Source organism: Lepisosteus oculatus, chromosome 14, assembly GCF_040954835.1.
Source record: "Lepisosteus oculatus isolate fLepOcu1 chromosome 14, fLepOcu1.hap2, whole genome shotgun sequence".
In the NCBI taxonomy this organism is placed as follows: Eukaryota; Metazoa; Chordata; class Actinopteri; order Semionotiformes; family Lepisosteidae; genus Lepisosteus; species Lepisosteus oculatus.
In genome coordinates, this window is record NC_090709.1 from 58,977,021 (window position 1) to 59,118,768 (window position 141,748).

The 141,748-nt window shown below is 45.6% G+C and overlaps 2 protein-coding genes, 23 non-coding genes and 1 pseudogene across 25 annotated transcripts; 8 read left to right on the forward strand and 18 right to left on the reverse strand.

Annotated features, from left to right (window-relative positions):
- The first annotated feature begins 3,218 nt into the window (after positions 1-3,218).
- On the forward strand, positions 3,219-3,274 carry LOC138243809 (U7 small nuclear RNA). Its single transcript, XR_011192427.1, has one exon. It is a non-coding gene; the product is annotated as a U7 small nuclear RNA (small nuclear RNA).
- Positions 3,275-26,426: 23,152 nt separating this feature from the next.
- On the reverse strand, positions 26,427-26,499 carry trnav-aac (transfer RNA valine (anticodon AAC)). Its single transcript has one exon. It is a non-coding gene; the product is annotated as a tRNA-Val (tRNA).
- A 109-nt stretch (positions 26,500-26,608) lies between these two features.
- Positions 26,609-26,681, reverse strand: trnaf-gaa (transfer RNA phenylalanine (anticodon GAA)). Its single transcript has one exon. It is a non-coding gene; the product is annotated as a tRNA-Phe (tRNA).
- Positions 26,682-28,388: 1,707 nt separating this feature from the next.
- On the reverse strand, positions 28,389-28,461 carry trnav-cac (transfer RNA valine (anticodon CAC)). The gene has a single exon. It is a non-coding gene; the product is annotated as a tRNA-Val (tRNA).
- Positions 28,462-29,950: 1,489 nt separating this feature from the next.
- trnaf-gaa (transfer RNA phenylalanine (anticodon GAA)) lies at positions 29,951-30,023 on the reverse strand. Its single transcript has one exon. It is a non-coding gene; the product is annotated as a tRNA-Phe (tRNA).
- Positions 30,024-37,876: 7,853 nt separating this feature from the next.
- trnah-gug (transfer RNA histidin (anticodon GUG)) lies at positions 37,877-37,948 on the forward strand. The gene has a single exon. It is a non-coding gene; the product is annotated as a tRNA-His (tRNA).
- A 729-nt stretch (positions 37,949-38,677) lies between these two features.
- Positions 38,678-38,750, reverse strand: trnaf-gaa (transfer RNA phenylalanine (anticodon GAA)). The gene has a single exon. It is a non-coding gene; the product is annotated as a tRNA-Phe (tRNA).
- Positions 38,751-44,804: 6,054 nt separating this feature from the next.
- LOC138243672 (U1 spliceosomal RNA) lies at positions 44,805-44,943 on the forward strand (annotated as a pseudogene).
- A 624-nt stretch (positions 44,944-45,567) lies between these two features.
- Positions 45,568-45,686, reverse strand: LOC138216388 (5S ribosomal RNA). Its single transcript, XR_011180100.1, has one exon. It is a non-coding gene; the product is annotated as a 5S ribosomal RNA (ribosomal RNA).
- A 4,991-nt stretch (positions 45,687-50,677) lies between these two features.
- Positions 50,678-50,750, reverse strand: trnav-aac (transfer RNA valine (anticodon AAC)). Its single transcript has one exon. It is a non-coding gene; the product is annotated as a tRNA-Val (tRNA).
- A 109-nt stretch (positions 50,751-50,859) lies between these two features.
- trnaf-gaa (transfer RNA phenylalanine (anticodon GAA)) lies at positions 50,860-50,932 on the reverse strand. Its single transcript has one exon. It is a non-coding gene; the product is annotated as a tRNA-Phe (tRNA).
- Positions 50,933-52,639: 1,707 nt separating this feature from the next.
- Positions 52,640-52,712, reverse strand: trnav-cac (transfer RNA valine (anticodon CAC)). Its single transcript has one exon. It is a non-coding gene; the product is annotated as a tRNA-Val (tRNA).
- Positions 52,713-54,201: 1,489 nt separating this feature from the next.
- Positions 54,202-54,274, reverse strand: trnaf-gaa (transfer RNA phenylalanine (anticodon GAA)). The gene has a single exon. It is a non-coding gene; the product is annotated as a tRNA-Phe (tRNA).
- Positions 54,275-63,279: 9,005 nt separating this feature from the next.
- Positions 63,280-63,351, forward strand: trnaa-ugc (transfer RNA alanine (anticodon UGC)). Its single transcript has one exon. It is a non-coding gene; the product is annotated as a tRNA-Ala (tRNA).
- Positions 63,352-64,670: 1,319 nt separating this feature from the next.
- Positions 64,671-64,743, forward strand: trnak-uuu (transfer RNA lysine (anticodon UUU)). The gene has a single exon. It is a non-coding gene; the product is annotated as a tRNA-Lys (tRNA).
- A 2,370-nt stretch (positions 64,744-67,113) lies between these two features.
- trnat-cgu (transfer RNA threonine (anticodon CGU)) lies at positions 67,114-67,185 on the forward strand. Its single transcript has one exon. It is a non-coding gene; the product is annotated as a tRNA-Thr (tRNA).
- A 1,646-nt stretch (positions 67,186-68,831) lies between these two features.
- trnat-agu (transfer RNA threonine (anticodon AGU)) lies at positions 68,832-68,905 on the forward strand. The gene has a single exon. It is a non-coding gene; the product is annotated as a tRNA-Thr (tRNA).
- Positions 68,906-71,186: 2,281 nt separating this feature from the next.
- Positions 71,187-71,268, reverse strand: trnas-gcu (transfer RNA serine (anticodon GCU)). Its single transcript has one exon. It is a non-coding gene; the product is annotated as a tRNA-Ser (tRNA).
- A 2,594-nt stretch (positions 71,269-73,862) lies between these two features.
- trnal-caa (transfer RNA leucine (anticodon CAA)) lies at positions 73,863-73,973 on the reverse strand. The gene is made up of 2 exons: positions 73,936-73,973; positions 73,863-73,908 (listed from the first exon to the last, which is right to left on the reverse strand). It is a non-coding gene; the product is annotated as a tRNA-Leu (tRNA).
- Positions 73,974-77,555: 3,582 nt separating this feature from the next.
- On the reverse strand, positions 77,556-77,666 carry trnal-caa (transfer RNA leucine (anticodon CAA)). Its single transcript has 2 exons — positions 77,629-77,666; positions 77,556-77,601 (listed from the first exon to the last, which is right to left on the reverse strand). It is a non-coding gene; the product is annotated as a tRNA-Leu (tRNA).
- A 3,582-nt stretch (positions 77,667-81,248) lies between these two features.
- On the reverse strand, positions 81,249-81,359 carry trnal-caa (transfer RNA leucine (anticodon CAA)). Its single transcript has 2 exons — positions 81,322-81,359; positions 81,249-81,294 (listed from the first exon to the last, which is right to left on the reverse strand). It is a non-coding gene; the product is annotated as a tRNA-Leu (tRNA).
- Positions 81,360-84,941: 3,582 nt separating this feature from the next.
- On the reverse strand, positions 84,942-85,052 carry trnal-caa (transfer RNA leucine (anticodon CAA)). Its single transcript has 2 exons — positions 85,015-85,052; positions 84,942-84,987 (listed from the first exon to the last, which is right to left on the reverse strand). It is a non-coding gene; the product is annotated as a tRNA-Leu (tRNA).
- Positions 85,053-88,634: 3,582 nt separating this feature from the next.
- On the reverse strand, positions 88,635-88,745 carry trnal-caa (transfer RNA leucine (anticodon CAA)). Its single transcript has 2 exons — positions 88,708-88,745; positions 88,635-88,680 (listed from the first exon to the last, which is right to left on the reverse strand). It is a non-coding gene; the product is annotated as a tRNA-Leu (tRNA).
- A 3,582-nt stretch (positions 88,746-92,327) lies between these two features.
- Positions 92,328-92,438, reverse strand: trnal-caa (transfer RNA leucine (anticodon CAA)). The gene is made up of 2 exons: positions 92,401-92,438; positions 92,328-92,373 (listed from the first exon to the last, which is right to left on the reverse strand). It is a non-coding gene; the product is annotated as a tRNA-Leu (tRNA).
- Positions 92,439-98,402: 5,964 nt separating this feature from the next.
- Positions 98,403-100,709, reverse strand: LOC138242683 (zona pellucida sperm-binding protein 3-like). Its single transcript, XM_069198239.1, has 8 exons — positions 100,305-100,709; positions 100,088-100,203; positions 99,906-100,012; positions 99,650-99,824; positions 99,455-99,572; positions 99,156-99,256; positions 99,005-99,078; positions 98,403-98,446 (listed from the first exon to the last, which is right to left on the reverse strand). The coding sequence occupies exons 1-8, from the start codon at positions 100,584-100,586 to the stop codon at positions 98,403-98,405; spliced, it is 1,017 nt and encodes a 338-aa protein (XP_069054340.1). The 5' UTR covers positions 100,587-100,709.
- A 28,204-nt stretch (positions 100,710-128,913) lies between these two features.
- LOC138242684 (trichohyalin-like) lies at positions 128,914-137,398 on the forward strand. The gene is made up of 5 exons (XM_069198240.1): positions 128,914-128,947; positions 130,624-131,346; positions 131,739-133,284; positions 133,345-133,457; positions 135,339-137,398. The coding sequence occupies exons 1-5, from the start codon at positions 128,914-128,916 to the stop codon at positions 137,396-137,398; spliced, it is 4,476 nt and encodes a 1,491-aa protein (XP_069054341.1).
- Positions 137,399-141,748: the final 4,350 nt, after the last annotated feature.

The window sequence follows — 141,748 nt, forward strand, 5'->3', positions numbered from 1 at the left end:
AGAGATGACGCTGGTTTCCTCCTTCTCGGTGGTGCAGGGCCGGATCCTGGTCGCAGACATCGACTGGAGGGGGCAGAAGTTGAGAGCAATTAACGTCTATGCTCCGACGGAACCCTCTATCCGGAAGGAAGTGTTTGCTGACCTGGCCAGCTGCTGCACCACCAACAGACAGGTGGTGCTTGGCGGGGACTTCAACGTCGACTGGGAGAAGGGGAGCGACGCTAGCTCGGCAGAGCTGGAGTCGCTACTCAAGCAGTTCTCCCTGGTAGACGGTTTCAGACGGTGCCGCCCTAACGACGCCGGAACGACATGGAAAAACTCCCGGGGAGTGTGCAGCCGCCTGGACTACATCTTTCTGCACACGACCTGCTCCCTGGAGTCGGCTACGGTGTCCCCGGAGTGGTATTCCAGCCACGAGCGCTTGACGGTGGTGGCTAACACCAACCTGCCGGCATTCGGTCGTGGGTACTGGAAGCTGAACCGGGAGATACTGAAGGAAGACGACTTCAAGGCACTGTTCCGTAAAGACTACGCGAGCTGGGTCGATCTGAGAGACGGCTACAGCTCCATGGTGGAATGGTGGGAGTCGGTGAAAGACAGGACCCGAACCCTGGCGCAGACGTACTGTAGATGGAAGGCGGCCTGGGAGAGGAAGGAAGCTGCACGACTCCAGAGACAACTAGAGGAGGAGTACAGCTCGGCTAACGGGGGAGGAGCCTTCAATTCAGCCCGGGCACGGGACCTGAAGGAGAGGCTCCGCAAACTCAATCAGGTCCGAGGAGCTCAGAAAAAGAGGGTGATCCACAGCCTGAGACGGGGAGATGGAGAGGAAGTGCTGGACGAGAGCGACAAGGTAGAAGCGGCCACCGCTTTCTACACAGAGCTCTTTTCAGAAAAGCAGACGGAGGTGGAGGCAGGCGATGCTTTTCTGTAAGAGCTGAAGGCACGAGTACCGGAGGAGGTGAGGGAGGACTTGGAGGGTCCGATCGCGGCCGAGGAGCTGAAGGCGGCGCTCTTGTCCATGGAGAATGGCAAGGTGCCAGGGCCGGACGGACTCCCCAAGGAATTCTACACCTGCTTCTGGGACACCCTGGCGGCAGATCTGGTGGAAGTGGATCTTCCGCCGGGGGAAACTCGGAGACACCATGAGGGAGGGCATCATCTCCTCTTCAAGAGCCCTTAGCAGAGACGGTGAGACGGGACCCTGTCATCGACGGCCTGGAGATACCGGGAGGCGCGGGGGAAACCCTGAAGATCTCCCAGTACGCCGACGACACAACGCTGTTCCTGAGGTCGGACAGGGGGTTGAGGAGGGCCCTGCAGGTCATGGAGCAATACTCCAGAGCCTCGGGGTCGAAACTCAACCGCCGAAAGAGAAAACTGAAGTTCTTCGGGCCCTGGAAGCACAGGACGACAGCGCCGGAGGGTCTCAAGCTCTGCACGGAGCCCCTCAAAATACTGGGGGTTTCCTTCCAGAGCCAGGACAACGAGACCAACAACTGGACCAAGAGGATCGCCAAGGTGAATGCGAAGCTGGGTCTGTGGAAAACACGGTCGCTGTCCTACACAGGGAAAGTGATGGTGTTGAAAGCAGACATCCTGCCGGCTTTGGTTTACCTGGCGGTGGTGTACCCGCTGCCGGCCAGACGAGCGCTGCAAGGGATTATCTTCGGCCTCGTCTGGGGCGGCAAGTACGAGTACATCACTCGAAAACCGGATGTGTCAGCCGGTCGAGGAAGGGGTTCGAGATGTCCCACATTTCCCCCTGAAACTCGACTGCATCTTCTACTGCAACCTCTGTCGGGCGCTGCAGGAGCCCATTGGCCACAAGTACCAGTACTTTGTCAGGCTGTGGCTCTCCGTCCCGATGAGGCACTTGGTCCAGTGGTCAAACACTGGGCCCAAGGCAGAGAGGTGACCGAAGTTCTACACCCACGCTGTCAAGTGGAGCAGGAGGTACGAGGCCACAAGACAGCCAGAGCTCTGCACCAACCACAGAGCCCTGTACAAAGAGGTGAGGGGGCATTTGGTCGCTGACGAAAGGCTGCAGGTTCCCAGACAAGTCTGGGAAAGGACACAGCCCAAAGAACTTGACAACCAACTGAAGGACCTCAACTGGATGGCTGTGCACAAGAGACTGGCTACCAGAGAGGTCCTCTACAGACACTCGCTAACCAGGAATCCGCATTGCCCCCGGGACACGTGTTTTGTCGAGGAGACTCAGGAGCACGTGTTCTGGAGCTGCCTCTTCGCCAAGGTGGTGTGGGGCAGAATGGACAACATTATGCAACTCCTGGGAACGGATGCAGTGCTCAGTTACCAGTACATTCTGCTGGGGGCTGGCACCCACCAGACTGGACAAGGGGACACAGGACCTGTGGGGGCTGCTGCTGTCCCTCACAAAACAAGGACTGTGGAAGGCGAGGAACACTCTCATCCGGCACAACATAAAGTGGGGGGCGAGGGAGCTGGAAGAGAGGATCCTGGCGGACCTCAGGAGGAGGACGAAGCACCACGTCGCCAAATGGGGTTTCCCCACGGCGAGGGAGCGCTGGAAAGGACTTTGGGATATACAGGGATTAAAGGACGATAGCGAGTGGTAGGTTTGGAGGGACTCTCTTAATTGCGCAAATCCGCCCCCACTTGCAAAGATTGATAACGGACAATCAATCTCCGTTCCGCCGTTGTTTTTTATTACATGGAGTGTTAATATGTGTGAGATGTTCCTTTTGAGATGTTTTTTTTTGTGGAATAAAGTATATTTTGTAGAACAAAAAAATCTTATGACAAGGTTTACAAGTTATCTGTTGAACTACATTCTAATAGGTGTGGTCACAGTCCAGGTCATTTGTTTACGTTTTTGTTTCTGGAGCAACTGTTAGATGAAATGTGCTAATATGTAACCTAACTCCAGTGTGAATAACTAGAAGAGGGGAGCAGCTCCATTCCAGACCAAGTGAGCTTTGAGATTGGCTGGGCCAGATCTCTCATTTGCATATCTGATTTGGAAATATAACACTACACCCCCTTCTTGCATGGATTTAACTTGCACCCAAGAGTCCCATACTGTGTATTGCTACTTATTTTTTTTATGATAAGTGGTGATTAGCAGTTGACAGGTTTTATTTGTTGAATTATAAATGGTTTTGTATTATCACCCTGAATGGCCTGTACTCAAGGTTTGGTAGGGTATGTGTTTTCATTTCATTTACCAAATTGAATTTTTGCTCTTTTAGTATTTGTCTAGAAGGCTTTCTGAAGTCAGGAAGCCCATTTATTTTGTGAAAAAAGATTCTGTATTAATATTAATATTTCTCATACAACATAAATAGGGTCTTTTAGGAATAAAAAGATCTTGCACTTGGAAATCTTAATAAAGCTGTGTGCTTCCATACACTCGAGCAGTTTTGATTCCTAATATTTGACCTTAGGTGTGGGAACGGGTCTTTTTTGCCATTTGATTTCCAATTGATCAGCACAGTATAGAAAATAGACCCATAAAGCAACCTCAGCAGTGACAAATGTGCAAAAAGTGATCACTTGTTTTCGCCCGCTTTCAAACTGAAACCCTTTGGTGTGTTAAGAGACAAACAGACAAACGTGGCAAAGCAACCTGATAAGACCAGGTCCTAGAAGTCACTACTCAGTCAGTTACTACTGCCGAAATGCAAGCCCTTCCTCCAGCCTGAAGAAGTTGATCCTACATTACTCATGAAGAAGATGTATCTACCAAACCTCAGAGAGCTGAGCTGGATCACTCCAGTGGAGGGGGAGAGACAGAGAGGCACCAGGCTGCAGGCTGTGGACTTCTGAGTGAGCTGAAAAGGGACAGGTAGAAACATGTTGAATATTTAGTTTTACAACAATACCTTGAGTTTGGACTGCGATCAGCTTCATTTTGTATTTCAGCTGTGAAAATGCAATTTCAAAAATGCACGCCCCAGTCATGTTAGGTTCAAGTTACAGTTGCATCACAACTCAATACATTTGCAATTCACTTCAAATGTTGTTTTTGTTTGATCCAGTCTGTCCTCACCTAAAGGAGATATCGACTCAGTCTTTGGAATTTGTATATATATATATTTCAGTGATCCCTCAGACATTCCTTCTGTTTTGTAATTCAATTTCTCTTTTAAAATTCCTTCCCCACTTCTAGGACCTGCAGTTGCTGAACTCCACAATGGCTTCTATTGGAAAGTCTGTGACTGAGACCAAGTAAGTGTTCACTTTTTTATGAAACCATTATTTATTTTGGAGCAATGAGCAATTCTTATATAAATACAATAAAATCATTATGCTCAAACTATGAGAGAGAAAATTAAGGATAATTTAAGAAATCAGTCTTAGCTTGTTTCTATACACAGATGGTATTATTTATTTTCAAAAGAACCCCACGAGGATTCCCCTGGTGTGCAAGATGTGCCTGAATACTTTTGATCAGCTTCCTGCTCACTTGAAGAGGGCGTGTATGAAGCACGCCACGGCAGAAGAGATCAGGATGGCCTCTCAACAGGCGGGGAAGGACATGATAAATCACCTGAAGAACATCGTGGATTACAACAGAATAGAGATCGTGTCTGGCGAGGCAAACAGGGCAGTGGTTGTAAGACTGCTGGAGTCCTTGGCATTAAGGACTAAATATACTAAACGTATGATGCTAAAATGTTATTTTCACATATATTAATGTAATAAATGATTGCTTATGCTTTATGCACTACTTCACTGCTTCACTGCTCTATGCTGTCTGGAAATAAATCCTCAGACTGCTTACTGCCCTGGGCATGTACCAATAAATCCGAATGCACATCTGAATCCCAAACAGAATCTCTAGTAAAATATGATCATTTGTGAAACAGGCAAATGACTGTCTCAGGGGCCCATTCCTCATTCTCAAGACACATGTATGTAGTACGTACACCATGCATTGAGCAATAGGGACTGAAGACACCACAGGTAAGGTTAGAAGTCATTCTGAGGTGCCACATGTGAGGGATACAGCTAGGCATCTGAAATGCAGGGTTTGAGAGCCCTTTCAGGAGCACTGCATCCTTTGAGACAGACCCGTGCGTGTTAAACAAATGATCATTTCTTTCAGCATTAGGGACTAAATATACTAAACGTATGATGCTAAAATGTTATTTTCACATATATTAATGTAATAAATCATTGCTTATGCTTTAACAACAAATCTAATTAAAATAAAAGCTTAAGTTTTGTATTTATCTTGTACCATAGAACATGATTTTCTTTGTATTTCATGCCCACAAAGTGTCCAAATGTTCTATGATCATTTCTTTCAGCATTAGGGACTAAATATACTAAACATATGATGCTAAAATCCTGAAAAAAGGATGTGCTCCATCTCGTCAGTAGATTGGATTCCAAAACTGATTTGGGTCAATATACATTACCTTTGAAGATAAGGTACAGTCTACTGTAGGGAACCATCAACATAGAAAGCATTGGCCTTCCCTGGGGGGCAGGTAGGTGCAAAAGATAAACCTTTTTCCTATCTTTATCCTAAGATAAGTGGCCAAGCTCATCATGTTGCCATAGTAGACAAAGTTCTATAAAATGTTAAATAACTTTTAAAAAAAGCATTTTGGTCTTTCAGTACTGTACAAGGTTAATTAAACTGTCCCTGGTAATGCAAAGTAATTAGAAGCATCCCAGAAACTTTATCTCTAGAAACATTAGCTGTTTTATATCATGTAATTTAGTGTGATGTTGTCAGAATTCAAGGACATTATCACACACAGAAATTGGTTCAGTTAAATCTAAAAAACACAGCTAAACATGGGTTTAAATGTAAAATAGAAGTCTTACCTCTTGTCAAAAGATTTAATTCAAGAAGTGAACCTCAGATCCTTTTTTAAAAAAAGTAAGTTCAAATGAAAATGATTGTTAAAAACTGGGCTTTCAATAAATGACAAATTTAATCTAATACTGCTCTGATCATGGTAGCAGGAAGGTGTGAAAATTACTCTGTACCTAGGAGTATTTTGATCCCGAGTTCTGAATCCCAAACAGAATCTCTAGTAAAATAGGAGGCACTGGACTATAAATACCCATCCATGTTATAACACACTCACCAAGGGTTTTTTAGTTTAACTCTGAGCTTTGAGAGATTTAATACCTATGGTACCCATATTCATCCTTTATTTAAGGGAAGTACACATCCTAGACACACAGGAAACCCTCTTGCCCCAAGGGAAGACCGGTACTTTGGATGGTAATGATTGAACCTGGCTTACAACAGACATCTTTTGAAATGGTAATTCTTTCAGGTGGCTTGGCAAACTTCCTGCCCCAGCTAAGACAGGTACTTTGGATGTTAATGCTTGAGACTAGACATCTTTGGAAATGGTAATTCTTTCCGAGGGCTTGGGAAACTCTATTTCTTTGAATGCACCTGCACTGTTGAATATACTTTAAACCCATGCTTAGCCATGTTTTTAAAATTAAATTATAACGATTTCTGTGTTTGATAATGGTAGCAAAGGCTTACTGGATACGAGTGTCAAGTGTCGACACGAGTGTGAGCAGCGTCGATTCGAGTGTGAACAGTGTCAACACGAGTCCTGTTGTTCAGTACAGTGTCAATACGAGTGTGAACAGTGAGTCCTGTTGGTCAGTACAGTGTCAATACGAGTGTGAACAGTGTCGACACGAGTGTGAACAGTGAGTCCCGTTGATCAAAAAAGTATCAATATAAGTGTGAACAGTGAGTCCTGTTGTTCAGTATAGTGTCAATACGAGTGTGAACAATGAGTCCTGTTGGTCAGTACAGTGTCAATACGAGTGTGATAAGTGTCGACATGAGTGTGAACACTGAGTCCTGTTGATCAAAAAAGTATTAATAGAAGTGTGAACGGTGAGTCCTGTTGTTCAGTATAGTGTCAATACGAGTGTGAACAGCGAGTCCTGTTGTTCAGTACAGTGTCAATATGAGTGTGAACAGTGAGTCCTGTTGTTCAGTACAGTGTCAATACGAGTGTGAACAGTGAGTCCGGTTCTGTACAGTGTCAATACGAGTGTGAACAGTGAGTCCGGTTCTGTACAGTGTTAACTCATTGAATTCCCTCTTGCTCTGCACAGTGTTACAGGTGAGAACACGTGTTTTATTCTTTGCAGAATTAACACAGACAGATACTGCTGTTGAATACTCCACAGTCAACAAACCCCGAGCCGCACAAAGTGAGGATCTTTTACTTCTATCTATTAAACTAGCAGAAATAAAACATCATGATAACTTCTTGCTGCTCTGTCCAGTTTAAACACAAGTGTGAACATTTGTAATAATAGTGAGTCCTGCTGTTGTGTACAGCGTGAATACAAGCGTGAACAGTGAGTCCTGTCATCTGAACAGTGTCAATACGTGTGTGAACAGTGAGTCCTGTTGTTCAGTACAGTGTCAATACGCGTGTGAACAGTGAGTCCTGTTGTCTGTACAGTGTCAATACAAATGTGTGAACAGTGAGCACTGTTGTTTAGTATGGTGTTAATGTAAGTCTTATCCTGTAAAGTATAAGTAAACATAAGTATTGACCTGTATCCTGTTCTCTACAGACATCACACTACCCAACAGTGATGTGGAGTACGCCACCGTCAACAAACCGAGAGCAGCACAAAGTGAGGACTTTTTTAACTCTTTACCACAGTATAGAACCCACAGGAGTAATGAGAAGGACACTAAAAACAACAACACTGATAGTGAACAAGAGATTTTGAACAATACACATTCTAGTCAGATTTAAATACCCACAGACCTGACCATTGGAAGTAGTAAAAAAATGCAAATTATTTATTTTCTGCGTGCAGGTTTTCTAAGAATTGAAGAAAGGTTAAAAACGAGAGAACGCCATTTGGTTTTTCAAGCCTGTCTGGTAGTTAGTGATTAATTGGACCCATGATTTAATCCACCTGTATCTGGAGAGAAGCCAGGGTATCGGCATCAACAACAAGGCTGGGCAGCTTGTTCCCCACCCGCCTCTGTGTAAAGACGCGTCACCCATTCTTGGTTTTATTTTCACCTTTCACTATACGTGAAGAATTCCAAAAGGTGCACAAATGCTCTGGAGCTATTCTGTGGTTCGGCGATGTCTCTGGAGCCTTTTGTCACAGTGTGCGACTTCCCTGTGTGTCTCCCCGAACACAGGGTCTGACTGAAGGGGCACTGACCTGCAGGAATGGGAGGAGACCGAGCTGGGACGGTTCTGCCATGTCAGCTAAACTCTGGACCCCGACTTCATCTGCCAAAGAAACAGCAGCGTCAATTAACTCAGCCAGCGAGTTCAACTGTCGCCTCCCTTCTCTCCATCTCTGTGTGTCCCATCTCTTCATAACCCGTCTCCTATCAATCCTACTGTGTTTCATTTACTCTTCCTCACTCTGTCTCCTGTCCGGTTGTCTGCACTTAAAACTGAGGTATTTCCTGTGATCTCCTCTCTCTCGCTGTGTCTCCTGTCCTGTGTGTTTGTTACTGAGGGATTCTCTGTGATCTCCTCTCTCTCTCTCACTGTGTCTCCTGTCCTCTGTGTTAGTATGTTTGTTACTGAGGTATTTCCTGTGATCTCCTCTCTCTCACTGTGTCTCCTGTTCTTCATTGTTTTAATTATTTTTAAATTAAAAATAATTTAGCTCATTCCTCTCTCACTCACTGCGACTCCTATCCATTCTGTGTTCAGTTCCTCTGACTTGCCTCTTGCATCAGCGCTAGCAATATCAGGCATCTATTTAATTTAAAATGATTGATCTGTCACCTTGATAGTTCGATCTCGGCTACAGTTAGCATAGATGGCACAATTAAAAGGACGATGAGCTCAACATCTGTGCGCGTCTAATTAACTGAACCGTACAGAACATCCTGCCTCAGCTAGTCTCTCGCTGGCGGGGTCGCCCATCGGCTAGGCCACGTCTCCAGGAAAATCTGCGGACTGGACACTGCGGGAGGGTGGGGCTGTGTTTCCGCACGAACGCCGGAAATCACTCAGGATCTCCAGAGAAACTCCTGTAGCCTTACAGCATCACAGTCACAGGCCTCAGCATTGCAACTGTATAATATCAAACGCCCAGACACCCTGAGGTGAGGCCGACCAGTCTGAAGTATTACCTGTAAACACCAGGCACACTGGAACCTGACTTCATCGTCCACTTAGCGCAGAGGTGGGGCGGACAGTCAGATTTCTGGGGAGAAAAAAAACAACACCAGGAATTTAGCATACTGAAAGGATCATGGAGTGATGATCTGGCTGAACCCGCTTGGCTGAGGGCTCCTGGCCAGAGGACGAGGAGGCTGGGACCCCCCCTGCACAGCGAGGAGGAGTGACCAGGGGGGGCAGCTACACAGGTGGAGACGGGGTGGGAGAGGGACGCGTGGGAGAGAGGGGGATCACGTGCAGTATTGACAGCGTTTCAGGAGAGGAGTCAGGAGTGATTGCTAAAATATCGACAGCCGAGTCTGACCGAACTAGGGTGTGGCCATCCCTCTCGAACTTTCATCACAAACTCCTGTCTTCCTGCGGTGTCTCTGAGGAAGCTACCATTTTTCACTGGCTAATAAGAGGTGGAAGAGGTGTTAGTGGGACAGCAGGGGGGCGCTCACCCTGCGGTCTGATACCCCAGTATAGTGACGGGGGACACTATACTGTAAACAGGCGCCGTCCTTCGGATGAGACGTAAAACCGAGGTCCTGACTCTCTGTGGTCATTAAAAATCCCAGGGCGTCTCTCGAAAAGAGTAGGGGTGTAACCCAGGCGTCCTGGCCAAATTTCCCATTGGTCCTTACCAATCATGGCCTCCTAATAACCCCCCTCTCTGAACTGGCTTCATCTCTCTGCTCTCCACCCCACTGAGAGCTGGTGTGTGGGGAGCGTTCTGGCGCACTATGGCTGCCGTCACATCATCCAGGTGGGGGCTGTACATTGGTGGCGGTAGAGGGATAGCCCATTCCCTGTGCAGCGCATTGAGTGGGGTGTCCAGAAAAGCGCTATATAAGTGTTAGCAATTATATAGCTCAGCCCCTCAGTAGTTGAGATCTCTGTTATACCCATCTAGAAACATGCAATCAGCATGTTATTGCTGAAGCAATAGTCACAACATTATTCCACACCTGGGTGAGAGGCGGGTTATGATGACAGTCATGCTTTCTACACCTTATACTGAGCTCAGAAATGGACCGGGCGGACATCTCACGAGCAGATCCCTCCGCGTATAAGAAAGGCAACTTGTCTCTGCAAAAATACCACGGATTCACATCCAAAATATGATAAAAAGGCAAAAACCCCACACTTGGAATGCCAACGTACCCTACAAAGGAAACACGGTTTTAAAACCAACTTGATTTTCCCCTGGAGAAACCTTTTTATGGACACACATCGCATCTATTACACATGTATAACTAAATATAAAGATAAAACTTAATATAAGAAGTCATGACATATCACACATGACGAAGTCTGGTCCAGAATAAACAGTTTACACTGACCCACCTTTATTTACCCTGGTCACTCACTTCTATTAACTGTTTAATTGGGTAACAAATGAATATTTGTTTCAATTTGGGATCTACACCTGGGAGCCCTGAAATGTTGGCCAGAGGGGAGAACCTGATATTCAGACGTGAGAATATATTATGATGTTGTTTTTCACCTGTCTAATCAAAGCTTGTTCAAAAATTATCTGATTATAGGACACACGAGTTTATAATCATACTCATTCCACCTTTTAACCCCGTATATATGCACAATATGAAACGTATATACACTAAATCTCACGTGTGACTCCCATAATATACATTTCTTTACGAAAATTAGGAACACTTATTACAATTATCAACCCCCCATGACGAGGCAATATTTCATACCTTTGTTTCTTTGTGGGTTCAAAGTTCTGTCCTGTCGTTTCACACGTAATGTTTTGGTACTTATCTCAATTTTCCTTTGCAATTATCTCCAAGATCATCATCAACTTTTTGTAAAACTATGCACAACTGATATTTAAAGAAAGTCCTGTACCAAAACGTCTTCGTAGGGAAAGACAACTTTTTTTTCCTTACGTCAGTCGCTACACGGTTACTCTTAAAATCCATTCATCGCCTTAAAAAAAAAAGTTTCGTTTTTTATTGTGGTTCACTGACATTTCTGTCACAATTCTGAGGGACCCCAAATAAAATTCACTTGCCGGTATAAAGACGCCGGCGAGGTTAAGACAGCTATCGAGCCACCTGCGTATCTAACGGACGTTTAAAATAAAAAAAAATGGCGTGTAATGTTGCGAAGGGCTACTGTTTTTTTATAGTTTGTCGATTGTAGGGGACGTGGGCCGCGACAGAAATACTGGTCGGGTGGGAAAAGGTTTATTGATGGTTTATTGTACCGCAACGGTCACAATTGACTCACCAGCAAAGATGGCGCCGAGGCCACATCGACTCCCTCCCGCCCTGCCTCGCACCGAAGCTCGAGCTGCGGAGCGCGACGCCGAACCGCCAGTCCGCGGGCGCGGGCGCCGGATATAGACCTCATAAACCCTTCCGAGGCGCAGGAATTATAGATCACTGTAGTTTCTTCTGGACCCGGGTTAGGGACAGTGTGCCCTCCGTGAGAGTCTTCTGAGGAAGACAGTGTCTCATGGGTGTCCAGGCTGGGTACCATCTGTCCATCACAGGTCACACAGACATACACACTCACACACCCTGGACAGGACACCAGTCCATCACAGGACACACACACACTCACTCACACACACACACACACACACACACACCCTGGACAGGACACCAGTCCCTCACAGGACACACACACACACAACCTGGATAGGACACCAGTCCCTCACAGGACACACAGACACACACACTCACACACCCTGGACAGGACACCAGTCCATCACAGGACACACACACACCAGGGCCAGTTTTCCCAGAAGCCAATTAGCCCAAAAGCCTGTCTTTGGACCCGGAGAACACAGGGAGAACATGCAGACTCCACACAAACAGTTACAAAAGCCCGAAAAGTGGTTGACGTTTTAATTTGGCAATGCCACGATGGATCCCAGTTTTTTTTTATTTTGGAGGCCAAAGAGGACAAAAAAGGAAACGTCCGGAGTCTTGTAGCGTGAAAAGGGTTAAAATTTTGACTTAAGGAGTTGGCCATCGTTATATTTCGCGAGGTATAATACAGGGGGAAAAAGAACATTTATATTTATCAATCTACTAGTAATACTGGGTGGATGTCACTTTCCCCAAAGTTCAGTGCCTCTCTCTAATAAAGTAGAAACGCGACATTAAACTCCGTTCGAAACGGGAGAAATCACCAGGACACAATACAACTGACGCCCGGAACAGAAAAAAAAAACTCCTATTCCCATTTGTAAATTTGTGTTTTTCCCGGTGTACGCTTCTCTTTCAGAGACAGTTTCTCTCTGGTGTTGTTTTGCTGTTGGAATAAATGCCGAGGTGACCCTTCTGTGTGGAGTCTGCGTGTTCTCTCCAGCGGGTCGTTTCCTCCACCGCAGGGGCTGGTCGAACCGGGGTCTCCCAATCGTCACAGAAGTGTGTGTCGTTTTGGGTGGTGGTGCGGAGGGGTGCATCGGGGATACTGCGCCCCGAGGGGGTGGCCTTTCACCTTGCTCCGGACGATGGGAGAAGACCTGTACCTTCACGAGTCCGGGTTGTGAAAACTTCTTCTGGCAGTTCAAAACTTCCTGGGGGAATCAGGCCAGGACACTGGGGTAACACCCCTACTCTTCTCCAGAGACACCCCGGGATTGTTAATGAGCACAGAGAGTCAGGACCTTGGTTTGACGTCTCATCCGAAGGACGGGGCCTGTTTACAGTCCAGTGTCCCCGTCACTATACTGGGGCATCAGGACCCACACAGACCGCAGGGTGAGAGCGCCCCCTGCTGGCCCCACTCACACCTCTCCCAGCAGCAACTTTGGGGGGGGGGGGGGCAGGGAAAAAACCAAAAGCTAAACAGATTTTTTTTTTTTTTAAATGTATTGATGCTTAACAAAAGGTCATCAGTCCAGTCTGGGGCCCCTCAGCTTCAGTCCAGTGCAGTCTGGGGTCCCTCAGCTTCAGTCCAGACTGGGGTCCCTCAGCATCGGTCCAGCACAGTCTGGGGTCCCTCAGCTTCGGTCCAGCACAGACTGGGGTCCCTCAGCTTCGGTCCAGTCTGGGGTCCCTCAGCTTCGGTCCAGCACAGACTGGGGTCCCTCAGCTTCGGTCCAGCACCGTCTGGGGTCCCTCAGCTTCAGTACAGCACAGCCTGAGGTCCCTCAGCTTTGGTCCAGTCCAGTCTGGGGCCTTTCAGCTCCAGTCTAGTCCAGTCTGGGGCCCCTCAGCTCCAGTCCAGTCCAGTCTGGTGTCCCTCAGCTCCAGTGCAGTCCAGTCTGGGGTCCCTCAGCTTCAGACCAGCACAGTCTGGGGTCTCTCAGCTTCAGTCCAGCACAGACTGGGGTCCCTCAGCTTCGGACCAGCACAGACTGGGGTCCCTCAGCTTCGTTCCAGCACAGTCTGGGGTCCCTCAGCTTCAGTCCAGACTGGGGTCCCTCAGCTTCGGTCCAGCACAGTCTGGTGTCCCTCAGCTCCAGTCCAGTCTAGTGCCTCTCAGCTCCGGTCCAGTCCAGTCTGGTGTCCCTAGGCTCCAGTCCAGTCGTCTGGTGTCCCTCAGCTCCAGTCCAGTCCAGTCCAGATCTTAGCAGGCACAGAACCAGGAAAGGAACCTGGAAAGAATATTGTTATTGCAGGTGTGAGGGACATAGACACAGACGTCACCATGACATCAAACAGCAAGAGGAGACTCCTCCTTGAATCACAGACATGACCGGGCGGCACCCCCCTGTCTGCTCACCTGCCCCTCCTCTTCCTCTTCTTGTCCTTCCCGGCAGCCTGCTCCTCTTCTCCCTCGCTCTTCCTCTCCTGAGCAACGGTCTCCCCCACCTCCATCGGCTCGTCTTGATCTTCTGTCTCCACCGACACGCAGCTCAGGGACATCAAAAAGACGCATCGGCGCTTCTGAAGCAGAGACAGGAGAGTCACGTTAAGAGTCGGACTGGACACTCCAGTACATGAACACTGCACTGAAAGAGAGAGGGGTTCATACAGACACACTGACTGGACACTCCAGGACATGAACACTGCACTGAGAGAGAGAGGGGTTCATACAGACACACTGACTGGACACTCCAGGACATGAACACTGCACTGAGAGAGGGGTTCATACACACACACTGACTGGACACTCCAGTACATGAACACTGCACTGAGAGAGAGAGGGGTTCATACAGACACACTGACTGGACACTGGACAGGAGTAAAGAGAGGATCAGAGCATTACCCACCTTCTTTTTCTTCTGTCTCACAGGAGGTGGTGATTGGACCTCCTCCAGCTGGAGTCCGAGGAGGGAGAGAGGGGGCAGGAGAGGGACAGCACAGGGAGAGAAAGAGAGAGACAGGTGAGTCAAGTGTCCCAAGAGCACAGAGACTCTGCTGAGATCACACTCGCAGTGAGTGAGCCTGGGTGTAGCCCACTAATACTGACCCACTGGACACCACAGGACAGAGAGGAGGAGGAGAGAGACACACTGAGGACAGAGAGGAGGAGGAGAGAGACACTGACAGACAGGGCTGAAAGAGACAGAGACAGAGAGGCAGGGACAGGCAGACAGCAGGCCGAGAGAGACACTGACAGACAGGGCTGAAAGAGACACTGAGACCCAGGGACAGACAAGACGGCAAAACTCCACCACAGACAGGACAGGAGGCAGGGTGGGACCAGCACTGACCTCCTTCCTCTCTCCTGCCGGAAGAGCTGTCTCCACCTTCTCTTCCTCCTGCAAGTCAAGAGACAGGCTGAGAGAGAGACGGGCTGGCGGGACATCGGCGAACAGAGCTGAAGTCAGAGAGCAGAGGAGACAGGCCCAGCTGGGACAACGCAGGACAGACAAAGAGACAGACAGGGAGACACACGGAGAGACACAGGGAGAGAGACCCAGCTGGGACAACGCAGGACAGACAGAGAGCAGGGAGACACACAGAGAGAGAGGAGGGAGGGATACCCAGCTGGGACAATGCAGGACAGACAGAGAGCAGGGAGACACACGGAGAGAGAGAGGAGGGAGGGAGACCTAGCTGGGACAACGCAGGACAGACAGAGAGACAGGCAGGGAGACACACGGAGAGACACAGGGAGAGAGACCCAGCTGGGACAACGCAGGACAGACAGAGAGCAGGGAGACACACGGAGAGACACAGGGAGACAGACCCAGCTGGGACAACGCAGGATAGACAGAGAGCAGGGAGACATGGAAAGACACAGGGAGAGAGACAGGGAGAGAGGGACAGACACAGAGAAAAAGAGAGACTCAGACAGAAGGACAGAAAGACAGAAAGAGAGAAGAACAGATGGACAAAAAGACAGAGAAAAGGACAGAAAGACAGAGAAAAGGACAGAAAGACAGATGGACAGAAGGACAGATGGACAGATGGACAGAAAAAAGGATAGAGTGATGGATAGAAAGACAGAAAAGGACAGAAAGACAGATGGGCACCGCCCGGGGCAGCAGGGGGGGCTCGAGGGGCATGGCGGGGATGAAGGGGGGGCGGCGGGGCGGGGCGGGCAGGGGCCTGAGGGGGCCGGAGGGGGGGGCCGGGGGCGGGGAGCGGAGGGGGCTCTCGGGCGAGGAGGGGGGGGACACCGAGCGGAACGAGTCGGGCGAGCCCGAGCGGGACGAGCCGGGCGACCCCGGGAGCTCCAGCTGCAGCTCGGCCGCCCTCTCCAGCTTCTGGACGAGCTCAGGGACACACGAAGACACCACAGGATTCTGTCCAGCGGGGAGAGGGGGAGACACAACGCAGGGGGGATGAGGAGCAGAGACTACGCCTGGACAGGTGAGTGTGTACACTGTGTCCAGTGAGAGTGTGGACAGGTGAGTGTGTACAGTGTGTCCAGTGAGAGTGTGGACAGGTGAGTATGTACAGTGTGTCCAGTGAGAATGTGGACAGGTGAGTGTGTCCAGTGTGTCCAGTAAGAGTCTGGACAGGTGAGTGTGTACAGTGTGTCCAGTGAGAGTGTGGACAGGTGAGTGTGTCCAGTGTGTCCAGTGAGAGTCTTGGCAGGTGAGTGTGGACAGTGTGTCCAGTGAGAATGTGTCCAGTAAGAGTCTGGACAGGTCAGTGTGGACAGGTGAGTTTGTCCAGTGTGTCCAGTAAGAGTCTGGACAGGTGAGTGTGTCCAGTGTATCCAGTAAGTGTCTGGACAGGCGAGTGTGTCCAGTGTGTCCAGTAAGAGTGTGGACAGGTGTGTCCAACAGTAAGAAGCTGTCTTACCCTGTAACCCAGCTCAGGGGTGTTAGGGGGTGCTCTGTCTCCTCCCCAGATCTCAGCTTCAGGCCTGCTGAAATGCCGGACCACTAGGAGACGCTGGAAACGAGGACACAAGACAGAGGTCAGGTCCACAGAGCTCACTCAATCACTACAGCAAGCAGAGACCTCTCGGCCATCAGGACTGTGGGGGTCAGTGTGGGGAGCTGTAGGGTATCGGGGGTTTAGGGGTCAGTGTGGGGAGCTGTAGGGTATCGGGGGTTTAGGGGTCAGTGTGGAGAGCTGTAGGGTATCGGGAGTTTAGGGGTCAGAGTGGGGAGCTGTAGGGTATCGGGAGTTTAGGGGTCAGTGTGAGGAGCTGTAGGGTATCGGGGGTTTAGGGGTCAGTGTGGGGAGCTGTAGGGTATCGGGAGTTTAGGGGTCAGAGTGGGGAGCTGTAGGGTATCGGGAGTTTAGGGGTCAGAGTGGGGAGCTGTAGGGTATCGGGAGTTTAGGGGTCAGTGGGGGGAGCTGTAGGGTAGATGTGGGGCACCGGGCCCACCACAGGGCGGCCGGTCCAGTTTCGCGGAAGGCGACTGGGTCAGACTTACGGAAAAGCACCGGGACTTGGGCCTGGACCTCTCCCGCTGCCAGTCCGGGTTCGGCCTGACCGGTGTGACCTGTGAAGACGCCAAACAGCCCACCTCCGAGACAGCTCTGACCACATAGCCCAGCCCAGTCGTGTCGAGACTAGGGGCCTTGGGCAGTCTCTACAGTGTGTCCATTGAGAGTGTGGACAGGTGAGTGTGTACAGTGTGTCCAGTGAGAGTCTGGACAGGTGAGTCTCTACAGTGTGTCCAGTAAGAGTCTGGACAGGTGAGTCTGTACAGTGTGTCCAGGAAGAGTCTGGGACGTCCAGAGGCAATCTGTGCTCTCAGAAGGCCATAATGGACCCGCGACCCTGTCTCTTGAGCCGAGGCGTGTCCTCAGTCAAGATCACCACTGGAAGTGTCTCTCCTCGTCTGGAGGTGTTACCGTGAGACCTGGTCTGTCAAGCGCTTTGCGCTGCTATGTGTGTGAAAGGTGCTCTATCAGTGAAGTTTATTATTATTATTATAATACAGCTAGCGCTGCTGGGGGCGGAGAGGCCAGTCGGAGGAGGGCTGGACGCTGGACGCTGGACGGCGGGCGGGAGGGGTGGACTTACGACGCCTCGCCGGGCCCGGGTCCTGCTGCGACCGCGCACGGCCGTGCGGCATCTCTGTCGGTCCATCATCCTGCCGAGACAAGCAGAGTCACAGAGGGGAGGGGAGGGGGCGGAGCCACACAGCTGGGCGGCTTGTTCCCCACCCCCACCACCCTCTGTGTACAGTAGAGCCTCCTGTCCTGACTGGAGGACCTCACCCAGCTGTGTCCTGAGAGAAGCCAGGGTATCAGCTTTGTTCCACACCCCCGCCACTCTCTGTGTACAGTAGACCCTCCTGTCCTGACTGGAGGAGCTCACCCAGCTGAAGAGAAGCCAGGGTATCGGCTTCAACCACAGGGCTGGGCGGCTTGTTCCCCACCCCCACCACCCTCTGTGTACAGTAGAGCCTCCTGTCCTGACTGGAGGAGCTCACCCAGCTGTGTCTGGAGAGAAGCCAGGGTACTGGCTTCAACCACAGGGCTGGGCAGCTTGTTCCCCACCCCCACCACTCTCTGTGTAGAGGTGCACCTCCTCTCAATATCTTTTTACAGCACGATCACACCCATAAGAGTTGAGTAACGGTAAAAAAAACAACTTATTTCTCCACTTATTTTGTTATTTCTCGCCAGCGGCACTTTTGACTGACTTACCGATTTCACGGGGATTCTGAAGAGCGATTCTGAAGCTGAAACTAACGATCTAAGTCGAAGTAACTTTATTGGAAGAAACACGTGTTTAGAAAGGACTATATAGCGCTTTCCTCCTCTTCTCTCTTCACTCCTCTGAGCTCATGGGGCTCCGGCGCCGCCCCCCCCGCTAGAATCCGCCGCTCTGTGACGTCAGGCGGCTCATTGAGACGCCACCGTGACGTCGCCCCCGACGCGCTCACGGCTCGGCCGCGAAACAAAAATGACGTCGCACCCAGCCGGGTGTCCCTGTACGACCCCGGTAGTCGCCACCTCGGACAGGCAGGGGAAACGGGTCCAGCTGTTTCCGGCCCAAGGGTTACAAAAGCTGCACTTGAATTTAAAGACAAAATCACGTCGAGGGCGCATTCAGCACCCCCACGTCCAACACGGGTTTCTGTGGGGTTTGGTTCAGTGAAATTAGACCCCCCCCCCCCCCGGCCCCCAAATCAAAGAAAGACCAACCTCCACCCCCCTCTAGCGCCCAAGGGCGGAAATTTGGGGCCACGCCACGTCCAAAAAACACGGGTACCCCCCCGTCCTGCGGGGAAAAGAAACGCCATATTCTTTTCCGAGCGCTGCGTGGGACCTCACGATCCCCCCCCCCCCCCCCCCAAAAAAAAAAACGGGCTTCGCAGACGAGGAAAACCAGGCACGTCGACCTCTCTACAACACCACCCGGCTGTTTCTGTTTCAAACCGTGGGAAAAAAATAAATAAAATTTCGCCCCTCACCGACCGCCTCGCAAAAAAACACAACTTTACGCTACAGAAACGGCCTGTGTGAGGGGGGGCACGGGAAAAAAAATAAAACCTGCGTGTTTTCGGCAGAGTAAGCTCAGCGGGGAAACTCCCTGAATCTCGGGGTTGCTTCTTGAACCCCGAAAACGACCTTTTTTCTCTCTCTCGTTTTCTTGTTGTCGGGGACGTTCACGAACTCCGCCGCGTCGGTGCGATTCCCAGCGGGACGTGAACATACCCCCCCCCCCAGTGGGGCCACAGCGCCCCCGTGTGGCCGAGAGGACCACCACCCGCAGGGCTGAGCTTTTACTGCCGTGTCCCGCTTTCACTCTGGCGATGAATGAGGGAATCAAGGAGGAGAATTAATATTGTGATCCACCAGTCCATCACAGGACACACACACACCCTGGACAGGATAGCAGTCCTTCACAGGATATAAGTCCATTACAGTACACACACACACCCTGGAAAGGACAGCAGACCATCACAGGACACACACACACACTCACACACCCTGGACAGGACAGCAGTCCATCACAGGACACACACACACTCACACACCATGGACAGGACACCAGCCCATCACAGGACACACACAGACTCATACACCCTGGACAGGACAGCAGTCCATCACAGGATGTTCAGTGCCTCTCTCTAATAAAGTAGAAACGCAACAGTGCAACATTATTATTATAATAATAATTAATAAGTCTGGACTCTCCACTCAGAGCTCTTCCCAGGTCAGGGGGATCCCCTCCAGCCCCCCCAGTGTGCAGCCCCCACCTGGATGATGCTCCAGTACGCTCAGCACACAGCAGCTCTCAGTGGGGAGGAGAGCAGAGGGATGGAGCCAGTTCAGAGAGAGGGGGTGATAAGGAGGCCACGATGGGTCAAGACCAGGGGGGGAAGCAGGCCAGGACACTGGGGTAACACCCCTACTCTTCTCCAGAAACACCCCGGGATTGTAAATGAGCACAGAGAGTCAGGACCTCGGTTTGACGTCTCATCCGAAGGACAGCGCCTGTTTACAGTCCAGTGTCCCCGTCACTATACTGGGGCATCAGGACCCACACAGACCGCAGGGTGAGCGCCCCCTGCTGGCCCTACTAACACCTCTCCCAGCAGCAACCTCAGTTTTTCCCAGGAGTCTCCCCTCCAGGTACTGACCAGGCCCCCACCTGCTGGGCTCCAGTGGGGAGGGGGCTGCCAGCTGGGAGCTGCAGGGTGAGATGGCTGCTGGGCAAACGATGGCTAAATAATAATAATAATAATAATAATAATAATAATAATAATAATAATAATAATAATAATAATAATTGCTTACACTTATATAGCGCTTTTCTGGACACTCCACTCAAAGCGCTTTACAGGTAATGGGGACTCCCCTCCACCACCACCAATGTGCAGCATCCACCTGGATGATGCGACGGCAGCCATAGTGCGCCAGAACGCTCACCACACATCAGCTATCAGTGGGGAGGAGAGCAGAGTAATGTAGCCAATTCATAGAAGGGGATTATTAGGAGGCCATGATTGGTAAGGGCCAATTGGAAATTTGGCCAGGACACCGGGGTTACACCCCTACTCTTTTCGAGAAGCGCCCTGGGATTTTTAATGACCACAGAGAGTCAGGACCTCGGTTTTACGTCTCATCCGAAGGACGGCGCCAGTTTACAGTCCAGTGTCCCCATCACTAGACTGGGGCATTAGGACCCACACAGACCACAGGGTGAGCACCCCCTGCTGGCCCCATTAACACCTCTTCCAGCAGCCACCTTAGTTCTTATTGTCGAGAAGGAAAGAATATTAGGAACATGAAAAGGCTGAATGTCTTAAATGCATTTTTTATACTGAAACAGAGAGGCACACACACGTCATTACAAACGCACACCCGCACAGAGACGTCCTCAAGCGCCTTGTTCACAATTATGGGCTCCAACAGGAACAAAAAACGCCAGCCTGACAACTCGAGCATTCAAACCAAGAACCCAAACGTTGGCAGCCTGTGCAGAAAAGCATAAAGAACCACAAGCCTTCTCTTTTGGGAGGAAAAACACACAGTCCCTCTCTCACACTCCTGATTTCCTTAAATAGCTCATTCTTCATCTCTGGCTCCTACATACAGTATAGCCGCACTCAGTCTGCTTTGAATAAGCCATAAATCCAAGATTTGTTTAATCTGTTCCTCTTGTCTAGGCCTAGAGCTGCTTTTCATAAAAGAGCTGTTTGCATAAATAGCTAGGGTTACAGCTGAAGACACCAGCTTCATCCCCCAGTGTGTTATACGTCGGGAGCAAGAGAAGAGGGCCAGGCCGTGCCTTTTCATAGATTTTTCTTCTGAAAAGTCGGGTTCTCGGAGGCAGATTTAGCCCCTCATGCATTGTAGAGAGATAGACAGGCCCGCGCGCACAGTTAGAGCTGCACCCACAGAGACGTCCTCTTGTTTAAATACACAAACCTGACGGCACTCACAATGATCCAGACACACACACACACACACACACACACACACACACACACACACACACACACACACAAACGACGTCAGCAGTCACTCTCGCACCCTGGACCCCAGCTCAGTCCTCACCTCCAGCTCCTGCGAACCGCTTCGAACAAACTGCATGAAGAAAATTAGGTTGCGTTCCGGTAGCAGGCCATCCTGGGCACCAGTGTGAGTGACACACTCATTTGTAAAAGCCCTTCCGCATCGTCGGGCATGCTTCACAGTGCCGGACCTGGGGTGTGGGTGCTGTCTGTGTGGAGTTTGCATGTTCTCTCCCTGGTCTGTGGGGGTTTCCTCCAGGTGCTCCAGTTTCCACCCACAGTCCAGGGAGAGGCTGCCACTTTCACTGGGCAGTGCACCGTCGCCGTGGCAGCATGGTGGGTCGGATCTGATTTCAGTCTTTATTTCCTTTTTTAGAGATCCTGTAACCAGGACCTGTTCACTGCCACGACGGACAGGGAAGCACGTCATCACTGGACATCCTCTTACCTCCTGTGGCAAAGGGCAGCTGATGAAGCTTTGTGCTCGCCGGATCATGGCAATCGCCACTCCACCCTGATCCTGGCTCAGCACAGGGCACCTGGGTTCACTCCCTTCAGACTAAAGAGACTCAGTTTCTTCAATCTGTCAGTGTGAGACACTCTCTTCAGACTAAAGAGACTCAGTTCCTCTGGCCTGTCAGTGTGAGGCACTCCCTTCAGACTAAAGAGACTCAGTTTCTTCAATCTGTCAGTGTGAGACACTCCCTTCAGACTAAAGAGACTCAGTTCCTCCGGCCTGTCAGTGTGAGACACTCCCTTCAGACTAAAGAGACTCAGTTCCTCCGGCCTGTCAGTGTGAGACACTCCCTTCAGACTAAAGAGACTCAGTTTCTTCAATCTGTCAGTGTGGGACGCCTACACCAGCTTCGAACGCCTGTACACAATACCGCGGACCGCCTGCCAGACCAAATTCTGGGCTTACAGCAAACCACCCATTACATACACCGGTGTCTTCCCCGGGCCAGAGGAATTCAGGAACTCACGTTTACTCCGTCATCTCAGGCGATTCTCGCAGGGAGCAGAGATTTCCCAATCAATCAGAGAGAGTCGGGACTTTTTTTTTAATAAAAGAGGAGTCCATACCTCTTAGTAATGTGAGCGCTGACCGTCTCTCCTACCGATGGGAAGTTCTGCGCCTTCTGGAGCATCCGCCGACTAAGCCAAATTTGTTGTAACAGAAAGAATAAGGTTCTGGATCCCGAGATGAAGTAAAACAGATGAGTGTATTGCATGCAAGGAACAATAAAGCCGAAGTCTTGTTTCCCGCAAGAAACAACAAAACCGAAGTATTGTTCGATGTGCCGGTACAAACTTTTAGGTTATATAGTCGAGACAACAGCACAGAAGGCAGCAGGCTCTGGAGAGCGGGTAAGAGACGGAGCCTTGTGGGCAGGCGAGCAGGCCCAATTTTTGGGAAATTGCTGAAAAATTGCTGAAAAGGCTCCGGTGTTTGTTCGGTGCGTGGCAGGCGCACGACGCGAGCTTGCGTAGCGATTTGCGGGTCTGGTGTTATGCAAATGAGGCCGAATTGCATCCCGGGACATGCTGCGAATGCGCATTGGCGACTGCAGATGTGTAGGAAACGGCGCGCTCGTTTTCTCGTTTTGCCCACCCTTTTGAGTGTTAGTGTGGTGTGTGAGTGTGTGAAAGAGTGGGCCCAGCAGGAGGCAGTGGTGTGCGGGGCGAGGAGTTGGCCTAGGCTGCGCGCTTTGTGCTGTGGGTGCTGGCCGCTTGCAGGGCCTTATACAACTTATACTTACCTGGCAGGGGTGATACCTTGATCATCCTGTAGGTGGAGTAGTTGGATTGTTTTCTTGTTTTGTGGAAGCAGTGTTTGTTTTGCAGTTTACAAAATGGCAACTTTTGGATCCCGCAAGAATTCTGTGCGTTTTGAGCTTTTGGATGACCTCTTCATGGATCGTATGCAGTTTAGCAGAAAAGTGTTGCAGAAGGAACTTGGCTTTGAACCTCAGCACTTTGATTTCATCTTCGCTCTCCCAGGTCAGAAAGCATTTGAGGTTGTATTTGCTACCTATCCTCTGTTTGAACAATGTGTGGATGTGTTTGAGGCAAGAAGAGGGAAAGTTCCTGCCCTTGAGAAGATCAACTTGCAGCCTCTGACACAGAGAGAGAGGAAAATGGTGCATGTTGTTATTTTCTCGGAACTGGCAAAGACTGAGGACATTCACACCTGGCTTAACCAGTACTGCACCGTCCACCATGGAACTGAGGTTAGAGATGTTGACGGTATAAAAACAGGAGCAAGGAAATTCGAGGTTCGCTTGCTACCGGACAATGTAAATGGAGGCTTAAGGCACCTGCCCTCTACAATCCGGCTGTTCTTTATGTGGGACAACCAAAGGTGTGTTGGCGCTGTGGTGCTGTGGGACACCTGGCATCGTCCTGCACTGTGAAATGCTGCAAGACCTGTGGCAAACAGGGACATTTAGCCTCTGACTGTTCAATGCTGCCAAAGTGCAATTTATGTGGCTCGGAAGGACACGTTTTTAAGAACTGCCCTCACGCCTACGCCAATAAACTCAAAATGAGAAAGGATGAGGAAGTGCTTGTTTCAGCCAAACCGGCCCGAAAATCCAAAGCAAACAACAAGTCAAACAAAGAACCCTTGTTGGACAAAGACTCTCAGCCTCCAGCCAGGATCAGTCCTGCTGTGGCTCTGGGGCCGGTGGAAGAGAAATCCACTACGCCCCCACAACTGCAGACTGTACCAGACAAGCACGAGGGTTTGAAAACCCCCGAGAACAGCGAGGACCCCTCCCCCACTCCTGCTCCTCAGAACGAGGGCCAGTGTGGGGCCCCCCGGTGGAGCGGGTCCAGCGAGGATACCCAGGATTCAGCGGAGCTGCTTTTCTCAGACTCTGCAAGTGCTAGAGATGTCCTCCTCTCCTCCATCCAGTCCATCACGGAGGATCTGCAGCAGTTGGTGGGTGAGGGGGAAGAGGAGACTGGTGCATTGGCTGCACCCCTTTCCCCTCAGTGCTCCCAGGAGCTGGACTTGAGGAAAAGGAAAAATGACTCTGTTTTCTCCCCGAGCGAGGAGGAAGGAGAGCATGGTGATGGGGACAGCTGGAACCCCTCCACCCCTCCCTCTACCCCCTTCCTTGAAATGGACTCCATGAACACTTTTACTGCTCTCCGATAAAACTGGATTCCAGCTCACTGGCCCTGCAAAACTTAGTTCAAGACTTTAAACTCTCAGACACATATAGATGTATATATCCCACAACAGCAGGATATACATGGTCAGGGAGGAATCAGAATTGACTATTGCTTTGTCTCAGAGAGAGTGAAAGTTGTTGGGGTCACTCTTCAGCCTGTCTTCTTCTCAGATCATCAGGCTTTAGGGTGTAGAGTGGAACTCCGGGGCGGGACTGTCTTTGGCCCAGGCCTCTGGAAACTCAACACAAAGCTGCTAGAGAACGAGGGGGTAGTATCCCGCTGCAAGGAGAAACTATCACAGTGGCTGTCCTTGCAGTGTCTTTACGGGTCAGTAGGAGAGTGGTGGGAGGAGGTGAAGGTGAGGACAAAGGCCTTTTTCATGGCTGAGGGAAGGAAGGCTGCTGCCAGACGGAGAGGAGTGCTAGCCAGGAAACAGAGGCAGCTGCAGCGTCTCTACACGAGACAGTGGCTTCGATGTGCTCGAGGATATCACCCTTTTAAAAAAGGACATCCGGAGCATAGCCGAAGAAAGTAGTCGAGGAGTGCTGTTAAGAAGCAGAGTGCAGTTCTTGGAAGAAAATGAGAAGTGTACTCGCTTCTTTTTCAGGAAAGTGGTAGGCTCCAAGTCTGTCATGGAAAGTGTAGTTGATGAGGAGGGACGAGAGAGAACAGAGCCGAGTGCTATCCTCTCCTGCATCGAGGCCTTCTTGTCACGGACGTCCAAAGGGACTAACCGTGGAAAGCAGGAGGGCAAAAAAAGACCCATATGCGTAGCGGCGAGACGGGAAAAAGGCCTGAGCTCATTAGTGCAAAGAGTTCAGGAATGCCGTATAGAAACCTGTGCCCTCAGGGAGCGGACGTGGGGCGCCCTGGTGCTAGGCGGGTCTCAGGACATCCGAACGTCTGTGCTGAGCGAGGACAGAGTGCAAGACCCGGAAATATATAGCCCAAGGGAAAGAGAGGGACAGGAAGGACAGCAGACCAGAAACTAGGGACAGGATAGAGAAGGACCGCCCTCTGGCTGCAGAGGGCTTGACACTTCTACTCAAGACTGTACAGCTCTACAGAGGTAAAGGATGAAGAAATTCATTTTTTTACCTCAAAGCTAGAAAACGTTTTGAGTGAAGAAGATAGGGAAGTACTTGAGGGGGATTTGACAGTAGAAGAGCTGAGAGGCTATGGAGAGCTTACAGAAGGGGAAAACTCCGGGTGCTGACAGGCTCCATAAAGGGGCGTCTGCTTTTACTACTTGCACGAATGAAGGCAAAAAAAAGCCAATCGATGTGAACGAACGGTGCTTTACAGAGGAGTACTGCCTGACTGGATCGTTGATGAACGTCAGAGGCCACTCCGACCTCTTCTCGGTTTTCTTTAATGACTTACTAAGGATCTTCTTCACATTCGCCCATGCAGGGGAAGCCAGTTACACCAAAGCAAACGCAGGAAAGTGCGATTCAAGCAGAGGCCAGGAGGGACACCGAGAGTGGTCGGAGAATGGAACAATGCGCCCAGCCCTGTTGCTGGACCCGATTCTTGATGAGATCTTGGGCTCACTAAGAAGCCCCCGCTGGATGCTAATCTTTCTGTTGTTCTTGCAGGTCCTGCGCTGCTTTTGAGCCGACAGAGCTCGTCCTGGTCTGTCGGCACAGCCCAATTGCAAATGATCGGCTCCGCGTACAGAAGGAACGTGCGTTTGGTACAAGAGTGCATGAAGGCACTGGAAATACATTGGGAACAAATGACCGGTCTCTCAAGACCTCTGTGAAGCACAGGAGCGTGCAAAACGAGGCTGTTTCCGCCCGGTTTCGAACCGGGGACCTTTCGCGTGTTAGGCGAACATGATAGCCGCTACACTACGGAAACCTGCAGGGACCGCTGCTGGTGTCTCGCTCGCGTTTCGGGCTGAGAAAGGGACGCGTCACTTTAGGAAGGGGGCGCTGGAGAGAGGAACAAAGGGCGCGATGAAACAAAATGCCGAAACCCGGGATCGAACCAGGGACCTTTAGATCTTCAGTTTAACACTCTCCCAACTGAGCTATTTCGGCAGTGCGCAAAGCCCACAGCCACCTGCTCCAGCCTTCCTGTGTTGTGGCATGAGCGCACCAAGAGTAGCGGGAGAGTGTTGCAGGAATGTCACTCAGAAGGAAAGCCACCCAGCTGCGCCCTCTGAGCTCTGTCCAGCGCATCTTCCTCGCATGGACTCCTGCCTGCAACGGGCAGGAAACAATTAGCAAGAACAGAACGACACCCCATGGGTGTCTCATGATCGCACCTTAGGTTGTGACACGTGCAGGTGTGAGGGGTTGCCGGGCTACTTTGGAGCAGAGCTTGGGCGGAGGGGGGGCGGGAAAGCAGACAAAGAGGTGACACCTCAAGGTCTGCACGATCACAGCTCTCCGCCGCCCCAGGCTTCCGCTCGATGAGCTACTGGACACACCCGCCCCTCCTCACACAGACCGTGGAAAAGCCCCCTGGGAGGGCTCTCTCTTCCTCCCAGGAGCTCTTGGACACGACGCACAGACAGGGCGCGGGGAGCCGCCGCCTGCAAACACGGCTCCAGGCAGGACTCCACTCCGCAGGAGCCGCAGAGCAGAGGAGATTAGGGCAGCTTAGCTACTGTGCAGAGACCTGAGCTGTTGTTGCTGTGGATGCTGTCTTTTCTGCACTCGGGGTAGGAGTGAATGTTGAGTTGCTCTTAGAAATGAAGCAGAGCACTTCAACGGCACGGGTGTGTGTGTGTGCGCCCTGGTGATTCTGGGAGACAGATCGAACCTGGGCTAAAAGAGAGGGGGCTTAGCCCTCTTCCATTTGCTAGTTCAAAGTTGTACAACCCCTTTGTATCTGCTAGGCGGCGCAGTCGTCGTGCACAAAGAACGCTTTGAAAAGCGTCAAAGGCAAGTCATTCCGAGTTGGTCGTTTGTGTTTTCCGTTCAGACGCGAAATGCTGAAATGATCTCTCGGCTCCTCGGTTGTCATTTCTGCTCCGTAAAGGGATCACAGCACGCGTCGGCTTCCAGCATGCTGGGTCGGGACACGATGCCGGGGGTTGGAAAGAGCGATGTCTTCCTCGTGAGTATAGTGGCAAGTATCCCCGCCTGTCACGCGGGAGACCGGGGTTCGATTCCCCGATGGGGAGTAGCTTTTCTTTCACCTCCTTAGAGAAATGACTGCCTTTCACTTCTCTGTTTTCTTTCCCAGCGTCGTGCACCTTTTCATTGCTCTCGCTTTCAGAGCCTCCGCACGGCACACGACTCGACATCAGGAAGCACATTGAAGTGAAAGCAGGAAGCGCTGCGACATGCACTGTGCAGATCCCGCCACACTAAGAGGTGAGTGGGTCTGTTCGATGCACAAAGAACGCTTTGAGAAGCATCACAGGCAAGTCATTCCGAGTTGGTCGTTTGTGTTTTCCGTTCAGACGCGAAATGCTGAAATGATCTCTCGGCTCCTTGGTTGTCATTTCTGCTCCGTAAAGGAATCACAGCACGTGTCGGCTTCCAGCACGGTGGGTCGGGACACGATGCCGGGGGTCGGAGAGACCGATGTCTTCCTCGTTAGTATAGGACCTGTCACCTGTCCCCACCTGTCACGCGGGAGACTGGGGTACATCAGGACGCGCATTGAAGTGAAAGCAGGATGCGCTGTGACATGCACTGTGCAGATCCCGCCACACTAAGAGGTGAGTGGGTCTGTTCAATCACAGCGCTAGGCGAATCCCCAATCCCCTTTTGTGCATGGCGACAAAAGATGTCTGTTTCCACCCGGTTTCGAACCAGGGACCTTTCGCGTGTGAGGCAAACGTGATAACCACTACACTACGGAAACGGTGGTAAGACGTGCCCAGCGGCCCAGCGCTGAGCTTCGCCAATGTGATTCAGCTGCTTCCAGTGCCTTTATTGGAGTGCGCTGATGGACCGTGCTCTCTCTCCAGAGACCAGCACGCCTGTCATGGACGGAGCATTAAAGGCGGCGCCACATTCTACAGCCCTCTCCACGCAATCGACGAAATCGGGCTACTGAAGTGGAGAAAATCGCCTCTCCAGAAAGTGCAAAAAGTCAGCCCTGTCTACCAGAGTAACCCTCCCACAGCGATGATCAGCTCGTCTCACACGCGAGAAGTTTCGGTTGGAAACAAGCGCCCCCTCTTCTCGCACGTTTTGCACGTTCGAGTAGTTTTAATGCGGCTCTTTCGTACACGGTGCTGATCTTTTGGAAAGCAGGAGGCAAAACCGAGTCGAACCGCCTGGGTGAAAACCAGGAACCCTAACCGCTAGACTATATGGCAGCGAACAACCATGCTGTTCCCGGCATCATGCAAGCAAACTACATAAATATGAGAAAACACGCAAGAGAGTTGTCACTCAGAGTGTCGAAGGGTCGATGTATACTGGGGCTCAGTTGAAATGCAACGTCAGGACTTTTCCGAATTATGTCACACGAAGAGAACACAGCCCTTTCCGACCTGCCGCGTGTGTCTCGGTAACTCGCTGTGATCGTATAGTGGTCAGTACTTTGCGTTGTGGCCGCAACAACCCCGGTTTGAATCCGGGTCACGGCAGAATAGGGGCGTCTGCTTTTACTACTCGCACGAATGAAGGCAAAAAAAAGCCAATCGATGTGAACGAACGGCGCTTTACAGAGGAGTACTGCCTGACTGGATCGTTGATGAACGACAGAGGCCACTCCGACCTCTTCTCGGTTTTCTTCAATGACTTACTAAGGATCTTCTTCACATTCGCCCATGCAGGGGAAGCCAGTTACACCAAAGCAAACGCAGGAAAGTGCATTTCAAGCAGAGACCAGGAGGGACTTGTTTACACCGAGAGTGGGCGGAGAATGGAACAATGTGCCCAGCCCTGTTGCTGGAGCCGATTCTTGATGAGCTCTTGGTCTCACTAAGAGGCCCCCGCTGGATGCTAATCTTTCTGTTGTTCTTGCAGGTCCTGCGCTGCATTTCAGCCGACAGAGCTCGTCCTGGTCTGTCGGCACAGCCCAATTGCAAATGATCTGCTCCCCGTACAGAAGGAACGTGCATTTTGTACAAGAGTGCACGAAGGCACCGGAAATACATTGGGAACAAATGACCGGTCGCTCAAGACCTCTGTGAAGTACAGGAGTGTGCAAAACGAGGCTGTTTCTGCCCGGTCTCGAACCGGGGACCTTTCGCGTGTTAGGCGAACGTGATAGCCGCTACACTAAGGAAACCTGCAGGGACTGCTGCTGGTGTCTCGCTTGCGTTTCGGGCTGAGAAAGGGAAGCGACACTTTAAGCAGGGGGCGCTGGAGAGAGGAACAAAGGGCGCGATGAAACAAAATGCCGAAATCCGGGATCGAATGAGGGACCTTTAGATCTTCAGTCTAACGCTCTCCCAACTGAGCTATTTCAGCGGTGCGCAAAGCCTGTAGGAGCTGTAGGGTATCGGGAGTTTAGGGGTCAGTGGGGGGAGCTGTAGGGTAGATGTGGGGCACCGGGCCCACCACAGGGCGGCCGGTCCAGTTTCGCGGAAGGCGACTGGGTCAGACTTACGGAAAAGCACCGGGACTTGGGCCTGGACCTCTCCCGCTGCCAGTCCGGGTTCGGCCTGACCGGTGTGACCTGTGAAGACGCCAAACAGCCCACCTCCGAGACAGCTCTGACCACATAGCCCAGCCCAGTCGTGTCGAGACTAGGGGCCTTGGGCAGTCTCTACAGTGTGTCCATTGAGAGTGTGGACAGGTGAGTGTGTACAGTGTGTCCAGTGAGAGTCTGGACAGGTGAGTCTCTACAGTGTGTCCAGTAAGAGTCTGGACAGGTGAGTCTGTACAGTGTGTCCAGGAAGAGTCTGGGACGTCCAGAGGCAATCTGTGCTCTCAGAAGGCCATAATGGACCCGCGACCCTGTCTCTTGAGCCGAGGCGTGTCCTCAGTCAAGATCACCACTGGAAGTGTCTCTCCTCGTCTGGAGGTGTTACCGTGAGACCTGGTCTGTCAAGCGCTTTGCGCTGCTATGTGTGTGAAAGGTGCTCTATCAGTGAAGTTTATTATTATTATTATAATACAGCTAGCGCTGCTGGGGGCGGAGAGGCCAGTCGGAGGAGGGCTGGACGCTGGACGCTGGACGGCGGGCGGGAGGGGTGGACTTACGACGCCTCGCCGGGCCCGGGTCCTGCTGCGACCGCGCACGGCCGTGCGGCATCTCTGTCGGTCCATCATCCTGCCGAGACAAGCAGAGTCACAGAGGGGAGGGGAGGGGGCGGAGCCACACAGCTGGGCGGCTTGTTCCCCACCCCCACCACCCTCTGTGTACAGTAGAGCCTCCTGTCCTGACTGGAGGACCTCACCCAGCTGTGTCCTGAGAGAAGCCAGGGTATCAGCTTTGTTCCACACCCCCGCCACTCTCTGTGTACAGTAGACCCTCCTGTCCTGACTGGAGGAGCTCACCCAGCTGAAGAGAAGCCAGGGTATCGGCTTCAACCACAGGGCTGGGCGGCTTGTTCCCCACCCCCACCACCCTCTGTGTACAGTAGAGCCTCCTGTCCTGACTGGAGGAGCTCACCCAGCTGTGTCTGGAGAGAAGCCAGGGTACTGGCTTCAACCACAGGGCTGGGCAGCTTGTTCCCCACCCCCACCACTCTCTGTGTAGAGGTGCACCTCCTCTCAATATCTTTTTACAGCACGATCACACCCATAAGAGTTGAGTAACGGTAAAAAAAACAACTTATTTCTCCACTTATTTTGTTATTTCTCGCCAGCGGCACTTTTGACTGACTTACCGATTTCACGGGGATTCTGAAGAGCGATTCTGAAGCTGAAACTAACGATCTAAGTCGAAGTAACTTTATTGGAAGAAACACGTGTTTAGAAAGGACTATATAGCGCTTTCCTCCTCTTCTCTCTTCACTCCTCTGAGCTCATGGGGCTCCGGCGCCGCCCCCCCCGCTAGAATCCGCCGCTCTGTGACGTCAGGCGGCTCATTGAGACGCCACCGTGACGTCGCCCCCGACGCGCTCACGGCTCGGCCGCGAAACAAAAATGACGTCGCACCCAGCCGGGTGTCCCTGTACGACCCCGGTAGTCGCCACCTCGGACAGGCAGGGGAAACGGGTCCAGCTGTTTCCGGCCCAAGGGTGACAAAAGCTGCACTTGAATTTAAAGACAAAATCACGTCGAGGGCGCATTCAGCACCCCCACGTCCAACACGGGTTTCTGTGGGGTTTGGTTCAGTGAAATTAGACCCCCCCGGCCCCCAAATCAAAGAAAGACCAACCTCCACCCCCCTCTAGCGCCCAAGGGCGGAAATTTGGGGCCACGCCACGTCCAAAAAACACGGGTACCCCCCCGTCCTGCGGGGAAAAGAAACGCCATATTCTTTTCCGAGCACTGCGTGGGACCTCACGATCCCCCCCCCCCCCCCCCCCAAAAAAAAAAACGGGCTTCGCAGACGAGGAAAACCAGGCACGTCGACCTCTCTACAACACCACCCGGCTGTTTCTGTTTCAAACCGTGGGAAAAAAATAAATAAAATTTCGCCCCTCACCGACCGCCTCGCAAAAAAACACAACTTTACGCTACAGAAACGGCCTGTGTGAGGGGGGGCACGGGAAAAAAAATAAAACCTGCGTGTTTTCGGCAGAGTAAGCTCAGCGGGGAAACTCCCTGAATCTCGGGGTTGCTTCTTGAACCCCGAAAACGACCTTTTTTCTCTCTCTCGTTTTCTTGTTGTCGGGGACGTTCACGAACTCCGCCGCGTCGGTGCGATTCCCAGCGGGACGTGAACATACCCCCCCCCCCCAGTGGGGCCACAGCGCCCCCGTGTGGCCGAGAGGACCACCACCCGCAGGGCTGAGCTTTTACTGCCGTGTCCCGCTTTCACTCTGGCGATGAATGAGGGAATCAAGGAGGAGAATTAATATTGTGATCCACCAGTCCATCACAGGACACACACACACCCTGGACAGGATAGCAGTCCTTCACAGGATATAAGACCATTACAGTACACACACACACCCTGGAAAGGACAGCAGACCATCACAGGACACACACACACACTCACACACCCTGGACAGGACAGCAGTCCATCACAGGACACACACACACTCACACACCATGGACAGGACACCAGCCCATCACAGGACACACACAGACTCATACACCCTGGACAGGACAGCAGTCCATCACAGGATGTTCAGTGCCTCTCTCTAATAAAGTAGAAACGCAACAGTGCAACATTATTATTATAATAATAATTAATAAGTCTGGACTCTCCACTCAGAGCTCTTCCCAGGTCAGGGGGATCCCCTCCAGCCCCCCCAGTGTGCAGCCCCCACCTGGATGATGCTCCAGTACGCTCAGCACACAGCAGCTCTCAGTGGGGAGGAGAGCAGAGGGATGGAGCCAGTTCAGAGAGAGGGGGTGATAAGGAGGCCACGATGGGTCAAGACCAGGGGGGGAAGCAGGCCAGGACACTGGGGTAACACCCCTACTCTTCTCCAGAAACACCCCGGGATTGTAAATGAGCACAGAGAGTCAGGACCTCGGTTTGACGTCTCATCCGAAGGACAGCGCCTGTTTACAGTCCAGTGTCCCCGTCACTATACTGGGGCATCAGGACCCACACAGACCGCAGGGTGAGCGCCCCCTGCTGGCCCTACTAACACCTCTCCCAGCAGCAACCTCAGTTTTTCCCAGGAGTCTCCCCTCCAGGTACTGACCAGGCCCCCACCTGCTGGGCTCCAGTGGGGAGGGGGCTGCCAGCTGGGAGCTGCAGGGTGAGATGGCTGCTGGGCAAACGATGGCTAATAATAATAATAATAATAATAATAATAATAATAATAATAATAATAATAATAATAATAATAATAATAATAATAATAATAATAATTGCTTACACTTATATAGCGCTTTTCTGGACACTCCACTCAAAGCGCTTTACAGGTAATGGGGACTCCCCTCCACCACCACCAATGTGCAGCATCCACCTGGATGATGCGACGGCAGCCATAGTGCGCCAGAACGCTCACCACACATCAGCTATCAGTGGGGAGGAGAGCAGAGTAATGTAGCCAATTCATAGAAGGGGATTATTAGGAGGCCATGATTGGTAAGGGCCAATTGGAAATTTGGCCAGGACACCGGGGTTACACCCCCTACTCTTTTCGAGAAGCGCCCTGGGATTTTTAATGACCACAGAGAGTCAGGACCTCGGTTTTACGTCTCATCCGAAGGACGGCGCCAGTTTACAGTCCAGTGTCCCCATCACTAGACTGGGGCATTAGGACCCACACAGACCACAGGGTGAGCACCCCCTGCTGGCCCCATTAACACCTCTTCCAGCAGCCACCTTAGTTCTTATTGTCGAGAAGGAAAGAATATTAGGAACATGAAAAGGCTGAATGTCTTAAATGCATTTTTTATACTGAAACAGAGAGGCACACACACGTCATTACAAACGCACACCCGCACAGAGACGTCCTCAAGCGCCTTGTTCACAATTATGGGCTCCAACAGGAACAAAAAACGCCAGCCTGACAACTCGAGCATTCAAACCAAGAACCCAAACGTTGGCAGCCTGTGCAGAAAAGCATAAAGAACCACAAGCCTTCTCTTTTGGGAGGAAAAACACACAGTCCCTCTCTCACACTCCTGATTTCCTTAAATAGCTCATTCTTCATCTCTGGCTCCTACATACAGTATAGCCGCACTCAGTCTGCTTTGAATAAGCCATAAATCCAAGATTTGTTTAATCTGTTCCTCTTGTCTAGGCCTAGAGCTGCTTTTCATAAAAGAGCTGTTTGCATAAATAGCTAGGGTTACAGCTGAAGACACCAGCTTCATCCCCCAGTGTGTTATACGTCGGGAGCAAGAGAAGAGGGCCAGGCCGTGCCTTTTCATAGATTTTTCTTCTGAAAAGTCGGGTTCTCGGAGGCAGATTTAGCCCCTCATGCATTGTAGAGAGATAGACAGGCCCGCGCGCACAGTTAGAGCTGCACCCACAGAGACGTCCTCTTGTTTAAATACACAAACCTGACGGCACTCACAATGATCCAGACACACACACACACACACACACACACACACACACACACACACACACACACACACACAAACGACGTCAGCAGTCACTCTCGCACCCTGGACCCCAGCTCAGTCCTCACCTCCAGCTCCTGCGAACCGCTTCGAACAAACTGCATGAAGAAAATTAGGTTGCGTTCCGGTAGCAGGCCATCCTGGGCACCAGTGTGAGTGACACACTCATTTGTAAAAGCCCTTCCGCATCGTCGGGCATGCTTCACAGTGCCGGACCTGGGGTGTGGGTGCTGTCTGTGTGGAGTTTGCATGTTCTCTCCCTGGTCTGTGGGGGTTTCCTCCAGGTGCTCCAGTTTCCACCCACAGTCCAGGGAGAGGCTGCCACTTTCACTGGGCAGTGCACCGTCGCCGTGGCAGCATGGTGGGTCGGATCTGATTTCAGTCTTTATTTCCTTTTTTAGAGATCCTGTAACCAGGACCTGTTCACTGCCACGACGGAGAGGGAAGCACGTCATCACTGGACATCCTCTTACCTCCTGTGGCAAAGGGCAGCTGATGAAGCTTTGTGCTCGCCGGATCATGGCAATCGCCACTCCACCCTGATCCTGGCTCAGCACAGGGCACCTGGGTTCACTCCCTTCAGACTAAAGAGACTCAGTTTCTTCAATCTGTCAGTGTGAGACACTCTCTTCAGACTAAAGAGACTCAGTTCCTCTGGCCTGTCAGTGTGAGGCACTCCCTTCAGACTAAAGAGACTCAGTTTCTTCAATCTGTCAGTGTGAGACACTCCCTTCAGACTAAAGAGACTCAGTTCCTCCGGCCTGTCAGTGTGAGACACTCCCTTCAGACTAAAGAGACTCAGTTCCTCCGGCCTGTCAGTGTGAGACACTCCCTTCAGACTAAAGAGACTCAGTTTCTTCAATCTGTCAGTGTGGGACGCCTACACCAGCTTCGAACGCCTGTACACAATACCGCGGACCGCCTGCCAGACCAAATTCTGGGCTTACAGCAAACCACCCATTACATACACCGGTGTCTTCCCCGGGCCAGAGGAATTCAGGAACTCACGTTTACTCCGTCATCTCAGGCGATTCTCGCAGGGAGCAGAGATTTCCCAATCAATCAGAAAGAGTCGGGACTTTTTTTTTAATAAAAGAGGAGTCCATACCTCTTAGTAATGTGAGCGCTGACCGTCTCTCCTACCGATGGGAAGTTCTGCGCCTTCTGGAGCATCCGCCGACTAAGCCAAATTTGTTGTAACAGAAAGAATAAGGTTCTGGATCCCGAGATGAAGTAAAACAGATGAGTGTATTGCATGCAAGGAACAATAAAGCCGAAGTCTTGTTTCCCGCAAGAAACAACAAAACCGAAGTATTGTTCGATGTGCCGGTACAAACTTTTAGGTTATATAGTCCTTCCTTGCTGCTTCAGACGTCATTCGGTGTTATGGTAAGGGGGGGGGGGTCATGGTATTTGGCCAGTTAAGAGACCCTGGCCAAATGGCCAGTTTAAGATTATGCCCCCTCACATCTGGAATCCTTATCAGTTAACCCCCTTTCCTGCCATAAACCGCTGTTGCTTAGAAGTCTAATTTTCAGGCAGAACTGACTTAAGTTAACCCTTCTTACATCTTGTCTCTTACTTCAGCCCTCTTCCATTTGCTAGTTCAAAGTTGTACAACCCATTTGTATCTGCTAGGCGGCGCAGTCATCGTGCACAAAGAACGCTTTGAAAAGCGTCAAAGGCAAGTCATTCCGAGTTGGTCGTTTGTGTTTTCCGTTCAGACGCGATATGCTGAAATGATCTCTCGGCTCCTCGGTTGTCATTTCTGCTCCGTAAAGGGATCACAGCACGCGTCAGCTTCCAGCATGCTGGGTCGGGACACGATGCCGGGGGTTGGCGAGAGCGATGTCTTCCTCGTTAGTATAGGACCTGTCACCTGTCCCCACCTGTCACGCGGGAGACTGGGGTACATCAGGACGCGCCTTGAAGTGAAAGCAGGATGCGCTGTGACATGCACTGTGCAGATCCCGCCACACTAAGAGGTGAGTGGGTCTGTTCGATGCACAAAGAACGCTTTGAGAAGCGTCAAAGGCAAGTCATTCCGAGTTGGTCGTTTGTGTTTTCCGTTCAGACGCGAAATGCTGAAATGATCTCTCGGCTCCTCGGTTGTCATTTCTGCTCCGTAAAGGAATCACAGCACGCGTCGGCTTCCAGCATGCTGGGTCGGGACACGATGCCGGGGGTTGGCGAGAGCGATGTCTTCCTCGTTAGTATAGGACCTGTCACCTGTCCCCACCTGTCACGCGGGAGACTGGGGTACATCAGGACGCGCCTTGAAGTGAAAGCAGGATGCGCTGTGACATGCACTGTGCAGATCCCGCCACACTAAGAGGTGAGTGGGTCTGTTCGATCACAGCGCTAGGCGAATCCCCAATCCCCTTTTGTGCCTGGCGACAAAAGATGTCTGTTTCCGCCCAGTTTCGAACCGGGGACTTTTCGCGTGTGAGGCGAACGTGATAACCACTACACTACGGAAACGGTGGTAAGACGTGCCCAGCGGCCCAGTGCTGAGCTTCGCCAATGCGATTCAGATGCTTCCAGTGCCTTTATTGGAGTGCGCTGATGGACCGTGCTCTCTCTCCAGAGACCAGCACGCCTGTCATGGACGGAGCAGGAAAGGCGGCGCCACATTCTACAGCCCTCTCCACGCAATCGACGAAATCGGGCTACTGAAGTGGAGAAAATCGCCTCTCCAGAAAGTGCAAATATCATCTTGGAGATTATAAATCCTATTGCCGAAGGTCAGCCCTGTCTACCAGAGTAACCCTCCCACAGCGATGATCAGCTCGTCTCACACGCGAGAAGTTTCGGTTGGAAACAAAGCGCCCCCTCTTCTCGCACGTTTTGCACGTTCGAGTAGTTTTAATGCGGCTCTTTCGTACACGGTGCTGATCTTTTGGAAAGCAGGAGGCAAAACCGAGTCGAACCGCCTGGGTGAAAACCAGGAACCCTAACCGCTAGACTATATGGCAGCGAACAACCATGCTGTTCCCGGCATCATGCAAGCAAACTACATAAATATGAGAAAACACGCAAGAGAGTTGTCACTCAGAGTGTCGAAGGGTCGATGTATACTGGGGCTCAGTTGAAATGCAACGTCAGGACTTTTCCGAATTATGTCACACGAAGAGAGCACAGCCCTTTCCGCCCTGCCGCGTGTGTCTCGGTAACTCGCTGTGATCGTATAGTGGTCAGTACTTTGCGTTGTGGCCGCAACAACCCCGGTTCGAATCCGGGTCACGGCAGAATAGGGGCGTCTGCTTTTACTACTCGCACGAATGAAGGCAAAAAAAAGCCAATCGATGTGAACGAACGGCGCTTTACAGAGGAGTACTGCCTGACTGGATCGTTCATGAACGACAGAGGCCACTCCGACCTCTTCTCGGTTTTCTTCAATGACTTACTAAGGATCTTCTTCACATTCGCCCATGCAGGGGAAGCCAGTTACACCAAAGCAAACGCAGGAAAGTGCATTTCAAGCAGAGACCAGGAGGGACTTGTTTACACCGAGAGTGGGCGGAGAATGGAACAATGCGCCCAGCCCTGTTGCTGGAGCCGATTCTTGATGAGCTCTTGGGCTCACTAAGAGGCCCCCGCTGGATGCTAATCTTTCTGTTGTTCTTGCAGGTCCTGCGCTGCTTTTGAGCCGACAGAGCTCGTCCTGGTCTGTCGGCACAGCCCAATTGCAAATGATCGGCTCCGCGTACAGAAGGAACGTGCGTTTGGTACAAGAGTGCACGAAGGCACCGGAAATACATTGGGAACAAATGACCGGTCGCTCAAGACCTCTGTGAAGTACAGGAGCGTGCAAAACGAGGCTGTTTCCGCCCGGTCTCGAACCGGGGACCTTTCGCGTGTTAGGCGAACGTGATAGCCGCTGCTGGTGTCTCGCTTGCGTTTCGGGCTGAGAAAGGGACGCGTCACTTTAGGCAGGGGGCGCTGGAGAGAGGAACAAAGGGCGCGATGAAACAAAATGCCGAAACCCGGGATCGAACCAGGGACCTTTAGATCTTCAGTCTAACACTCTCCCAACTGAGCTATTTCGGCGGTGCGCAAAGCCCACAGCCACCTGCTCCAGCCTTCCTGTGTTGTGGCATGAGCGCACCAAGAGTAGCGGGAGAGTGTTGCAGGAACGTCACTCAGAAGGAAAGCCACCCAGCTGCGCCCTCTGAGCTCTGTCCAGCGCATCTTCCTCGCATGGACTCCTGCCTGCGACGGGCAGGAAACAATTAGCAAGAACAGAACGACACCCCATGGGTGTCTCATGACCGCACCTTAGGTTGTGACACGTGCAGGTGTGAGGGGTTGCCGGGCTACTTTGGAGCAGAGCTTGGGCGGAGGGGGGGCGGGAAAGCAGACAAAGAGGTGACACCTCAAGGTCTGCACGATCACAGCAAACTTAATTCTAATCACGACTAATTTCACTAAAAATAATGTAATATAAAACGGATGTTTTTAACTTTATTGTAGTGTTTTAGAAACGAATATGTCTTCAAAAATTGTTATTTTTCACTCCTAGGAATGAAAGCTGTTGTTATATGATGTTTATTTTCAAATTTTGAAAAAAGGATTCTAGCTTTCTCCCCTTGCAGGCATCGGACACAGAGAACCTCATGGTTTTCCTAAAAATCTTTTTTTTTATGTTCCCTGGTGTTCCAAACTTAGTTTTAATCAATTTTAATTTGTGATTATGTTAAAAACAAGGTAATAACTTCTTAATTGGACTATAAATAATGTCATATTGTCTGCTATAAAACTGATGTTTTCAACTCTATAGTAGAGATTCAAGAATCAACTAATAGAGAATTGAAATATAAAAAGGGCATAAGAAGACAACAACGACCACAAGATAGAGATATTGTCCAAAGAGGCAAGAAGGGCAAAGCCGCAATAAGGTAAAATCCTTTTTTGAAAGAGATTGCTGTCAGAATGCACATCCGTATCCCAAACAGAATCTCTAGTAAAATATGATCATTTGTGAAACAGACAAATGAGTGTCTGCTACAATATGATTGCAACATATCTGCATTTGTTGGTTTTTAAGGAGTAAGAGTGCAGGGGGTTTAAACCTGCGATCCAGTGTGTTGAAGAATTTCACAACACTACCTCTAGCACATCTGGAAATAAATCCTCAGGCTGCTTACTGCCCTGGGCATATACCAGGAAATTACAGGAGCACATCTATATATCACTGCGTTGAAGCAGGAGACACACAGTCACTGCAAACACATCCTAAATACAGTGTTTCAGCACTTTTGACCTCATCCAGAACGTATCATTTCTTGAAAGGGATTGCTGTCCGAATGCACATCTGAATCCCAAACAGAATCTCTAGTAAAATACGATCATTTGTGAAACAGACAAATGACTGTTTCAGGGGCCCATTCCTCATTCTCAAGACACATGTATGCAGTACGTACACCATGCATTGAGCAATAGGGACTGAAGACACCACAGGTAAGGTTAGATGTCATGTTCTATGATCATTTCATTCAGCATTAGGGACTAAATATAGTAAACGTATGATGCTAAAATGTTATTTTCACATATATTAATGTAATAACTGATTGCTTATGCTTTATAAACAAATCTAATTAAAATAAAAGCTTATGTTTTGTATTTATCTTGTACCATAGAACATGATTTTCATTGTATTTCAAGCCCACAAAGTGTCCAAATGTTCTATGATTATTTCTTTCAGCATTAGGGACTAAATTTACTAAACGTATGATGCTAAAATCCTGAAAAAAGGATGTGCTCCATCTCGTCAGTAGATTGGATTCCAAAACTGATTTGGGTCAATATACATTACCTTTGAAGATAAGGTACAGTCTACTGTAGGGAACCATCAACTTAGAAAGCATTGGCCTTCCCTGGGGGGCAGGTAGGTGCAAAAGATAAACCTTTATCCTATCTTTATCTTAAGATAAGTGGCCAAGCAGTATTTTTCCAAGTTTCACCAAGCTCATCATGTTGCCATAGTAGACAAAGTTCTATAAAATGTTAAATAACTTTTAAAAAAAGCATCTTGGTCTTTCAGTACTGTACAAGGTGAATTAAACTGTCCCTGGTAATGCAAAGTAATTAGAAGCATCCCAGAAACTTTATCTCTAGAAACATTAGCTGTTTTATATCATGTAATTTAGTGTGATGTTGTCAGAATTCAAGGACATTATCACACACAGAAATTGGTTCAGTTAAATCTAAAAAACACAGCTAAACATGGGTTTAAATGTAAAATAGAAGTCTTACCTATTGTCAAAAGATTTAATTCAAGAAGTGATGTAATAAATGATTGCTTATGCTTTATAAACAAATCTAATTAAAATAAAAGCTTATGTTTTGTATTTATCTTGTAGCATAGAACATGTTTATCTTTGTATTTCAAGCCCACAAAGTGTCCAAATGACGCACTACATGATATAAGGAAGATTATCACATGCATATCGGTATTATCTTTCTTATGAAAATGCATTCCTTTCATTACCGTTTATTATTTAAAATGAACTCAAATTGTGTATAATGTAATAATTTAAGTAGAATAGATTCAGGTAGAAAATATAGAGTCATGATGTTTATGGCTAACATCATTTCACATGGGTGAATTTTAAGCTAAGAAATAAAAACATTTACAATGAAGATACCATTGCTTAATTTTAAATGCCTTTAAAAAATAAATACCTCCTGAGAATAATTTGCCACTACCAGATCCGTGGTAAGGTACTGTTTGAATCCAATCAGGAGAGGAGCATCCATCTATAGAGTCCAGCTTGGGCCGCTCTCTTCTGGAGAGCCTGCTGATACTTTTTAACTACTCGGGGCCTGTAAGGATATAAAACACCGGTTTAAACATTTTATACCTATAAGACAAATTAGAATTTTAGTAAAAAATAGATCTGAAAATTAAAAAGTCTTACTGCTGATAGAGTTCTTCAGATCTCACATCTTCCCCTTCCTTATCCGCTTCTGCTTCAGTTTCTAGAGCAGCCTCTGGCATCTCTTCCTCCTGGACAGTGGCCTCTTGCTCTGGGCCGCTGGAATGCAGGTAGATTCTTTTCAACATGCTTTTACATAATATGTTGTAACAATGTTTTCAAAAAGAAACTACAGAAGCCTTACAGATTAATAATATCTCACCTTGCCAATGTGTCTTCAGGCTTCCCATGTACAAAAAGGCCCAAGGACTCTAGCAGTCTTACAACCGCTATCCTGTTTGCCTCACCAGACACGATCTCTATTCTGTTGTAATCCACGATGACCCGTTCTTCAGGTGATTTATCATGTCCTTCCTCGCCTGTTGAGAGGCCATCCTGATCTCTTCTGCCGTGGCGTGCTTCATACACGCCCTCTTCAAGTGAGCAGGAAGCTGATCAAAAGTATTCAGGCACATCTTGCACACCAGGGGAATCCTCGCGGGTTTCCTTTGAAAATAAATAATACCATCTGTGTATAGAAACAAGCTAAGACTGATTTCTTAAATTATCCTTAATTTTCTCTCTCATAGTTTGAGCATAATGATTTTATTGCATTTATATAAGAAATGCTCATTGCTCCAAAATAAATAATGGTTTCATAAAAAAGTGAACACTTACTTGGTCTCAGTCACAGACTTTCTAATAGGAGCCATTGTGGAGTTCAGCAACTGCAGGTCCTAGAAGTGGGGAAGGAATTTTAAAAGAGAAATTGACTTACAATACAGAAAGAATGGCTGAGGGATCACTAAAATATATATATATACAAATTCCAAAGACTGAGTCCATATAGAAACAACTACCTTTCATATTCAGTATAAGATGGAGAGATGAATTGGCCCTGAAAATCCACTGCAATGAGAAACTGCTCCTGCCATTGTGTAAGAACAAACATACATTCTCATCTATATTAATTTGCAGTTACACTATTGCAATTAATCTGTATCCATTCTGCATTCATATCTACTAGAAAGAGCTCTCAATTAATTAAATGCCCCATTGAACTGGCCCTGATTATACAATGCAAGGAGAAGTCTTCTAAGCCAATACTTGTAACCAGAAAGAGGCTGTATTTCAATTATACAATATATAAAACAATACCATTTAACACAAAGATATATTCCACACCTCAGCATGCACATGATGAGATTCTTGATATTAGATTAGTAAAAACAATATCAATGCACTGAGAGATGCTTAAGAATAAAGATGCATCTGCCTGACTGCATATTAGTTTTAAAAGGTTATCAGCAAATGCATTTAAAAGTAAAAATGTCAAGTCTTACCTCTTGATCGTAGTGGTGATTCAATATCCAGGACCTTAGTCAAGTCTCAGAGTTACTGTACCTCCTGTCTCGATTGCAGGTGAAAAGTGAAAGGTATATTGCACTCAGCAGAAAGTTACCCCGAGCAAAGACTCCACCCCTCCCAGAAAACAGCACTTCCCTTTGGCAAAGCAGTGGGTGGATGAAGCCTTTGCTACCATTATCAAACACAGAAATCGTTATAATATAATTTTAAAAACATGGCTAAGCATGGCTTTAAAGTATATTCAACAGTGCAGGTGCATTCAAAGAAACAGAGTTTCCCAAGCCCTCGGAAAGAATGACCATTTCTAAAGATGTCTAGTTTCAAGCATTAACATCTGAAGTACCTGTCTTAGCTGGGGCAGGAAGTTTGCCAAGCCACCTGAAAGAATTACCATTAAGAGTGAGATTTTTTATCAGAACTGGAGGGAGCCAAAAGAAGGACATGATCTAAGGCTGCAAGAGAAGAGAATTAAGGTCCTGGGGGTGTATTTTGGAGAAGAGGTGGGAACAGTAAATTGGCAGAACAAATTGCCAATCTTAAACAAAAAACTGATGCAATGGAAGGACCGAGACCTCACCATGACAGGGAAGGTGCTGGTCATCAAAGCCGAGCTCTTGCCTGTCTTGAATTTTCTGGCTTCTACCTTCCCAATCCCACACCGTGTTGCGGCGGTGCCAAGGAGATTGATGTTTCAATTTCTATGGGGTGGGAAGCAGGAAAGACTCAGAAGGGAAATAATGTACAGGCCGCTACCCTGAGGGGGGAAGTCTGTCCCAGATATTCTTACGAAGCTGCTGTGCATTTTCCTGGCCTCTGTGCTGAGAGGCATTGCAACAGCACTTGCAGCACGTACCTGGACTTATTTTTCCAGGCTCTGGGTAGATAGGGAGGTGTTCAGAGTGTGGGGTGTCAGACCCAAGCTTGATGTCCCACTCTCTGACACATGCCCTGCAATTTATGGGACAGTTAAAAGTTTTCTAAGATCTCACCCAATTGGCCATATTCCCCTCCGAGATGTCAGCATCCAAAAACTGGAAGATTTCGTTGCAACCCAGAACAATGGGCAGACCCCTGTGGGCATTTTAACATCAGCCCAAACAAGGAAGGTGTGGAAACACACATCCTCTAAGTTTCTGTGCAACATTCACAGAGATTTAGCCTGGAGTGTCGTCCACCAGTGCTTACCGGTACGAACTTTCTTGTACCGTAGGGGCCTCACCCCCAGCCCTCGCTGCGTTAGGGTGGGCTGCGGCGAGGAGGAGACTGTGATCCATCTCCTGTGGTCCTGCTTTTTTGCTAAGGCCTTCTGGGCACAGTTTGAAGATTGGTTGCAAGCTCTCTCGCCCCAATTTACCCTGACCGCTGCTTTTGTCATATACGGCATCTCTCCTGACAAACTTCCTCCTGACGTGTTTGACATCTGGGCCGTGGTGAACAGTGGGAAAGACGCCCTGTGGAGAGTGAGGAACATGGGGCTGTTCAAAGGCATCGAGGTCCCAGTCAAGGCAGCAGGTAGCCTGGCCCTGTTCATCACCCGAGAGAACTATTACCTCAGAGAAGGGAGAGAAGGGAGGGAGGAAGCAGAAAATCTGTGGGAAATAGAGAGCATAAGTCAATATCTCAAGAAACTGTGAAAAACATTATCATGTTTAAGTAAAGAATGTGATTTGCACCAGAAAAAAAGAAAATTGTTGCTATGTAACTGGTACCGTGTCAAAATGTAATGAGATGTGATCATATATACTGTTTTAAGTATGTATATTAATGTAAAGCTTTCTAATTTGTGATGTCCTGTGTTTTTTTGTGAAAAGAAAATAAAGTTCTTAAAAAATCGGTTCACCCAGGGTGAGGCTCGGCCATTGCACTCCGGCTGCGCTGACCCCTGCGAATTCCCCAAATGTGGGAATCTCGACTGCATAATTTCTTGTAGTGGGGGACTGCGTTCACGCTCTCCCCTGATGTGCTTGGTCCAATATCAGATACAGAAGAGTTACGACACCACGAGCTGCGATAGGATCCCAGTTCGAAAGGAGTCGATGCCACTGCTGGTTCCCAGTTTCTTTTAGTTAGGGGTCCGGAGAAGCATTTCAAGCTGGTTACACTACTCCTTCCAGACATTCATTCCCTTTTCAAAGTCAGTCGTTTTGCTGTAGTCTGCATTATTTAGGCTGATTATAGAGGTTAGCCTTTATTTGGTCATGGGGGCCTCAGTACTGTATGCTAATTCTCAAGACAGTTTCACCCGTTTTCTGATTGCTAGGTTCTGTACCAGTGCAGACAAGTCAAACAGTGAATGGCTGTACCTCTATTGTATCCGTGCTCAATGAATGAAATCAGTAATTAATGAATATATGTATAGTTATACGGAAAACAAGTGGTTTATCGACTCATCTTCATTTGCAGATTTAGAGGCAGCTTCGATATTCGTTTTACAAACGGGTTTTTTTTTTATATGGGTCACACACATGCCATAGCAACAAAACATCTCTAGAGATGAGGCTATAGATCACCTTTCCATCCTCCAGGTTTTCCTCCCAAAGCCTACGGCACCAACGGCGACCCCTGCTGGCCGAGAGAGCAAAAGCTTGCAGCACCTGGTATTTCCAGGAAGTCTCCCATCCAAGTACTAACCAGGCCCAACCCTGCTTAGCTTCTGAGATCAGATGAGATTGGGCACATTCAGGGTGGTGTGGCCGCAAGCGAAAGCCATGGCGCTTAACTCGCTACTTGAAGCTGTGTGTGGCTGGGGCTCTGTGCCCCCCGAGCGGGACTGAAGGATCGTTCATTTGCAACTCTTTGGAAAGGAGCCTCTTTCCAAATCGCATTGCGTACCTGGATGTTGGCGAATGTGCTCCCTTGTGTTGGCTTGTCCTGCACTGGAGGAGAACAAACAAACTGCTCGGAGGAGCAAAAGGCAAGTCTTCACAAGACAAAATCCTCCAGTGCACAGCACATAAAGCGCACCAGTCCAACACGTCGGCCGGGCGCGCGGCGCCTCCGCCCTCTTGTGGCCTTGCGGCGTCAGAGCAAGAGGCTCCTTCTCGCTGCATTTCCGCTGTGTTGCAGAGCCCCGAGAGGGAACCTGGAGCGCACACTTTGTGGGGGGCGGGGGACCGCGTTCGCGCTCTGCCCCCGGTCTCTTGCGCGAGTACTAAATCTCATGGTGCCAGCCAGCGGCCAGGAGACAAATACAATATCGCGGGACAGGGGGGCCTCGTCATTGATCATATGAGACGGGGATTAGGAGGAGACCCCGACTGATTGGTAAAGGGGAACACTAACACCAGAGAGACACCCTTCTTAATGGCCAAGAAGGGTCGAGACCTCGGTTTTATGCCTCCCCCGAAGGACGGCGCCTGTTTGTGCAGCAGAGTGTCGCCATCAGGATGCTGGGGCATAAGAAACCCACACAGACCGCAGGGTGAGCGCTCCCTACTGGTCCCAGTCACACCTCTTGTAGGAGCAGCAGAAACCTGAGCTTCTCCGGGGGGAATCTCCCATCCGGGTGCTGGCTAGGCTCACACCTGCTGGGCTGCCGTGGGTGAGCCCAGTCGAGAGTCGCAGGGTGAGATCTAGTCACTGGGGAGAAACGATACAAGCGAAGGATTACTCGACTCCCAGCACTTGAAAAGACAGACAAATGACTCGTTCCCACCGGAGCTGAATGTACCTGCATGTGTCGTGTCGTCTTCTTCCCCCGCCCCGCTGTGTTTGCTGTATTGTCTTTGAAGCCGGCCCCCGAGATGAGACGGGCTATTCCTGTGCCCCAATTAACACTTTACAGGTGGCATTCCCCGGCATTGTGGCCATTGTCGATGGTCACACGCGATAAGATAAGGTGGAGGAGAGCGGGGCATGCCCAGCGCCAGACATTCGAGGAGGGGGCTGTGCGAGGTGAGGTGCGACATGCCGGAGCCCCGACGCTGCTAATGCGGACCACTTGTTGAACTAGCATTGAAAGGACGTGTGCGCTCGGAGCGAGCCTTCCCTGCGGCGGAGCGTGGAAACTTTCTCCCCGCGCTGCAGGAGTTGTGTGCGCTGCAGCGGTGCCGAGACAACAGCACAGAAGGCAGCAGGCTCTGGAGAGCGGGTAAGAGACGGAGCCTTGTGGGCAGGCGAGCAGGCCCAATTTTTGGGAAATTGCTGAAAAATTGCTGAAAAGGCTCCGGTGTTTGTTCGGTGCGTGGCAGGCGCACGACGCGAGCTTGCGTAGCGATTTGCGGGTCTGGTGTTATGCAAATGAGGCCGAATTGCATCCCGGGACATGCTGCGAATGCGCATTGGCGACTGCAGATGTGTAGGAAACGGCGCGCTCGTTTTCTCGTTTTGCCCACCCTTTTGAGTGTTAGTGTGGTGTGTGAGTGTGTGAAAGAGTGGGCCCAGCAGGAGGCAGTGGTGTGCGGGGCGAGGAGTTGGCCTAGGCTGCGCGCTTTGTGCTGTGGGTGCTGGCCGCTTGCAGGGCCTTATACAACTTATACTTACCTGGCAGGGGTGATACCTTGATCATCCTGTAGGTGGAGTAGTTGGATTGTTTTCTTGTTTTGTGGAAGCAGTGTTTGTTTTGCAGTTTACAAAATGGCAACTTTTGGATCCCGCAAGAATTCTGTGCGTTTTGAGCTTTTGGATGACCTCTTCATGGATCGTATGCAGTTTAGCAGAAAAGTGTTGCAGAAGGAACTTGGCTTTGAACCTCAGCACTTTGATTTCATCTTCGCTCTCCCAGGTCAGAAAGCATTTGAGGTTGTATTTGCTACCTATCCTCTGTTTGAACAATGTGTGGATGTGTTTGAGGCAAGAAGAGGGAAAGTTCCTGCCCTTGAGAAGATCAACTTGCAGCCTCTGACACAGAGAGAGAGGAAAATGGTGCATGTTGTTATTTTCTCGGAACTGGCAAAGACTGAGGACATTCACACCTGGCTTAACCAGTACTGCACCGTCCACCATGGAACTGAGGTTAGAGATGTTGACGGTATAAAAACAGGAGCAAGGAAATTCGAGGTTCGCTTGCTACCGGACAATGTAAATGGAGGCTTAAGGCACCTGCCCTCTACAATCCGGCTGTTCTTTATGTGGGACAACCAAAGGTGTGTTGGCGCTGTGGTGCTGTGGGACACCTGGCATCGTCCTGCACTGTGAAATGCTGCAAGACCTGTGGCAAACAGGGACATTTAGCCTCTGACTGTTCAATGCTGCCAAAGTGCAATTTATGTGGCTCGGAAGGACACGTTTTTAAGAACTGCCCTCACGCCTACGCCAATAAACTCAAAATGAGAAAGGATGAGGAAGTGCTTGTTTCAGCCAAACCGGCCCGAAAATCCAAAGCAAACAACAAGTCAAACAAAGAACCCTTGTTGGACAAAGACTCTCAGCCTCCAGCCAGGATCAGTCCTGCTGTGGCTCTGGGGCCGGTGGAAGAGAAATCCACTACGCCCCCACAACTGCAGACTGTACCAGACAAGCACGAGGGTTTGAAAACCCCCGAGAACAGCGAGGACCCCTCCCCCACTCCTGCTCCTCAGAACGAGGGCCAGTGTGGGGCCCCCCGGTGGAGCGGGTCCAGCGAGGATACCCAGGATTCAGCGGAGCTGCTTTTCTCAGACTCTGCAAGTGCTAGAGATGTCCTCCTCTCCTCCATCCAGTCCATCACGGAGGATCTGCAGCAGTTGGTGGGTGAGGGGGAAGAGGAGACTGGTGCATTGGCTGCACCCCTTTCCCCTCAGTGCTCCCAGGAGCTGGACTTGAGGAAAAGGAAAAATGACTCTGTTTTCTCCCCGAGCGAGGAGGAAGGAGAGCATGGTGATGGGGACAGCTGGAACCCCTCCACCCCTCCCTCTACCCCCTTCCTTGAAATGGACTCCATGAACACTTTTACTGCTCTCCGATAAAACTGGATTCCAGCTCACTGGCCCTGCAAAACTTAGTTCAAGACTTTAAACTCTCAGACACATATAGATGTATATATCCCACAACAGCAGGATATACATGGTCAGGGAGGAATCAGAATTGACTATTGCTTTGTCTCAGAGAGAGTGAAAGTTGTTGGGGTCACTCTTCAGCCTGTCTTCTTCTCAGATCATCAGGCTTTAGGGTGTAGAGTGGAACTCCGGGGCGGGACTGTCTTTGGCCCAGGCCTCTGGAAACTCAACACAAAGCTGCTAGAGAACGAGGGGGTAGTATCCCGCTGCAAGGAGAAACTATCACAGTGGCTGTCCTTGCAGTGTCTTTACGGGTCAGTAGGAGAGTGGTGGGAGGAGGTGAAGGTGAGGACAAAGGCCTTTTTCATGGCTGAGGGAAGGAAGGCTGCTGCCAGACGGAGAGGAGTGCTAGCCAGGAAACAGAGGCAGCTGCAGCGTCTCTACACGAGACAGTGGCTTCGATGTGCTCGAGGATATCACCCTTTTAAAAAAGGACATCCGGAGCATAGCCGAAGAAAGTAGTCGAGGAGTGCTGTTAAGAAGCAGAGTGCAGTTCTTGGAAGAAAATGAGAAGTGTACTCGCTTCTTTTTCAGGAAAGTGGTAGGCTCCAAGTCTGTCATGGAAAGTGTAGTTGATGAGGAGGGACGAGAGAGAACAGAGCCGAGTGCTATCCTCTCCTGCATCGAGGCCTTCTTGTCACGGACGTCCAAAGGGACTAACCGTGGAAAGCAGGAGGGCAAAAAAAGACCCATATGCGTAGCGGCGAGACGGGAAAAAGGCCTGAGCTCATTAGTGCAAAGAGTTCAGGAATGCCGTATAGAAACCTGTGCCCTCAGGGAGCGGACGTGGGGCGCCCTGGTGCTAGGCGGGTCTCAGGACATCCGAACGTCTGTGCTGAGCGAGGACAGAGTGCAAGACCCGGAAATATATAGCCCAAGGGAAAGAGAGGGACAGGAAGGACAGCAGACCAGAAACTAGGGACAGGATAGAGAAGGACCGCCCTCTGGCTGCAGAGGGCTTGACACTTCTACTCAAGACTGTACAGCTCTACAGAGGTAAAGGATGAAGAAATTCATTTTTTTACCTCAAAGCTAGAAAACGTTTTGAGTGAAGAAGATAGGGAAGTACTTGAGGGGGATTTGACAGTAGAAGAGCTGAGAGGCTATGGAGAGCTTACAGAAGGGGAAAACTCCGGGTGCTGACAGGCTCCATAAAGGGGCGTCTGCTTTTACTACTTGCACGAATGAAGGCAAAAAAAAGCCAATCGATGTGAACGAACGGTGCTTTACAGAGGAGTACTGCCTGACTGGATCGTTGATGAACGTCAGAGGCCACTCCGACCTCTTCTCGGTTTTCTTTAATGACTTACTAAGGATCTTCTTCACATTCGCCCATGCAGGGGAAGCCAGTTACACCAAAGCAAACGCAGGAAAGTGCGATTCAAGCAGAGGCCAGGAGGGACACCGAGAGTGGTCGGAGAATGGAACAATGCGCCCAGCCCTGTTGCTGGACCCGATTCTTGATGAGATCTTGGGCTCACTAAGAAGCCCCCGCTGGATGCTAATCTTTCTGTTGTTCTTGCAGGTCCTGCGCTGCTTTTGAGCCGACAGAGCTCGTCCTGGTCTGTCGGCACAGCCCAATTGCAAATGATCGGCTCCGCGTACAGAAGGAACGTGCGTTTGGTACAAGAGTGCATGAAGGCACTGGAAATACATTGGGAACAAATGACCGGTCTCTCAAGACCTCTGTGAAGCACAGGAGCGTGCAAAACGAGGCTGTTTCCGCCCGGTTTCGAACCGGGGACCTTTCGCGTGTTAGGCGAACATGATAGCCGCTACACTACGGAAACCTGCAGGGACCGCTGCTGGTGTCTCGCTCGCGTTTCGGGCTGAGAAAGGGACGCGTCACTTTAGGAAGGGGGCGCTGGAGAGAGGAACAAAGGGCGCGATGAAACAAAATGCCGAAACCCGGGATCGAACCAGGGACCTTTAGATCTTCAGTTTAACACTCTCCCAACTGAGCTATTTCGGCAGTGCGCAAAGCCCACAGCCACCTGCTCCAGCCTTCCTGTGTTGTGGCATGAGCGCACCAAGAGTAGCGGGAGAGTGTTGCAGGAACGTCACTCAGAAGGAAAGCCACCCAGCTGCGCCCTCTGAGCTCTGTCCAGCGCATCTTCCTCGCATGGACTCCTGCCTGCAACGGGCAGGAAACAATTAGCAAGAACAGAACGACACCCCATGGGTGTCTCATGATCGCACCTTAGGTTGTGACACGTGCAGGTGTGAGGGGTTGCCGGGCTACTTTGGAGCAGAGCTTGGGCGGAGGGGGGGCGGGAAAGCAGACAAAGAGGTGACACCTCAAGGTCTGCACGATCACAGCTCTCCGCCGCCCCAGGCTTCCGCTCGATGAGCTACTGGACACACCCGCCCCTCCTCACACAGACCGTGGAAAAGCCCCCTGGGAGGGCTCTCTCTTCCTCCCAGGAGCTCTTGGACACGACGCACAGACAGGGCGCGGGGAGCCGCCGCCTGCAAACACGGCTCCAGGCAGGACTCCACTCCGCAGGAGCCGCAGAGCAGAGGAGATTAGGGCAGCTTAGCTACTGTGCAGAGACCTGAGCTGTTGTTGCTGTGGATGCTGTCTTTTCTGCACTCGGGGTAGGAGTGAATGTTGAGTTGCTCTTAGAAATGAAGCAGAGCACTTCAACGGCACGGGTGTGTGTGTGTGCGCCCTGGTGATTCTGGGAGACAGATCGAACCTGGGCTAAAAGAGAGGGGGCTTAGCCCTCTTCCATTTGCTAGTTCAAAGTTGTACAACCCCTTTGTATCTGCTAGGCGGCGCAGTCGTCGTGCACAAAGAACGCTTTGAAAAGCGTCAAAGGCAAGTCATTCCGAGTTGGTCGTTTGTGTTTTCCGTTCAGACGCGAAATGCTGAAATGATCTCTCGGCTCCTCGGTTGTCATTTCTGCTCCGTAAAGGGATCACAGCACGCGTCGGCTTCCAGCATGCTGGGTCGGGACACGATGCCGGGGGTTGGAAAGAGCGATGTCTTCCTCGTGAGTATAGTGGCAAGTATCCCCGCCTGTCACGCGGGAGACCGGGGTTCGATTCCCCGATGGGGAGTAGCTTTTCTTTCACCTCCTTAGAGAAATGACTGCCTTTCACTTCTCTGTTTTCTTTCCCAGCGCCGTGCACCTTTTCATTGCTCTCGCTTTCAGAGCCTCCGCACGGCACACGACTCGACATCAGGAAGCACATTGAAGTGAAAGCAGGAAGCGCTGCGACATGCACTGTGCAGATCCCGCCACACTAAGAGGTGAGTGGGTCTGTTCGATGCACAAAGAACGCTTTGAGAAGCGTCAAAGGCAAGTCATTCCGAGTTGGTCGTTTGTGTTTTCCGTTCAGACGCGAAATGCTGAAATGATCTCTCGGCTCCTTGGTTGTCATTTCTGCTCCGTAAAGGAATCACAGCACGTGTCGGCTTCCAGCACGGTGGGTCGGGACACGATGCCGGGGGTCGGAGAGAGCGATGTCTTCCTCGTTAGTATAGGACCTGTCACCTGTCCCCACCTGTCACGCGGGAGACTGGGGTACATCAGGACGCGCATTGAAGTGAAAGCAGGATGCGCTGTGACATGCACTGTGCAGATCCCGCCACACTAAGAGGTGAGTGGGTCTGTTCAATCACAGCGCTAGGCGAATCCCCAATCCCCTTTTGTGCATGGCGACAAAAGATGTCTGTTTCCACCCGGTTTCGAACCAGGGACCTTTCGCGTGTGAGGCAAACGTGATAACCACTACACTACGGAAACGGTGGTAAGACGTGCCCAGCGGCCCAGCGCTGAGCTTCGCCAATGTGATTCAGCTGCTTCCAGTGCCTTTATTGGAGTGCGCTGATGGACCGTGCTCTCTCTCCAGAGACCAGCACGCCTGTCATGGACGGAGCATTAAAGGCGGCGCCACATTCTACAGCCCTCTCCACGCAATCGACGAAATCGGGCTACTGAAGTGGAGAAAATCGCCTCTCCAGAAAGTGCAAAAAGTCAGCCCTGTCTACCAGAGTAACCCTCCCACAGCGATGATCAGCTCGTCTCACACGCGAGAAGTTTCGGTTGGAAACAAGCGCCCCCTCTTCTCGCACGTTTTGCACGTTCGAGTAGTTTTAATGCGGCTCTTTCGTACACGGTGCTGATCTTTTGGAAAGCAGGAGGCAAAACCGAGTCGAACCGCCTGGGTGAAAACCAGGAACCCTAACCGCTAGACTATATGGCAGCGAACAACCATGCTGTTCCCGGCATCATGCAAGCAAACTACATAAATATGAGAAAACACGCAAGAGAGTTGTCACTCAGAGTGTCGAAGGGTCGATGTATACTGGGGCTCAGTTGAAATGCAACGTCAGGACTTTTCCGAATTATGTCACACGAAGAGAACACAGCCCTTTCCGACCTGCCGCGTGTGTCTCGGTAACTCGCTGTGATCGTATAGTGGTCAGTACTTTGCGTTGTGGCCGCAACAACCCCGGTTTGAATCCGGGTCACGGCAGAATAGGGGCGTCTGCTTTTACTACTCGCACGAATGAAGGCAAAAAAAAGCCAATCGATGTGAACGAACGGCGCTTTACAGAGGAGTACTGCCTGACTGGATCGTTGATGAACGACAGAGGCCACTCCGACCTCTTCTCGGTTTTCTTCAATGACTTACTAAGGATCTTCTTCACATTCGCCCATGCAGGGGAAGCCAGTTACACCAAAGCAAACGCAGGAAAGTGCATTTCAAGCAGAGACCAGGAGGGACTTGTTTACACCGAGAGTGGGCGGAGAATGGAACAATGTGCCCAGCCCTGTTGCTGGAGCCGATTCTTGATGAGCTCTTGGTCTCACTAAGAGGCCCCCGCTGGATGCTAATCTTTCTGTTGTTCTTGCAGGTCCTGCGCTGCATTTCAGCCGACAGAGCTCGTCCTGGTCTGTCGGCACAGCCCAATTGCAAATGATCTGCTCCCCGTACAGAAGGAACGTGCATTTTGTACAAGAGTGCACGAAGGCACCGGAAATACATTGGGAACAAATGACCGGTCGCTCAAGACCTCTGTGAAGTACAGGAGTGTGCAAAACGAGGCTGTTTCTGCCCGGTCTCGAACCGGGGACCTTTCGCGTGTTAGGCGAACGTGATAGCCGCTACACTAAGGAAACCTGCAGGGACTGCTGCTGGTGTCTCGCTTGCGTTTCGGGCTGAGAAAGGGAAGCGACACTTTAAGCAGGGGGCGCTGGAGAGAGGAACAAAGGGCGCGATGAAACAAAATGCCGAAATCCGGGATCGAATGAGGGACCTTTAGATCTTCAGTCTAACGCTCTCCCAACTGAGCTATTTCAGCGGTGCGCAAATCCCACAGCCACCTGCTCCAGCCTTCCTGTGTTGTGGCATGAGCGCACCAAGAGTAGCGGGAGAGTGTTGCAGGAACGTCACTCAGAAGGAAAGTCACCCAGCTGCACCCTCTGAGCTCTGTCCAGCGCATCTTCCTCGCATTGGTTGTTTGTGTTTTCGAAATGCTGAATTGCTGCGAAATTCTGAAATGATCTCACGGCTCCTCGGATGTCATTTCTGCTCTGTAAAGGAATCACAGCAAGCGTCGCCTTCCAGCACGGTGGGTCGGGACACGATGCTGGGTGTCGGAGAGTGCGATGTCTTCCTCATTAGTATAGTGGTGTTGTAACAGAAAGAATAAGGTTCTTGATCCCGAGATGAAGTGAAACAGATGAGTTTATTGCATGCAAGGAACAATAAAGCCGAAGTCTTGTTTCCCGCAAGAAACAACAAAACCGAAGTATTGTTCCCTGTATCGGTACAAACTTTTGGGTTATATAGTATCTTCTTCTCCGTTTCTGACGTCACTCGGTCTGATGGTAAAGAGGGGGGTTCATGGTATTTGGCTTGTTTACGAGGTCCTGGCCAAATGGTCAGTTTAAGATGTAGCGGCGAGGCTTAGTAATAAGGCAGAATTAAGTGTTTCTGAGCTTTCCCAAATTAGGCCTCATCTCTCTGTTCATCTCTGTGGTGCAGCCACAGAGAAACCATTCAGGCTGATTTAGGGTTCCTTTGATAAAAGACAGCTCCCAAAGGGGGATGCACTTAGCTAAGCCTGGCTATCATGATCAATGGTCATCTATTGGCGCCTATCTGTCTAGGGAGTGCCAGTTGGACATCTGGACTGCATTACTAAGTGTCAGGAGTAAGTGACTCATATCTCACCTTGATCAACCAATCAGGGACTGGTAGGGCCGAGTAACCCACATGGGACTCTGATGCCCATGGAACTTTCAGCCAATCAATGAGCTGAAGTTCCTCCAGGTAAAAACAGGCAACACAGAGAGCCTGTGAGATTCAGATTCAGTAAGATTCTGAGGAGAATTCAAAGGAGAATTCCAGGGCAGGACGGCCCAGGAGCAGAAGACTCCCAAGGGCAGGACATTCTCGCAGTGCACCTCCTGACCATCCTGAGACTCAGCCCGGACAACCACGGAACGGCCAGTGTGTCCGAGTGCCAGAACTTTCCTTTGTTCTAAGAGTCTAGAGTGGAGGTTGCCAGAGAGTAACCAGCAGCAGGCCTCGTGAACAGGTCGGAACTGTGGACAGCTGAATCACTATTCAGAACTAGCTCTTCATCAGGAACGAACCGGTCCTCTTCCTGACTTGCTGGGACACACAGTCATCTTTTCTCCTGTGCACAAACTTTGCTAGTTAAAGCCAACACTAACTAGCCGGTCAGTGAGCAACAGCAGCACACCGTCGCAAGCTGCACAGCACAGCCTGGCACCGAGCCAGAGAGCTCGGATTGGACAGCAACAAGCCTGCAACTATTTCTTTGTGCTGCAGGAGATCTGAATCCCCAGAAATTGGATGAGTATTCAACTTCACTGCATTACAGCTCGAGAATTCAATTGTTATCCAAACCAGTTGATATCAATTTAATTCCTAAGAGTTATGTACTTGTTTTGAGTATCTAATGTAGAAGTTGTAACCAAGTTCACTTTACGAAACGGTCTTAATGAATGATATACTGAACGTATGTCCTCTTGATATGTGTAACTCTTTGTAACTGACCGAATATACCTTTTGTATTCTGATAACCCTCTCGATAAGATCTGTTAGGTTTACATGCATATTCTATGTATTAATAAATGTATCCTCGTGTATTAGTACCTGTGTGTGCGCGTTGTTTGAGTTATGTCGCATGGTTGAACTCTAAAGCCATCAAAAGAATCAACTTTGTGATTTACTGCTACAATTAATAATTGTCTCAGTAAATGCCCAAACCCTACAGAACTGGTGCCTTCAGAGAGCCACTACATTACATTTTGGCTATGGCAATGTTACATATTTGGCGTCCCTGTGCCGGTTTTCTTACAATAGTATAATAAAGTCTGTGCATGCATTACCTGTAATACAGCTACTAATACAGATAACATTAAACTTCATTATTAAGATATTACACTTTTATTAATAAAATATGTATTGATAAAATTCCTTGTGAATAATTGTAGTGTCTGGAAAGCAATTGTTCATTACTTAATGACAATATTATTTCCACTACATTCAGGACAGTTCCAATGTAATCTATTGTTCCGCTTAGTCTCCTACTTTAGTAATGTCTAATGGGCAGCAGCTGTTATTTTAGGTTTGTTGCAATTGAGAACAGGTTTGCTACAGAGCTGCTGACAAATTTCAGCAGCCAGTTTGTTGCAACTGACCCGTTGTAGCTACCAATCAGCAGCAAGGAGAAACAAACATTAGTTTTGCCTTTTTTTAAAAAAAAAAGGAAAACAGAGTAGTAGTTTATGTGGTAATTTCAGGTACAATGTATGAACTAAAGTTAACTAGTCCCACAGTAATGCGTGGGATCCTATCAACAGAAAAAAAAATAGTTGTAACCCGAAAAAACAACAAACACAAAACGAGAAGTCTCCCGGGAACCTAGGTAAATCCCTGTAGTAATCTAGCAACTATAAAAAAACAACCAAACGCAACAACTTTAAAAGAAAAAGAACATTAAAAATAAATCTGGGGAACAACAAAAACACAGAGTCTAATGCAAGAGCTTTTTCAAGTCTTCAGTGCTCCTCTCGTCTCAGTAGACCTCTCTCATATATTTGTGTACAGGTCAGCTGGAGGTACACAGCTGATGGTAATTTAAGTAGGGAGCTGGGTCAGCATGCATGGGCTTCAAAGGAAAAAGTCAAGGTTTATTCCATGCTGAAAAGAGAAGGAAACACAATGTTTCAGCTGTGGAGCCTTATTTGATTGTGACTCGAAGTCCTTTACTTCTTCATTTGATGTTAATTTATCTCCATCAGATTCCTGATAGTATCTAAACTTGACAGTTGCTTTCAGTAGCTAAAGACACTGCTCTAGGTGAAGCACAAACTCACAGCCTCGGTATAACTCCGCTGTGCACTGTTGTATAAGTACCGCGTGCTGACCAATTGCACCACTGGAGCTGTGCAAGGTGTGCAGAAACATAGGGTGAAAACGGTTTCGGTTGTGGATCCATCTATACATGGGGAACACTAAAATAGCAAGGAAAATACAAGAAAAGAAACTGAAAGAATTGTGCTAACAGCAAAGGGGAACTGAGGGAGGTGGTCGGATAAGTAAATCAGCCTCGCAGATTATTTGTATCGACATTTTTTGAGTCAATCAGCAAACAGATTTCTCTTCATGTGCCTTAAACTGTGCAGTTTGTATCTTCGTTGTAGATAGGTTTCTTCAGAAGTCCAGTAAACTGACAATAATGGAGAACTAGCTGACGCACCCCGTCGTGAAGACCCTCTGTAAGGTGATTAAGTCGCCTCCTTTACACGCAATTGCAGCCCGGACACTGAGAGAAAGCATGAGAAATGGCTTCAATTTCAATGTGAAAGTGCAGTACGGGCTCGATGGCTTCACATCTCCCATCAATCACATAAAATTGCAGTAAAGCGATCTAAATATGACTCTGAAGTACTTGGAAAGATGATTATTTTGAGCGTGCCTCCCAGGGTCTGCTACGAGGCTGAAGTTACAGTAGCTTCTTATTCGCCAGCTTCTTATGCGTGTTTTTCGTTCCACCTTAAATGGTGCTGCTGTGATGTTATGTCTCCTTTCGCCTGTAGATGGCTCTCTTCGATCAGTACTAATCCGGCTGGAATACTGTAGACATCTTCACTGAACGGGAATATCCAAATAAATAGCGACTGTCCAAATTATATTTTTGTATGGAATATATTTCAGAAAATCGCAAACCAATTTTAAAAACTCACCACAACACGGACTTACACTGGGAAAAGGTGATTGCACTTTCTGCTTATTGCTACGGCCTTCCCCCCGATTATGAAAATGTCTCACAGTTCTGACACCGCCGTGTGAAAGACAATGTAACAGACTATCAAAATCCTGAAGTACAAGAAATTTTAATGCACCAGTTTTTTAAATTTGACCCTCTGATCCTGGCATGTCAGAATACATTTCGAAAAAGTATGGCACCAATCGCACGAATTGCAATGGCACAAATTGTTGAGAATATCACTGACCTTGCCGATATTTGCAGGGGATACGAATGTTTTGCACATGTTGAACTACAACACGTAAAAATTGAGCTTCTTAGTCAATATCATCGGGAATGTCCAATAATGACGAACATCAGTAGCTTCAAGGAAACTTTGACTCGCACATGGAGTTTTATTTTCAAATGGAGGGTGGGAGAATTTATTTGTACTCTCGTTGTTCATTAGCTAAACTATTTTAAAAATATGACACAGATTTGTTCGAGAAACTTGTAATCGCCTTAAAGAGAGTCTTCTTGAAGATGTGCACCAGCTAGCTCTCCACTATCAATTGACAGGACTTTAGGAGAAACTGTTCTCATACAACCAACATACAAATTACACATCTTAAGGAACATGAAGAGAAATCCGTGTACTAAATAACATAAAATTGTCGCTGCAAATTATCACCAAGCTGTTTCATGTGTCTGACCACCTCTTTCCTACTTTGCAGCGAGCACAAATCTTTCTGTTTCTTCATCGCAATTTTACTGTCTCTTTCCCCCATGTGGAGATGGATCCACAGCTGAAACTTTAGGTCAGTTCCTGTTACTCTGTCCGATTGAAAGAGCTGTATTAAAGGCACTCCCATCTCTGCAGGAAAGTTATTGCTGCTCTCAACACAATATACTGCAGCCAAATATAGCGATACTGTCACTGCCTGTGGGCCACGTGTTCCTGCTGGCAGTCTATTATGTCATGTTCATCCACACCCAGAAACATTACTTCATCGCTATTTTACTGTCCCCCATGTGGAGATGGATCCACAGCCGAAACTTTAGGTCAGTTCCTGTTACTCTGTCCGATTGAAAGAGATGTATTAAAGGCACTCCCATCTCTGCAGGAAAGTTATTGCTGCTCTCAACACAATATACTGCAGCCAAATATAGCGATACTGTCACTGCCTGTGGGCCACGTGTTCCTGCTGGCAGTCTATTATGTCATGTTCATCCACACCCAGAAACATTACTTCATCGCTATTTTACTGTCCCCCATGTGGAGATGGATCCACAGCCGAAACTTTAGGTCAGTTCCTGTTACTCTGTCCGATTGAAAGAGCTGTATTAAAGGCACTCCCATCTCTGCAGGAAAGTAAATGCTGCTCTCAACACAATATGTCATGTTCATCCACACCCAGAAACATTACTGCTGGAGCACAAGAGTTATATAGGCGCAGTCCATAGAGCAAGAATCTCTTAATCTCAGAACTGTGGGTTCAGCCCCCACATTGGGTCCCTCTGTGTCAATTTGATCCCCCCAATCCTCCTAGCATGACCTGATGGCGTAACAGTGATACCCAGTACCCAGCGTAATTCAGCTTTCTTTCCACTTGATTCAGATTTTGATCTGAAATCATCGGCCGAACAAGAGTTTGTCTAAATCGAGGAAGATCTGCTCACAAGCAAGTATTAAACACTTCAGCATTTTCTGTTCGAATACCACACTTTGTCAAAACACTGCCGCTTCTTAAGCTAATAAGTAACGGTTTTTGAGCACGCATTGTATTGTTAATGCTTATATTAAAAAAGCATAAATTCACATAGTGGAATTTGGACTGAACAAAGTAGTCCAGCCCCTTTACAACATTACATACCCACTGATTAAAGCTTAAAACTACAGCAGCAAGAGTAACAATAATGACAACAACATGTTTGGAGTTCGGCATTTCATTTATTCTGCGGAAACATCGTATCGGAATGAACTGCCCGAGATAAAAGAGTAATTGTGGCTTCAGATCGTTTTTACAGAGCATTGCGTTGTTCTGTTCATGCTGACTACACGCTTTAAATTTGTCGTTTACTGAAAGCGTTGCTTTTCCAGGTTTTTCTGAAATTCCTCGCATTTGAGCCAGCACTAAAATATTTCATTCCCGTCGCTGAATACATCGTGGAAACGGTATTTGCAACGGAATGCTGTCACACATGAAACCTTTTTGTTATTCGGTTCTGAAGTTTGAAAATGAAAATAAAACGGGGGTCACTTCATAGGCTTGAAAGAAGTCCAAGCAGCATAAATACCCGCGAATTCTCACAAAGGCTGCACCTTTCTTCTGCTGCTTTTATAAATCTGCCTTAAACATTTGAATGCATACCTTACTGCTGCTAATCACATTCACGTGTTTAAGAAGCTTTTTTCTGTCCGTTATGTTTTTGCTAAGCAGTTTCTCCGTTTTCCTCGTACTGTGATTGTCAGCGAGCACAACAAGACTGAAACAGTGTAAAGGCAGGTAAAAAAGACAGGGTAAAACGCCTGATTGTCGGGAGTGGGATTTGAACCCGTGCGTCTATTTGGAGAGTGAAACACAAAGCTTAAAAGACACGAAGCTGTGAATTTGCTGTTTTAAACTGCTCGACTATCCTGAAAAAAATGTGTGCTGATTGCTTCTTTCTTACCAAAAACCCAAACACACATTGAAAATCTACCTCTCCCATACATGTCAAAAGCTCACTCCCCATCATTTCTATCCCTTTATTTCATTCTTTTGATGCGTGTTTTTGCACATAAACTGTTACCTTTTTGTTGTTTTGCACACTGCCTGTTGTTGTTTTGCACATCGGCTGTTGTCTCTGTCTTTCTTTTGTTATACAATTGTATTGTTGTTGTGTTTTTTTCTTTGTACTACTTATGTCCGAGAGCTAGCTAAATAGCATTTCGTTATACCTTTTACCTGTGTATGAGTATAATGACAATAAACTTGAACTTGAACTTGACATAGTCTTGCAGGCAGTATATTATTTTATCGTTTACTCGTTTAAAAAAACACGGTCTTCTCGTTCCTAAGTCAGATTTTTAGTGCTTTCGAATGTTACTTCCAACCTGGACTGACAGCTCACCCGATCTGTTTGTGATCAGACCATGGAGTCGGGGGCTGTATCAAGCGCACGTTCCTTCCCAATGCTGAGGCGATCATTCAGAAGATGGGTGTGAAGAGAGACAAGCTTTGTCGACTAAAAAACAAGGCAGGATATGCACGGATACTAATCACTGGCGATAGTTATGTTCTCTTACTATTGAGACTCCTACATTGCAAGTGTTTTTGAAGACTTCGAAACAGGCACGGGTGGGGTTTGATAAAACGTTGGTCGATTTACGAGACTGACGCATTACCACTTGGCCACCGCACCTTCGAAAAAACGTGGGAATAATGTTGTTCAAATTATTTTTTTTCTGAATCTGGTTTACATCGCCTGGAGGTAGCAACAACAATAAAAGGGATACTTAACAAGGCGATACACTGTAGCAGTGTGACTCCAACAGATGCTCCTGAAGAGGCTGGAGGTTTAAGCCAGCTCCTTAGAGCGCTCGGCCGTGTTACTCTCAACAGCGGCTCTTCAGCTCTTGTTGTTTGACCTAGTGGTTTTATGAGGCGTGGAAATGACCGCAACTTCGTTTTCTGAGATGCCTTCTCTCACGTGGTGAAATCTCGACCTCTTTGGCATCTCTGGCTATAGTTCTTCTGTAGAGCACCTCTGCTTATAGTGCCCTTGAAGTCATTTTATTTTTACAGGAAGACGCATTCCCTAACAATCTCTCCTGTTTTAGAAATGCTTAATAAGGCGTGTTTGATTCAACGGACAAACAGTATACTAATTGTACAATGCAGATCTATGCAGCATTCGTGCTGGATTTGACTGGGATTCTGAAATACTTCTTGAAAAGGTATTCAGATTTGAGAACCTATAATAAAAACACAGACCTGAAACTCCCTAGCTTCCAATCCTTTACTCTTCCTTTACTCTCGTAGTTTTCAAAACGACCTCCGTTGTCGGGCGCAGTTAAAGTGGAACTGGCCTGACTGCACAGGAAAGTACGGAATGCTAAAATGTTTCTACGGCTCAAAATGTCCCCTTAGACCCTCGGCATGTCTCTGCTAGGAACGGGCAGGTAGAGAGGTTTAACAGATGCTCATGATGTTTCACACGGGGTGTTACCTGTTGTAGTGTTTCAAAAGATGTGTTAGCGAACCGCAGATTATCTTGAAAAGATTTGGGTTTGCACTGGCTGGGATTCAAACCTGACTCAATTATTTGGAAGGCGCCTGTACCACCAACGCACTTCCAAGAAGCACCTGCAAATTATCACAATCCTCTCTCTCACCTACAAAGTTATGGAGACACAGACATCCAATGAAAGCTCAAGGCTCCACTCAAGGCTTTATTCACTCAAGGCTCCACTCTTTTGTTGTGATGTCATTTTAATTAATATTAGCTTTGATAAGGTGTCATTTTTACCTCTAAAAAGGTAAAGTCTGCTCCTTTCTTCCTGGTATAGAAAGAACATGTTCCATCTTTGTTTAAAAACACCACTAAAAGTAAATTATTCAGCTCTACCGCCTGTGTGCATTGACAAGACATCTCAAAAGGACATATTAAATAAGAACACGATCCTTCCTGTTACCATTCCTGTTGTTGGGGCGTTGTTTCACCCTTTTACGTTAAATCATCAGTACTGCTGTTTTTCTATGCATAGTTTAATCAAGAGCACTTAAAAGATGCAAATAGCTTTCAAATAAAATAGAATTGAAGGACAGTCGAGTAAGGAGGTAGAAAAAAAAAGCACTCCCCCGTCTGGGAATCAACCACCGTCGCCCATGTAACTGGATGTAAAAATAACAGATTAATTTGTGCACAGTCTCTTGAAGCTTCGATGCGATTATTTTTCCTTCCTTATTTCTTCATTCCTATGAATTTACTCTGTAGTAGAAGAAACGCGAAAGTGGGAAACTGCAGGCATTTTTCGTGAGTGGTGTGATCAGTGAGCATTTGCACATTTCTAAGTCTGTTCCATAGCCTTTTACGTCGGGGGTGTAGCTCAGTGGCAGAGCGCATGCTTTGCATGTATGAAGTCCCGGGTTCAATCCCTGGCATCTCCAGGTGCTTTATATTACAGTACTCACATCGCAGTTTTCTGTTGAGTGAGAACTCTTTGCTCGTGTTCAGAGAGAGCCAGGTTTACACAATTAAATGCAGTTTACACAATTAAACTCGACGTGCTGCAGGGTTGCGCTGCTGTTCTAAATGTACCTCATTTAGTTCTGTTAAATCCTAAATTATTTGAACTAATAATTTAGTTCAAATTCAGGAAATCCAGAGATTGCTTCACACTTGTCGTGGCTGTTGCAGAAAACACCTGTTGAATCTCACCCGGGATTTCCTGAGAGATTATTCAGCGAGCGAATCCTCCTTCTGAACTCCGCACTAAACTGAAAGCTTCACGAACTCCTCACTGCGTGTCCTGTACTGCTCTCGTGTAGATGTGAAGCACAGCCATAAACACACTTTAAACTTTTTCCGTTTGTTAATGAAAATGCAAAAGAGCATGACAAGTATTAATCGTATAAAATATCCATGGCACAACTCGAGAAAGTACTGAAGGACTACACATCGACTTTTGATGATTACAAGAGATTCAAGAAACACAATCGTCCGCAGCTGGGTTTGGATCCTGAACTCTAGAGTTAAAAGAACATAAGCGACGGATATGACCTATAAACTCTCTGAATTGTCTTATAGTTTATTAAATAAAACAATTTCTTAATAAATTCTAACTGTTGATAGACGATTTATTGAATTTTAACAAAATCACAATTACAAACTTTTTCGGTTAAAGTGTTATTCACATACTCTCACGTAAATAAACGTTAGTGTCTTCCTGTGTGTGAGCCAATTTCTCCAAAAAATATTTGTTAGTCTGTCGGGAGGCTGTGGAAGATGTTAAGAAATAGAATTTCGAAAAGACAGGCTCCCTAAGCTAAACATCAAGGCTGTTTTCTCTACAGAAATGCTCTTTAAATTTAAGCACTGTTGCAACTCCCTATATAAAGGGTGTGCACACGTATACAACCAAGGCATTGAAATATTTTTTTTTAATCATTGTTCCAAAAAACATTCCATTTGTTTTATTTTTAATGTTGTTGATTAAAAGATTTTATTAAATGAGAAAAAAAATCTGAATGTGAAAAAAGGTCAAAATGCTATTGAAAAAAATCAGTAATGTGAGGAAAGATGGATTGTGGGAGCCGCTTAACTACCCATGTCATGCTGTATTTCTCACTCATTCTACTGGGAGTGGTGCCGTCGCTTCTGGATAAAGTCTGTCAGTGGTCATTCCAGACGGGTCAGGTATGACTGCTCTTCGGCACAAGAGACACGTAACTTGCGAGGATCCCGACAGTGTCGACTTGCTTTCAGAGCCCGGATAGCTCAGTCGTTAGAGCATCAGACTTTTAATCTGAGGGCCCAGGGTTCAAGTCCCTGTGCGGGCAGTGGTGCTGTTCTTAAGTCTATTGTGAATGTCATTCTAAATAGTCTTTTATCTTTCACTCTTCTAGCTGTACTGTGGTTATTTTAAATGTCCATTACTTGTATTTACAGTAGTGTATTTAGTGTTTCATTTCACAAACCGAAAATGTTCAAGTAGATCTTGTCACTCTACTCCACGTAATCATCTAAATTAAATCACAGTAGAGTACAGAACACGCAGTGAGGAGCTCACACAGTGAGTACTCTTGAATACGACAAGAGGAAAGGCACACTGCACATCTGCAGAACATCACGTCCGAGTTTACAGTGAAAGCAGAGGTTGGAAGCGACGTAGTTTTTTATTACTCGCTCGCTGAACGATCTCTCAAGAAACCTCGGTGGAGATTTAACGGGTGTCTAATAATCACGTTCAAAAAGGTGACGATAAGTTTTTTTTAACTAGGTAGCCTTAATGGCAACACGGTGTGAGTAGATCTTAAAGCAGCTGCAGACAGAGTACCCGTAATGGCAACACAGTGCTTTGAGTTCGGGTTTTCTTATTTCTCTGGTAGAACCAGTGGTATCGGAATATACTGATCCGGATAGGAAGCGCTTTCGGTTTCTGATCATTTTTATTGAGCGCTGCTATGGTCTTAGGCGTTGCATTCAGGTCGCAGTTAACCCTGGAGACGTTTGTTAAAATCTCACTTCTAATAAAGAGGTCTTTCTCGTTAGAGTAGAAACGATAGAAGCCTTAAGCGGGAAAAAAATCACAACATCTCGCATTTCACGTGTTTAATGTTAACTGTCTCAGTGGTTGCCTCGGTGATTGATGGCTCTTCTCCCTCGCAGGGTGACAGCAAACTTCTTCAGAGAGGGAGTCTCCCACGCACGGCTTTTCTTTATCAAGAGCTGAGACAACAGAAACAGACTTCCAACTGACATGAATTACTTCTTGAGCGTTTATGACTGTCTTTAAAAGCTGAGAGCAGGTGAAAAAGTCTTTGGAAATGAGGAAATGACTGCTGACAGTAAACAGAGCTGACGCTCAGCTGCAGACAAGCGCTCCTCTTTAGTATAGTGCTGAGTACCCCCGCTTTTTGCGCGGGAGACTGGGGGTACGTTTCTGTGACAGGGCGCTGGTTTAATTTTTTAACAACCTGACTTCACTTAAAAAAGTATGTACTGTGTACTACGTTTCGGACTAGATAGTGCGGTAGAATATGGAGATCATCTCCAGCTTTGAGCTCAACTGCATCAAGAAGTCATGCTAAATGTAGTATAGTGAGTAAACATCGCCAGACAACAGAACGAGAGAGTAGAAGGCAGGAATATATGGTGTAAGGGCGTGATCTGTGTAGTTAATAAAATAGTTAAAATAATATAAAAACGTCTCTTTATTAAGATACACAACATTGAAGGCGACGAGAGATGGGTGCTTGACGGACTCAAAGCGAGCAGAACACTGCAGATTTTAGTTCCCTTGCTGGTAGAAACGAACTTCTGAATTTTCGGACTTTTCGTTTAGCTTGCGCCATGGAAGATATGGCAGCCACGCCGAGAAGGTTTGCTTATGCCCAGCTTTTTCCACCGCTTCTACTGAACCTCGGAGCCCCGGATTTGTATACGGAATACAAGATATGGATGGAGTCGTACATTTTTTTTTAAATAGCCAGTGGATCTACAGAAGCTCAGGATGCCGTGAGACGTGCTACATTACTGCACTGTATCGGGGCTCCCGTGCAGCGGATTTTCGCCAACCTCCCTGGAGAAAAAGACTGTAGCTGCTTTAGACGCTTCCTTTACACCGCGGAGAAACGGCATAAATTTAGGCAGAGAACTTAGTCTCAGGACGAATCTTTTGATGCTTTTGTGACTGCACTAAGAGAACTGGCTAAATCTTGTGACTTTGGAGTATTGGAAACTGACGTGTTAAGAGATCAACTTGTGGAAAAATGTGCACATAAGAGACTATAAATTGCTGCAGGAGGAAGGGCTGACTTTAGAAAGAGCTCTTACAGTCGCTAGAATTCATGAAGCAGCTCAAGCAGAATCAAGAATGCTTTCTGACCACAGTGACAAAGTGACACTGAACGGGGCGCTCGCTCAAACTTTACAAACAAAACCCGAGCAGCAGGACGCAGTCATGCTAGAGAAATAGAAGAACAGGGGACGGCTGACATGCACAAAGCAGATGAATGCGGAGCGTGAACAGCAAAATGTCTACACTGCAAGAAAACAGGACATTGTGCACATGTCTGCAGAACATCACGTCCGAGTTTAAGGACAAGTATCCCTTTTATTGTTGTTGCTGCCTCCAGTTTACATTTGGCGATGTAAACCTGATTCAGAAAAAAATAATTTGAACAACCTTATTCCCATGCTTGCTCGAAGGCGCGGTGGCCAAGAGGTAAGGCGTCGGTCTCGTAAACCGAAGAGCGTGGGTTCAAGCCCCACCCGTGCCTGTTTCATTTGTCACCGCTTTCCTTCAGTTTCAAAGTCTTAAAAGAACTCGCAATGTAGGGATCTCAATAGTAAGAGAACATAACTGTCGCCAGTGATTAGTATTCTTGCATATCCTGCCTTGATCTTTTAGTCGACAAAGCTTATCTCTCTTCACACCCATCTTCCGAATGATCGTCTCAGCATTGGGAAGGAACGTGCGCTTGGTACAGCCCCCGACTCCATGGTCTGATCACAAACAGATCGGGTGAGCTGTCAGTCCAGGTTGGAAGTAACGTTCGAAAGCACTAAAAATCTGACTTAGGAACGAGAAGACCATGCTTTTTTATACGAGTAAACGATAAAATAATATACTGCCTGCAAGACTATGTCAAGTTCAAGTTTATTGTCATTATACTCATACACAGGTATATGGTATAACGAAAGGCTATTTAGCTAGCTCTCGGACATAAGTAGTACAAAGAAAAAAACACAACAACAATACAATTGTATAACAAAAGAAAGACAGAGACAACAGCCGATGTGCAAAAAACAACAACAGGCAGTGTGCAAAACAATAAAAATGTAACAGGTTATGTGCAAAAACATGCATCAAAAGAATGAAATAAAGGGATAGAAATGATGGGGAGTGAGCTTTTGACATGTATGGTAGAGGTAGATTTTCAATGTGTATTTGGGTCTTTGGTAAGAAAGAAGGCACTGTGAGGTTCAGGTCATAGGTGAGAGGTGAGGAGAGAGTGAGAGAGGCTGGGAGTTTAATAGTTTGATAGTGCGGGGGTAAAAACTGAGTCTGGTGGTCCGGGCCCGAATGCTGCGGTACCGTTTTCCATGTCATGCTAAACGCCACAAATTGTGTTTGTCCAGTCGTATCAATCGTCCTAAAGTTACAGAAAATCGGATGCGACTGGTGCAATCAGCACACATTTTTTTCAGGATAGTCGAGCGGTTTAAAACAGCAAATTCACAGCTTCGTGTCTTCACAGGCGTTTTACCCTGTCTTCTTTACCTGCCTTTACACTGTTTCAGTCTTGTTGTGCTCGCTGACAATCACAGTACGAGGAAAACGGAGAAATTGCTTAGCAAAAACATAACGGACAGAAAAAAGCTTCGTAAACACGTGAATGTGATTAGCAGCAGTAAGGTATGCATTCAAATGTTTAAGGCAGATTTATAACAGCAGCAGGAGAAAGGTGCAGCACAATGCAATTTGTGAGAATTCTCGGGTTTTTATGCTGCTTGGACTTCTTTCAAGCCTATGAGGTGACCCCCGTTTTATTTTCATTTTCAAACTTCAGAACCGAATAACAAAGAGGTTTCATGTGTGACAGCGTTCCGTTGCAAATACCGTTTCCACGATGTATTCAGCGACGGGAATGAAATATTTTAGTGCTGGCTCAAATGCGAGGAATTTCAGAAAAACCTGGAAAAGCAACGCTTGCAGTAAATGACATATCTAAAGCGTGTAGTCAGCATGAACAGAACAACGCAAAGTTCCGGATAAAACCCATTTCTATACGTTTCTCTTAGTGTCGGGGCTCCTATTGAATGTAAAGGAGGCAACGTGCTCAGCCAGCCGACTCAGCGCTTAGTGAACGCAGGTGTCTCAGAGCGGTGTGTCCAAGTCGCAGTTAAAGAGGAGAATTCTGCCGGCGCCGTGGCTTAGTTGGTTAAAGCGCCTGTCTAGTAAACAGGAGATCCTGGGTTCAAATCCTAGCGGTGCCTTTCTTCCTGTCTTCTCGCACCGTTTATTGTTATAGAGAACATGCTTCTGCATTACCTCAGTCAATATCACCGGGAATGTGAATAGAAATGTAAACATCAATATTTCTGCTGTCTCCTGAGAAACACAAGTATAGAGTCAAAACACAATAAATAATGCTAAAAAATTATTCAGTTAACACCCAGATGTGACAAAACACATTTAAGACTTACATCCCCTTTAAATATGTATTTCCTTAATATCAGTTCTCTTCCCTCCCCAGGACACCTGCAAATTCACTAGAGCATATTAAAAGCTGTGTGTAAGTCTTACATGTGTTCTGTCACATCTGGGTGTTAAATTAATAGATGTGTTGTGTCATTTAATATGATTTGACTCCACGCTTGTGTTTCTCGGGAGACAGCAGAAATATTGGGGATTTGCGGCTACAGAAAATAATGTGAACTTTACAGGCAAAAGTAAAGTTAAGTTAAAGAAACAAAAACGTATTGTCACCTTTTTCAACGTGAGTTTTTAAGACATTTGTTCGGAATAGTATATCTTCTCGTGTCTGTGGCTGTTATCCTACAATAACGGTGGTGAAATAGCAGGAATGTGCGGAAAGAATCGGAGATTGAACAGAAGACTCATCCAGTCGATAGTAAGGTTGTGTAGGACCGCACACCCTACGATGTCAGTGTTGAGTAGTGAGGTTTAAAGGCTTCTTCACGAACCAGGAAGGAGTACAAACCTAAAGTCTTCTGATCCGTAATCAGACACGTTATCCATTGCGCCTTTGGCGTTTGTATTGCAGTCAGAGCCGCTACTATTCATGTGTCTTGTATGTGTGTCTAGTTACTACGTCTTTCATTATGTCTGGTTTAAAATAATGTATCTTTAAAACAGACAAAGGGTTTATGAGTCTCCCTAAAATTCACACACGAAGAATATCCCGATCGATAAGTTTGTCGGCGGCTTTTTAATTGTGTTAGGAAGAGCAAACAGTCCACAGTGTACATTTTAAAGGTCTAAGCAAAACAATCAGACGTGAGGATTAGGATTAGGATCCAGAACAGGAGCCTTTACTTCTTTATATACTGAGCTTTCGGGTGAACGTCAAAGTGAAAGAGAAATTCACAATTTTCACTTTTTGATTAAGGAACAAGAAAACACCATCCTTCGAGCTGGATTCAAACCAGGGACATAAGAAATACCCACTGTTTTTGTCTATAGTCTTAAGATCTAGCAATTGAGCTATCGAGAGGTCGGAAAGCAAACGCTTTGTCACACGTGTAGCCCAATGTAGTGTAGTGTTCCTCTATTTAAATCCCAGTTCGACGTCAAAATACTCACTCCCATAGTCTCGTTCAGAAGAAGAAATGGACCAGGCTTCCACTGTATAAACGTCCAGAGTTCTTATAAAACGTTTGAAGGGACATCAGTGCAGGCTGAAATTGACCCTTTTTCTAGTGGGATCAGGATCATATAAAACCTTTCTTTTGGATTAAGAAGAGGATCATGGAGACACTCAAAATATCCCTGTCTTTGCTTCTTTCAAGGATGAATGGAGTATTGAGCTGCAAGCATCGGTTTAAATCAAAACTCTCTGCTACTGCAGTTGCTTGTTTGAGAGTTTCTTCAAATCTTTCAACTGAACGTTGATATCAAGAGATATTGACGGTAATATCATAGGGACTTTGGTTTTCTTTTGATCGAAAATTGTATTAAAATACAAGCCTCTTTCACAGTTGTATAATACTTTCCCTTGCATCCTCAGATAAAATTTCTAAATACCACAAAGTTACAACATATGGAATAGCATTTATTTTAAAATGTATTTTAAAATTTGCATTTATTTAGAGCTATATTTAGAGCTTAGTAAAGATAGCATTGCTAATATTGATGGAGTAGAAATGTAAGATGAATTGATAGCTTTTTCTGAACTAAAAAAGTCCTACAACGCCTCCTGTAACAGGTAAGGACTCATAGCAAGACATTGCTATTGCATTGCGCATTTTGCAGATACGACCAGTTTCTGCTTCTGGTGAGTGCATCTTTTCCAAACTGAAATTAACAAGAACATTTTCAAGATGCGCCATGTCCCTAAATCGTTCATCAGGACTACTATTAATATCAGGTGAAAGCAGTACAAAGCATACATTTAACCTAAATATTAAGAGACTATATCTGTCAGCTACTGCTGTAAGCCATGTTCAGCCAACGCTAGAAATATTACTGCTCTACTACAGTAGCTAAAGAAAGCAAGTCCGACTTAGAAACGGATCACAAGTCGAAAACATAAACCGACGAGGATGGGATTCGAACCCACGCGTGCAAAGCACAATGGATTAGCAGTCCATCGCCTTAACCACTCGGCCACCTCGTCACAATAGCCACCCACCTTGGGCATGATTTTGCTCGGCGACCAGGCTCAGCGCACATCGACCTCAGATGTCTCAGAGCGGTGTGTCCAAGAGGCTGTATAAGAATAGGTAATAGGTTTATTCCATGCTGAAAAAAAGAAGAACGAGAACACAACGTTTCGCCCGTGGAGCCTTCTTCAGGTGTGAGAGAGACAGGGCAGTAGGCAAAGGTAAAATAGCGAGAGAACAAAGGTTTGAGGGTGGGTACCCACCTATATAAGAATAGTATTCTGCCAGTGCTGTGGTAAAGCTGGTTAAAAGACCTGTTTCATAAAGAGGAAATCCTGGGTCCGAATTCCAGCGGTACCTTTTTTTCCTGTCTTGTTTTACAGAACATGTAATTTGGGACACTGAAAGGGGTCTTGATTTGGTTTAATGCGTTTATTCATTTCCTTTGCAGAACAACTTGTTTTTTTTAAATCATACAGCTTGCGAAAGATGAAATGCGAGCGATTTTTTTTGTTCACCAAAAGTATGTAAATGAAAAAAAGCAAGGTGTAAGCATTTCTGTGGTGCAATCGGTTAGCGTTTTCGGCTATTAATCCCCAGGTGGGTTTTTTGATCCCACCCAGGGACGCTCTTCTTCCTATAGTTAACATCATCACCGCAAAAATTTAATTGTTCCGCAAAACCTGAACTATTTTGATATTTGGAGTAGTAAACAATTGAGTACCAGAGTCAACATTACCGGGAATTTCCAATAATTACCGACATTGGCAACTTGCAAGCAGTTAGTATTCACCCATAGAATTATATGTTCCAGTGAGGGAGGGAGAATTCACTTATGCTCCCGTTGCATCTTCAGCTAAAGTAATTTAAAAAACAATGCAAAATTGTTCGAGAACTTGTCAAGCAAAAACAACAGATCGCCGGAGTTCTATTTTAATATTTTCGTATATTTACCTTAATTTGAATATAAATGTTAACATAAACGCTGTTCAATATAATGTAATGTTGTTGTACTTTTAAAATATTTTAGCTGAGGGTGAGAGGGGGGATATTACGCCTTGCCAAACATCTAAAATAACTAAATAAATAAGGGGATAGCATTTTAATAAAACTGGCAATCAAAAGAAAGTTACAATTTGTATGGTATTATGCTCAATATCCCTCGATATTGAAGGTCAGATGAGGAATTTGAAGAAATTATCAAAGAAACAACGGCAATAGCAGAGGGTGTTGATTTTGAACCAGTGTTTGCACCTCAATAATCCATCAGTCTTCGCTTGACAGGCTTCCTCAAGATATTCGGTGTTCTATACAAAAAATCGACAATTAAGCGCAAATGTGAAAAGAGGCAAAGACTGCGGAAGAGGAGGAATAAACTCCACACGATGACTGTATGTATACGTCTGTCTAATATTCGGCCCCTGCAGGGGCATCATATTCGCTGAACTGCCTGCCAGCGTGTGTACGGTCTTATAATTCAAGAATATCAATGGTCAGACGCTTACAACGGGTGTTTGTGTTTGTATTATTTAGAGAATTGAAAAATTATTTTCAAAACTACAGCTCGAATGAAATTAAAAAAAGTTTATTTGTCTCTTTGCTGTAACAACTGTGCCAAAACTATTCAGATACATCAAAATAGCATCAGAATGTAACTAGATTTTATTGGATTTTAGGAAATGTATTTTTGCGCATTTCTCTATACGATCAGAATACCTTCCTGTTTTCACCGTGTTTATTGTTTCTGCCTATGATATCTCGGAAAGAAAGACCCAGTATCTGTTCACCAAAATATTTCAGGAGTTTGCTGTGGTTTGAGAGGAGTGTATGAAGGTAATGAAGGAGGGAGGACACGCGCATTCCGCACGGGGAGCGCAGAGCAATGAGCCGCGCCTGCAGCTCTCCGAGTCTTTTCTTATACAACCTCTGAGTCCGGACACACAGCGTCTCCAGCCAGTGTTGGAGATTTACAGTTCAGAAAACGGCTGTCTCGAGCAGAAACTGATCTTCCTGCTTTAGTTAAGGTTTGGTTATTGTGGGGGTTTAGCGCTTGTATCTCTCTTCTCTTACTAAACACTATCTACTGTAAAGTATATAAATAGAAGCTAAAATGCAGCTAAAATACTTCAGTAAGGCCGAGCACAAAGGAAAGTTTAATAAAAATGTTCTATGATCTATGTTCTAGTTGCCCATATATTTTAAACTCTCTGTTCGAGCTCTGATTTAATCCTCTCGGCTCCTGCCGCTGTCACCGGGAGAGTGGCTGCATTCCGTAGGGCTACAGGCTGATTTCACAATGCCACATTTAATGAAATACAGGGGAAACCGCAAGGAAAACAATATGTTTTAATACATCTTCTTCTGGATTTATATTTCGGTCTTTCACCTTTGAATGCATACCTTGACCGTAAATCTTTACTCGATTACAGGCACCCCAAACAGTTCCTAAGGGAGAAATCGAAGCCTATTTGACTTTCTGCTAATCACATTGAAGTGTTCACGAAGCATTTCCCTGCCCATCATGTGCCCGCAAGCCGGTTTCTCCGTTTTCTTCTTTCTGTCGTTGTCAGCGAGCACAAGACAGGAAAAATGCAAGAGAGGGAAAAGCTGTCAGGAGTGGGATTTGAACCCACGCCTCTATTCAGAGACCAGAACACCCAAGCAATGGAAAGACAGGAGTCCTTGAGCCTGGCGCCTTAGACCACTCAGCCATCCTGACGAGGTATGTAAGTTGGGGTGTTAAAAGCACCAGTAGTTCACAAAACTGAGAAATGCTTTGCTGGAGAAGCACCACGTTGCCTAATGTTGCCTAAACGGATCACGGAAATCAAATATTCGGATCGATTTAGAGTGTGCTTTACAGCCTTTGTGTAATATTTTAAATTGTTTTAAAAAAGTGTGTACTACGTTTAGGACTAGTTAGTGTGGTAGAATATGGAGATCATCTCCAGCTCTGAGCTCAACTGCAACAACAAGTTGTGCTGAACAAAGTCAGAGTTCAGTTGAACCTTTGCTCAGTGTGGTGGTCAGGACTCAGGAGTATTGTTGTGGTTCTAATTAGCACGAACTGCAGGGGCTCTGAATCAGAACATTTCAATTTATCTGTTCAGTAAGTTAAAATGCAGGACACGTTAAAATCGGATTATTACTGTGTCTCTGTCCCGTTTGTATATAACTGAATGTTTAAAAGATACCAGTAAGGACACACAACTACTAATGCGGTACTTATTGGAAATAGTCCCAAAACAAGTACGTCCGGCAGCTGGTAGACCCCTGTAATAATTTTGCAGTGACACTTTGAAGATTTACACTCTATTTAAATATTAATTTACTAAATTTCAGTTCTCTTTTCTCACACTCCCTGGCATAACTGAACTCTCACTCTCGCATACTAAAGGATTTACATGCATTAGCTGTGATACAGATTCTAATAAAGACAGAATGAAACTGTTTGTTTTGTGTCTCATGGTGATCCTCTTCTCGATCCAAATTAAATGTTTAATATGATCCCTCGAGAAAGAAAAAGGAGTCAATTTCCGCCTGGAATGATTGATGCTCCATCAAACATTTTGTAATATCTCCGGAAGTTTATACAGTAGAATCCTGGTTTGTGGCTTAAATTCAAGGTAAACAAGACTAAGGAAACGAGTTGGAAACGATGTCAATCTGGGATTTAAATCATCCGGAACATTTCACTACATTGGGCAGTATGTGCCAGAGAGCAGCTCCTGACATCTGTTGATAACTCAGTTGGTAGAGTGGAGGACTGTAGTTGAAACAAGAGGGAATCCTTAGGTCACCAGTTTGACTCCGGCTTGAAGGAAGGTGCCCTTTGTGTATTTTGTTAAAATAGCTGATCTTTTTTCACTCAGACTTTGATCAAAAGCTCAATAAACGACGAAGCAGAGGCTCTTGTTCCGAATTCAGCTCATGTCTGATTGTCTTGTTTTGGCCAAGATCTGATCTTTGAATTCAGGGACTACTCTGTCTGCTTTGTACAGTAATTCAAAAGTAGATACAAATGTCACATTTTTATTTTAGATATAAAGGTGTTCTCTGTTTTTAAAGGATAGGTACTTAATTGGCTTTATGATTTGGATTTGATTTTGTATCGTTGTATTATTAAGTTTGTGCTTTTTGTGTTTTTAACATATTGTGAACTTATTTTTTAAACAAATGCTTACAAAGGCAGACATCTGTTTATACCAGCGTTGAATTGTATATTTGTATTAAGTATAAGCTACTGCGCACTTCTGGGAGTATAACAGGTTCGATATAAAGTGGCAAAAATATAAAAGGGGAAAATACCCCAGACTGGGTGTAAAGGCCTCGTTGTGACTGTTGTTTTATTGTTGAATACGGCATACTGTGCATGAAATGTTGCAGAAACACAATCTGATAGTTAAATAATTATTATTTTAATAATTTGATAAGTATGAGGCCCCGGATCCAAATATTCAGTTCTGATTTTTTAAAGTGATATCTTCCCTTCTTCTGGAGGAAGTAACACGATGTGAGCAATTGTTTTTTGTTCATTTTTTTTCACGTTGCGATCCAAAAAGCCTCAGATGCACAGTCTGACAGCAACCAAACCAGAATGGATTCTGCTGGGAGCCGGACTGAGCTCATTCTTGCTCCCTGTGCTGAAAACAGAATTAGCGCTTACCCGAGCACCATCTACAGCTGCTGGATGGTACTCTACGTCCTGCTGCTCCAGCAATTATTTTGACGAAAGACAGATCACTTGTACGCTTTTAACCTTCTCGCAGCTACAGGCGAGACTGAAGCTGGCGATATAAAGGCACGCGCTGGTACACCTTCTCTAACTTTCACAATTGCGATAAACATTTTTTTAAGACCTTTGAAAAACTAGATATAGATATAGATATAGATAAAACTAGATAAAAAACATGAGCTTTATCGGTTTTTACATTAATCGATTTTGAATCAAATTTGATCTTTTTACATTGCATTTTACTTTGAAATGTATCATGCATACCTAATCCACCAACGGACAGAGCAATATTTTACGTTGCCTTCCAGAGCTTCCAACGTGTGATGGATTTGTATGGGTGTCTGTATGATACCACTACAGCACTGGCGCAGGTGCAAAATCCACTTTCACAAGACTTTTTCAGTGTCTTCTCTCTCAAATGGACCGAAGCACAGGAGCCAATATTAGAGAAAATGACAGGTGTTTAAACAGAGGATGTCCCAATGTCTGGGACAACGCATTGTGATTTTGTATAAACGCAAATGGTTTCTCATTTAAAAGCCAACAATGTTCTTTTTCTCCCTGGCGCTAATAAGCTACCAGACATGGGAGCTGTTGTGTGAAAGAAAATTCCAATGTCCATAGGAAGGCAGAATAAAATCCAGAACTGTGTTGGTAATATCGATAAACAGGGCTCATGTTCACAACAAAACTTTACTGTATAAAAGGTTAATATTCGTAAATATATATTTTTTTTAATTATGCAAGGTGTCTGTTAAACCATTCATGAAGGATTTTTAGACAAAAAAACACACCATTATATGAGAACATATATTTACTATATCTGCATTTAACTCACTTTTTAACAATATCAATTTCAAGGCCGATATAAATTGCTGCCCTGCTTTTTTGTCATAAATACACAAGCTTGTTATGTCTTGTGTCAGAAATAAACTGCATGAAATTTGCTAAAGCAACAGATCTTCCTGCTTTAGTTAAGGTTTGGTTATTGTGGGGGTTTAGCGCTTGTATCTCTCTTCTCTTACTAAACACTATCTACTGTAAAGTATATAAATAGAAGCTAAAATGCAGCTAAAATACTTCAGTAAGGCCGAGCAGATAGGAAAGTTTAATAAAAATGTTCTATGATCTATGTTCTAGTTGCCCATATTTTTTTAACTCTCTGTTCGAGCTCTGATTTAATCCTCTCGGCTCCTGCCGCTGTCACCGGGAGAGTGGCTGCATTCCGTAGGGCTACAGGCTGATTTCACAATGCCACATTTAATGAAATACAGGGGAAACCGCAAGGAAAACAATATGTTTTAATACATCTTCTTCTGGATTTATATTTCGGTCTTTCACCTTTGAATGCATACCTTGACCGTAAATCTTTACTCGATTACAGGCACCCCAAACAGTTCCTAAGGGAGAAATCGAAGCCTATTTGACTTTCTGCTAATCACATTGAAGTGTTCACGAAGCATTTCCCTGCCCATCATGTGCCCGCAAGCCGGTTTCTCCGTTTTCTTCTTTCTGTCGTTGTCAGCGAGCACAAGAAGACAGGAAAAATGCAAGAGAGGGAAAAGCTGTCAGGAGTGGGATTTGAACCCACGCCTCTATTCAGAGACCAGAACACCCAAGCAATGGAAAGACAGGAGTCCTTGAGTCTGGCGCCTTAGACCACTCAGCCATCCTGACGAGGTATGTAAGTTGGGGTGTTAAAAGCACCAGTAGTTCACAAAACTGAGAAATGCTTTGCTGGAGAAGCACCACGTTGCCTAATGTTGCCTAAACGGATCACGGAAATCAAATATTCGGATTGATTTAGAGTGTGCTTTACAGCCTTTGTGTAATATTTTAAATTGTTTTAAAAAAGTGTGTACTACGTTTAGGACTAGTTAGTGTGGTAGAATATGGAGATCATCTCCAGCTCTGAGCTCAACTGCAACAACAAGTTGTGCTGAACAAAGTCAGAGTTCAGTTGAACCTTTGCTCAGTGTGGTGGTCAGGACTCAGGAGTATTGTTGTGGTTCTAATTAGCACGAACTGCAGGGGCTCTGAATCAGAACATTTCAATTTATCTGTTCAGTAAGTTAAAATGCAGGACACGTTAAAATCGGATTATTACTGTGTCTCTGTCCCGTTTGTATATAACTGAATGTTTAAAAGATACCAGTAAGGACACACAACTACTAATGCGGTACTTATTGGAAATAGTCCCAAAACAAGTACGTCCGGCAGCTGGTAGACCCCTGTAATAATTTTGCAGTGACACTTTGAAGATTTACACTCTATTTAAATATTAATTTACTAAATTTCAGTTCTCTTTTCTCACACTCCCTGGCATAACTGAACTCTCACTCTCGCATACTAAAGGATTTACATGCATTAGCTGTGATACAGATTCTAATAAAGACAGAATGAAACTGTTTGTTTTGTGTCTCATGGTGATCCTCTTCTCGATCCAAATTAAATGTTTAATATGATCCCTCGAGAAAGAAAAAGGAGTCAATTTCCGCCTGGAATGATTGATGCTCCATCAAACATTTTGTAATATCTCCGGAAGTTTATACAGTAGAATCCTGGTTTGTGGCTTAAATTCAAGGTAAACAAGACTAAGGAAACGAGTTGGAAACGATGTCAATCTGGGATTTAAATCATCCGGAACATTTCACTACATTGGGCAGTATGTGCCAGAGAGCAGCTCCTGACATCTGTTGATAACTCAGTTGGTAGAGTGGAGGACTGTAGTTGAAACAAGAGGGAATCCTTAGGTCACCAGTTTGACTCCGGCTTGAAGGAAGGTGCCCTTTGTGTATTTTGTTAAAATAGCTGATCTTTTTTCACTCAGACTTTGATCAAAAGCTCAATAAACGACGAAGCAGAGGCTCTTGTTCCGAATTCAGCTCATGTCTGATTGTCTTGTTTTGGCCAAGATCTGATCTTTGAATTCAGGGACTACTCTGTCTGCTTTGTACAGTAATTCAAAAGTAGATACAAATGTCACATTTTTATTTTAGATATAAAGGTGTTCTCTGTTTTTAAAGGATAGGTACTTAATTGGCTTTATGATTTGGATTTGATTTTGTATCGTTGTATTATTAAGTTTGTGCTTTTTGTGTTTTTAACATATTGTGAACTTATTTTTTAAACAAATGCTTACAAAGGCAGACATCTGTTTATACCAGCGTTGAATTGTATATTTGTATTAAGTATAAGCTACTGCGCACTTCTGGGAGTATAACAGGTTCGATATAAAGTGGCAAAAATATAAAAGGGGAAAATACCCCAGACTGGGTGTAAAGGCCTCGTTGTGACTGTTGTTTTATTGTTGAATACGGCATACTGTGCATGAAATGTTGCAGAAACACAATCTGATAGTTAAATAATTATTATTTTAATAATTTGATAAGTATGAGGCCCCGGATCCAAATATTCAGTTCTGATTTTTTAAAGTGATATCTTCCCTTCTTCTGGAGGAAGTAACACGATGTGAGCAATTGTTTTTTGTTCATTTTTTTTCACGTTGCGATCCAAAAAGCCTCAGATGCACAGTCTGACAGCAACCAAACCAGAATGGATTCTGCTGGGAGCCGGACTGAGCTCATTCTTGCTCCCTGTGCTGAAAACAGAATTAGCGCTTACCCGAGCACCATCTACAGCTGCTGGATGGTACTCTACGTCCTGCTGCTCCAGCAATTATTTTGACGAAAGACAGATCACTTGTACGCTTTTAACCTTCTCGCAGCTACAGGCGAGACTGAAGCTGGCGATATAAAGGCACGCGCTGGTACACCTTCTCTAACTTTCACAATTGCGATAAACATTTTTTTAAGACCTTTGAAAAACTAGATATAGATATAGATATAGATAAAACTAGATAAAAAACATGAGCTTTATCGGTTTTTACATTAATCGATTTTGAATCAAATTTGATCTTTTTACATTGCATTTTACTTTGAAATGTATCATGCATACCTAATCCACCAACGGACAGAGCAATATTTTACGTTGCCTTCCAGAGCTTCCAACGTGTGATGGATTTGTATGGGTGTCTGTATGATACCACTACAGCACTGGCGCAGGTGCAAAATCCACTTTCACAAGACTTTTTCAGTGTCTTCTCTCTCAAATGGACCGAAGCACAGGAGCCAATATTAGAGAAAATGACAGGTGTTTAAACAGAGGATGTCCCAATGTCTGGGACAACGCATTGTGATTTTGTATAAACGCAAATGGTTTCTCATTTAAAAGCCAACAATGTTCTTTTTCTCCCTGGCGCTAATAAGCTACCAGACATGGGAGCTGTTGTGTGAAAGAAAATTCCAATGTCCATAGGAAGGCAGAATAAAATCCAGAACTGTGTTGGTAATATCGATAAACAGGGCTCATGTTCACAACAAAACTTTACTGTATAAAAGGTTAATATTCGTAAATATATATTTTTTTTAATTATGCAAGGTGTCTGTTAAACCATTCATGAAGGATTTTTAGACAAAAAAACACACCATTATATGAGAACATATATTTACTATATCTGCATTTAACTCACTTTTTAACAATATCAATTTCAAGGCCGATATAAATTGCTGCCCTGCTTTTTTGTCATAAATACACAAGCTTGTTATGTCTTGTGTCAGAAATAAACTGCATGAAATTTGCTAAAGCAACAGATCTTCCTGCTTTAGTTAAGGTTTGGTTATTGTGGGGGTTTAGCGCTTGTATCTCTCTTCTCTTACTAAACACTATCTACTGTAAAGTATATAAATAGAAGCTAAAATGCAGCTAAAATACTTCAGTAAGGCCGAGCAGATAGGAAAGTTTAATAAAAATGTTCTATGATCTATGTTCTAGTTGCCCATATTTTTTTAACTCTCTGTTCGAGCTCTGATTTAATCCTCTCGGCTCCTGCCGCTGTCACCGGGAGAGTGGCTGCATTCCGTAGGGCTACAGGCTGATTTCACAATGCCACATTTAATGAAATACAGGGGAAACCGCAAGGAAAACAATATGTTTTAATACATCTTCTTCTGGATTTATATTTCGGTCTTTCACCTTTGAATGCATACCTTGACCGTAAATCTTTACTCGATTACAGGCACCCCAAACAGTTCCTAAGGGAGAAATCGAAGCCTATTTGACTTTCTGCTAATCACATTGAAGTGTTCACGAAGCATTTCCCTGCCCATCATGTGCCCGCAAGCCGGTTTCTCCGTTTTCTTCTTTCTGTCGTTGTCAGCGAGCACAAGAAGACAGGAAAAATGCAAGAGAGGGAAAAGCTGTCAGGAGTGGGATTTGAACCCACGCCTCTATTCAGAGACCAGAACACCCAAGCAATGGAAAGACAGGAGTCCTTGAGTCTGGCGCCTTAGACCACTCGGCCATCCTGACGAGGTATGTAAGTTGGGGTGTTAAAAGCACCAGTAGTTCACAAAACTGAGAAATGCTTTGCTGGAGAAGCACCACGTTGCCTAATGTTGCCTAAACGGATCACGGAAATCAAATATTCGGATTGATTTAGAGTGTGCTTTACAGCCTTTGTGTAATATTTTAAATTGTTTTAAAAAAGTGTGTACTACGTTTAGGACTAGTTAGTGTGGTAGAATATGGAGATCATCTCCAGCTCTGAGCTCAACTGCAACAACAAGTTGTGCTGAACAAAGTCAGAGTTCAGTTGAACCTTTGCTCAGTGTGGTGGTCAGGACTCAGGAGTATTGTTGTGGTTCTAATTAGCACGAACTGCAGGGGCTCTGAATCAGAACATTTCAATTTATCTGTTCAGTAAGTTAAAATGCAGGACACGTTAAAATCGGATTATTACTGTGTCTCTGTCCCGTTTGTATATAACTGAATGTTTAAAAGATACCAGTAAGGACACACAACTACTAATGCGGTACTTATTGGAAATAGTCCCAAAACAAGTACGTCCGGCAGCTGGTAGACCCCTGTAATAATTTTGCAGTGACACTTTGAAGATTTACACTCTATTTAAATATTAATTTACTAAATTTCAGTTCTCTTTTCTCACACTCCCTGGCATAACTGAACTCTCACTCTCGCATACTAAAGGATTTACATGCATTAGCTGTGATACAGATTCTAATAAAGACAGAATGAAACTGTTTGTTTTGTGTCTCATGGTGATCCTCTTCTCGATCCAAATTAAATGTTTAATATGATCCCTCGAGAAAGAAAAAGGAGTCAATTTCCGCCTGGAATGATTGATGCTCCATCAAACATTTTGTAATATCTCCGGAAGTTTATACAGTAGAATCCTGGTTTGTGGCTTAAATTCAAGGTAAACAAGACTAAGGAAACGAGTTGGAAACGATGTCAATCTGGGATTTAAATCATCCGGAACATTTCACTACATTGGGCAGTATGTGCCAGAGAGCAGCTCCTGACATCTGTTGATAACTCAGTTGGTAGAGTGGAGGACTGTAGTTGAAACAAGAGGGAATCCTTAGGTCACCAGTTTGACTCCGGCTTGAAGGAAGGTGCCCTTTGTGTATTTTGTTAAAATAGCTGATCTTTTTTCACTCAGACTTTGATCAAAAGCTCAATAAACGACGAAGCAGAGGCTCTTGTTCCGAATTCAGCTCATGTCTGATTGTCTTGTTTTGGCCAAGATCTGATCTTTGAATTCAGGGACTACTCTGTCTGCTTTGTACAGTAATTCAAAAGTAGATACAAATGTCACATTTTTATTTTAGATATAAAGGTGTTCTCTGTTTTTAAAGGATAGGTACTTAATTGGCTTTATGATTTGGATTTGATTTTGTATCGTTGTATTATTAAGTTTGTGCTTTTTGTGTTTTTAACATATTGTGAACTTATTTTTTAAACAAATGCTTACAAAGGCAGACATCTGTTTATACCAGCGTTGAATTGTATATTTGTATTAAGTATAAGCTACTGCGCACTTCTGGGAGTATAACAGGTTCGATATAAAGTGGCAAAAATATAAAAGGGGAAAATACCCCAGACTGGGTGTAAAGGCCTCGTTGTGACTGTTGTTTTATTGTTGAATACGGCATACTGTGCATGAAATGTTGCAGAAACACAATCTGATAGTTAAATAATTATTATTTTAATAATTTGATAAGTATGAGGCCCCGGATCCAAATATTCAGTTCTGATTTTTTAAAGTGATATCTTCCCTTCTTCTGGAGGAAGTAACACGATGTGAGCAATTGTTTTTTGTTCATTTTTTTTCACGTTGCGATCCAAAAAGCCTCAGATGCACAGTCTGACAGCAACCAAACCAGAATGGATTCTGCTGGGAGCCGGACTGAGCTCATTCTTGCTCCCTGTGCTGAAAACAGAATTAGCGCTTACCCGAGCACCATCTACAGCTGCTGGATGGTACTCTACGTCCTGCTGCTCCAGCAATTATTTTGACGAAAGACAGATCACTTGTACGCTTTTAACCTTCTCGCAGCTACAGGCGAGACTGAAGCTGGCGATATAAAGGCACGCGCTGGTACACCTTCTCTAACTTTCACAATTGCGATAAACATTTTTTTAAGACCTTTGAAAAACTAGATATAGATATAGATATAGATAAAACTAGATAAAAAACATGAGCTTTATCGGTTTTTACATTAATCGATTTTGAATCAAATTTGATCTTTTTACATTGCATTTTACTTTGAAATGTATCATGCATACCTAATCCACCAACGGACAGAGCAATATTTTACGTTGCCTTCCAGAGCTTCCAACGTGTGATGGATTTGTATGGGTGTCTGTATGATACCACTACAGCACTGGCGCAGGTGCAAAATCCACTTTCACAAGACTTTTTCAGTGTCTTCTCTCTCAAATGGACCGAAGCACAGGAGCCAATATTAGAGAAAATGACAGGTGTTTAAACAGAGGATGTCCCAATGTCTGGGACAACGCATTGTGATTTTGTATAAACGCAAATGGTTTCTCATTTAAAAGCCAACAATGTTCTTTTTCTCCCTGGCGCTAATAAGCTACCAGACATGGGAGCTGTTGTGTGAAAGAAAATTCCAATGTCCATAGGAAGGCAGAATAAAATCCAGAACTGTGTTGGTAATATCGATAAACAGGGCTCATGTTCACAACAAAACTTTACTGTATAAAAGGTTAATATTCGTAAATATATATTTTTTTTAATTATGCAAGGTGTCTGTTAAACCATTCATGAAGGATTTTTAGACAAAAAAACACACCATTATATGAGAACATATATTTACTATATCTGCATTTAACTCACTTTTTAACAATATCAATTTCAAGGCCGATATAAATTGCTGCCCTGCTTTTTTGTCATAAATACACAAGCTTGTTATGTCTTGTGTCAGAAATAAACTGCATGAAATTTGCTAAAGCAACAGATCTTCCTGCTTTAGTTAAGGTTTGGTTATTGTGGGGGTTTAGCGCTTGTATCTCTCTTCTCTTACTAAACACTATCTACTGTAAAGTATATAAATAGAAGCTAAAATGCAGCTAAAATACTTCAGTAAGGCCGAGCAGATAGGAAAGTTTAATAAAAATGTTCTATGATCTATGTTCTAGTTGCCCATATTTTTTTAACTCTCTGTTCGAGCTCTGATTTAATCCTCTCGGCTCCTGCCGCTGTCACCGGGAGAGTGGCTGCATTCCGTAGGGCTACAGGCTGATTTCACAATGCCACATTTAATGAAATACAGGGGAAACCGCAAGGAAAACAATATGTTTTAATACATCTTCTTCTGGATTTATATTTCGGTCTTTCACCTTTGAATGCATACCTTGACCGTAAATCTTTACTCGATTACAGGCACCCCAAACAGTTCCTAAGGGAGAAATCGAAGCCTATTTGACTTTCTGCTAATCACATTGAAGTGTTCACGAAGCATTTCCCTGCCCATCATGTGCCCGCAAGCCGGTTTCTCCGTTTTCTTCTTTCTGTCGTTGTCAGCGAGCACAAGAAGACAGGAAAAATGCAAGAGAGGGAAAAGCTGTCAGGAGTGGGATTTGAACCCACGCCTCTATTCAGAGACCAGAACACCCAAGCAATGGAAAGACAGGAGTCCTTGAGTCTGGCGCCTTAGACCACTCGGCCATCCTGACGAGGTATGTAAGTTGGGGTGTTAAAAGCACCAGTAGTTCACAAAACTGAGAAATGCTTTGCTGGAGAAGCACCACGTTGCCTAATGTTGCCTAAACGGATCACGGAAATCAAATATTCGGATTGATTTAGAGTGTGCTTTACAGCCTTTGTGTAATATTTTAAATTGTTTTAAAAAAGTGTGTACTACGTTTAGGACTAGTTAGTGTGGTAGAATATGGAGATCATCTCCAGCTCTGAGCTCAACTGCAACAACAAGTTGTGCTGAACAAAGTCAGAGTTCAGTTGAACCTTTGCTCAGTGTGGTGGTCAGGACTCAGGAGTATTGTTGTGGTTCTAATTAGCACGAACTGCAGGGGCTCTGAATCAGAACATTTCAATTTATCTGTTCAGTAAGTTAAAATGCAGGACACGTTAAAATCGGATTATTACTGTGTCTCTGTCCCGTTTGTATATAACTGAATGTTTAAAAGATACCAGTAAGGACACACAACTACTAATGCGGTACTTATTGGAAATAGTCCCAAAACAAGTACGTCCGGCAGCTGGTAGACCCCTGTAATAATTTTGCAGTGACACTTTGAAGATTTACACTCTATTTAAATATTAATTTACTAAATTTCAGTTCTCTTTTCTCACACTCCCTGGCATAACTGAACTCTCACTCTCGCATACTAAAGGATTTACATGCATTAGCTGTGATACAGATTCTAATAAAGACAGAATGAAACTGTTTGTTTTGTGTCTCATGGTGATCCTCTTCTCGATCCAAATTAAATGTTTAATATGATCCCTCGAGAAAGAAAAAGGAGTCAATTTCCGCCTGGAATGATTGATGCTCCATCAAACATTTTGTAATATCTCCGGAAGTTTATACAGTAGAATCCTGGTTTGTGGCTTAAATTCAAGGTAAACAAGACTAAGGAAACGAGTTGGAAACGATGTCAATCTGGGATTTAAATCATCCGGAACATTTCACTACATTGGGCAGTATGTGCCAGAGAGCAGCTCCTGACATCTGTTGATAACTCAGTTGGTAGAGTGGAGGACTGTAGTTGAAACAAGAGGGAATCCTTAGGTCACCAGTTTGACTCCGGCTTGAAGGAAGGTGCCCTTTGTGTATTTTGTTAAAATAGCTGATCTTTTTTCACTCAGACTTTGATCAAAAGCTCAATAAACGACGAAGCAGAGGCTCTTGTTCCGAATTCAGCTCATGTCTGATTGTCTTGTTTTGGCCAAGATCTGATCTTTGAATTCAGGGACTACTCTGTCTGCTTTGTACAGTAATTCAAAAGTAGATACAAATGTCACATTTTTATTTTAGATATAAAGGTGTTCTCTGTTTTTAAAGGATAGGTACTTAATTGGCTTTATGATTTGGATTTGATTTTGTATCGTTGTATTATTAAGTTTGTGCTTTTTGTGTTTTTAACATATTGTGAACTTATTTTTTAAACAAATGCTTACAAAGGCAGACATCTGTTTATACCAGCGTTGAATTGTATATTTGTATTAAGTATAAGCTACTGCGCACTTCTGGGAGTATAACAGGTTCGATATAAAGTGGCAAAAATATAAAAGGGGAAAATACCCCAGACTGGGTGTAAAGGCCTCGTTGTGACTGTTGTTTTATTGTTGAATACGGCATACTGTGCATGAAATGTTGCAGAAACACAATCTGATAGTTAAATAATTATTATTTTAATAATTTGATAAGTATGAGGCCCCGGATCCAAATATTCAGTTCTGATTTTTTAAAGTGATATCTTCCCTTCTTCTGGAGGAAGTAACACGATGTGAGCAATTGTTTTTTGTTCATTTTTTTTCACGTTGCGATCCAAAAAGCCTCAGATGCACAGTCTGACAGCAACCAAACCAGAATGGATTCTGCTGGGAGCCGGACTGAGCTCATTCTTGCTCCCTGTGCTGAAAACAGAATTAGCGCTTACCCGAGCACCATCTACAGCTGCTGGATGGTACTCTACGTCCTGCTGCTCCAGCAATTATTTTGACGAAAGACAGATCACTTGTACGCTTTTAACCTTCTCGCAGCTACAGGCGAGACTGAAGCTGGCGATATAAAGGCACGCGCTGGTACACCTTCTCTAACTTTCACAATTGCGATAAACATTTTTTTAAGACCTTTGAAAAACTAGATATAGATATAGATATAGATAAAACTAGATAAAAAACATGAGCTTTATCGGTTTTTACATTAATCGATTTTGAATCAAATTTGATCTTTTTACATTGCATTTTACTTTGAAATGTATCATGCATACCTAATCCACCAACGGACAGAGCAATATTTTACGTTGCCTTCCAGAGCTTCCAACGTGTGATGGATTTGTATGGGTGTCTGTATGATACCACTACAGCACTGGCGCAGGTGCAAAATCCACTTTCACAAGACTTTTTCAGTGTCTTCTCTCTCAAATGGACCGAAGCACAGGAGCCAATATTAGAGAAAATGACAGGTGTTTAAACAGAGGATGTCCCAATGTCTGGGACAACGCATTGTGATTTTGTATAAACGCAAATGGTTTCTCATTTAAAAGCCAACAATGTTCTTTTTCTCCCTGGCGCTAATAAGCTACCAGACATGGGAGCTGTTGTGTGAAAGAAAATTCCAATGTCCATAGGAAGGCAGAATAAAATCCAGAACTGTGTTGGTAATATCGATAAACAGGGCTCATGTTCACAACAAAACTTTACTGTATAAAAGGTTAATATTCGTAAATATATATTTTTTTTAATTATGCAAGGTGTCTGTTAAACCATTCATGAAGGATTTTTAGACAAAAAAACACACCATTATATGAGAACATATATTTACTATATCTGCATTTAACTCACTTTTTAACAATATCAATTTCAAGGCCGATATAAATTGCTGCCCTGCTTTTTTGTCATAAATACACAAGCTTGTTATGTCTTGTGTCAGAAATAAACTGCATGAAATTTGCTAAAGCAACAGATCTTCCTGCTTTAGTTAAGGTTTGGTTATTGTGGGGGTTTAGCGCTTGTATCTCTCTTCTCTTACTAAACACTATCTACTGTAAAGTATATAAATAGAAGCTAAAATGCAGCTAAAATACTTCAGTAAGGCCGAGCAGATAGGAAAGTTTAATAAAAATGTTCTATGATCTATGTTCTAGTTGCCCATATTTTTTTAACTCTCTGTTCGAGCTCTGATTTAATCCTCTCGGCTCCTGCCGCTGTCACCGGGAGAGTGGCTGCATTCCGTAGGGCTACAGGCTGATTTCACAATGCCACATTTAATGAAATACAGGGGAAACCGCAAGGAAAACAATATGTTTTAATACATCTTCTTCTGGATTTATATTTCGGTCTTTCACCTTTGAATGCATACCTTGACCGTAAATCTTTACTCGATTACAGGCACCCCAAACAGTTCCTAAGGGAGAAATCGAAGCCTATTTGACTTTCTGCTAATCACATTGAAGTGTTCACGAAGCATTTCCCTGCCCATCATGTGCCCGCAAGCCGGTTTCTCCGTTTTCTTCTTTCTGTCGTTGTCAGCGAGCACAAGAAGACAGGAAAAATGCAAGAGAGGGAAAAGCTGTCAGGAGTGGGATTTGAACCCACGCCTCTATTCAGAGACCAGAACACCCAAGCAATGGAAAGACAGGAGTCCTTGAGTCTGGCGCCTTAGACCACTCGGCCATCCTGACGAGATACGTAAGTCGGTGTGTTAAAAGCACCAGTAGTTCACAAAACTGAGAAATGCTTTGCTGGAGAAACACCACGTTGCCTAATGTTGCCTAAACGGATCACGGAAATCAAATATTCGGATCGATTTAGAGTGTGCTTTACAGCCTTTGTGTAATATTTTAAATTGTTTTTAAAAAGTGTGTACTACGTTTAGGACTAGTTAGTGTGGTAGAATATGGAGATCATCTCCAGCTCTGAGCTCAACTGCAACAACAAGTTGTGCTGAACAAAGTCAGAGTTCAGTTGAACCTTTGCTCAGTGTGGTGGTCAGGACTCAGGAGTATTGTTGTGGTTCTAATTAGCACGAACTGCAGGGGCTCTGAATCAGAACATTTCAATTTATCTGTTCAGTAAGTTAAAATGCAGGACACGTTAAAATCGGATTATTACTGTGTCTCTGTCCCGTTTGTATATAACTGAATGTTTAAAAGATACCAGTAAGGACACACAACTACTAATGCGGTACTTATTGGAAATAGTCCCAAAACAAGTACGTCCGGCAGCTGGTAGACCCCTGTAATAATTTTGCAGTGACACTTTGAAGATTTACACTCTATTTAAATATTAATTTACTAAATTTCAGTTCTCTTTTCTCACACTCCCTGGCATAACTGAACTCTCACTCTCGCATACTAAAGGATTTACATGCATTAGCTGTGATACAGATTCTAATAAAGACAGAATGAAACTGTTTGTTTTGTGTCTCATGGTGATCCTCTTCTCGATCCAAATTAAATGTTTAATATGATCCCTCGAGAAAGAAAAAGGAGTCAATTTCCGCCTGGAATGATTGATGCTCCATCAAACATTTTGTAATATCTCCGGAAGTTTATACAGTAGAATCCTGGTTTGTGGCTTAAATTCAAGGTAAACAAGACTAAGGAAACGAGTTGGAAACGATGTCAATCTGGGATTTAAATCATCCGGAACATTTCACTACATTGGGCAGTATGTGCCAGAGAGCAGCTCCTGACATCTGTTGATAACTCAGTTGGTAGAGTGGAGGACTGTAGTTGAAACAAGAGGGAATCCTTAGGTCACCAGTTTGACTCCGGCTTGAAGGAAGGTGCCCTTTGTGTATTTTGTTAAAATAGCTGATCTTTTTTCACTCAGACTTTGATCAAAAGCTCAATAAACGACGAAGCAGAGGCTCTTGTTCCGAATTCAGCTCATGTCTGATTGTCTTGTTTTGGCCAAGATCTGATCTTTGAATTCAGGGACTACTCTGTCTGCTTTGTACAGTAATTCAAAAGTAGATACAAATGTCACATTTTTATTTTAGATATAAAGGTGTTCTCTGTTTTTAAAGGATAGGTACTTAATTGGCTTTATGATTTGGATTTGATTTTGTATCGTTGTATTATTAAGTTTGTGCTTTTTGTGTTTTTAACATATTGTGAACTTATTTTTTAAACAAATGCTTACAAAGGCAGACATCTGTTTATACCAGCGTTGAATTGTATATTTGTATTAAGTATAAGCTACTGCGCACTTCTGGGAGTATAACAGGTTCGATATAAAGTGGCAAAAATATAAAAGGGGAAAATACCCCAGACTGGGTGTAAAGGCCTCGTTGTGACTGTTGTTTTATTGTTGAATACGGCATACTGTGCATGAAATGTTGCAGAAACACAATCTGATAGTTAAATAATTATTATTTTAATAATTTGATAAGTATGAGGCCCCGGATCCAAATATTCAGTTCTGATTTTTTAAAGTGATATCTTCCCTTCTTCTGGAGGAAGTAACACGATGTGAGCAATTGTTTTTTGTTCATTTTTTTTCACGTTGCGATCCAAAAAGCCTCAGATGCACAGTCTGACAGCAACCAAACCAGAATGGATTCTGCTGGGAGCCGGACTGAGCTCATTCTTGCTCCCTGTGCTGAAAACAGAATTAGCGCTTACCCGAGCACCATCTACAGCTGCTGGATGGTACTCTACGTCCTGCTGCTCCAGCAATTATTTTGACGAAAGACAGATCACTTGTACGCTTTTAACCTTCTCGCAGCTACAGGCGAGACTGAAGCTGGCGATATAAAGGCACGCGCTGGTACACCTTCTCTAACTTTCACAATTGCGATAAACATTTTTTTAAGACCTTTGAAAAACTAGATATAGATATAGATATAGATAAAACTAGATAAAAAACATGAGCTTTATCGGTTTTTACATTAATCGATTTTGAATCAAATTTGATCTTTTTACATTGCATTTTACTTTGAAATGTATCATGCATACCTAATCCACCAACGGACAGAGCAATATTTTACGTTGCCTTCCAGAGCTTCCAACGTGTGATGGATTTGTATGGGTGTCTGTATGATACCACTACAGCACTGGCGCAGGTGCAAAATCCACTTTCACAAGACTTTTTCAGTGTCTTCTCTCTCAAATGGACCGAAGCACAGGAGCCAATATTAGAGAAAATGACAGGTGTTTAAACAGAGGATGTCCCAATGTCTGGGACAACGCATTGTGATTTTGTATAAACGCAAATGGTTTCTCATTTAAAAGCCAACAATGTTCTTTTTCTCCCTGGCGCTAATAAGCTACCAGACATGGGAGCTGTTGTGTGAAAGAAAATTCCAATGTCCATAGGAAGGCAGAATAAAATCCAGAACTGTGTTGGTAATATCGATAAACAGGGCTCATGTTCACAACAAAACTTTACTGTATAAAAGGTTAATATTCGTAAATATATATTTTTTTTAATTATGCAAGGTGTCTGTTAAACCATTCATGAAGGATTTTTAGACAAAAAAACACACCATTATATGAGAACATATATTTACTATATCTGCATTTAACTCACTTTTTAACAATATCAATTTCAAGGCCGATATAAATTGCTGCCCTGCTTTTTTGTCATAAATACACAAGCTTGTTATGTCTTGTGTCAGAAATAAACTGCATGAAATTTGCTAAAGCAACAGATCTTCCTGCTTTAGTTAAGGTTTGGTTATTGTGGGGGTTTAGCGCTTGTATCTCTCTTCTCTTACTAAACACTATCTACTGTAAAGTATATAAATAGAAGCTAAAATGCAGCTAAAATACTTCAGTAAGGCCGAGCAGATAGGAAAGTTTAATAAAAATGTTCTATGATCTATGTTCTAGTTGCCCATATTTTTTTAACTCTCTGTTCGAGCTCTGATTTAATCCTCTCGGCTCCTGCCGCTGTCACCGGGAGAGTGGCTGCATTCCGTAGGGCTACAGGCTGATTTCACAATGCCACATTTAATGAAATACAGGGGAAACCGCAAGGAAAACAATATGTTTTAATACATCTTCTTCTGGATTTATATTTCGGTCTTTCACCTTTGAATGCATACCTTGACCGTAAATCTTTACTCGATTACAGGCACCCCAAACAGTTCCTAAGGGAGAAATCGAAGCCTATTTGACTTTCTGCTAATCACATTGAAGTGTTCACGAAGCATTTCCCTGCCCATCATGTGCCCGCAAGCCGGTTTCTCCGTTTTCTTCTTTCTGTCGTTGTCAGCGAGCACAAGAAGACAGGAAAAATGCAAGAGAGGGAAAAGCTGTCAGGAGTGGGATTTGAACCCACGCCTCTATTCAGAGACCAGAACACCCAAGCAATGGAAAGACAGGAGTCCTTGAGTCTGGCGCCTTAGACCACTCGGCCATCCTGACGAGATACGTAAGTCGGTGTGTTAAAAGCACCAGTAGTTCACAAAACTGAGAAATGCTTTGCTGGAGAAACACCACGTTGCCTAATGTTGCCTAAACGGATCACGGAAATCAAATATTCGGATCGATTTAGAGTGTGCTTTACAGCCTTTGTGTAATATTTTAAATTGTTTTTAAAAAGTGTGTACTACGTTTAGGACTAGTTAGTGTGGTAGAATATGGAGATCATCTCCAGCTCTGAGCTCAACTGCAACAACAAGTTGTGCTGAACAAAGTCAGAGTTCAGTTGAACCTTTGCTCAGTGTGGTGGTCAGGACTCAGGAGTATTGTTGTGGTTCTAATTAGCACGAACTGCAGGGGCTCTGAATCAGAACATTTCAATTTATCTGTTCAGTAAGTTAAAATGCAGGACACGTTAAAATCGGATTATTACTGTGTCTCTGTCCCGTTTGTATATAACTGAATGTTTAAAAGATACCAGTAAGGACACACAACTACTAATGCGGTACTTATTGGAAATAGTCCCAAAACAAGTACGTCCGGCAGCTGGTAGACCCCTGTAATAATTTTGCAGTGACACTTTGAAGATTTACACTCTATTTAAATATTAATTTACTAAATTTCAGTTCTCTTTTCTCACACTCCCTGGCATAACTGAACTCTCACTCTCGCATACTAAAGGATTTACATGCATTAGCTGTGATACAGATTCTAATAAAGACAGAATGAAACTGTTTGTTTTGTGTCTCATGGTGATCCTCTTCTCGATCCAAATTAAATGTTTAATATGATCCCTCGAGAAAGAAAAAGGAGTCAATTTCCGCCTGGAATGATTGATGCTCCATCAAACATTTTGTAATATCTCCGGAAGTTTATACAGTAGAATCCTGGTTTGTGGCTTAAATTCAAGGTAAACAAGACTAAGGAAACGAGTTGGAAACGATGTCAATCTGGGATTTAAATCATCCGGAACATTTCACTACATTGGGCAGTATGTGCCAGAGAGCAGCTCCTGACATCTGTTGATAACTCAGTTGGTAGAGTGGAGGACTGTAGTTGAAACAAGAGGGAATCCTTAGGTCACCAGTTTGACTCCGGCTTGAAGGAAGGTGCCCTTTGTGTATTTTGTTAAAATAGCTGATCTTTTTTCACTCAGACTTTGATCAAAAGCTCAATAAACGACGAAGCAGAGGCTCTTGTTCCGAATTCAGCTCATGTCTGATTGTCTTGTTTTGGCCAAGATCTGATCTTTGAATTCAGGGACTACTCTGTCTGCTTTGTACAGTAATTCAAAAGTAGATACAAATGTCACTTTTTTATTGTAGATATAAAGGTGTTCTCTGTTTTCAAAGGATAGGTACTTAATTGGCTTTATGATTTGGATTTGATTTTGTATCGTTGTATTATTAAGTTTGTGCTTTTTGTGTTTTTAACATATTGTGAACTTATTTTTTAAACAAATGCTTACAAAGGCAGACATGGCACACATCTGTTTATACCAGCGTTGAATTGTATATTTGTATTAAGTATAAGCTACTGCGCACTTCTGGGAGTATAACAGGTTCGATATAAAGTGGCAAAAATATAAAAGGGGAAAATACCCCAGACTGGGTGTAAAGGCCTCGTTGTGACTGTTGTTTTATTGTTGAATACGGCATACTGTGCACGAAATGTTGCAGAAACACAATCTGATAGTTAAATAATTAGTATGAGGCCACGGATCCAAATATTAATTGCTGATTTTTTTAAGTGATATCTTCCTATCCTCTGGTAGAAGTAACACGATGTGAGCAATTGTTTTTTGTTCTTTTTTTTCACGTTGCGATCCAAAAAGCCTCAGATGCACAGTCTGACAGCAACCAAACCAGAATGGATTCTGCTGGGAGCCGGACTGAGCTCATTCTTGTTCCCTGTGCTGAAAACAGAATTAGCTCTTCCTCGAACATCGTCTACAGCTGCTGGATGGTGCTCTACGTCCTGCTGCTCCAGCAATTATTTGGACGAAAGACAGATCACTTGTGCGCTTTTAACCTTCTCGCAGCTACAGGCGAGACTGAAGCTGGCGATATAAAGGCACGCGCTGGTACACCTTCTCGAACTTTCACAATCGCGATAAACATTTTTTTAAGACCTTTGAAAAACTAGATATAGATATAGATAAAACTAGATAAAAAAACATGAGCTTTATCGGTTTTTACATTAATCGATTTTGAATCAAATTTGATCTTTTTACATTGCATTTTACGTTGAAATGTATCATGCATACCTAATCCACCAACGGACAGAGCAATATTTTACGTTGCCTTCCAGAGCTTCCAACGTTTGATGGATTTGTATGGGTGTCTGTATGATACCACTACAGCACTGGCGTAGGTGCAAAATCCACTTTCACAAGACTTTTTCAGTGTCTTCTCTCTCAAATGGACCGAAGCACAGGAGCCAATATAAGAGAAAACGACAGATGTTTAAACAGAGTATGTCCCAATGTCTGCGACAACGCATTGTGATTTTGTATAAACGCAAATGGTTTCTCATTTAAAAGCCAACAATAATCTTTTTCTCCCTGGCGCTAATAAGCTACCACACATGAGAGCTGTTGTGTGAAAGAAAATTCCAATGTCCATAGGAAGGCAGAATAAAATCCAGAACTGTGGTGGTGATATCGATAAACAGGGCTCATGTTCACAACAAAACTTTACTGTATAAAAAGTTAAAATTCGTAAATATATATTTTTTTTATTATGCAAAGTGTCTGTTAAACCATTCATGAAGGATTTTTAGACAAAAAAACACACCATTATATGAGAAAATATATTTACTATATCTGCATTTAACTCACTTTTTAACAATTTCAATTTCAAGGCCAATATAAATTGTTGCCCTGCTTTTTTGTCATAAATACACAAGCTTGTTATGTCTTGTGTCAGAAATAAACTGCATGAAATTTGCTAAAGCAACAAAAAGTAAGCGCCACAAAGAAGACAGTGTCACGATATTAGTTCCCCCTCCTTAAGGGTGCTCCAGCCCTATCACTCAAGACTTTATTCCATGCACCTGCTCCCTATTCCCTGCCCACCTTAAAAGCCAGGCGCTGACGCTCTTCCGGGCTCTGCATCTGATTTCCATATCGTGCGAGTCCGGGACCAGGAAGCGCCTGGTCCCGTTAAGGTTTTAACCTCCGTTCCTGTTCCTGTTCCCCGTCCGCCGGTTCCGACCCGGCCTTCGTGGTTTTATTTCCGAGTTCTGATGGATCTCCTGGTTTTGGACTTACCTTCGTGTTTTGGATACTCTATGGATTACTCTTTGGGATTGTTCGCCTCGGCCACACCTCCCCCGTGCACCAGCGCACCTTGGACACGCCCCCCTGTCTTCAGCCCCGTTTTCCTGCATGACGTTTCCCCAGTGTTCCCCCACTTCGTCGGATTGTGTCGTCCGCATAGGGTCCGGAAAGAACTGTTCGTTACAGACAGACATTTGCGTTTATAGTGCAATGTTATCTCGAGCCTTTAAAATTTCTTTAAATGCAATTTGTTTTTCTCTGTGGCTCTAAGGCTTTGTCATTTACTGTAGTTATTCAGGAGAACATTATGTTAATCATATAGATGAAACGTTTAATATATTCAGGTGGGTAGCTACGTCAGCATGCGTATCTGCAAAGGAACAAGTAATATTGTAGGTTTATTCAATGCTGAAAAGAGAAGAGAGAAAACAAACCTGAAGAAGGTTTCAAAGCTGAAACGTTGTGTTTTCTCTCTTCTCTTTTCAGCATGGAATAAACCTATTACTTGTTCCTTAAATATATTGTTCGGTTTGACTCAAAATGCTTTACTACTACAAGAGAGAATCATAGTATGGAGGATGAGACAAATTTATGATTTCTTGGAAGAAAATGTTTTTTCTTTGCATTCGAAATGAATCGAAACTTTAGCGCGACACACAAACCCTTTGTCATTTTTAAAGATATAATATTTTTAAACAGACAGTATAGAAAACGTTTTTTTTTACTAAGCAATTTTGGCCGGGGGCGATGCATTACTAGTATTGGCGCTGAGGTCACTATGGTGCAGTTGAGCACCGTAAGATTAGGGCCAGTGACGTAATGTATAACGCATCTGACTGTCTGAAGATCAGCTCCTGCTCTGAGCTCAATAGCAATGCAAACCTGTGCGAAACAAAGCTGGCGAGCAGCTGATCTTGTGCTCAGTAGTCAGTACGGTGCTGAGGGTTCAGTACCGGCGTTGTTCTAATTAGCACGAACTGCAATGGCTCTGAATCTGACCATTTCTATGGAAGCCCGTTTCCGCCAGGGAGTAAAAATAAAAACGCGCTATGGTATCTCAGAATTCCGACTTAGTAACTGAGAATTGCGACTAAAAAACTCAGAATTCCGACTTTATATCTCGTAATTACGACTTTATATCTCACATTTGGGACTTCGAAATAACCCATATTTCATTGTCGGTCCTTTTGTTATTGTAACGGATTTGGGTTCCAGGGCTTGTGCCCTCGCCGCTCCCACCCTATTCGTGCCTCACTGCATTGGCTTGAACCCAGGCCTTGCCAGCTGAGCTAAAGAAGAGTTTCTCTTTTAAGTAAAAAACGACATACAATGGAAATATTTAAAAAGTATAAGTTTCAGCTTTTATAATTGTGAATTCTTCTGGATGTGAAGTGTCTATTTTTGTATCTTATTTCATATTCTGTCTTTGTTTTTGTATTTCTGGTGTTTAAATAAAAAAAGAATTTAAAAGCCCACCATCCACTATTCCATCCGTGTACTATGGAAGCCTCACTACCGGAAATGGGATTCCATAAAAATTAGTGGAATTAATTTGATTTTTATCAGGGCACTGTACAAGACAAGTCTTCGGGCTTATAGATCCTATGATCTTGTACGATTCATCAATATAGTGTAATGGAACGGCCAACATAAAATTTGTAGTTCAGGTGGGTAGCTGCGTCAGCATGCGTAGGCTGCAAAGGAACAAGTAATAGGTTTATTCCATGCTGAAAAAAAGAAGAAAGAAAATATGTTTTGGCCGAAACGTACCAGTAAACTTTACATTAACAATACCAGCCAACGATACATTATCATTTCACACCGGTTCTATAGGAATCTACAGCAGAGCCCTGAGTTGACTCCCGGAGTCCCACTGAGCCCATAGAATTCCACATCACCCATCACTCCTGCACACAGTCCGCTGAGAGCGCCTGTCCATAAACTACTGGATTGAGAATGGGATCAAATAATTCCCCATTTTCTTAATTCTTGAGATCACGAGGTGTTTACGATATTATTTCAGTATTAAGCCAGCAGGATTGGTGCAAATTATAGGTAGGCACAAAGGAAGACTAGGATTCACTTGAAATTCATGACATGGGACACTGAAACAGGGGAGAGGCTTTGTGTAGTAAGCGTTCAGTCTCAATCTACACAGACTGTGCTGCTGGTAGAGGTGGTTGTGAACACCTGCCTTCCCAGTCAAGTACTGGGATCTCCAGTCTCAATCCTAATACTTCCCCATGACTGTCCAATACCACTACTGTGAAACCAACACCCATAAGACAAGACCTCAGAGATTCTAACTGCACCATTATTGTTCCTCTGCTAAGGATGGGAAGGCCTACTTTACACCAAGCCCCTGTTGACAATTCCTTCCTTGTGTTTATTTTAGTCAGTTTGTGCAGCCTAGAATAGGACACCAGATCTCACTCTTACTGGGCACTACAGTAGCAACTCACACTTCATAAGCACTACCCATCTTGGAAACAGGAGGATTTCCAGTATATTGAACACCTCCGTCTCTCTCACAGTAAAAAAAAAAAAGTCACAATGCCCTGCCCAAGGAATAGTGCGGCCATCTTCCCCCACTACAACGCTTTATTACTCCAGCCATTTTCAGTCCTCATTGACAGCAATACGGGAAGCATTCTTGAAAGGGGAACCCCGACAAATACTTCCATTGATTAGTGGGTCTCACTTCCCTTGAACTCCTCCACCCCATTCAAACCTATAAACCATAAAGAAACAAGGGCAGGCAGAAGGGTCTTTCACAGCTTTATTGAAATGTTGCCATTACAAGGCAAGTGGAGGCAGGAGAGTCACAAGAGCCAGGCTGGAGCCTTCATTCAGGCACCTGGGGAGGAAGAAGGAGAACAATCCAGCTGAACTGCAGGACACCACCCCTACAGGAGCTCCTCCTGCTAGACCCTACCTGTCCACTGGCCAACATCTCCAAAGTCCTCTGCTCCCTCCACATCCTCACTGGTGCTCTCAGCATCTTCACCGGAGCTCTGAGGGTCTCCCTCCTCATCCTCAGTCCAGTCAGCTCCCACATCCAGAGGAGCTTCTACTGGTGCCACAGCCACCCGACTGCTGGTCACCAGGCTCCTGGTACCTGTGGACAAGCAACACCCAGGAGTGAGGGATCTGCTATACCCAGAGACCCACAGTGATGCTACTCATCTAAACAGTCCCTTTGTCCAGCATGGGATCATTCCTCAGTTGTCCAAGCATGGTTGTCTCTTGAGCAGAGATGCATCCACAAGGGATAGAGAACCAGACCCACCTTCATTCCGACTGCCAGCACACCTGGACTCACAGCAGGCACAGACCTCATGGTCACCATACAGCTCCTCCCACCTGGAGGAGAGGAGGACAGGTGAGGCCTCCACCTGACATGTCCCAGAGCACCCTCAGCAGGCTCCTTGCAGAAGTACCTCTTAGCCTCCCTGTTGTAGGTGCAGGACTTGGTCCCTGGTGTTGCTTTAGCAGGAGCCACAGCCATGACACAGTGCATGTACAGCTCAGTCACTTCATGCTGCAAGAGGGAAGGTCACAGCATTAAGGGATCAAGGCCAATAGAGGGACAGAGAAGGACCTTCTGCCATCAGTGAAGGCAAGCCGGCAGCTCTAGGCACTACAGCTGCCACAGTCTGGTTCACATCTAGATCATGGATGAAAAAGCAGACCATGGATCAGTAGAGCAAGAAGGCGGAGCAGCCTTTGAGAGCACTACCTTCCTGGACAGCTTCTTCTGGAAGAGGAAGGCATCAATCGTGAAGCGGAGCACATCCTTCTGCTTGGAGGGGACAAACCTGGACAGGCAGCCATCTGCCTTGCTGTCCACCATGCACCTGGGGAAAAGGACAAGGATGAACCCCTGCAGGCTCTCAGGGCTCCTGTCCACCTCTCCTCCCAGAAGGGGCCGTACCCCAAGTTGTCGATCACGGGGAAACGGGGCTGGGAGTGCTGGTCCGGTTTCTCCGTTACGTAACACGAGTGGATGTACAGCCTCTGCTCCGCTGTGGCAAAGTAGGCAGTGGCCTGGAAGTACATGGGCTGACCCAGGAAGTACTCATCCTTAGGAGAGAGCCGGACCCAGTGAGCTGGAAAGAGAGAGAGGCAGCATTACACCTGCACACAGCAGCCCCTGCAGGCAGGAGGAGCCACTCGCTCAAGGAGCTTACAGTTGGTGGTGAGCAGCACAAAGATGTGCTTGTTCTTCAGGTCCTTGAAGAAGGTCCTTCTCCTGGCCCACGTGGGGACATAGCCAACCTTGTAGGAGTAGTGGAACCTGCAGGACAGAGGGGATGAGGGGCATCTGGACACTTTCCTAGCGGCTTCTCAGCAGCAGCAGAGCCCTGCCTACCTGTTGTAGGAGCACTTGACTGGCACAGAGAAGGGAATGAAGCGATGCACAGGTGCACTGGAGGAGGGCGGGGCATAGCGGAGAGTATTGGAGTACACCAGGCGGCCCTGGACAACCTGCAGGGTCACAGAGGAAGGGATATTCCCAGGAAAGGCAACCCCGATACTGGCCCTACAGCTCACATCGATACACTGCCTGTAGATGAAGACCCGCTTACCGATCGCTCGGTGCCGCACTCGTGAAGCCCGGAGATGAAGTAGAAGTAACTGCGTTTGGTTCGGCTGATGCTGCAGTTGCCCAAGGTCACCTCCGATGGCCGACAGCTGAAGCCGAACAGGAGCCGACTGACCCTCACGTACATCCTGCTGGAGTCGCACCACACAGCCACTCCTCGGGTGCCCCCGATGGCCGGGCGAGCCGGCTGCCGCCCTCGCTGGGGAGGAAACAGGACGCTCTTGATGTAGGCGGGTAAGGGCCGGCTGCCGGCTTCGGGCTTCATCTTCTCCTTGTCGAAGTAGGGCGAGTACGCGTCTCTGGACACGGGAAGGCGGCGGAAGTCGGGAGCCAAGGACTGGGAGTCGTTCTCGCTTGCAGACAGATCTTCGGAGGGCGTATCTGCCAGGCTCAAGTCCTCAGACTGGGCTGCGTCTTCGAGAGCCGGGAGGTCGGCCTGGAGCGCTAATTCCCGAGAGTCCCAGCCAGCCGGCCCGGCGGAGATCAGTGCGGGGAGCCCAGCCCCTGCACACAGGCACAGCATAAAGAGAAACGAGCGCATCGCCAAATTAACGTCCCGCTTAACTGCTACAGAAGTAAAACAAATAAACCACCAAACTCTGTTGAAGCAAGAGAGGATAAAATGTGAACGCGGTGACTAGGTTTTTATACTGGCAGGACAATGCTACCACACACATGGTCACACTACTGCTCAATCAACACAATCAATTACATACAGAGACCCGGATTGTTCTCAGTGTCTAATTAGAACCTGCTTCCAGTCTGAGGCGGGACTCCGTGAAGCCGCCTGAACACTTTCCCGTGTGTATCTGAGCTCAGCGGAGGAATTCCACGCAATTTCGACAAAATTAAATCACCCACACGTTGCTCAGATTAATTTATTGTTCAATTAGTTTCTAATTTCAATTAGTTTCAATTAGTTTCTAATCTTATCCCTTACATTTAAAAGGATCCTTATTCTAGGGGACTTTAATATACACATTGATTCAACCTCTTCCAGTCTGGCTAAAGACTTCCTTTCTCTTTTGGGATGCTTTGACCTTGCTCAGTTTGTTTGTACCCCTACACATAACAAAGGACACACCTTAGATCTAATTATTGCAAATGACTCCTTTGTCTCCCACTGCTCCCCCCTTGATCTAGGCCTCTCTGACCACTTAGCCATTCTCTTCAATCTGGAATTACCTGTTTCTAACACTTCCCCCTCACGCTCTGTAAATTTCCGCAACTGGCGATCAATTGATCACCCAAGGTTTGCAAATTCTGTTCTGTCCTCCTTATCCTGTTTCTCTTTTTCTGACCCTCTAGAGGACAAAATACAATTACTTGACAATGCTCTTTCATCTACCCTCGACACCTTTGCTCCTTTAAAAACTCGAACCATCTCCTTCTCTCGCCCTGCCCCCTGGTACAATGACCATCTGCGTTTCATGAAGGCAGCCTCTCGCAAACTTGAGCGTAGGTGGCGTCTTTCCGGCCTAAATGTACATTATCAGGCCTGGAGAGATTACTTATCTGATTATAAGGTTACTATAGAGTCTGCTAGATCCACCTACTTCTCTCACATCATTGAAAATCACCAAAACAATCCCAGACATCTTTTCTCCACCATCAACAGACTGCTCAAGCCAAACTGCCCCACCACATTACCTGCCTCATCACAACTTTGCAACACATTCTTAGATTTCTTTAGTTCTAAGATTGACAACATCCGGCATCACATTCTCTCCACTACGGATATAATTTCCACACCTCCTCCCTCCTCATCCAACTTCTCTGGTTCCCGTCTCTCCAGCTTCTCTCTTCTTGACTCAGCATCCCTAAACAAACTAGTTACGCGCATGAAACCCACCACATCTATTTTAGATCCCATTCCCACCACTTTATTCCAGTCCTGTTTCTCTTCTCTCTGTCCCATTGTCCTCAATATAATACATGAATCCTTGAGCACCGGCATTGTACCAACGGTCCTCAAAACTGCTGCTATTACCCCAGTGCCAAAGAAGCCTAACATGGCTCTCGACAATCTTAACAACTTTCGCCCCATCTCCAACTTACCCTTTCTCTCTAAAATTCTAGAACGTGCTGTCACACTTCAGTTACATAACCACCTCATGACAAACAACCTTTTCGAACCCCTCCAATCTGGCTTCCGTCAACTTCACAGCACAGAAACCGCCCTAGTCAAAGTCACCAACGATCTCCTAATAGCTTCTGATTCTGGTTCTCTTTCCATACTCATCCTTCTTGATCTCAGTGCTGCCTTTGACACTGTTGACCATAACATCTTGCTTTCTCATCTCGAGACTGTGTTTGGAGTCTCTGACACTGCCCTCAAATGGTTTAAGTCTTACCTCACTGATCGCTGTCACTTTGTCTCTCTCAATGGGTACAGGTCTGAAATTGGTCTTGTCAAGTCTGGTGTCCCTCAGGGCTCAATACTGGGCCCCTTGCTCTTCAGCATTTACATGTTCCCACTTGGTCAGCTTTTAAGATCACATGGCCTCAGCTTTCATTTTTACGCTGACGATACTCAAATATACATCCATACCAAACCCGACACTGATGTGGCTGTCTCTATTCTATCTAATTGCATCTCTGACATAAAAATTTGGATGACTCAAAACTTCCTTCATCTTAACTGTGACAAGACTGAAGTCATGCTTATTGGTACCCCCCATCAACTTCGTAAAGCCAGTCCTGTAACCCTGTCTGTAGATGGCTCTGTACTTGAGCTCCAATCAAAATTGAAAAACCTTGGGGTTATATTCGATTCTGGCTTAACATTCGACCCACATGTACAGCATACTGTCAAAACATCTTTTTTTCACCTTAGAAATATCGCAAGACTACGCCCTATGCTATCATTAACTGTGGCTGAAAAGCTGATCAACATATTTGTATTCTCTCGAATTGACTACTGCAATGCTCTGCTCCCTGGGGTATCTAAATCTACTCTGAACAAGCTGCAGTATGTCCAAAATTCAGCAGCCAGAATCCTGACCAGATCTAGTGCAAGTGTTCACATTACTCCTATCCTGGAGTTCTTGCACTGGCTTCCGGTCAAATTCCGCGTAGACTTTAAAATCCTCATGCTCACCTACAAGGCTTTACATGGCTTGGCACCTCAATACCTGTCTGAACTTTTATCGCCCTACTCCCCACCTCGCAACCTCCGCTCTTCAAATTCTGCCCTCCTTACTGTCCCCCAAGCCCGTCTACATTGTATGGGCGACAGGGCCTTCTCCTGCTATGCCCCCAAGCTCTGGAACTCCTTGCCCAAGGATATTAGAGAGTCACCTTCTCTAAACTCCTTCAAATCCAGACTCAAAACCCTCCTTTTCAGAAAAGCCTTTACTTAACTTCTTCCATTCTTCACCCCTCTGCTCTTCTTAATACCATCTTCCACGGTCTCCTCTATTGTTATTGTTGTATTGTTGTAATTATAATTGTGTCCTGTCTTGTGAAATTTTCTTATTTATTGTTGTAGTCTTCTTATTTATTGTTATTGTCATCCTGTAAAGCGCTTTGAGAAGCCACCTTTAAAGGCGCTATATAAAATAAAGTTTATTATTATTATTATTATTATAATTTCCGAGGACAGTGTGTTAAACTCGCTGTCAGACAGAGTACACTTTCTTATATCGAGGGGGCTGTTCTATCAACATGTACCGCAATGAAAATAATTTTACTATTTTTCATGTGTAATTGCATGTCATATTAAAATGTGTATTACAAGCATTTCTTTGTTTTCCAGTAAAGAAATACTGATCAGCTTTTGACATGATCTGATAATAATTTGTCTGATTTTCCAGAGATTGCTTTTGCTTCGCAGCACTGAGAACCTACGGAAGCCCGTTTCCGCCAGGGAGTAAAAAAAACGCACTATGGTATCTCAGAATTGTGACTTAGAATCATAGAATTGCGACCTAAAAACTCAGAATTTTGACTTTATCTCTCACATTTGCGACTTCGAAATAGCCCATATTTCATTGTCTGTCCTTTTGTTATTGCAAAGGATTCGGGTTCTAGGGCTTGTGCCCTCGCCGCTCCCACCCTACTTCGTGCCTCATTGTATTGGCTCGAACCCAGGTCTTGCTAGCTAGAACCCGAATCCGTTACAATAACAAAAGGACAGACAATGAAGTTGTACAAAGAATAGACTACTTTGAGCCGTCCAAATTCCATTATGTGAATTTAAGCTTTTTTTTATTAATAACAGCATTCGTAATACAATGCGTGCTCAGAAACCTTACTTATTAGCTTATGAAGCAATAGTGTTTCGACAATTTGCGGTCTTCAAAAAGTAAACGCTGAAGTTTTTATACTTCCTTGTGAGCAGATCACCTTTGATTTAGAAAAGGAAAACTTACTCCCCTGTTGCTTTCATTGCAATATCTGAATCGAGACTCAAGCGCTAAGAAAGCTGAAAAACGCAGAAGTCATAAACCCGATGTTAATTTAGATACACATTTTCTAATGCAGCCTTCATTACAAGACACTCTATTTCTCGAAAGCGTGTAATGTGAAAAGAGAAAAACGAAAATATATGGATGACAATATTTAAAAGCTGAAGATTTTACTTTTGAGAAGTTGTCATTTTATGTATCTAGACACTTTTCAACCACTGCTTTTAGAACTTTGCTGTGCTTCCTGAATCATTTTCAGTGTTATAAACTGGGTGTGGAAGTAGCGATCAGTTTGTAGAGCAGTTGATAGACTGGAGCTGTTCAGACTACTCTTGTTATTCCTCAAATGCTTCCATCATTTTTCTTTCAGGCTAGAACGCGAGTGTGTACATGTGTTTGGTTTTCAATTCACTGATTCTCATTGAAGATTTGTGAATTAAGGAGGAAAAATCAGTTGCCTCGGAAAGCAGAAGGTTTGGTTCTCAACGATCTTGAAGACACGCCCATGTAGAGCAGCGTGTGATGATTCGTACTATAAAAGACCAAGTGCTCAAAGTGACGTCTGCATTTGCCGTTGAAACTTTTCATCTTGGGCGCACTTTTAGAAAGCAAAGATGGAGCAGTTGTGTTGAATCACACTACGACAGCTGTCAGCAGAGTGGTGCAGCGGAAGCGTGCTGGGCCCATAACCCAGAGGTCGATGGATCGAAACCATCCTCTGCTATGTATTTTTCATGCACGATCGATAAGCACACCATCAGTTTAATGAAGTGCATTAAAACTGATTTTTCTCTCGTGTGTATGCAAGCTTCACACTTACGGTACTCTTTCATCTTTACCAATAGCAGATGCCCAAATGTATCTTTGGTTGTTCTGCGATCCTTCATAGTTTCCTCAATTCCTTTAAATGAACATCCATATCAAAGCAATTATATATATATATTACAATTAAGGTACATATTAAAAATATCAACGCACATTTGTATAATGCTCATTTAATGATTGTCAAGGATTGTCAAGTTCTACAACAAATCTGTGTTCTAATTTTAAAAAATTTTTGCTAAGGATACAACGGGTGTATAAATGAATTCTCCCAACAGCCAGTTAAAGAAAAATTCCACACGTGAAGATGGTTTTCTTGGACATTGACTTAGGTACTTAATTGTTTACTTGTTGTAGTTGCACACAAGTAAAACACGAAGATTTCCTGCAACATTCAAGAGGGTTTGCGAAGAAATCCCTTCAATTTTTAGCGGAGATTATGTTTACATCATCACAATCTGAACCGCGTCCCTGAGTGCGTTTGACCCACCAGCCCTTTGTTTAACAGCTGCACAGGGACACATTCCCGTTGCTTTTCACAAATCACTGGCATTTTTTTGCAGCATTTCTTCTGTCCTGAGAAGTGTAGAGAAAACCGGTTCAGGGACGCCAAATATGTAGATTATAGTGGCTCTCTGAAGGCACCAGTTCTGTAGGGTTTGGGCATTTACTGAGACAATTATTAATTGTAGCAGTAAATCACAAAGTTGATTCTTTTGATGGCTTTAGAATCCAACCATGCGACATACTCAAACAACGCGCACACACAGGTACTAATACACGAGGATACATTTATTAATACATAGAATATGCATATAAACCTAACAGATCTTATCGAGAGGGTTATCAGAATACAAAAGGTATATTCGGTCAGTTACAAAGAGTTATACATATCAAGAGGACATACGTTCAGTATATCATTCATTAAGACCGTTTCGTAAAGTGAACTTGGTTACAACTTCTACATTAGATACTCAAACAACTACATAACTATTAGGAATTAAATTGATATCAACTGGTTTGGATAACAATTGAATTCTCGAGCTGTAATGCATTGAAGTTGAATACTCATCCAATCTCTGGGGATTCAGATCTCCTGCGGGCACAAAGAAACAGTTGCAGGCTGTTGCTGTCCAATCCGCGCTCTCTGGCTCCGTGCCAGGCTGTGCTGTGCGGCTTGTGACGGTGCGCTGCTGATGCTCACTTTTGGCTTTAACTAGCAAAGTTTGTGCACAGGAGAAAAGATGACTGTGGGTCCCAGCAAGTCAGGAAGAGGACCAGTTCGTTTATGATGAAGAGCTAGTTCTGAATAGTAATTCAGCTGTCCACAGTTCCGACCTGTTCACGAGGCCTGCTGCTGGTTACTCTCTGGCAACCTCAACTCTAGACTCTTAGAACAAAGGAAAGTTCTGGCACTCGGACACACTGGCCGTTCCGTGGTTGTCCGGGCTGAGTCTCAGGATGGTCAGGAGGCGCGCTGCGAGAATGTCCTGCCCTTGGGATTCTCCCTTGAATTCCTTCTAGAATCTGAATCTGAATCTGAATCTGAATCTGAATCTCACAGGCTCTCTGTGTTGCCTGTTTTTACCTGGAGGAACTTCAGCTCATTGATTGGCTGAAAGTTCCATGGGCATCAGAGTCCCACGTGGGTTACTCGGCCCTACCAGTCCCTGATTGGTTGATCAAGGTGAGATATGAGTCACTTAGTCCTGACACTTAGTAATGCAGTCCAGATGTCCAACTGGCACTCCCTAGACAGATAGGTGCCAATGGATGACCATTGATCATGATAGCCAGGCTTAGCTAAGTGCATCCCCCTTTGGGAGCTGTCCTTGGACCTTAAATCACCTTGCATGAATGGTTTCTCTGTGGCTGCACCACAGAGATGAACAGAGAAATGAGGCCTCATTTGGGAAGCTCAGAAACACTTAATTCTGCCTTATTATTAAGCCTCCCCGCTACATATCCCCCCTTTTTGAAGGTCACGAGGTCCCGAGGCATTGTTGCCTTCAAAACAAAACAGAGTTAAGTGATGTCCCTTGCCATTAGAACATTAATCTTAAATGTCTACATAACTCCTCGAGAATTCATACCGGAACCAGCATTGGATACAAACAGGATGAATAACATCTGGAGTATGTATAAACACGGTAGGAGACATTATCTAAGTCTAGGAATTACACATCAGGAAGTTCACTGTCAATATCTGATACCTCTGTAGTAGATATTTGGGAAGAAGTCACTTCCTTTCTTTTGACATGCTACCTTTGACTCATTCATGCTACCCAGAGTACATCTTGATGTGAGAGTACATCATTCAGAGTACACTGTCAGTCATGATCCAGCTACCTGGCAGTAGTGTTACAATAACACAGTTCCTGTTCCCAGCCCCCGATAAACCACAACACCTGTGTTGGGTATCTGCTAGGGTGGTTTGGAGGTTTGTTCCATTAAAGCAAACTAACTACCTGTACCTCTTCAGGGCTTACTGTTTCTTGGATTTCTATCCAATTGAATAGTGTGGCACCTGAAGGCATCTTAGACCTCAAGTTTGGTCTTATATTGTCTGGTTCCAGACCGTACAGTGTTAAGTTACCATGCTGTACTATGGCCTCCTCGGGAACTTACAGGAAAACTATTGGTTAGGTAGCTGCATTGCGGTAGCTGTATCATGCCTGTCACAAGTCATAGTGTCAGTTAAATGTGGTGTGCTGACCAGCCATTTACTTCCCACCTGCTCTTCATGGGGTTCATTAACCTCCCTCTGCTCGTTAGTAGCTTTACACCCTTCATTGGTGAATCGTTTAGACACAGCCAATGGATAGCTTTGGTAGCCATACCCATCTCAAGATTTGGAACCTAATTCAATCTTGGATTGCCTTCTGGGTGAGCTATGAGCGATGGGGTTAATGTCACGCACTCCTCTACTGAGAAGAGTGGAATCAAGTGGGTTGGGAATTGTGCCGTGGTTAGACTGGCTACAGTGGCACTAAACTCCCTTAACAGGTCTTGTGTCAACATTCTGGCCTGTTGCACACAAGCATAAACCCACTGTATAACACCAACAATCATGTCCACTGTTTGGGGAATAAGGTTTAACCCTGTTGCATAGGAAGTTGCCTGTAGGGTTTTCCCTAAGCTTTCCAACTTTTGCTGCTGTTGATACAGTCTGTCACTACCCTCTGGCATCTCTGACACCTGCCTTCTTGGGGCAGTCAGGGTGAGAGTGCCAGTAGCACACAAACCTACCAAAAAAAGCAAACGTGCAACAGTGGCGGCAGCAATCAGTCCTCCCAAAAGTCTTTTCGGGTGGCTGATCCCAGTCATCTCCTTCTGGGTGACTGTTGCCTTTCTAAGCTGGCGCAGCATGTACATGGTGTCTTCCTCAGTATGCCATGTGGCATCTTGGGCACCAACCTCCTGGAAATCTGGGGAGATCTGACGCAGCGGCTGATGCTGCTCCTCCTTTTCCAGGGCATCTGCTTTTTCGATTTGTTCATGCCTGTGCTCTAGGAACCCTGCAGGGGGCGGGGCAGCGGTGGAGCATGCCTGACCCTCGGCTGAGTGGTCATCTGGAGCACCTGAGTGATCTGGGATTGTTACCCCATTCTCACTGTTCAGTTCCACCCTGCACACTTCCTGATTGAGGAATCCCTCTATCGGCATGTTTACAATCGTTCGCTGGGGGTAGGTGTAGGACACCTGCTCGCTCCCCCCTTCCCTCGCTAGGGCTTCAGGGAGCTGCCCCAGCAGTGAGATAGCTAGTTCACTGTCTTTGAACTCACTATCACTCACCAGGCCCATGTCAGTGCAGGCGGGGATTCTGACACCTCTCTTTGCGATGTCCTGCACTGGCAGGCGGGTGACTTTACCATCCAGCTCCAGTCTGGCTGAACCACTGTTGGTCAGACTCAGACTGACAGACTGAGCTGGTGGCTGTAAGAAAACCGGCTCGGCTTTCATTCCCTGTCCCTTCTGGGGGACTGGGTGTGTAGGCAACCCTGCCGTTGAGGCAGGAACAATCAGGTCAGTCTCACTCAGTACCTGGTAGTTGTGAGAAATAATGTTACCTGACTGCAGGTTCCCTGGGTCACAGCAGAGGGAATTGGCATCTGGGATCAGGTGTGTCCACAGCGCAGTAGTCTCAGCGTCCAGCTGGACCTCCTGTCTAACCTGTGAATGTTGCACCAGGGGCACCTGGCGGTGGCCCTGCGACAGCTGCTCAAGCAGATCCTCACTAATAGAGGACCTCTCAGGGCTAAGGGTGAGGGCTACATCACCAACCTGCTCTCCTGCCATCTGGATCCCTTCCACCACTGCAGGGTGGTGGTCCTGACCCCTCTTGGGTGCCAGGGTGTACAGGGAAAGCTCCTTTTCATCGCCAGGTGGGGAGATCTGCTCCTCTTTAGGGATGTAAAAGGTGTGTGCTTTACCTGGTGGATCAGGCGGCTGCTTGGAGCACCGCTCCTGTGGCAGGGAGGCTGTTGGGACCTCAGCCGGGACACGACTTCCCTGTATATCTGGGGAACAAGGAAATATTTTTATTTCTTGTCCAGAGGGAACAGAAGGAATCTTCACATAGGCTTCTGTGTTCGGTGGGCACTGTGTGAGCACAGTCTGCCTCTTGGCCCCCCTTTCCTTCTGTACAGAAGGCTTAGGAGCCTTGACCTGTTTCCACACCTTGCCTTTCTGGTGATCCACCAAAGGTTCCTCTCTGAGTCGCATGCCCTTTTCTTTTTCTACCCGTTTGAGCTTGCCGTGTGACTTCAAACACCTTTCAACCTCAGTGTCAATCAGTGTCTCACTGGGTAAGACATCTCCCATGGCAGCCTTGAGGTAAAAGCTTCTTGCTTTTCCTCTGCGTTTTACTGCCTGCTCTGTGACTTCAGGGGTGGAGTCAGCTCTCGCTTGGGAGTGGCTGACCTCATCCAGGCAGGAACCCTTCCGCTCAATCAGATAGACTGAGGGAGGGAGAGGGGGCGGGTCTCCGCCTCCTCCAGTGGAGAGTATCAGCTCATTCACGCTTCCGGCAGCCTTGGGGAGCGGTTGTCCCTGTCCTAATAAAGCTTGTTCAAGCCTGGCCAGGCGGGCGGCTACTGAATCCTTTTGTTCAGCCTTTTCTAGCCCTTTCCCTCCCCCGGTGTTCTCATGGCACTTAGGACGCTGGGTGCGGTCCTGTGTGAGTGCTTTGGAACGGGGCTTAGCCAGCTCAGGAGCCTGTGCTCCTTCGAGCAGGGGGGAATTAACCCTCCTGGCTCTGACGGCGAACCAGTCGCTTTAGCAACTTTTTGCTCAGAGCGACTTTGGACATCATACTCCCAGGCTTTCTGCACGAATCTCTTAATATCAGTCATTTTCATGGTCTGGGCATCTATATGCATTAAGATCATCTTTCTGACTGACGGGTGGAGATTCGCAATGAATAAACCCTTGAAATGTGTGTTCTCTTCGCAACCCTCATCATTTCGCCCTGCAAAATAAGTTCGTCTAAGTCTCTCGTAATATTCGCGAGGGGACTCTGCTCTCTCGTGCTTAATGTTAAGAGCGGCGGCTATCGCAGCAGTCGGGTCAATAAACGCACTGTATTCTTCGATAAGTGCTTGACAAAGCTGCTCAAAATCATTACAGACTTCTTTCATCTGCCTAGCCATCCACTCATGTACAGCTCTGCTGGTAGTTTTTCTAACCAGAAACACTTTCTCCTGTTCTGTGGCGTTTGGCAGGTACTGCAGGTTATACCTGAGGTCTTGAATGTAACTCTCGATATTATTCTCTGACACTGCCGGGTCAAATCTCTCTATGTCCTTCGCTAGCTCTCTCAGAGAATGGAGATTTATTCTCCTAGCTTCTCCGCTGACGGAGATATGGAAGAGATCGTGGTCAGACCTGTCGCTGCTAGAGAGAGTGCTTAATAGCGACTCGAATTCAGACCTTTTAGCAACCATAGTTAAACTTAAAGAGTATTACTTTTAAGTACGAAATCACAGTTTTACCACAGAAAACCACAAGATCAAATATGCAATCAACCCGGTAGATCGCAAAAGATCACAAAACAATCAAGCACTGCTTAAAGAGCAAGGGGAACTTTTTTTCTTCCGGCTTTCAGCACACTGTATTGTCGTGTATGAAACCCGCGGCGTTTTATATTAATTATTCCGCTTGGTTGACTCATTTCAGTCTTGCCACGCCCACCCAGGGACGCCAAATATGTAGGAAAACCGGCTCAGGGACGCCAAATATGTAATCATAGCCAAAATGTAATGTAGTGGCTCTCTGAAGGCACCTGTTCTGTAGGGTTTGGGCATTTACTGAGACAATTATTAATTGTAGCAGTAAATCACAAAGTTGATTCTTTTGATGGCTTTAGAGTCCAACCATGCGATATAACTCAAACAATGCACACACACAGGTACTAATACACGAGGATAAATTTATTAATACATAGAATATGCATATAAACCTAACAGATCTTATCGAGAGGGTTATCAGAATACAAAAGGTATATATTCAGTCAGTTACAAAGTGTTACACATCAAGAGGACATACGTTCAGTATATCATTCATTAAGACCGTTTCATAAATGAACTTGGTTATAACTTCTACATTAGATACTCGAAACAAGTACATAAATCTTAGTTCATGAGGAATGACAGCAGCCGAAAGCTTGGGAGAAATTAGAATTGTTTATTATGATGTGGAGATTTGGCGTATCCCGCTTGGCTGAGGGCCAACCTCCCGGCCGTTGGAAGGGGAGGATAGGACCCCCATGTGACCAATTGGGTAGCTGCAAAGGTGGAGAGGGGGTGGAGGAGGGATGCAGAAAACGAACGAGGAAGAGGAGAGGGTGACGTTTGATATTTATGGAGACCGGTTGCTTACGTCAGGATTAGTGAGAATTGCAGCAGCTGTGTCGAATGAGTGCGGCTGCCTTCATTTCTCCCGAACTTTCATTAAAAACTCCATTTCACGAGGAATGACAGCAGCCGAAAGCTTGGGAGAAATTATAATTGTTTATTGTGATGCGGAGATTTGGCGTAACCCGCTTGGCTGAGGGCCAACCTCCCGGCCGTTGGACGGGGAGGATAGGACCCCCCAAAAGAACCAAGCGGGACCCCCAGTCACCAGTGCAGAAAAACAAAAACAAAAGATTACTGGGCCAATTCAGCTGAGGAGAGAAAGTGCCTGCTTGAGGATACCGGAATTAGTTTTAATGTATGCATGGTAAGCCTCGGAGGATCGACGGCCGAGTTGCTTGATGAGATACTGGGGTATCCCTTGGCGAGCACATCCGGAGGATGCGGCCCCTGATCTAAAGGAGTGCCCAGAGAATTGTTTAGGAGGGTATGATGATATGGCTCTTCTCGTTTGCAAACAGAGGGACAGTAGGCGAAGCTCCGGCAGAGGTGCGAAGATGTGCGTAATGGGATAGAGGCTCGTAAGGGCTTATGTAGGAACAGAGTTTGAAATAATAGATGAGAGTGGCGGATCCGAGTTGGTTGGTTTTGCTTTTCTTGAGATAGAAGGTCAGTGTCTTGGAAGATAAGATGGAGATGTTTCATAAGCAGGGTTGAGAAGAAGGATCGAAGGATGTGGAATTAGCGGTAATTTCGGAGCACCTTAGGGAGATAAAGAAGGCTAACAAGAATTAAGATTCGAGAGGGCAGTCGACCCAGGGTGAGTGGTAACCTGACCTGACAACGTGGATGCAGGATTCAAGGATGTCTGAGGTAAGTGGTAAGCGTAGGTTTGGAAGTGGTTTTTCAAGCCACCGAAAGCCTTTAAGGAGAGTAATTTGAGGGTAGATAAGGGATGGACAGATCGTGCCGAAAAGGAGTGGATGCCGCATAGGTATACTTTGGTGGTGGATGCTCGTACCTTGAGTGAGTTTCTACGATAGCAAACGAAGGATGATACGGTGAGAATATCGAAAGAATGGAATTTTATGGAAGGATTGGAGGTGGAAGGATTGGAAGCCCTTCCAGGCAGTGCAGTAAGAATTGAGAGTTCGAGGGGCGATCCCTAAGAGGTTAGTTTGCTGGCCCAGCTGGAGATAGCGATGGAAAGGATGATTCAGAGGAACGTGAGTTCCGAATAGGGAGGTACTGTGCAGGGGTTCGGTCTTGCATCTGGTGCCGAGTTCCTGAATTGAAAGCGAGAGAGAGAGAGAGAGTCAGCTATCTCATTAAGGTGGCCTGGAATGTGAGCAGCTGCGCGGATGAATTGATGCGAGAGAAATCCATTTAAGGCGGCAGAGGAATTTCATGATGGATTGGAATGAAGACCTTCCTTTGTTGATTATATGAACTAGTGCATGGATGGCCGAATGGATGAGGACGGTTTTTGTTTCCAATTGTGGCCCCAAAGAGAAGCAGCAACGACAATTGGAAATATTTCTAACAAGGCCGATGACTGGTTGGCGAGGGGGATTGGAGAGAAATCAGGAGGCCAGGAGAAAAGCTGGATATCCTCAGTGTCAGAGAGGAGGTCATCGTAGAAGAGAGATATGCCATTCCAGTTGGCCAAGACAAGCTGCCAAAGCCTGAGCTCGGATTTACAGTTGGCTGAAGGGCTTGCGTGGTGGTAAAGAGAGGGCATGGAAGAGGCGAGGTTGAGAAGGTAGACCGTCCTTGAGGAATGATATGCATGGCGTAATTGAGGTGGCCGGGCGGAGAAAGAGGTTCCCTCTGTGCGAAATTTGGCGGAAGAATAGATAGAGATATACATCTGGATCCTGTCGATTTTGTCGCGAGGCAGGGAAGCGGAGAAATTGATGGAATTGAGGGTGATCCTGAGGAATTGGATTATATGAGAGGGGCCAGTTGTTTTGTCCACGGCAAGGGGAACCCCTAGTTTCCTAAAACGGAAATAAGTGTGGAGGAGGCTCTTGCAGGTGGGGTGTGAGGAAAGTCTATGGTAAGGAAATCGTCAAAAAGGTGGACGAGACAAGGAAACTTATAGTTATTCGACGGGATCCGGCCGAGAGCTTCGACTAAGGTACCGAAAATGTTTTGGGCTACTCCTACGTCCGAAGGTAAGGCGGACTGCGAAGAACTTGTTCCGCCAATGAACTCCTAAGAGGTGCCAGAGGTCTGGGTCAGGAGGCATAACTTTAACGGCACTGGAGATGTTGGCCTTAGCGAGCCAGGCGCCCAGACGGACCGCTATACCAATGGGATTGATGTAGTATGCAGGGAATGGGGAAGAGTCAAGTGGGGCCGATCATGAAACCAACCATTCTCGACTTTGGATGCTAGCAAGGAATCAACGGACTGGGGATCGGCGGTGGCAGACTGCACATTTTTGCAAAAGACGAAGGAAGTGTGGACGGGCCTGGTGAGAAGGAAAGGCCGTCGAGTAAGATGTGGGTGGAAGAGGGGTCGGGGTGACGGAGCAGGCCGAAAGCAAGAGTGGGGATGTCGATTGGGGTAGACGGAAAAGCCAGTAGTCTTTTGGGAATGCTGAAGGTGGAGGGAGCATGGAACGGCCGACGGGGGCAGGCAGAGCGAGCGAGCATGAGCTTCGCCGCAGAAGCTGCAAATGTGAAGGAAGCGACGAAGGGGAGAGGTACGTGTAGAGGAATTGAAGATGTTGGAAATTTGTTGGCCTCTGATCATCAAGATGGGGCGACCGCGAACGTCTTTGGACCGGGAAGGTTTGAAGAAGACCTGACGGGAGAATAGATGCTGTGGGGGAGAAGGGGCGAAGTCAGGGTTGGGCTTGCGGACGGTATCCGGGCAAAGATTTGATGAATGTGTCCAAGAGGAACAGAAGTCGCAGGAAAGAGCTTGGACACTGGTGAAAGTGCGGCAGTAAAGCTCAATGTCGAGGGCTCCCCAGTAGGTGCGCTGGTTCCATTGGAGTAGGCGGGCAGCAGCCTCGGCCAAGAACTGCTTATGGTAATCGTACAACAGGGAGCCCTCGAAAAGGACAGATAGATCGGGGATGCTGTGCATGTAATCGTCGAGTTCCTGACGACGTTGGGGAAACGCGGAGCACGTGATGTCACGGAAAATGCTGAAAGCCAAACAGAAGTCGAAAATTTGAAGGACTGAAGTGGAGTGAGGGTCAGAAGATTTGAGAGTAACGGAAATCGAGCCGCAGTCGACTGTTCTAGAATCTGAGTTGTAAGTGGAGGAAGAGAGAAGGTGAGCTAGATTGACGTCCGCACCTCAGAATTTGCTGCCGGAGTAAAAAGGGGATGGGAGGAGGACTAAACTTTAGTGTTAGGAGGAGCTAGGAGACAGACACGGATATATCAGGACAAGACAGAAGATGCAACAGGCAGAGGCGCGGGCGGCCTTGGGGTCCTCACGTTGGGATGAGTGGCGGCGGCGCGGGTGATGTCATCAGAGGGCGCCGGGGGAAGCTGGGGAGTTGATGTTTCCTTGTGTAGACTGCGGTTAAGTACAGGGAAAACAGACCTTTTTTTTTGGAAGCGTTTCTTTTAAAATGGACGCCATGTTTTCGAAGTATCCTCTGGAGGCTTGGTACGGTCCGGTTGGAAGTCGCGAGAGATGATCCAGGAGAAGGGGGAGCCGATGTGCGTGAAGCGCGGCAGCAGGGACATCCTCGACATTTGCCATGGAGGAACGGGAAGGCTGGGTTTGTAATGAGAGAGGGACTACGACGGCGGAACGCAGTCTTCGGCGAGGAGTTGGATCTTGTGAGGATTGGCTGGGAGATGAGCGGCGCTGATGTGGCACGGCGGCTGAAGGAGGCGATGAGACGGAGGTGAGGGGAGCTGTGGGGGGTGGACTGGATGAGAAGGGTAGGAGAGTCTCCTGCGCTGCAGAAAAGGTCTTCATCGGAGCGGCGGATTTGTAGATCCATGAGAAGGGAGCACGGATTCGAGCTAGGCGAAAACAAACCATGCAGAAAACGAACGAGGAAGAGGAGAGGGTGACGTTTGATATTTATGGAGACCGGTTGCTTACGTCAGGATTTAGTGAGAATTGCAGAAGCTGTGTTGAATGAGCGCGGCTGCCTTCATTCCTCCCGAACTTTCATTAAAAACTCCATTATGATTAAAAAACACATAATTAAACACGTGTTTGCGATTTAAATCAGAACACGATTTAAATCATATAAATGTTTATATTGTAACACATACTGTCCAGCCTCCATTTCTCTATAAAAATTTACTCTGTTGCACACACACACACAATAGAAGCAGGAACCGCTGTCAGAAGGGAAGAAGGTGACTATTCATTGTTATCAAAAATGACCTAGAATCGATATTGTGATATTTTGAAATATAAAAGTCACTTGATTGTCCATAATATCGCTATTCTATTTTTTCGAAGAAATGTTTGTTAAAAGAGAAGTCCAGCACCAGCTGGATTTGAACACACAACCTGTGTGTTGTTAGTCACAAACCTAGACCAGTAGGCTTCAAGACAACTTGCATGAACAGGGAGGCGAAACAGCCTTACGCAGCCCTGTCGCAGTACACGAATATAATCATACCGTTATTAAATTCTTTAGATACGCGATTCCATATTATATTCCCTTTTAATCAAATTCTAAAAGTATGCTTGTTGACTCCGGTATCACGTTAGTTAAAGACTTTGAAGCTTAAAATGTTTAGGGAGAAATGGAATACTGGTGTGTATTTTTTTCTTTAAAGTACCAAGACCAGCTATATACTGTATGTTTATGTTCCAAAATTAATATCGTTTATGGCCTTCACACGCGTTACAGTATACTCCTATTCTTTTTATGCTAAGCTACTAAGATTTCCCTTCAGTGGTAAAATTCAATATCTACAACGGGCACAGTAAAGACGTTTACAGTAATTCTTTCTATGACAGACCAACGGACCACGAGTGCCCCTGTCGGTCAACCAATCATGTACCGCGTCATCCTGCGTCATGATAAGCGATACCGCAGCCAATTACCTGCGGTACGTGTCTGTACCGCGCACTTTGAATGGCTGCATCTGTGTATAAGTTTATTGTAATTGACCCATTGTAGCTACCAATCAGCAGCAAGGAAAAACAAACTTCACTTGTGCCTTTTAAAGAAAAGAGAAACAGAGTAGTAGTGTATGTGGTAATTTCAGGTACAATGTAAGAACTAAAGTGAACTACTCCCATAATAATGCGTGGGGTTCTATCAATAGAAATAAAATTGTTGTAACCCGAAAACACAACAAACACAAAACGAGAAGTCTTACGGGAACCTAGGTAAATCCCTGTAGTGGTCTAACAACTATGAAAAAAAAACAACCAAGCACAACAGCTTCAAAAGAAAAAGAACAATTAAAACAAATCTGGGGAACAACAAAAACACAGAATCTAATGCGAGAGCTTTTTCAAGTCTTCAGTGCTCCTCTCGTCTCAGTAGACCTCTCTCGTATATTTGTGTACCTTCTTTACCCTCCATCATAATGGGGAGTGTAAGATCTCTTGCCAACAAGATGGAGGAGCTAGCAGCGCTGATGAGGAGCCAGTGGGAATATCGTGAGTCCTCTATTATGTGCTTCACAGAGACTTGGTTGAACGAACTGGTTCCCGACGCTAACGCTAAAATAGAGCGTTTTCAGATGGTGTGTGCGGGTTGGAAAATAAAGGAGAGCGGTAAAAAGAGAGGAGGAGGGCTAGCAGTGTTTGTGAGTAACAGATGGTGTAACTTTAATCATATTACTGTAAAAGAACAGCTCTGCACCCCGGACATTGAGCTACTAGCAGTTAGCCTGCGGCCAGGTTATTGTTGTGCTGGTATATGTCCCGCCCTCTGCCGACTTAGCCTCAACGTGTGACGTCATACACACTGTTACAGCCGGACTACAGACTCGTCACCCACAAGCCATGTTCTTGATAACTGGTGATTTTAATCATGTTTTCCTCTCCTCTACCCTGCCTACTTTTAGTCAGTTTGTTAAATGCCCTACTAGAGATAACAAGACTTTGGACTTGCTATATGCTAATGTCAAGAATGCCTTCAGCTCCTCATCACTCCCCCCCCCCCTTTGCAGATCTGACCACAACCTTGTTCACTTCCTATCTCTGTACAAGCCTCTTGTACTACAGCAACCAGTAACCACCAGGACAGTGAGAAGATGATCAGCTGAGGCTCATGATGCACTGATGGACTGTTTTGAAACAATGGACTGGGAGATACTATGTGAGCCTTATGGAGCTGACATTGATGGTCTTACCCACTGCATCACTGGCTACATAAACTTCTGTGTTGACAGTGCAGTGCCCACCAGGAAAGTGCGCTGCTTCTCCAATAATAAACCCTGGGTCACAAGTGATCTGAAGGCCATCCTAAATAGGAAAAAGAGGGCTTTCCAGGCAGATGACAAGGGGGAGCTGAAGCGAACACAGAAAGAGCTGAAGGTGAGAGTTAGGGAGAGCAAGGTGGCTTATGGGAGGAAAATGGAGGACAGGCTGAGGGAGAGCAGTGTGAGAGAAGTGTGGAATGGCATGAGGAAAATCTCCGGATACAAGTTGTCCGGCGGCCAAAAGAGTGAGGGAGGCCTGGAGAGGGCCAATGAGCTGAATCTTTTCTTTAACAGATTCGATACAGGGTCCACTGTCCATTCACCTCACAGGTCTTCACCCCAGATACCCTTTTCATGTCCTCAGTCACCCCATCATGTGATCCCTCCTACTCCTACTCCATCTTCCCCTGCCCTCCACGGCCTATCAATCACAGCTGACCAGGTCAGAAGGGAGTTGAGGAGACTCCATGCAGGGAAGGCAGCGGGTCCTGACGGTGTCAGCTCCAGGGTGCTAAAGATCTGTGCGGACCAACTGGGTTCAGTGCTGCAGTACATCTTCAACCTCAGCCTGAGATTAAAAAAGGTTCCGATGCTGGAAGACATCTTGCCTGGTGCCAGTACCCAAAAAGGGGCACCCTAAAGTCTTGAATAACTACAGACCAGTGGCACTTACATCACACCTAATGAAAACTCTGGAAAGGCTTGTACTGGACCACCTCATAACCCTGGTGAGTACAGCACTGGACCCCCTGCAGTTTTCCTACCGGTCACACTTTGGAGTGGAGGATGAAGTCATCTATCTGCTACACAGAGCTAACTTTCACCTGGAGAAGACGGGGAGCATTGTGAGAGTTATGTTCTTTGACTTCTCCAGTGCCTTTAACACCGCCCATCCACCTTTACTGAGAGATAAACTAAGGGCGGCACAGGTGGACACTCCCCTGCTGTCCTGGATTATAGACTATCTGACCTGCAGGCCACAGTATGTATGGCTACAGAGCTGTGTGTCCGAACAGGTTGTTAGCAGTACTGGGGCTCCACAGGGGACTGTCCTTGCTCCATTCCTGTTCACCTTTTACACCTCTGACTTCAGGTACAACTCTGAGACATGTCATCTGCAGAAGTTTTCAGATGACTCTGCAATTGTGGGGTGTATTAAAGAGGGGAGGGAAGAGGAATATAGGAGCTTGATTACCAATTTTGTGGAGTGGTGTCATCTTAACCATCTCCAGCTTAACACCAGCAAGACCAAAGAAACGATCTTTGACTTCCGAAGGAATAAGCCTCCGCTGAACCCTGTTTCCATCCAGGGTGAGGACATAGAGGGCGTATATTCCTACAAGTACTTAGGGGTACAACTGGATGATAAGCTGGTGTGGTCTGGTAACACTGATGCCCTGTACAAGAAGGGTCAGAGCCGACTATTTTCTTAGGAGGCTCAGGTCCTTTGGTGTGTGTGGAACACTGCTACACATTTTTTATGAATCAGTGGTGGCAGTGGCCATCTTCTACGCTGTGGTGTGCTGGGGCAGCAGCATCATGACAAAAGATGCAAATAGGCTCAATAAACTCATCAAGAAGGCTGGCAATGTGCTGGGGATGAGCCTTGACCCCATGGAGGTGGTGGCTGAGAGGAGAATGCTGACCAAGCTCACAGCCATCATGAAAAACACCTCTCATCCGCTTCATAGGACTGTTACTGGGCAGTGGAGCACATTTAGCAATAGACTGCTCCAGCTGTGGTGTTCAAGGGAACGTTTCCGCAGGTCTTTCCTCCCGGCGGCTGTCAGGGTGTATAACGATGCCCTTGGCTAGGACTTTTAGCCCCTCATTTGCTCCTCTATGGATAGCATGTTTACTCCATTGTACTTTTTGGACAATCAGTCTGTATAAACCTATGCACATTTTGCACATATTTTATTGTTTTTACAGTGACTATGATCAGCACATTTTGCACACACCCATGTATTTATTTTTATTTATCTTGTTTGTCTTTTGTTTAATAACTATGCTGATGTCTGTTTTGCTTGTCTTGGGCTGGACTGCTGTAACACATCAATTTCCCTACGGGATTAATAAAGTATTATCTATCTATCTTATCTATCAAGTTGATTAAATAATTTAATTTGATATGAAATATTTTACTGCCATATCTTTTCTGTTTAGAAAAGAAGAAGCCACTGAAGCTGCCAGTGCTACCCCCAAAACTGAGGTTCTCTCCTAGGAAGAGAGTCTCCCAGAGCTCACTCAGCTGTTCAAGTACGCTTAAAGGTAGGTTAAAATGTTTTCTTAATGTCCTTAGAAGATAACCATCATCAATCATATTTAAAGACAAGTTAACATTATTCTTTATGTTATTGAAGCCCAACCATCAAATGTGAGAGCTTCCCCAAGGAAAAAAAACGGTGCTGAATTCTGGCTTCAACATTCCTGAAGTTATTACTACATCTAATTACTCTATGAAACTGAGATGAAATTCACAAGTTAATTTTTTTTAATTACGTCTGAGCTTATGTCACTGTGGAGAACTGTCTACCATAAGCAAATTATATTCAAAGATTATTGGACTGGTGAACATTTTACGTCCATACTTAAATATTAAATTATTTAATATTGGTTGAAATTGGTTGAAACTATGACAAGGAGAAAAGTGGAGATCTTGTGTGTGCAAGAAACCAAGTGGAAAGGAAACAGCTCAAGACACCTAGGAGAGGGATACAAGATTCTATATGCTGGAAAGAGTACCAAAATGAATGGAGTGGGTGTGATAGTGTGCAAAGACCTAGCAGACAAGATAGTGAGGGTGGTTAGACACTCAGACAGAATTATCAATGTACAGGTGGCTTTTGAGAGTGGGTTATGGAATATCATCTCTGTATATGCACCACAGGTAGGAAGACCACAGGAGGAAAAGGATAGCTTTTTGGAAGATCTCGAAGAAGTGGTTAGCAGAATCCCAGGAAATGAAATGGTGGTAATTGGAGGATACTTCAATGCACATTTAGGAGAGAAATGCCCAGATTATCCAGATGAACATGGTCAGAGAGGGCTAGGAGAGAGAAATGAAGAAGGAGGAAGGCTACTAGAAACACTCCAAGCTCTTGAATTGTTTGCAGTGAACACAGGGTTCACGAAGAATTATGAGCAAAAGGTGACATACAGGAGTGGAGGCCATGATACCCAAATAGATTACATATTAGTGAGAAGAATTGATAGAGCGAAAGTCCAAGATACTAAAGTCCTGCCCTATGAGGCTGTTACCAGACAACACAGGCTACTGGTGATGAACATCACAATATTGAAGGAGCGAAGAATAAGGCAGAGGAAACACCCAGCATGAACAAAAGTGTGGAAACTGAGAGAAAACAAAGTAGATTTCAACAGGCTGGTGAAAGAAATGAAAAACAACACAGAGGAAACAGAGGAGCCTTCAGTTGAAGAAGAGTGGACTGAGATGAGCCACATCCTAGAAGAGGCTGCTACCAGGGTTTGTGGAAAGACAAGAGGAGGCAGACCGAGGGAAAATGAAGAGTGGTGGTGGGATATGGAAGTTCAGGAAACACTGAAGGAAAAGAAAAAAGCATACAAGGCACTGAAAGATGACACTGGAGAATTACAAGAATATAAGAGACTAAAGAAGGTAGCAAAAAGAAGTGTAGCAAGAGCAAAGGAAAGAGCCTGGAAAGAATGGTATGAGAAACTTGAAACAAAGGAAGGAGAAGACCAAATCTACAAGATTGCTAAACATAGAGGGAGACAGAAAAACGATATTATCCGGGTGGCGGTACTCAAGGATGGAGAAGGCAGAGTCTTGATTAAAGAAGAACAGATCAAGCAAAGATGGCTGGAGTACTTCAAAAATCTGTTAAATGTAGAAAATGAGAGGGAGAACCTAGTGGAGGCAGATGTAGTGTGTGGACCAATCCAAGAAATTTCAGTAAAGGAAGTGACAGAAGCTATCAAAGAGATGAAAGTGGGCAAAGCAACTGGACCATCAGGAATAGCAGCAGAACACTTTAAGAACCTCAATGAAGAGGGGATTCAGTGGCTGACGAGATTGCTAAACAATATTGCAAAGGAAGAGAGAATTCCAGAAGAATGGACAAAAAGCAGTATGGTTACCATCTACAAGGAGAAAGGAGACCCAATGGAGTGTAAAAACTATAGAGGAATAAAACTTCTGGAACATGGATTGAAAATCCTGGAAAAAATTCTGGACAAGAGACTCAGGAAGATAATCAGGATCCACAACTCACAATTTGGATTCTCAGCGGGGAAAAGCACAACAGATGCCATTTTTGTGATGAGACAGTTACAGGAGAAGACACTAGAGAAAGGGAAAAAGCTGTATGTGGCCTTTCTGGACTTGGAGAAGGCATATGACCGTGTGCCAAGAGAGGTGGTGTATTGGTGCTTGAGGAAGAAAGGAGTACCAGAAAGCATGGTGAAGTTAGTTCAAGCAACCTATAGAGATGCAACTACGAAGATGATAACACAACAGGGAGAGACAAAAGAGTTTGAAATCACAGTTGGAGTACACCAAGGATCAGCACTAAGTCCTTTCCTTTTCATAAACATTATTGACACACTGACAGAGGAGGTAAGAACAGAAGTGCCTTGGGAACTCATCTTTGCTGATGATGTGGCACTGATGGCAGACTCAGAAGTAGAAATACAGGAGAAAGTGTTCAAATGGCAGAGGAGTCTGGAAAAGGGTGGACTGAAAATGAATGCAGAAAAATCTGAAATAATGGTAATGGAGAGAAGAGGAGATACTATGACCAATGTTGAGGAGACAAATGGAGGAAAACTGAAACAAGTTGATGACTTTAAATACCTTGGATCAAAACTGGTAAAGGGAGGAGAAACACTGGAGGCAGTAAAACAAAGAGTGAAAGCTGGATGGAACAAGTGGAGAGAAATAACTGGAATAATCTGTGACAGGAAAATTCCCAGAAAGTTAAAGTGCAAAATGTACAAGACTGTGATTAGACCTGTACTACTATATGGAGCTGAATGCTTGGCAGTTGGAAAGAGGGAAGAGAACTTGATGAGAAGAACTGAAATGAGGATGTTGAGATGGATTCTGCAGATTTCAATGAAGGATAAGATCAGAAATGAAGAAATCCGTAGATGATGTAGGGTGGTGGATGTGGTTGAGAAGATGCGAGAGGCGAGGTTACGGTGGTATGGACATATCATGAGGTGGGACGTTGAGGAAGTAACAAAGAGGGTAATGGAATTTGAGGTGGAAGGTAACAGAGGAAGAGGCAGGCCTAGAAAGAGATGGATAGATTGTGTGAGAAAAGATATGGAGGTATGTGAAGTGAGTGAGGAAGATGTGCTCGACAGAGACAAATGGAGAAGAGCAACCAAAGCAGCTGACCCCAGGACAGTCTGGGACTAAGGCTGTGAAAAAGAAGAAGAAGAAGAAGAAGAAGAAGACTTAAATATTAAATTAATCTGCAATATTATATTAATAGCCCAGGTAGTTCAAATTGTGACCTCACCAAGCAAAGTTCGAAGCCCTAAGCAAGTTATAAGACCAAAGTCTTCAACCGAACCCCAGAGTCACCATGCCTCCTCAGTACTTAGTACATTACTTGTATCATATTAATTAAATTATTAAATTTAAGAATAGTTTATGATCCCTCTGCAAATGATAGATTTGTTAAGTATGAGATTATTGTTAACTTTTTAATTTCTAGTATCAAATTAAAATACTTCAGATGGCAGAAATGATCCTGGAAGACTGTCAAAAAGTATGTCTTTTTTATTGTATAAAGTAATAAATAAAACTACCCATATTATAGTTTTACACAGAATGTATTTTAATTATGTGTAGACTCGTATACAATATAAAAATAAGTTGTCTTTTTCTTTTACTACATAGCTACAAATACACAAACATATTCAAAATTGAAGCTATGTTTTTAATAAATACACCAATGGAGTTTAATTGACATTGTTTATAGAATCCTAGTTCAATGACAGACTAAATGAATAAATTGAAATATTAAGTTCCCCCAGGCAGAAGACCACATCCAGACCAGAAGAGAAGAGAGAGAGATATCCTCTTTCAGAAGGAAGTACAGTTAAAATGAACTACAGAAGTGGGAATGTTTACTTTTTAAGATTATAAATTGCATGTAGCACATTAGCAACACTACAGTTATGCTAATGGGACAATAGTGTGAGAAAATCCTAACCTAATTCCTTTTAAATGCTGATGTAAAATGTAAATAATTTCAGGAGTTTCAGAAGTGGGTATTGGGCCTCCTGATAGAGATGAGGGATGAATTGAGGCGTTTGGATATGTCCACAGAACCGGTAGAATCCCAATTCCACATCAGGAGGCTGACCACAATGGAAGAGTTCTGTGCATACGAGCAAGCACTTGACAGCATGGACAATCAAAACCTGCTGGTATGATATTATATTCTCACTGTGGTGTAGAAAATATTCACTACTAATGTTCTAGGTTTCAGATATGTCATAATTTTATAGCCTACATCTGATTAATGATCCATCTCTGGCATACGTTCATATTTTTAGTTTATAATGTATAATCTTGCTTATCCTTTAATGGCAAAATAAAGTGTTTTCATGTTCTAAAAAGCTACTGCAATTTTTTTTTTACTTTGAAAATGGTCACTTTGTATTTAGAGACTGAGAAAATACTGCAAAAAAAGTGCAGTTAATATGTGAAAATGTGTTTGTTCCATTGAATGTGTAGATGGGTATGTCTGATTAGTTGATTAATGAAGATCTAGTAGCTTCTAATATTATTTCTAATATAATATTATTTCCAGATAAACCAACTTCGGAGAGTAGGTGGCAGTGATGTCAGAGAGAGTGTGTTCATAGTCTTGTCAAGGTATTGCTTATTGATTTTTTAAACATGTTTTTACATTACATTTTTACTTTGATCGAGTTAAGATGTCCACAGAATTGAGCTTATAGATACCTATGTGTTAACCACTGAATGTGCAAGGTGTAAAACTGCAAAATTGTCTTTTAAAATATAAGGGTTACAGTACTACATTTGATCTTAAATATTTGAGTAAATAAATGTTGAATGGAAACTCACTTGAAAAAATGTCTAAACTCAGTGAGAATTTGGTTTTCAGACTTATGCCAAATGAACTGATGACAGAATTCAACTTCGCTGGCACAAACCGAAAAGATAAACAACAAAAGAGGGGCCTGGGAGACACAAATCTTTATAGAGTAATTAAAGGTACTCATATTCTATGTTGTACTTTCAAACTTTGGGTACTCTTTAATTAGGACAGACTTTATTGCTCAACTGCTATGATGCAAGCCAAATTTTATCCGTTTATTTCAGCTTTGAGCTTAGTAAACCTTAATGGTTCATTTTTTAGATTATACTCAAGAAGATAATAATCATCATTTATTTGAGTAGTAATATTATATAATTTTCTCCTAGCTGCGGTGCTGAAGTACCACCCTACATCAACAGAAAAAGAAATAAAGAAGCACGCAATGTGTTACTTGAAGAATGCATATGCAAGGCAGGGAGTCAGGAGATCAGGACACTGAAAATAATAGGTTTCTGGTTCTGTCAGGACAATTAGACAGGGTTTGCAAATGGTGGACAAAAATTGTCTTAACTTCCACTGTAATATTTTTTTTCTTGGAAATATAGAAGTTGTGCATTTTAAAATTTATATTTGAATCAAAATGTGGTTTTGAGTTAGATAGTGTGTTAATGTAATTAGTTTGTGTTTGTCATTACTATACTGTGTATTGATGTTACCAGAATTTGTAGCTGAAGTTTAAGACTAGTTGTGTTTTTTTTATTATTATTGCTTATATGTTGATTGTTGATTGACTGTATACAATGTATAATTTGAAATACATATTTTTCAGCTGTGAATGTGTATTTTCAGAATACATTTCTAAGCCAAATCATTGGCTTGGTTAACTAGTTTCTACACCTATAAACCTATCTTTGATGTATAACAGACCTCTACCCATATACGTATAATAGTCCTCTAAAGTTATCTGTATAATAGACCTCTACCCATATACGTATAATAGTCCTCTAAAGTTATCCGTATAATAGTCCTCTAAAGTAATCCGGAACTCCTACCATATAAGTATAATAGTCCTCTAAATTTATCCGTATACTAGAACTCCAACCATTTATGTATAATGAACATATAATCATAGATGTATAATTGACGTATAACGATAGACGTATATTTAATTCTAGACGAATTGGGGACCACATTTATACGTCTAAGGTATGCGTTTAATAGACGTATATTATACATCTTTTGCCCACTGGGTCACTCATATTTAATAAAGTCTCATTTTAATAAATTCCCCCGTTTCTCTGGTAAGTCCAGATTTTACTGCTTGTTTCAATGTGTTTTCATTCTTTACATTTCATTAGTGTGAAAGACGCGACCCTGTACTGGTTACAGCACATAGAAACTGGATGGACCTCTGTTCACGACTGAAGACACTCAGGATAAAGAGTTAATTAACTGTAATTAATGTCACGAGCTGTAATGAGTCCCGGCGTCGGAGTAACTGTAACTGAAAACAACACAGACAGTATTATATTAGTGAGAGTAACAGTCAGGAGATCAAATCTCTTTCTTATAAAATGGGACATCATCCAACTAATCCATTTCTGGAAATATTAACAGTTATTGTAAATTGTTTTCTTGAGATTGAAGTAACGGGACACTTGAATCAGAAAGTGTTGCTGTAAAAAGCAAAGTTCCCGGTTTTTATACTCTTCCAGAAACTCTCCCCGTCTGACCTCTCCTCCAGGTCGCTTCTCATGTGTTTGTTCTGGCGGGTTTCTGTCTAAAAACACGTTACAGGACTCCCGTCTCATGTGGAGACACATGTGGGGTTGTGTCAGGGCAGAAGTCCCACATTGTAAACCAGTTTAAACTGGGACTGGGTACAACCCGGATCAAGACAAGAACTGAGAGATTCATCAAGCAGTTTCAGGACTCTCTCTAACTGGTGTCCTTTTCTATCTCTCTGTCCTGTTTCCTAAAAAACCCCACTAATACCCCATGTAGGAAAGAAGACTCGCTCATCACTCCTGTTCTGTCCCAGTGTCACAGTCACTGGGACTGAAGCAGACGGAGAGGAGACGCGCACTTCCAGAACTTTCCTTCCCGCTCGGTTCTTCCAGCTGAGCTCCAGGCGGACATTTCCCCTCCTGAGGAAAGAACATCTTCCTACACAAACAGCCCATTTCTCTTGGAAACACCGGCAGCCAGCAACACCCACAGCACAGGGAGTGTTTTTACCAGCTGCGCCGCCATACGGACACCAGGACTCCCCTCGTCTGCAGAAACACCAGGGAAGAGCTTCCGCCCTCCCTCCCAGCCCACAGGAGGTTCCCGCTGGAAGGAACTGGCGGGGGATTCCCAGTCATTCCTGGGATTTCCAGGAAAGAAGCGGCTCCTCATCTGGGAATAAAACAGCCCTGAGAGGAGCTCAAGCGCTCAGACGCGGAGCGTCGCTTAGCAACCGGCGCAGCAGCAGTACCCGGATTACGAGAAGCTGGTTTTATTATCTTTTATTATCGGCTCATGAGAATAAAGTCAATATAAAACATAAAAGTCCATTTCTCTCCCTTCTCTGTCTTAACATAAGAAAGGTTACAAACCAGAGACACAGACAGGACACTGTAAGAGTGTGTGAGAGTAGGGGTGTGGACCCCAGTGTCCCGACTGCTGGTCAGTACAGATCCAGGACATCATGTGTGAGAGTAGGGATGTGGACCCCAGTGTCCAGACTGCTGGTCAATACAGATCCAGGACTCTGTGTGAGAGTGGGGGTATCTTCCCTTTTCAAGTCTTTATGTTTTCCCTGTGATATACTGAAATACTTCCTCGGTTTTTCTGTACCTTTTTGCTGTTTCTTACCCTGGTCAAATACTCAGCTCCTCTATTTAAGTTCAAGTAGTATTTCAGTTTGTGGTTGTTCCACTGGATTGTACTAAGAAGTTAATTATACTGAACCACCAGGTGGCGCCAGAGATGAATCTTCCTCACCCAGGTGAGCTCACCTTTACCTGAAGAGAACAGGAAGTCCTTCTCCCTCAGATCAGCAGGAAGAGAAGGAGAGAGAGAGAGATGGCAGCGTGTGAGAGCTCAGTGCTCAGCCCTGGTGAGTTTTCTCTTGTTCTACCTGTCAGAGTGTCGGTAAGGGAGTCACTAAGGGTCTCTTCTCTGTCACAGAGCACAGCAGCAGCTGGAGAAGTTTCTTCCTGTCTGCTGAGAGTTTGTTCTGTCTGTCAAACACACAGGGTGTGATCTAGGAGAGAGACAGGAGCTGATTTACTTTCACTTTGAACTGACAGTGAATGTACTAAATATTTTAATAAGGTGTTTATTTAAAGTAAAATGATTAATGTAAAACATGACTGTTTGCTGATGGTGTTGGGTTCACACTATTAGTATTCGTGATGCTCGGACATGCTCAGATATGAACATTTCCTGTTTGTTGCTCAGAGGCCGTGTTTATTGTACAGTTGATAATACTAGAGAGGAATAAGTGCAGACGAACAAAAGATGAATTTATTTGGCCCATAATTTGTAGTGATTCCAGGTTCTTATGCAGCTGTTTCTCCTGTCCTGACTGGCAAGCTTGTTCCCCCTTGTCACCCCCCTCTGTGTACAGTAGAGCCTCCTGTACTGACTGGTGGAGCTCACCCAGCTATGTCTGGAGAGAAGGCAAGGTATCAGCTTGTTTCCCCCTCCCACCCCCTCTCTGTGTACAGTAGAGCCTCCTGTCATGACTGGAGGAGCTCATCCAGCTATGTTTGGAGAGAGGCCAGGGTATCGGCTTGTTCCCCTCTCCCACCCCCCTCTGTTTACAGTAGAGCCCCCCACTCCTGATTTTAAGTCTTAGTGTTGCTTTGAGCTTCAATATTAATTCTGAGGAACTCTGAGGTGTCAATATCCAGCTGGTCTTTAATGATGACTAACTGTCACTGAGGATGTTGAATATTCTGTATGTATGTGGTTCACTATCTTCAGCCTGTCAGTGTGGGACACTCCCTTCAGACTAAAGAGACTCAGTTCCTTCAGCTTGTCAGTTTCACTGTTTTTAAACTAACATCATGCTAATTCTCTTCAGTGTGGATCACAGTAAATTGTTTTTATGCGGTTTGAAACTATACAACACACAGATTTCCCAGCCAGGTGGATGAGTCCCAAACATTTCTTTATGAAATGTGACATTTTAGACTCACTACTGAAGAATCAGGATGGACAGTTTTTTACATGTATTTTACATGTATTTTTAAAATAAGGTGGAATAAAGGTTCATACTGGATACAGGAGCCCTATATATGTCTGAACTGCCACTGGACACTCAGAGTGTTAGTAGGACTCTACAGAATTATTGGCATCCTTTGTAAAGATGAGCAAGGAAGGCATTGGAAAAATGTCTGTGTTGTTTATCAGATGAAAGAAATCTAACCTTTCAACCTTTCAGTGAGGTTAAATTATTCTTAAAAAAATACTTATGAAAAATAAACGTACTATTGAGAGAACAGTTAAAAATAAAAAAAAGATTTTATATAAATTATAAGAATACAGAATATGAATGTTGTAAGAATACAGTTTGATTAACATTAACATTAACAGAACATTTTTGTATACTACAGAGAATACACAGAAAAATAATCTCAATAATCTGTGATTTTCCTCTCTCAGGGCAGGAACAAAAGAAAAGATATAGAGAAGTTTTTATCTTAAATTTTAAATGGGATGAATAGTGAAAATATCTGTGATGAGAACTTTATAATGTAAATAATCTGAGATCTTTTTCTCTGACAGGGAGGAGACAGGCTGTTTCCCATGAGGCACCACAGCGTCTCTCAGAGATCAGGTTCGTGCTGCTGGGGGAGGAGGAGTCTGGGAAGAGCTCAGCAGGAAACACCATCCTGGGCAGAGAGGAGTTTGACACAGAGGGAGTAACTAAGGAGTGTGTGAAGAGAAAGAGCGAAGTAGCTGGGAGGCAGATCATTGTGGTCGACACTCCAGACTGGGATGTGTGGCTGATGAGGAATGATCCACAGCAGATCAGACAGGAAATTGTGTCTCTGTGTCCACCAGGACCCCATGCTTTCCTCCTGGTCACTCCTGTGACCTCATCATTCACAGAGAGATACAGAAGATTATTGGAGGAACATCTGGAGCTTCTCGGTGACAGATTCTGGAGACACACAATAGTGCTGTTCACCTGGGGGGACATATTGAGAGACACAACCATTGAGCAGAATATTGAGAGAGGAGGGAAGGAGCTCCAGTGGCTGGTGGAGAAATGTGGGAACAGGTATCATGTTCTCAACAACAAGAACAGGGGCGACTTCACTCAGGTCACAGAGCTGCTGGAGAAGATAGAGGACATGGTGGCAGGAAAGAGTGACTGTTACTATGAGATTAAGGAAAAGGATTTACAGGGGATGGAAGTGAAGTTCAGGACTTTGGAAATAAGGAAGAGACAGAGGATAGAGAAGCTTCTGCAGAAGACACTGGGACCCCAACTGCCTCCCAAGAGTGAGTTCATGTTCTTTCTCTGATAGGGGTCACACCTCAGTACAGTCAGTTTAATAGAGATATTAAATGGGGTCATATTATCATATATTAAAGCTTCTGATAGAAGTCTAAATAGCTCTGAAATGAATCATACATTTTAATATTATTGTTACCAGATAAGTGATAAAAGCTGATTCGCATGATCTCCTGGATACCCAGTTCTACAGCAGGGCTCTGCAGGAAAAGACTCACAGCTGTGTTGGAAACAGAGCCCTTGTGGGATATCTACCCTGTAGAGCAACAGGTCACCACTGGGTCACACTGTGAGCTCTGCTGAGACTCCTCACTCACTGTAGCTTATCTCAGTGCTGAGCCTCTGAAGAGGAATAATCTGTGATCTTTTTCTCTGACAGGGGAGGGACAGGCAGATTCTCATGAGGCACCACAGTGTCTCTCAGAGATCAGGATCGTGCTGCTGGGGGGGAGAGGAGCAGGGAAGAGCTCAGCAGGAAACACCATCCTGGGCAGAGAGGAGTTTGACACTGAGGGAGGAACTGAGCAGTGTGTGAAGAGACAGGGTGAAGTAGCTGGAAGGCAGATCACTGTGGTTGACACTCCAGACTGGGAGGAGTGGCTGATGAGGAATGATCCACAGCAGATCAGACAGGAATTTGTGTCTCTGTGTCCCCCAGGACCCCACGCTCTCCTCCTGGAGATTAATCTGGACTCAATCACAGACTGGAGATCAGTGGAGAGATATCTGGAGCTCCTCAGTGAGAGCGTCTGGAGACACACAATAGTGCTGTTCACCTGGGGGGACACACTGAGACACACAATGATTGAGTGGTACATTGAGAGAGGAGGGAAGGAGCTTCAGTGTCTGGTGGAGAAATGTGAGAACAGGTATCATGTTCTTAACTACAAGGACAGGGGTGACAGCACTCAGGTCATAGAGCTGCTGGAGAAGATAGAGGATATGGTGACAGGAAACTATGGGCTGTACTTCACCACTGACATCAAAGAAATAAACACTGAACTAGAAAACTATATTAAACAAAAGGAGGAGGAGATACAGAGAGAGACAGAGGAGCTGAGACAGAGGGAGGAGGAGAGACAGAGAGAGACAGAGGAGCTGAGACAGAGGTTGGAGGAGAGACAGAGAGAGACAGAGGAGCTGAGACAGAGGGAGGAGGAGAGACAGAGAGAGACAGAGGAGCTGAGACAGAGGGAGGAGGAGCGACAGAGAGAGACAGAGGAGAGACAGAGAGAGACAGAGGAGCTGAGATGGAGGTTGGAGGAGAGACAGAGAGAGTCAGAGAAGCTAAGACAGAGGGAGGAGGAGAGACAGAGGGAGACAGAGGAGCTGAGACAGAGGGAGGAGGAGCGACAGAGAGAAACAGAGGAGCTGAGACAGAGAGAGGAGGAGAGACAGAGAGAGATAGATGAGCTGGGACAGAAAGAGGAGGAGAGACAGAGAGAGACAGAGGAGCTGAGACAGATGTTGGAGGAGAGACAGAGAGAGACAGAGGAGCTGAGACAGAGAGAGGAGGAGAGACAGAGGGAGATAGAGGAGCTGAGACAGGGGGAGGAGGAGAGACAGAGAGAGACAGAGGAGCTGAGACAGAGGTTGGAGGAGAGACAGAGAGAGACAGAGGAGCTGAGACAGAGAGAGGAGGAGAGACAGAGGGAGATAGAGGAGCTGAGACAGGGGGAGGAGGAGAGACAGAGAGAGACAGAGGAGCTGAGACAGAGAGAGGAGGAGAGACAGAGGGAGATAGAAGAGCTGAGACAGAGGGAGGAGGAGAGACAGAGACAGACAGAGGAGCTGAGACAGAGGTTGGAGGACAGACACAGAGAAATAGAGTTGAGACAGAAGTTGGAGAAGAGACAGAGAGAGACAGAGGAGCTGAGACAGAGGGAGGAGGAGAGGCAGCGAGAGACAGAGGAGCTGAGACAGAGGTTGAAGGAGAGACAGCGAGAGACAGAGGAGCTGAGACAGAGGTTGGAGGAGAGACAGAGAGAGACAGAGAAGCTGAGACAGAGGGAGGAGGAGAGACAGAGAGAGACAGAGGAGCTGAGACAGAAGTATGAAAGAAGGGAGAGAGAGAGAGAGAAGAGGAGCTCAGACAGAGGTTGGAGGAGAAGTGGAGCAGAAAAGAAGAGGAGCTGAAGGAGAAGATGAGAAAGACACTGAAGGAAGAGGAGCTGGAGAAAGAGACAGAGGAGCCCAGACTGCCTGTCAAGAGGAGGAACAGTAAAGACTTCACCCCTCTCAACAGTGAGTGTGATTGATGTTGTATTACTGAGTCACTGATCCTACTGCTCATCAGACTGAGAGATTCAACAATCTTGTGTCCTGTTAGGAATTAAAATCATACTGTGCTCCAATTTGTAATGTATTCCTAACACACTGACACACTGATATGTACCAGCTTAAATTAGTTCAGTCTCTGTAAATGAAATGGTTTATATCAGTAGAATGAGATTTAAACACACAACAGAGACTGATCTGTTCCTCAAGACTGTCTGACCAGCAGTGTCAAAGGCAGCTTTGAAGTCCAGCAGGACAGGAACGGATGAAAGAGCCTATCAGCAGATCATTAGAATCCCAGACAAGAGGTGTTTCTGTACATCAGTCTGAAAGACTCACCACAGCTTGTCAGTCTGTGACTGAACAGCAGCAGCCTGTTGTAGAATCTGTGTCAAACAGGGTGAGATGGAGAATTACCGAACAGCCTGGAGTCTGAATTCTGCTTTTTTAACAAAGTGGTCAAGACTGCAGGTCTAGGGTTAAAGGGACAGTTCCTGACCGACAGACACTGAATCACTGCAGCTCAGCCCAGCAGTGAGGATGTGATACCAGGAACATGAGGTGGAGTTTATTCCACTGACAGGTGCTGAGAAGCATGAAGCCTGTTTCTCTCTTCTCATCCTCTGAAGTAAAGACACAGTGGACTCTGACTCTGGGTGTGCTCAGTTTCAAAGAGAAATACCAGAAGGATGATTGCACTGGACTGCACACTCTCCTAGAGTGCTGTTCTTAACTGGATTGAAGAGATTATCTCTCCTTCAATTAATGTCCTTCTACACTCTGCTCCTGTAACAGTACAGTACTGCAGCATGACTGTTGTTGCTTGAAGGCCAGTAAATGAGCACACATATTCTTCAGATGAAATTTGAGTCACTTTGGAAAATAAGTTCAGACACGATTGAAAATCATGACCATCAGGTACAACTATGTGGTTATCATGATGCCCAATAATAATTCTCAGATGTTCATTCTGTAAATTTCTTTCATAATGGCCAGCAGCTATATCACCCTGCAACTCCCAGCTGGCAGGCCCCCACTGGAACCCAGCAGTGTGAGCCTGGTCAGTACCTAGAGGAGAGACTCCTGGGAAAATACTAAGGCTGTTGCTCGAAGAAGTGTGAGTGGGGCCAGCAGGGGGCGCTCTCACCCTGTGGTCTGTGTGAGTCCTAATGCCCCAGTATAGTGACGGGGACACTAGACTGTAAACAGGCGCTGTCCTTCGGATGAGATAATAAAACCGAGGTCCTGACTCTCTGTGGTCATTAACAATCCCAGGGTGTCTCTCGAGAAGAGTAGGGGTGTAACCCCAATGTCCTGGCCAAATTTCCCATTGGCCCTTACCAATCATGGCCTCCTAATAATCCCCCTCTTTGAACTGGATTCATTCCTCTGTTCTCCTCCCCACTGAGAGCTGGTGTGTGGGGAGCGTTCTGGCGCACTATGGCTGCTGTCGCATCATCCAGGTGGGGGCTGCACACTGGTGGTGGTGGAGGGGATTCCACATTACCTGTAAAAAGCTTTCATTGGAGTGTCCAGAAAAGCACTATAGAAGTGCAAGCAATTATTATTATTATTATAATGACTTTTAAGTTACGTTTGTCAAGAAATGACTTGAGCAAATTGGACTCTTCTTACCTGGGGAAAGGTTGTTTTCCTCTCATGTCTAACCTCCCTGATGCTCCTGCCTCTCCTCCTGTTGCAGTGAGTGAAGGAGACCCTGCAGTCGAACCCAGACTCCAGCCCCACCCCTCTGAGCTGAGACTGGTGCTGCTGGGCAGGACTAGTGCTGGGAAGAGCGCAGCAGGAAACACCATCCTGGGAGGCACACAGTTCCCCTCCCGGCCCAGCCTGTCCGCCGTCACCCAGACCTGCGAGAGACACAGAGGGGAAGCTGCTGGGAGGCAGGTCTCCGTCATCGACACACCAGACCTCCTGGACAACAGGGGGCGCCAGAGGGACGTGTGTCTGGAGGTCAGGAGGTGCCTGCTGCTGTCCTCTCCAGGACCCCACGCTTTCCTGCTGGTGCTGCCGGCCAGACGCTTCACGGACGAGGAGAAGGGAGCCCTGCTGACCATGACTGAGGTGTTTGGGGAGGCTGTTTTGAATCACACTGTTGTCCTCTTCACCCACGGGGACAGTCTGGGACAGGAGACAGTGCAGCAGTACATTGACACACAGGGGAGAGACCTGCAGCAGCTCTTAGAGAAGTGTGGGAACAGGTATCATGTTCTCAACAATATGGACACGGGGGACCGCACTCAGGTCACAGAGCTGCTGGAGAAGATAGAGGACATGGTGGCAGGAAACAATCTGGGCTTCTTTGTGGACCAGGATGCAGAGGAGAGGCTGAGAGAAAGAGAGAACAGATACAGAGAGGAGGAGGGCAGGAAGGAGAGGGAAGAGTTTCTGAAGATAGTGCAGGAGCTGAGAGAGGAGTACGAGGCAGAACTGCGTCAGAAGACGAAGGAGCTGAGACGCAGGAGTGAGGAAGAGCAGAGGAGGACAGTGGAGCAGCTGAAGGAGGAGCACGAGGAGCAGCAGAGGCGCCAGCTGGAGGAGCTGAGACGCAGGCAGGGAGAGGAGCAGCGCAGGCAGCTGGAGGCTCTCAGGAGAGAGCAGGAGGAGACACTGCGCAGGAAGGAGCAGGAGCTGCACCTGCAGTACCAGGAGCAGAGGCAGAGGCTGGAGCAGGAGCAGTGCGAGAAGACGGAGGAGATCAAGCTCCGCTACAGGACGCAGCACCAGGAGCTCCTGCGCAGGTACGAGGAGGAGCAGCGCAGCAGAGCTGAGCAGATGGAGCTCAGATACCAAGAGCAGCACAGGAGGGTGCAGGAGACCATCCTGAAACTCACTGAGGAGCAGCTGAGGAAGGTGGAGGAGACCAGGACCCAGTGTGCAGGGAGACTGAGGGAGAGGATTGAGGCTGTGAAGAGGGAGCTTGAAGAAGAGCAGGAGAGGAAGATAGAGGAGCTGAGGCAGCAGCACAGAGGCCAAGACCGCGGGGAGGCCCAGCAGAGGTGTGAAGCAGAGCTGTGGAGGAAGGTGGACGAGATCAAGCAGCTGTATAAAGAGAGAATGCAGGGGAGAGTTCAGGAGCTGGAGCAGCAGCAGCAGAGGGAGATGGAGGAGAAGAGGAAGGAGCAGGAGGAGGAGCAGAGGAAGAGAGAGGAGGAGCTGAGGAGGCAGCTGGAGGACGATTGCAGGCAGAGGGAGCAGGAGCTGGAGCTGAGGAGGGCTGAGGAGCTCAGAAGAGTGGAGGAGCTGGAGCAGAGATATGCACAGGAGGAGCAGAGCAGTCTGGCAGAGCTCAGACTCCACTACGAGGAGAGGATGAGAGAGCAGGGCAGGCAGGAGGTGCACAGGCAGACAGAGGAGCTGAGACTGAGGCAGCAGCAGAGGGAGGCAGAGCTGAGGCAGGATTTGGAGGATGAGCAGAGGAGGAGGGCAGAGGAGCTGAGGCAGCAGTTGGAGAGGGAGCACAGTCAGAGAGAGCAGGAGCTGGAGGAGAGATACAGGGAGCAGCAGCGAGAGGCGCAGGAGGAGAGGAGCAGGACGGAGGAGCTGAGGAGGCAGTGGGAGGAAGGGCTGAGAGAGGAGTACGACAGGAGGCTGCAGAGAAAGGAGGCGGAGATCCAGGAGAGGTGGGAAGGGGAGCTGCAGAGGAGAGTGAAGGAACTACAGGAGTCCTCCCAGCCTCAGAGCCTGGAGCTGGGTCAGAGTAAGTACCCCAGCAGTGGTAGATGCCCAGTCAGGGTGGGGTAAAGTCTGCGGGGCAACTTCCAGAGAGACAAATCTGCTCACAAGGCTCCATATCTTTCTCCTGACTCAGGAGTGAATCGGTTTAGTATTGGGACCATGAGGGGCGATATGTGCTTTTTTGCTGCGTACTGTTGGAATTTGTTTTTGACACAAAAGTATAGAATATGATTGCATATTAAATATGAGTCTATAGTACAGACAGCCAGCGTTTCCACATTTTAACTTTGTCAAACAAGACTTGCTGTGTTCAATCCCCCTAGTTTCAGGTCAGCAGCAGTAAAGTAAATCAAACAGAGTTACTTGGTCACAAGTCTCTTACACGATTTTCAGTCTGCGACTCCTCGACATCCCCAGACCCTTGATATGATCCTGTGAGCCACTTTCAGTGGCTGTTTGCCTGTGGGTGTTTCTGAGTTTCATTTCCTCTGCAGCAAGTAAAATGCAGCTCAAAGGGATCCAAACATTCAGGAGTTTCCACTTCTTCTCCCTGATAACAGCTGATGAGAGTTGTGCATCTTGCACTGTTGCCCTTGTAGGTCTCTCTAGGTCTCTGGCATATTGAATAGAGGTATTTTCACCTAAGACCTGTGGAGGTTGTCTGCAGTCTGATCACTTTTTATTTCAGTTTCTTCAATGCTCTCATGATTTTTCTGCCGTCGGCTGATTTCATGTGTCTTGAACCACTGATGTTTTCTGATTGCTGACTCCTCCGGTTGTGTCTTTTTCAAGACATTACATATTGTTGATATTGTGATGCCCGATCTCTCTCCAGTGATTACAATTCCAACTGGACTTTAATGGGCTCTTATCTTCACAGTTGCTTGCTCTTCTGTCACAGACAGCTCTCTGGTCTTCATCCATAAACAACAGCCAAAACCAAACAGTAAAGTGCAAAGACTAAAACCTAGGCTGCTCTTGTTTTCACAGTTAAAACAACATAAACACCTGAGCAATTAGAGTCACCTGTCAGCCATTTTCCCGATAAATTCTGTTCACCTGAAACTGGGAATTGAACACAACAAATGACATTGTTGTAACATAACTAATCATGTCTAGAAAATAATATCCACAGACAGATGCTAAAATTCTCTATGTTTGCTCAAATGTAATCCTTTGATCTGAAATACAAATTTCAATAGTACACATCAAAATATACATCACATTTAATTTTGTACAAATCAAAAATGACTTGAGTAATGAATTTTACTTACAGCTGGTCCAGTGGTTCAGGTCTGGTCCTGTTAGACCAGAAGGACAGCTTGTCCAGTGGTTCAAGTCTGATCCTGTTAGACCAGGAGGACAGCTGGTCCAGTCATGTTGGAGGACAGCAGGTGCAGGGATGCAATACAACTTCTAACAAGAATGAAGAAAATGTCAAGTTCATATCTTAACAAGTTTGAAGTTGTTTCCGAGTTGTAGCAGTTGTACGTTTAAGGACTGAGCACATGAAGTTCTGTTTTATCTGGATTGGTGGGTGTCTTGTACCAAATGCTCTGCTGTACTGTTGAATTTTATATATTTCAAAAATCAGTTGGATAAACAAATGAGATTCATCATCTACAGACTATCGTTGATCTCTAGCTTGTTTGGTAGTGAGTAGTAAATGGGTCACTTGTAACCTCCTTTCCTGTCTCTCCTCCTGTTGCAGTGAGTGAAGGTGACCCTGCAGTTGAACCCAGACTCCAGCCCCGCCCCTCTGAGCTGAGACTGGTGCCGCTGGGAGCCGGACTGGGGGCAGCAATAGGGGCCCTATTAGGAGCCCTGAGGGGCCCAACAGGAGCAGCAGCAGGAACAGTGATAGGAGCTGCAACAGGAGCTCAGATAGGAGCTTTACTGGGAGGAGAAACCAGAGCAGCACAGACTCACACACAAGAGCGCACACAGCCCGCAGACACACAAGAGCACAGACAGCCCGCATACACAGCCCGCAGACACACAAGAGCACACACAAACATGAAAACTAATTTTAAATTAATATTCTGTTTTGATCATGTATTTATTATGGTATATTTTGTATGTATGTCATTTATACTTTTTGGATGTACTGTAATTGTAACAGTAATGTCTGTGATTTTGAGGTGTGCTTTCTTTCCTGTTCTCTCTGTATTGTGGGTGCCTTGAACAGCAGCCCAGTTCTTTATTACCTGTGGCTTTGTGTGTTTGACTGATGGGGAAAGATTCCAGACAGTGAATGGATCCCTTGATCTCTTGAGATCCACCAGCAGGAACAGGGAAAGGATCACTGTGTCTGAATCTCTTTTCAAGGCTAAAAAAATAACTGGGATGCTGTTGATATAAATAAAGTGAAAATATATATTTAAGGTGAAATGTAAAACAAAAGAAATACAGTGTGTTTATTGCAAAAGACAGGACATTTTCATGATCAATTGACATCTGATACTTTTTAACTATTTTTTTTAAAGAGAAAGAAGGGGATGTATAATTTGTCTGACAAATTTTAGTATCTTTATGATTTTATATGAGTCTATTATCTATATCACCACCCAAACTAAAAGGTAATTTTTTTGCTTACAGAGGACCAGTCTAGAGGACCAGATATCGATGACAAACTGACCTTTTTGGAAGAAAAGTGTGTTTTTACCTCCTTCCAGTCGATGTACAGCTGTAGAAGCATATTGTTCGCTTCTTTCTCTGGAAACATTGTTGGAAAACAAATGTGATTATGAGAGAAGTAGTTGAATAAAAATCAGAATAAAGCCCTGTAAGACTAAAGGGATCCTGTCTATTATAACAGAAGTGACTGACAGGAGATGGTATTTCATACAAGACAGAAAGTATTGTAAAGCATACGGCCGACATCGCAGGTTGTGCAAGCCGGTTGCCACTGAGGTGACGTCACCGCTGTAGGCATCCTCTCACGAGGCACCAATAAATGTAGGGGTTTTGTGCATTTACTGGGACAATTATTAATTATAGCAGTAAGTCACAAAATGATTCTTTGATGGCTATTAGAAAACTGACCTTGCGGCATAACTCAGCAATGCACACACACGGATACTTATACACGAGAATACATTTATTAATACATAAAATGTGCATATAAACATAACAGATCTTATAGTGATGGTTAGTAGACTACAAAAGGTATATATTCAATAACGAAGAGTTACAAACCAAGAGGGACTTACATTCAGTATACAATTCATTTAGACCATTTCGTAAATGAACTTGGTTACAACTGCTACACTAGATACTCAAAAGCAAGGTCACACTCTTTAGACAGGAAGAGGACCGGTTCGTTTCCGATGTAGCGCAAGTCCTGAATCCTGAGATTCAGCTATCGACAGTTCCGACCATAGTTCACTCGTTGATCAGGCGAGCTTTGGCGGTGGAGTACCGGCGGTTCACGAGGCCTGCTGCTGGGCAAACCTTGGGCAGATCCTTTTGTTATGCGAGGGCAACCTCCATTGTCGACTCTTAGAAAGAAGTAAAGTCCTGGCACTCGGACACACTGGCTGTCACTTGATTGTCCGAGCTGAGTCTGAGAGCATCCTGGAGGGGACTCTTCTGGGTGTTGTGCTGCCTGTTTAATCTGGAGGAACTACAGTAGTTCATTGGTTTAAAGTTCCGAGGGCATTCGAGACCCACGTGGGGTTACCCTGCCCTACCAGTTCCTGATTGGCTGATTGAGGTGGAGGATGAGTAACAATGACCTCTGACCTTAGGGTTGTAAACCTTTGGATGAGACTCTCCCGTGGAATATCCCAGACAGTAAGGCGCCAGAGATGGCCATTTATTAGGGTGGCTGGTGAATCTCAGCCTTGGGAGCTGTTCCTTATCAGTGTAAGGAAACCGGCTCAGGGACGCCAAATATGTAACTGTAGTGGCTCTCTGAAGGCACCAGTTCTGTAGGGTTTGGGCATTTACTGAGAGAATTATTAATTGTAGCAGTAAATCACAAAGTTGATTCTGTTGATGGCTTTAGAGTCCAACCATGCGACATAACTCAAACAACGCACACACACAGGTACTAATACACGAGGATACATTTATTAATACATAGAATATGCATGTAAACCTAACAGATCTTATCGAGAGGGTTATCAGAATACAAAAGGTATATATTCAATCAGTTACAAAGTGTTACACATATCAAGAGGACATACGTTCAGTATATCATTCATTTAGACCGTTTCATAAATGAACTTGGTTATAACTTCTACATTAGATACTCAAAACAAGTACATAACTCTTAGGAATTAAATTGATATCAACTGGTTGGGATAACAATTGAATTCTCGAGCTGTAATGCATTGAAGTTGAATACTCATCCAATTTCTGGGGATTCAGATCTCCTGCGGGCACAAAGAAACAGTTGCAGGCTGTTGCTGT

Excerpts from the sequence above, each read along its gene's own strand:
- LOC138242683 (XM_069198239.1), bottom strand. The coding sequence starts at position 100,586 with ATGAAGCCCGAAGCCGGCAGCCGGCCCTTACCCGCCTACATCAAGAGC. Across the intron at positions 100,204-100,304 it reads AGTGCGGCACCGAGCGATCG|GTTGTCCAGGGCCGCCTGGT; the intron begins GTAAGCGGGTCT and ends GTGACCCTGCAG. Across the intron at positions 99,257-99,454 it reads AGAAGAAGCTGTCCAGGAAG|CATGAAGTGACTGAGCTGTA; the intron begins GTAGTGCTCTCA and ends TCCCTCTTGCAG.
- LOC138242684 (XM_069198240.1), top strand. The coding sequence starts at position 128,914 with ATGGCAGCGTGTGAGAGCTCAGTGCTCAGCCCTG. Across the intron at positions 128,948-130,623 it reads GAGCTCAGTGCTCAGCCCTG|GGAGGAGACAGGCTGTTTCC; the intron begins GTGAGTTTTCTC and ends TTTCTCTGACAG. Across the intron at positions 133,285-133,344 it reads ACAGAGGAGCTGAGACAGAG|AGAGACAGAGAAGCTGAGAC; the intron begins GTTGAAGGAGAG and ends GGAGAGACAGAG.